General features: G+C 27.6%; 1 protein-coding gene across 2 annotated transcripts; it reads right to left on the bottom strand.

The window, feature by feature from the left end:
- Window positions 1–24,069: 24,069 nt before the first annotated feature.
- On the bottom strand, window positions 24,070–98,139 carry LOC122855432 (homeotic protein ultrabithorax-like). 2 transcript variants are annotated; one of them, XM_044156777.1, is made up of 4 exons: window positions 96,431–98,139; window positions 73,438–73,479; window positions 38,770–39,174; window positions 24,070–24,610 (listed from the first exon to the last, which is right to left on the bottom strand). In XM_044156777.1, the coding sequence occupies exons 1-3, from the start codon at window positions 97,119–97,121 to the stop codon at window positions 38,861–38,863; spliced, it is 1,047 nt and encodes a 348-aa protein (XP_044012712.1). In that variant the 5' UTR covers window positions 97,122–98,139; the 3' UTR covers window positions 24,070–24,610; window positions 38,770–38,860. The 2 variants fall into 2 exon arrangements, with proteins under 2 accessions (XP_044012712.1, XP_044012713.1); XM_044156778.1 differs by lacking the exon at window positions 73,438–73,479.
- Window positions 98,140–119,263: the final 21,124 nt, after the last annotated feature.

Raw genomic sequence — 119,263 nt, 5'->3', positions numbered from 1 at the left:
ATGGAAATACTCTAGCAAAGACACCCTCAACTAATGATTCTACCAAGTTTATAATCACAGACATATATAATTAAATTTTCCCCATTTCAGGATCTATCTTTTAGCTCTCTTTTCAGCCTTTGGTGGTCACTAATCGAACATTAATATAAAAAGCCAATTATAAATCAAACTAGCATAGTACATCAACATCATCAAGTATCACAGATAAAATTAATACCAAAATTATCATATAATTTTCAACAATAAAGATACCTAAACGGGATGATGTTTGTATTTTTTAATGATTAGTGTGGTGCTATCCACTAAACAACCCTGCAGGGGGTAAAAAGGGTATTCGTGTTATCTATTTTCTCTCTTTTTAAAAACAAATATATGTTCATTGCTCGAAGTCATGTGGTTATATATATACCTAACACAATTTTGAACAAGTTAGTTAAGAAGTGGTGATAAAGAAAATTAGCCAAAAATGATAGCGAGTGAATAAGAACTAATAATAAAAAAAAAAAACACCAAGAGGGTTGAAATTTTAAGTTAAAAAGTGGTTGGTAAAAAAAAAAAATTAAGCAAACGCAATGGTAAATCAAGAGAAGAAAAAAAAGGGGTTGAAATGGTTTCTTCTTTTTTTTTTTTCTTTTGAAATACATACTATACTTACTGGAGTTTTTTCAAGTAAAACAATATCTTGAACGCACCATATTTGTTGAAGACGACCATCGAAAAAGAAAATAAAAAAAAGGGAAGAATAAAAAAATGAAAATGAAAAAAAAAAAAAAGAGAAAAACATATGAAGCTTATGCTATATATATATATGCATAGATAGACAAAAAGAGTCAGAACAGCACAGTTAAGCAACGGTCAGGCGGTATAAAGGGGAGGGGGTGAAAGCAGGTATGGCGTGGTAGCGATGGCGGCGTGTTGGTAGTGATAAATTATGGGTTACCACATTGTAGCGTAAATCATCGTACGCGCGGGGAAGGCGAGAGCTTCGCAGCGTGAAATGAAACGAATTCATCTCTGTCATTCCCCCACCATTGAATTCTATATCTATCCTACAATCCACCTCTTTCTCTCATAAAATTTTTCTCTCTCCTCCCACCCTACTAATTCTCCATCTCATATAATTTCTATCTTCTTTTTTTATCTCTCATGATTTTGTATATTGCTAATATCATGCGTTTCATATATATACACACTCAATCGTTGCTCCCTTGTTGCATTTTCTGTATTCTCTGAACCACACACCGAATTTAGCTCAAGGGGAAAACTAAAAAGGCCAGTGAGAGGGATAAGGAGGAGACTCAAATATATATGTTAATATATAACTATATATATATGTGCATATATTCACATTATGTACCAGCAGCTTTCCGTAGAAATTTAATGTTAAAATATCACATTCCCTGATCATCCGCTGACTTACTTCACTGATCACGATTTTTTTATTTCGTATTTTTTTATTTATACAAACGAATGATCATATTTCATCCTTATTCATAAAATAATTGAAATTTTATCTTATGTGTAAAATTCAATACTAATGAGATATATGAATTAACTTTTATTTTCTTTCAGAATAATATCACATATATTTTAAAAAATAAATAAATGAATATTATTCTAATCATATGATTATATTTATTGTGGCATGTATATATTGTATGCAAATTCAGCGTATGTATATCAGAAAAACAGTTATTCAGATAAATATATATGTTTAAAATTTTATCTGATTTCCAATTAATATTCATTATTTCTCATTTATCTGATTTATGTCTATATATTCATGTTGTTTTGCATTTCAATTCTGAACCACACATGTATATCATAAAAACTAAAAGTCACTATTATATTTAATAACTATATATGTATATACATTATGTACCAGCAGCTTTCCGTAGAAATTTAATGTTAAAATATCACATTCCCTGATCATCCGCTGACTTACTTCACTGATCACGATTTTTTTATTTATTTATATTTTTTTCACACACGTATTCTCATTCATCTTCTTTTTTTTCTTCACACTATAAATTATACATACGTCAGATAATAATTTTTACATTGTTTTTTGAATATCTCACTGATGATATTTTTATAAAAATTATTTTATATTTAAATCCATTTTATATTGAAAAAAAGCTCGAATGCAATTATTGGCAGGGTAAGGGGTTGCAAATTAATATATATTTGTATGTCATGGTTTTCAATTGAATGTAATTTATATCAATTAAATTACTTATTATAATATCAGTCATAAAAAAAAAGAAAAATAAATAGTGACCAATGAAAAGAGGAAAAGAGTTTGATTGGTTGGAAAAAAAAAACATTTCAAGTATATAATCCAGTTGCGAACACATAATCCGATCTTATAAACCTGTCTATATTTATATGAAAATAAAATAAAATAAAACTTGTAGATAATAAATTTAAAAAAATAATTTAAAATTTGTTAAGTATTTATTTAATTTATAATTATTAGCATTTAATTTATGTTGCAATTCAATCAATGTCAGTGTTTTTTATTTCATGCGAAAAAAATTTAATGGATTTGAAATTTTACACAATAAAATTATAAAAATGTAAAATGTATATAAAATGTAAAAAACACTTTAATAGAAACTGAGAATAATATATATAAGAAAGACAATATGGTTCACGCAAAAAAGCACTAATCAACTGAGGGAAAAGTGTCCTTTTCACGTTGCGGTGGTAGACTATTACGCGAATCCCACATAAATTAATGGAGAATGTCGTATGGCTCCAGTTTTCCGTAACAATAAATCTTTCAGTTTGAAATAATGGCAAGTTATTTAGTAAATAGCGTTCAAGTTAAAGTGTCTTCAATGTTTTTCTAAGATAACACAAATAAAAATATACAAAAGCTTTTAAAATACTTTAGCTTTAAAAAACAGTGTTTTATTATGAAAAATAAAACTATTCTAATAAACTATTTAAAAAAATAAATAAATAAATAAAACAGGAAGACATTTTTTTTACATGAAGGGTTAGAAAATTAAATTCCATTTTATTCTTTGTATCCTTATTCTTTTTTTTCTATTTTAAATTCTACTATATAATAATAATAATAAAAATAAAAATCATAATAATAGTAAAGCTCTATTTCTAGTCAACTGACAGCCCTTATTTTATTTTTTTTTCTTTATCTATTTGACAAACTCTTCGTAGGAGATATACAATTGCAATAACTCACATTCCCTTCTATCAGTATGATGGGAAAATTTTCCACTCACCCTGGAGGCTTTCATTTTTATTTTTTGTATTTTTTTTTTTTTTTTCGGTTCTTTTCCTGTCGACAGATCTTCAATAAGGACCAATATTGAGCTTCGTTGCATTCACAATAAAGTTGAACGTGCTTTTTCCCTGTTATTCAAAATAGTATCCCCTTATACAAATCGAACCCTTTTTGAAAATTTACAGACAAACCCACGTTCTAAACTCCCGCCCCTTAGGTGTTTAGTAAATATAAAAAAAAACTGCTCCAGGCTTTCGTATTAACCCTCTTGAATTTGAGAGGGAGAATCAAAGGATACGTAAACCGACCACATTTATGGGGAATTACGGAATTATCTAATTAAAGTTCTTACTTATCTTGCGGTAGAAAAATTGTTAATATGAAACAAAGTGACAAATCACATATAGCTTTTTTTTTTTTGCTCTTATAAATTGTGCTTTTGATGAAATTAATTGAATTTAATACCCTCTTGTTTCTTACTGCCCTCTGACATATCTATGTGATGTGTGAAATTTCAGGTCGTTATAATCAAAAGGTTAACAAAATAAATAAATAAATAATGAGGTTGGTGGAGCTGCCCTCTGGAAATTTTATGTTTATATGCATCAGAGGGAATCCAGATCTTTGTTCATACCATAATAACGAAATACTGTCTTTCATCCAGCAAGACATTGAAAAATGTTAGATGGCTGAAAGATGGCAGGCGGGGTCAACACAGATGTATATGTGCGTATGAGAATACAGATATAAATCCAATGGAGAAGCGCGTGTGCGCGACAGATAGGAAATCCAATTTTCGTACATGAGGGGTTGCGTCCAGGTTTTCACTGTATTATTTATAACTAAACAAAATTGATGCCTGAGCATGCTTGGCACGCATATACACACGCCTTTTATTATAAGAAATTTTTTTTCTATTTTTTTTTTTTTTATTATCATTTTTCTTTGTTGATACTAAAACTTTTATTAAAAGGTATTGTTAATATATATTTTATTATTTTTATACAACATCATAAATAACTTGGCAAAATGTGAGTTTAAGATAATTTAAATATTATTATTACAACAATATTTCAATTTCATATTTAGTATCAACTTTTTTATTTTAATTGTAAACAGAGATAGGTAATTTATATTTTATAAAATATTATTTCAAATGTCAATAGTGTGTATGCAATCATTTTGACGTAACGAAAGAATTATTTTATAATTTTTTGGCTTTAAAAAAAAGGAAACTATATATAGGATCAGAAAAGATGGAGTATTTTTTATTTTTTCTTTGGCATTTTAGCTTCTCCCCTACTGTTTCATACCCTTATCCATTTCATGGTGCTACTTTTTTTTTACTTCCTCATTCTTTTGGTCTACTACTCGTTCCTCTTCTTTGTACACGACTTTTGCTAGTATCTTCTTCGTCGATGGGACGTGTTTCACCCAAATGCACTGTTAAAATTTTGGACACAATCTAGTCATTTGTCTTGACTCGCTTGCAAATAAATCTCCGACGGCTCAGCCGGACTAAGAAAAACGTGGTCCAACACCGCCAGTAACCTTCCATGCAACGTTATACTTTTTTTTTTTTTTTTTTCTTTCAAAGCACGTGACCTTATACTTTTAACTCAATATAGGCTTTTTTATTTCCAACTTTTACCTTATTTCACCATCTTTCATTAACACAAACAATATCACAAAAAAATTTGAGTCATTGTCATAATATGAATCATTTTTATAGCCCAGAAATTATTAATAGTTGTTGTGGTTTGTTTAACAACTATTACTCAGTATTAACCATTTGAAAAAATACAACTCATATTTACGTGATACATGTGGTTTATTTTATTTATAAAACAAATTCATTTATATATATTTATTTGGTGATTTAAAATTCAAATGTAAAAAACTTTTCAACCAAAAAATAAATAATAATTGATTGTTTCTTATTTTTGATAGCCTTGCAATGCTTGCTATTACATAGAAATAAATATCTTCAGCATCATCAATATCAAAAGTAGTCGAAACAACAATAGTATTTGCCATATCGGAAGCAACAGTATTATAGGGTTCGATATTTTAGTCGGGGCTAGACTGAACGGATACTTACTGTCCCATTTTTATCAGCAATATGTTGACTTTCCGGTAAAATATATATGTATCTATCAACAAAGTATATACACATCTAAATTTATATCTACATAATTTGCTAGTATTTTAAACATTTTTTTAAATTAACAAGTCATAATGTTTTTTTTTTTTTTTTAATTGAAAAACTATTTATTTTGCTGTTATTAAAAATTTACTCGTTCGATGACTCAGTGAACGTAAATCAAACTCACACTAGAAATTTGAATATGAATTTTGGAACGTTGGGTTATCAGATAATATAAATATAAAAACAATATCGATATATAAATAAAATTCAAATATTCATGGATGATATTTATACGCATGCATTGATGCAGAGGCTAACACTGAACAAAGAAAATATTTATTTTTAACTTTTTGTTTCTAAATAAAAAAATAAAATAAAAATAAAAAAACTATGTAGCCTAATCTATCAACATCTATACAAGGACTATTGTTAGCACTATTGCCACTAGTAAGACATGTACGTGTATATACCTAGCACAAAAATAATTCAAAATGTGAAATAGTATAAAAGATGCTGAAACATCCCTGAAGAGAAAAACGTAAAATATATGTCTGGTTTCTTATTCTTCATCCAGTACTATGTGTTCACTGAAAGAAACGCAAGCTATGCACAACCGTGTATCCCATTTCTTTTATTTTCTTTCACTTCCATTTTCTTTTAAACTGGCCCACAGTTGGTATATGCATTGTGTTTTTTTATTTTTATTTTATCTTGCCAGCGTGTACTCACACTTTAACAAAAAAAAAAAAAAAATCTCATTCTTTACGCCAACAAAATTTCCAACCCCTTTTACAGACAAAATAATAAATATCAATATTCAAACACGATGAAATTGATAGAACTTTGTAAGTTTACTTTTCTATTCAGTCTCAATGATTTTTAAATTTATTTATATTCTGATATATGTGTATTGATAACAGCTTGATTCATATTAAAATATATTTTTTTTTCTTCCATCAAGTAGTTGACTAAAAATTTTCTAATATATATTTTTAAAAATATCAATAAGCTAGTGAGTGTGTTGGTATATGTAAAACTAAATATAGTCAAATGCAATTTAAACGTTTGCAATACGTTTTCAAGGATTTGGAAGGTGATCTCGTAGAATATCTTGGGCTTTAGAATGGTCTCAGTTTGAGTTAACGGTTTGGATCACCAGCAGTCTAAAAACCCCTTCCTTGCACGTGAGGTTACCAATACATTAACTTGAAAATCTAATACTCAATATGCATGTGTGTGTGTTTGTGTTGGTGAATGAGCATGTGTGTTGCGTGTGCTTCTGTAATAGAGAAAGAGAGAGAGAAAGAGAGCAAGTACGTGTCGATAGGAAGGGCTGCACCACCCACTTTGTGATCGCCTACCCGAACCCCTGAAATGGAGTCATAGGATAGCAATTTCGAAGCGGGCTTGTAATAAAGCACGTCTGCGCGCCGAAATCCTGATGAATGGCTTCGCTTAGGCTTGAAATGGAAGAAGGATGAGGCATCAGAGTTTCCGTAATAGTAATTCTCGTATCTATACAGTTATATATATACCTTACTGAGCTTATTTTGCGTATAACCCTTCAATATCATTTATTTACAATAAAAAAAAATTTAACTTCAAAATAATTACATAAATTTATCATCCTTTTTGCTATACACGTATAAATCATCATCATAACAAATGAAAATAATACTTGTCATATTTATTTGAAGTCATTTTTAATATTATTTTCTTTTTAATATTTATATTTTTATGATGCAGCTTGGGGTTATCATTATTAAAAATTAAATACATAAAAAATACATAGTTAATTATAAATTTGTATTAATTTAATCACGATTAAATTAAATATGTGATAATTTGAGTAGAAAAAAAAATTCTCTTCACCAATGAGATAGAAAAATAAATAAACTGACTGATTTTAATCTTGCGATTAATATACAGATTTAACTTTTGCGTTGCCTTAGAAACGAGAAAAGTCATACAAACGTGGAGGGTTTTAATATGACAATAAGCTGGTGAATCAACAAGTAATAAGCAACACTAAAAAGATTAATTAGTAAATTACAACTGTGCGTGTCACGTTGATATCAAAGAAAATCCATATAAATTTACATTAGAAACTTTTAAACTTTTTCATCCATTTCAAAGTGTCGTCAAAATTCATGAAGGGCAAGTTCCATTGAGTCCTATATACTATTTTTTTTTTTTTTCAATTTATTTTTGCATTGCCACTGTGTACTTTGCACTCAACTCATTTTATCCAACACTTTAAAATCGTCTTTTCTCGTATGCCTGTACTTTTGGCTCAAAGTGACCTCTAGCACGACCCTTTTACCTCCCTAACATATACACATTATCTACCCGTGGCCTCAATAGGTTGTACATACCAAACCCGTTGCTCGCATTCATCATCCACACCGGTTTCTTTTTTTTTAACACAAATTTTTTTTTTTCTTTTCTTAGAGAACAAGTGTCAGGAAAAAAATTTATGGGATTATTTTACATTAAGTTTTGCTAGTATTTTTTTGTGACCTGACTGTAGAATAAGGCTATAGTTTATTTATTTTTATTTATTATTTTATTTTATTTTTTTAAATTTATTTCTGTTATCAAGATATTTGTGATCATCGTGTGAATGTTTTATGTATAAAATTCAATGTTAAATAAGTGATAATTTAATCTTGAAGATAAAATAGTAGATTTAAATTTTGTCAAAGTGTATAATATGATATAATAATAATAATATAAATATAAAATTTCAAGACCCAAAGAATCCTTCAGACCGTATGATATCTGTTTGAGGCCATTTTCAAGCTCATTGAATAGACAGTCATGATTTTATATGACCACAAAACGTGCCAACTTTATTGTAGTCAAACCCTTTTCATAAATTCATGTTCACCATCGCCACTTCAATCGCCATTACCACTTTATTTTCTTATTCTCTTGTGCTCGTAATGTTTAAGGTATTAAAAGTAATTATCTCTAATACTGTTCTGTATAAGCAATCACTTTCAGTATATGCCTGCACCAATTTTATAGGACTAAATTATTGAATTTCAATATTGATTCTTTGCATATATATTTATGAATATAATGACTCAAATTTTTCCGAGTTAATTATTTTGATTTGCAGTGCATCAATTTTAAATAAAAAAATTATAGTTTTTTTTTTTCTATAAAACGATTGTCAATGTGACAAGGTTTATTAACGACACATATTGTTAACGCATATATTTTAAAAAATACAACCACGAGCTTTACTCTCGACATGCCATTTTATTTGATATTTTTAAATAGCAGTATATAATATATATGGCATTTATATTGTGTATGTAAAATGGTGGGTGAACAACACTGTGCGCTAACAAAATATATCTGACACTCTAAATGCTTGGCATTGATCATCATTGGTAGGGAAAAAAAAATATAACGGAGAAAAATAACGATAAGAATTGATTCTCGCAAAAAGATTAGACAGACATAAATAAAAATAAAAAAGTTAAAATATAAAATATTATATGCTATTGCTTGAAATAAGAAAATGAAGGAGAAAAAATAAAAAAAAGGAAAAGAAACGTGACAAAGTTTGGGGGGATAAAGACACGGAAGCAAGGCGCTTTCAGATAAAGGTAGAAAATCATCAACATTGTACAGACATGAATGCTTCGTGCAAAAAAAAAAAAAAAGTTATTGGAGAGGGTAAGAATGTATATTTGGTGGGCTGAGGTGGCAGCTAAAAAAATATAAATTTCTTTAATGGTGCTAATAATTTCACATCGCATAATTTACTTACTGCGAAACGTAACGCCAGTAGCTACCACTAGGCATTAACGAGGAGCCTAATATTAATGTGGTGCTCGGTCGGCTGCCACCCAGATAACAACAACCCACCAAAACCTCTCGTTTCACACTAGCTCGTTATAGTCGAGACCCATGTTCTGCTATGTTCCAACCAATCACTCACAAAGATAAAAAAAAAAATAAGCAAACTCTATACCATCTTCGTTTAGATAAAACAAATATTTAAAAAGCTTGATAGAATAGGTGTACAAAATTTCATGAGAAAATATATATAAATTTTTTTTTCCTCGAGGGTTGTGTTAAGTATTATTTTTAAGATGAAAAAAAATTATGACAATATTAATGTGCATTATATAAATAATAAATTAACTCTATGATAAAATGAAAATTTAAAAAATATTTTACACCAAAACTGCTGATGTGTTAGACTGTTAAAATTATTTAAAAATAATTAAAGAAAATTCAATTAAAATATATATTACATGAAAATAGAAAAAAAAATTTTATGTACCATTATTTGTTGATAGTGGACAAGTGCAATTTTATGTGTTAGCTGAATGGCACGTGTTCATGCGTTTATATAACAAGTTGTGTGACGTGAAAGTTTGTTCAATGTAACAAATGTATTTATATAAATAATACAACCACAGCAATGGAACAATATACATTCAAGTTTTTTTGTTTGTTTTTAGAAAAGTCAAAATAGTAGTTTGAATATTACTGTCCAATACCCCCCTTGGCCCTGTTTGTGTGCCAGCTTATATTTGTGCCAAAGCGTAGACCTACCTTTACCTAAATCGCACACAGCTTCGCATATATTTTATTTAACTCCCGGACACGGAAGTACGTGGATATTGCATACCGTAATTAATGAAACAAAACTATTAATTTGAATTCCATTGTGTCTGTATATTATAAATAATTAGCTGATGGTATCTGTTGCAAATGCGTATATAGTATGATTGAACAAAATAAATTTTTAAATATTCATATTATTCGCTTTTTAAGTATTTGATGAATTTTTAAAATTTTTTTAATTATTTACTTTGATTTATTTGGGCATTTGTTAATGAGAAAATTTATTAGTAAATTAATATTGTAATAATTTAGTGGCTTTATCAAAAATTTAAAAGTCAACGGGTAGTTATTTTTGAGAATTGAAAATATTTATGACAGTCATTAATCGAAATACAAATTAAGACTTGATTTAGTTTCGATTTTTTATTTTCATTGGACATTTAATTGATATATGTTTACGATTCTGACATATATGTTGAAGTGAAAATATACAAATTGATGTACGACTTGCATTTTTAAGTAGCAAATTTATACAGATGCGAATGATCTTCAAACTTTGACGAATCGATTTGAAATAATTTATCAATAATTCAAACTGAATTTTCTTTTGGTTTAATATAAAAAAAAAAAGACAATAACATTTTTCAAAATACTCAATAAAATAAATGGAAAATATAAGTAGATAAAAAATTTTAAAATATCCCATAAATAATATAACTTTAAAAACTCGAGAAAAAAAAAAAGGATCATAAAAAAATTTTAGAAATATATTTTTTTGACTCAGCTGTATAAATATAAAATATATATAAACTAATTTCCAAACTTTTATTTATTCTGTCATTGAGAAAACAATTTTTTTGAGTCGTTATATTTTTTTTTCTCCGACAGAATTAATTACTCAGATCACTAGACTGCATTAATAATGAAATTGCAAAATCAATTGATTAGTTAAGTTCGAGTATTTGTTTGTTTTTGTTTTTTTTTTTGCGGATTTCAACGGATGGAAAAAAAGGAAAAATTGTGAGGAATGAAGTGGAGATGGAAAGAGTTGTGTGGGAGGAGGGTAAAAGATAAAAAAAAAAAAAAAAAAAAAAGCATAGGATGATACGACGCAGCGGAGCGCACTGGCGCCCGAACCGGCTCCGTCGAGGCGCCGGCGTCACTTCCGCTCGCCGACTATTCTCGAGTCTACTGATTCAACCCTGGGAATCGTCGAGATATGCCGAACTTATACAAATCTCTCCTCCTCCTTCATGTCTCTTTATTTCACTGGTCTTGGTTCAAAGCTTGATGCAGAGGACGAGAAACGATTGAATGAAGACCACGAAATCCGCGCCAGAATCATTGTACATTTCTAAACCCCTTTACGTATGTACACACATATACAAAAAAAAATATAATACATTTTCTTTTCTTCGTTTTATATATATACAAGTGAAGAAAATAAATAAAATAGAAAAAAAAAAATGATATGTTGAAGAGAAATACTCACTCAGAAATGTCTCGCAGGGTTGTTGATCCGTTGCAAAGAAAATTTATTTTGTCTTTGAACAATATATTTTAGATTTAACAAATGCAAACAAAAGTAATATTCTTTATTCATGCATATAATTTTTTTTTTTTATTTTATTTCTACGTTTATCTTTTATTTTTATGTTGTTGAAAGTTTTTTTTTTTCCATATGGTATGCTTTTGACAGCTATTAAATTAAATTGATATTTACTTGATAATTTTTTACTACTTGATGCATTAAATGAAAGGTATTTGTCACATTAAAAATCTACTGATTAATTAATTTTTATTATCAGAAAAATAATATATACGTGTCTGGGTAAATAGTAATTTTTTGAATTAACTTTTGTTTATAAAGTCAATTGTCTTTGCAAGCGTTTAAGTATATACACAATCGGACTTGCTTGTTTGTATTAATTTATTTTAAATATGTATAAATATTTGAAAAAAGCTCGAATTGCTATAGGGGTCGTTCATAAATTACATAAGGCTTTTTGAGCCTTTTCTTCCTCCCTAGATTTAGTAAGATTTGGCAGACCCTTTCTCTTTCTTTTCAAAAATATTATGTAATATATGACTCGGAAAATTCATAATAAAACATGACTAAGAAAAATTTATTTTATGATATACGTCAAGTGTCTACGCATACATGCATATATGTATATTTTTTTTTTCATATATTTTAATACCTGGTAAGATCGATCATTTTGAGAGGGAAAAATTTTATATAATATTTTTATGACCACCCTTATCACACACACATAAGACTGCAGCTCGACTGAGTGAAGAAAATAGACAAAAAAAAATAATTCAAAGAATATTCAATGTTTAAAACAGTAATAATTTTTATAAATATTTATATTTATTTTAGACAAAAATATACAATCAGCATTGTTCTTATCAGAGAGTATAAAAAAAAATATCAAAAATTTAAATTCATTTTCTACCTGCAAACAAACATTTGTCTCAAAATGAAGGGGGTTGTTTGCTTCGAATATGGTGCATGGAATTGCATGATACCACTATAATCCCGAAGGATTATCTATGAACAAACCAAACCTTTCCAACACCTAGACATGTCACCATGGATATTTATATCATCTCTATACAATTTATTGCAACCTTGTGATATTACTTCTACTTATTTTATAAAAACCATAAACAATGAAATTCTTGGAAAAAGTAAATTGATTTTACCATTTTTGCTGAATTTAATTAAATGAAATAAAAGAATGAATAACTCATTGAAGAAGCAATAAAATTCTTAGTATCAAAAAAAATAAGTAAAGAAATAATTTTTTTTAATTAACATAATAAGAAATAAATAATACCAACTATCTTCAGTATTTTTCTTTTTCCATTGTCAAATATTTTGATCACAAAAAACTTGATAAATCGATTTTGAATTTCCATGTTTTATGTCAATCAATCGTCAATAATTATATGGTTCAGAAAATCCTTCTAGTGCTTGTGAAATTCGTTCAGAGTAATATGATCACTCTTAAGAAATATACTATTTTTTATTATACACAAGAAATAAATAATACCAACTATCTTCAGTATTTTTCTTTTTCCATTGTCAGATATTTTGATCACAAAAAACTTGATAAATCGATTTTGAATTTCCATGTTTTATTGTTGATCAATCCAATTTAATGTATATACACTGAAAAAATTTATAATTTTATTATATATTATAGTAAATTGATGTTAAAAAAGTATGGTTGAATTGTACTTACACAGTATAAAATAAAAATTATAAATATAATTTTGTACATACCAGTATAGTAAGTATTAATATATACAGTATAGTATATCATGAAAAACGCTAAAGCAGGTTATCTATTAATACTGTATGTAAATATTAATATGTATGGTAAATATTATTGTACTGTATTGTAATCATTATTACTGGTACAGTTATTTTATTTATATAACAATTTATTTAATAAAAAGAAAAATTTTTACCAAATAAATATTTGAATAAGTTGCTTAAAGAAAACAAAAAATAACATTAAGGCAAGACATTCAAAAATATTTAATAAAATTTAAAATTTATTTATAATAAAAATAACTATAACGATAATACTGAATTTTAGTTTTTTTTTTTTTTTTCTTTAATTTTCTTAGTTTTATTCATAAATGACTGAATTTATTATTTATTGCTTAAAAAATTATAATGAATTTAGAATTCAATAAGCTGAAAAAATTCAACAATATTATTTCATATAAAAATTTTTAAATAGGAGAAATTGCATATGGACTTAATTAAATTGCAATAAAATATATTGGTATATCGTATTTTAAAAAGACATGAATGAGTATAATACACTGATTAAATATATTAAAATATAAATCGCCATATATAAAATCTGTTTAATAAAACTTCATGAATATATACGACAAAATTGTACTAGTTTAGATCTATTAAAGATGTGCTAAATAATTAAAAATTTTTTATTTATATTTACATAAACAACAAATTGGTGTTTCTAAATTATATAACTTATAAATTACCACGATCAAAATTAATGTTCTATTATTGAAGTGAAAAATTATTAAATGGAAGTTACTAATATTTGAAATCACATAATAAATATAAAAACTGATTTTATGCAAAAATTTAAAAATTAATATATATTTTTTGGAAATATATGTGAATTATGTCAATTAAAAAAAAAAATAAAATAAATATTTCTTTAAATAACTTCTTCAATTTATTAACAATATTCACAAAATTTTTATTCACCACTGACAAATTTGAAATTGAAAATGCTTTTGAATTTGTAAAAAAATAATATATATAAAAATTTTCTTCAAATGATTTCTTTTAAATTATTCCATCATAAAAACATGTTTTATTTGGTATAATTGCATCATATTAAAAATTGAAAATAAAATTTGTATTGTAGTAAAAAATAATTGATATTGAATAGATGAAATTAAATGAAATTTTTTCAAATGATTTATTACTACATAAAAACATAAACAATCGAAAAATTTTATACCTAAGCTGTAGTTATAATTTGTATAAAATGTATGCTTTTTAATGAATATTTTTTTATTTTAAAAGTAAATAAAAATATATATTTTTTAAACGATTTAAAATTTATCAAACTCATATATTATTACAAAATGTAATTAGTTAACATTGTTTTTTAAAAATATTAATATTTAAAAAATTTTATCTTCATTGTTATTTCAAAAAACAATATTGAATAAAATTTTTTTCTTTTCGATAAACTATAATGTTTTACTTGTTAAAAATATTTTTTGTTTTTTAATTAATTTTTAAAAAATATAAATTTAATATGTATTAAAAGATAATTTCGTACATTAAATTTACTTCATACCAGTATATAAATCTGACAAAATTTTCTTTTGTTTTGTACTATACGATATTTTAATTTACCAAACCAGATAGTAACCTTTAAATATTTCTAGTAAATCAATTATATTTTGCCGTTGTAATTTAAAATAAGTATAGTAAATTTAATCATAAAAATATAGTAATAAAAACTAAAATTTTTTCCTATTTCAAAGATATTGTGTCTAGCAATATGTGAATATTCTCATGTAAATTTTAAAAATTTATTCACCTCATTAGCATTTTTCACGTATAACTTCAACGTGGATATTTCATATGTTACTTTAGTCTATATGATGCTTTATTCAATTCATTTTAAAACACAAAAATAAATAAATAAAAAGATAATACAATTTGTTTATAAATCAATTAAATAATGTTTTACCTTACAGAGGCAAATATTGATTTGATATATATAATTGAAAATGAATTTAAACAATTTATAATGGTACTATAAATGACTGGACAATTTGATAAAATAAAAATTGCAAATATATATATCAGAATCAATAAAGTATTATATTGCAGAATAATTTACTGCAAATTAACGAAGATATATTATAATTTTCAATTCAAGAAATATAACCAGTAGTTAGAGAGAGAATGAGATACATATATATATTTGTGAAAATACTGTTTGTGGGCTGTTAATAATATATAAGGTATATTGTAACAAATAATACGTATGCAATATTTATTAAAGCAAGTAGGAAAAATTTAGACTTTTTATGGGGTGTGCTACTGATTTATTGACAAAAACATTATATGACAATTTATTCAATTGTAACAATCTATTTCTAGTTGCAATATATATTTGGAGTGTCTTTGAAGCTCATTCAATAATAAACCCTTTTTTTTTTTTTCTTTCTTTTTTCTTCTTGTTTTATCTCAGCTCAAAACCTCAATGACTAAATATAATCTGTATATCACTATCAATAATTTTTTAAACAATAATATATGGACATAGTAAAAAAAATGATTGAAATTAAATTTTGTCTCTTTTCAGCGGTGGGAAATTTTTTTATCATGAGCGTTCAAATGGACTGGTATATGGAAAATTTTAATAAATAAAAAAGTAGAGTTTTTATACACCAAATTGAATGTGTATAATAAAAATAACGACGAAATTTTTGTCTCACGTTTTAGATTAGTAATCGTACCTGCAAAAATGCTACCTTATTTTTTTTTTTTTCTCCTTTTTATACTATATACCTATACATTACTGACACTAGATAAAAAACAACGAGATTTAATTTTTTTTAGTCAAAGTGTTTATCATTATAAATCAAAAATATATTCTTTATTTTAATTTACAAGCACGCATGCAGTTGTACTTGAGATAAAGATAAGTGTTTATCTTTAAAAATGTCATCGTAAGACAAATTCTCACCATTCTACCGGGTGGTTGAATTTTAAAATCATACAATCTTTCTACGAAATAAAATTTGTTTTAAAAAATTTAAAATTAAATACTGGCATTACAGGTTGACCTGATCTGTCTGACAATTAACATGCTGGTGATGAAATTTTTGTCATTAAATTGACAAACGACATTTGTATTAATGTTGTGTAAAGAAATAATAAAATTATAAAAAAATAAAAAAAAATAAAAACAACACACAGTGGAGGTAGCCTATATGCAGAGATCTCGTTCAATGTTACCCTCTTATTTTCCCTTTCTAGTCTCTCTTTCTCTCTGCTATCGGCAGGTCTATCGGGCAGTAAACAGCAAGCGGCAGATAAGAGTGAAAGATATATTATGGACGTGCTTATTCACATCGTATAATATATATATTTATATATACGAAAGAGATGCCCATGGCAAAGAAAAAAAAAAGAAGTACTACTCTTTAGATTGTCGTTTTTGTGACTTGTATGGGCAGCTCTATATTTTGTCATCCCTCTCTTTGGCTTCTTCGAATCGTCTTCTTTTCTATTTTGCTTGTGCATGATAGTAGCGGTTCATAAGGAAAAGGGCTAAAAAAAAAAAAAAAGACAGGGAAAAGTCATAGTTTACGATGTAGAAAGTCTCGACAGACTGAATAGTTGCGGGAAGGGCGGAAGTGAGTTTGCAAGCCAAGCACAGGGTGGTGATATGCAATTGAGCAACCCCTTTATTTATTTTCTCTTTTTTTTTTCATTTTCTATTTCTTTTTTCATGTTTTTTTTTTTTTGAGTCTTTGCGTTGTTCAGTTCTACAAATATACAATTTCTTTTTTACTATACATTTTTGTTCTGTGAAAAGTTATATTTCAGTTTTTTTGTTTTTTCATCTCAAAATTTATGAAATACATCGGAACTACACAATATACACTAGTCAACTTTTCACATATAGGATTGTTTTTTATTTTTCAATTGTATATACTTTTTAATTTCAAATTTTTCTGTAGTTTTTAACCACAAAAATCCAAAGCACAAAAATTAATTATCAAATAGAAAATTCATTGGATTAAATTTGAAAATTTCTATGATACTTGATTCGTCAGGAAAAAAAATGAGCTTTTAACAGTTCATTTTGTCCCGCCTACTGGGTTGAATATTGTGAATACTAAAATTATAGCTTTGTATAAAATATTTGATATATATCACAGCTGACGGGAAGCGCACCACACTCATTGTGGCAATTTTGTTTTTTTTTTTTTTTTTACCATTGTAAAAAAGCAATTACAAATTAACTACTGACACTGGTATTTTCTCTTTCAAGATATCTCTGGGGAGTTGTGCTGTAGATTGTTACATCTATTATAACTTTTTTTTTGCAATCAAACCAGGCGGTATAGCTTCTATTTGTTTCGTTTTTAATACAACCCCTCAACAACAATCCCTTATTTAAAATTTTATGAAGTGTTATTCTTAAGTTTTTGTTTATAAATCAAATTTAAATTATAATAAAACATTTCAACATAATACTTGCACTGTAAATAATAATAATAATATAAATTTAAATTTTTTTTTCAATGCCTGGTAGTAAAATTTAAACACCAATGAGGGAAAAAATTGTCAGAGGAAACACACACGACGAATTGACATAAAAAAAAAAAAGAAAAAAAAAATACATATAGTAGTTTGCACTAAAAATTCAAGGGAGAACAGTGAATAACACACCCTCCCCCTCATATCACCCCCCGCAGAGTTGCTCTAGATTTACGACCTGGGTCCAAAATTGGTTCCGGTTGACTCGAAAAATCAGAGCAACTTTTAGCCCGTGAATCGCATACTAACCAAGATAATTCTTTTAGCCTTATTTAGAATACAAACAATACGTTTGACATTTTTTTATTTTTTTGTTCTATTATCCTATGGCTTTGATTTCATCCATGAAAACCAAAAGATATTGACAGCGTGACGGGGTCAAAACAGCCCCCGTTTCCGCAAACACTTGAATCCATGAGATCCCGTTAGACTAAGGATTGTTAGGATTCTCATGGGTCTCAAGGTTTTTACGGAATTACGTAAAAAATATATAAAAAAAAAAAAAAAATAAAAGATAAAATAAAAACCGACAATAAAAGAAGGTGACCTGTCTTTAGTGACTAGTCTTACGAGCAGTACTATGCCGAAAGCTTCGAGGTCAGTCCGATACTCTACAATCGCCCCGACACGTTACTTGAATTTTCATTGTCATTTCTTTTTTTATTTTTTTTCTTTCTTTTTTGAATAAATTGAAGCAGGTAGTTTTTTTGAAAAAAAAATACAAAATTTAATGTACCCTTGAATTATATTTTTTTAACGATTTTGTATATAAAAGAAAAATTCTAAATAAAAAAATATTGAAAGAAAGTTTTTGTAAATGAAAAGAAATAAATAAAAACTTGGTAAAAATTTGTCACATTTTGTTTGCGTATAATTTTTTGAATTTAATTTGTTTTTCTTTTTTTTTTTTCATTGAAATTGTTTTGTGATGAACCGACGGGATTATTTATTTTTTTGTTGAAATATTAAAAATTTAAAGTAAAAAATGTCAATGATTAAATTATTAGAGAAAGAAAAAACTTTTAAAATTATTTGTACGTTGTTGAAGATTGAAATCTTTAACGACGTACATTATCCAACTATACAGACAGCGAGTTTAATTCATAATTAAGTTCTTTGGTGGTATGGTGAGCACACTTTGTGGCTAATGCAATCTTTAATAGTTCCAATAACCAGAATGAAAATTAAACTGAGAGTTGGAAAAACGATTGTAGAAATAAGTTGAATTGCTTCGTCTGAAGTAGCATGACAGTGTGAATGAATACATCTACTATTTTCTGGAGCATTGCCCAATTTACCAGTGTTAAGCATATAACTTTGTAGATGGACTAGTATAAAACTATGAAAAATAAAGTGTAATCCATGTGCTGGAATTAAAGAAGCCATACTAAAAAATGTATAACAGAGATGAAAATAACGAAAACCAGAGAAGTTGAGAAAATAAAGGGAAGACCAATTGTGAAAATTTTCTCTCTCATGCAACTCACTTCATCAATTTATCATGAATTTTCGTGGTTATTCTTATTCGTCTGATTTTAGATTGATTCAACCTCAAAATGTTTTAACCAAATACAACACAAAATATATATTCATAAAATTTAACACACTTAATTACACTTGTGTATTTTACTCACACAAAAATTATTTTTTTTAAACAAAAACTAAAAGTAACTCTAATTTTTATATTAAAAAAAAATCTATAACATATTGTACTTGACATTTTTATTATGACTAAAATTAGACATTAAAATAAATGAAACAAAAAAAAAAAAAAAAAGGATAAATAAAACAAAATATATACAAGAAACTGAAGAAAGAAAAAATAAATAAAAAATATAAATTTATATGTATTCTCTGCTTTGAAAATACGAAAGTATATTGACTCTGACACGCCCTTTAGTCCTCAGTTGACACTTTATTACCAAAAATATAATCCATTCTGACATGATGATGGTGCTGAAAAGTGCTAGTGATTCAAGTAGCATGAAGTAGAGCCATTATTATTTTATTTATATTTTTTTTTTCAGCAATTAAAAAAAGATATAGAAATGAATGTAATTTATCTTTCATGATTTAATTTTATCTTTTATTTTTATATTTTATTTTTGTATGTATTTGTGGATTTGTAGACGAAGCCCCTGGAGCAAAAATGGTTAAGACCATGCTCATCTAGACTGCATTCACCCTTGCATGATTCTCATTTCCGTGTTGTTGTATAATACATGCAGCTTTCGTGTGGCTATACAAATGAGGGATGAGGTGCTTCGCTGCCTAATAACCTCCACCCTAATATACATTCTCTTTCTCCTCTTTCAACAAACTCTACATCAGTGTGTTTTCTCCTCTCAAACATTGTTTAATACATATATATAGCTATATATATTATATACACAATATAAATGACGAAGATAGAAACAAGAAAAGGTGTTTTACTATTTTTTTTTTTATGCACGTACAAACAGCCATCTTTCAAAATAAAATGGAGAAAAAATATATTAAACAAATGTTGAAATACACGCACTTATTTCCATTCTTGTAAAACATTTTTCTAATTATATTTTAGCACGTTTGTTGATGATGATGATGATGATTTTTTTTCTTTTGTAAATAGTAATCAATTTTATTTATTAACTTTTTTTCAATACAATAAAAAATTGGTGTATCAAATAAATAGTATTGGTAAGAAAATTCTCATATTGATAACCAAGTATACTGTATAAATTTTTCCAATATATTTTTATATTTTAATCTTTCTTCTTTGGTTGAAAAAAAAAAAAAAATCTATTGGCCAAAATCACAGTTCTCTCTCAGCGTCTTTTCAAGTTGTCTTATTTCCGACACTATGAATACAGAAATGTATTCTGATAAGAGTGTTTGTAATAGGTACAGAACCCTATTCTGTAGAAATCCACAAATACATACTTAGTGATTCATGTGCCGACATCGTTTCCGCTGTCAGCTTCGATAAGAAGCAAAAAAAAAAATATTTTTTCTTCTACTCCCCGTTGACTTTTATAACACAAGAAAAATATATATATTTCAAAAAAAAAAAAGAGTGGAAATTATTTTTTATTTTTATTCATTTTCAATGTGAACGAAGGTTAATTTAAAATAAAAAAAAAAAATATTAAAAACTACATAAATAAATAAATAAATAAATCAAATTATTAAATTAATACAAACTTAATAAAATAAAAATGTAAGTCAATTATTTAAATAATCAAATAATTATTAAATAATAAAACGAGGAAAAGAAAATAAAAGGAACGAAGGGTTTTTTAAAAAATATAATAACTGGAATATGAAAAAAGAAAAAAAACATAATTGACCTATTTTATTTTATTAATAATACCTATAAATAAATAAATGAATAAATAAATAAATCAGTAACATTATTATTATAATGTTTTAAATGTATAGAGTTGTAGACATTTTGGTTTCAGCTTGATCGCAGGTACATAATTCATCGAACGTGTACCATTGTCGGAGACTTCATTAATACAAATGGCATCTGCTGAATTTTACTCACGACCACCACGTATAGCACTGGTCTCATCCCCCCAACAAAAAGCTTTATATGAAATTCCATAGTTGTATATGTATATATGTAAATGTATATATATATATATAACACATTTGCAATAATCTATACGAGTATGAGATATATTTTTTCCCTCGAAAAACATCCTCCACGTAAACTCAGCCATTTTAACATACGCAAAACATATTTTCGACTCCTTCGTCGACTTTCATGAAGGCGTCTTTCAGCAATAACATATTAATATCACCAAAAAGACTTATTGATCTGTGTATTTATTTATACAGATATATATATCAACATGGTGGACACAGTTCTTGTTCAATGTTGGCCTCGAGACGATCATCGTTATTATATGACTTTAGTGGTTTTTTTTTTTTATTTTCTTTTTGCGTTTTTCTATTTGTATGGATCTAGACTTCTAGAAAATTTTTAAAAATATAACTTTGTATTGTTCATTTCCACATGACATCATTCTTAATGCTGAATATCATGAACAATTTTTTATTTTTTATTTTTTTGATGTTATTTAAAAAATTGACATTTTTATATTGTGGTTTTTCTCAACTTTAAACAGATAGAAAAATCAATAAAAAAACTTGTTATTTTTCTTTTTTATTTATAGTCTTTTTTTATATAAATTTATTTCATCATTTTAATGCGCTTCAGAATATTTAACGATTAGGAAATCGACAGCATATTAATTTTGCAATTTTTTTCTTTTATAAAAAAGTCATTTTATTTATTTTTCAAAGTTTTTTTTTTTTTACGATAATCGTAAATGCATATATGTATTTATCATCATTTTCATAATAGTAATTACTCACGCAAAGCAGCAATTATACTACCTGTGTTTACTATTTTTTTTTTTTTTATGTTGATACAAAATCTCTTTACGCAACGAGACAGATGTGAGGAACGTCTTGCCTTTCCCATACCAAAAATTGGTATTTATTTATTTATTTATTATTATTTATTTTATTCATTTATTTATTTATTTAAAATTGTTATTGTTATTTTGGTTGTTGGGTTCTTGTTGTTGTTGATGTTGTTATTTAATTTTAAATTTATAGTTAGTAGTAATGTATTTTAAATAATAAAAGAAAAACGATTTTGAGAATTTTCATTTAATGATCACAAGTATTATTTACTAAATTTATTTATCATCTAACTTTAAATTTACGCAAATGATCTATCTACTTTTATATATATCGTACAAGTTAGAGCAATCAAATAGCTTATAATTTAAAATTTTTTTTTTCCATCAATACCTCCCCAAAATAAATAACAATTACTAAAATTATAAATATTTATTCTAATAAATACTGTACGTATTATTTTTTATTTCCTATAATATAAGAAATAAAAAAAAATAAAAAAAAAACTATTTTTATTTTTTGTATTATCGTATTTTATTTGTGTCAAGTCTTTTTTTTTTATTTTTAATGCCTAGTGGTTTATACTTGGCATTTATTCGTATACAATTATATAGCTAAGATAATGTTACTATGATGAAGTTACCAAAAAATTATTTAATTTTAATTTTATTTTTCTTTGAACATATGTGTATATATATTTACACGCATTATTTGTTCCCATGATTCGTAAATCACAGATATCTTATCAAACTCGTATTTTTTTCTAATTTTCATTATTAACTTTTTAAATATTAAATATAAATAATTTAATCCTCATGTACACATTTTTTCAAATTCTTTACTTTTTATTATTTATGTATTAAATTTACATGTATACAGTTATTGGAATCAGACGAACATGACTTTCTCGTTTTATTTATTTATTTTAATTTCTAATTTATTTATTTATTTTTTGTTCAGTTGTTTGAGCGAATAATAAAAAGTTATCTAGTTCACAACATAATAATAACAAAGCTTTAAAACATCAATATTTATAAAATATTTTGCATCGTTTGAGGAATTTTTTTCTGTACTATTACCATTCATCATTTTGGAATTACCAATTGAGTCATTTTATTTTTTAATTGTAAAACTATAAAAACTCAAGTAAGCGAATAATAATAACATGATAAAATTTATATAAAATCATGGTGATTCATAAATGAATGATCAAAGCACAACCTCAATGAGTTTCACGCACCACGCACAATAAAAAGAAATTATAACAAAAATATAACAAAAACAGCGTCGCATTTTATTTAATAGCTAACGTGTCGGGACGTATTAACGTTTGTTTAAATACGTTTTTATTTATTTTTCAAAATTCAATATGATCAAATGATTACAGGTATAACATAAATTAAAAAAAAAACAAAATAAAAAAAATTGATCATGATGACTTTGTACACCGATCATACTATTTTATAAATATATATGAAACACTTATCCCATTTTATTAAAATAAAAACAAAATAAATGAAAGTAAAAAAAAAAACAAATTGATTTATTAATTAAACAAAATATTTCGTTTCTTATCTAGACACTAAACTTACTCATGGGAATACTTTATAGTTTCTTCTTAACTTTTGAAATTAAATTATTATTTCTTTTTAAATTTTTTTATTCGATCTTCCAATTTGGATTAAATATAATATAAAATATTACGTATATATATTCATTTTCTTACAACGCAAATGACAATCATTTTTTTAAGTCGAAAAAAAAAAAAAAAAAAAAAACCAATATACATGTTTTTTTTTCTTGGTAAAATTTTTTTTTTTATTTATTTTCTTTTTTTTTGCACGGTCCCGATTATCAGGCAAATAATAAAAATATTTGCGATCGAAAAATACAATTTCTCTCTTAATTTTCATTTTTTTTTTCTTGTATTCGCATTAATTAAATTTCTATTATTATTTCTATTATTATTTTTTATATACGGATGCCGACGATACACTATTTTAAATGAAAATAATATAAAAAACAGGTAACGAATAAAAAAATAATAATTATAATTATAATATTTAAGTAATAATTAGGGGCTAAAACTATCATGAACCTACTGGTAATGATGATTGTTGACAATATACAGATGTGTACTCTAGGTGAATTCTTGTCAACATTTATTTGTTTTACAATGTGAAATTATGTGTCAAGTTCACTACGGGAGACTCCGAAGAGGAAATTCGGTCACTCACCGGATGCAGCATCCGATTCGCCACAACCGATAAAATTGACTAACGACGGATCAGAGCAGCACATCGACACCTATTTGGCATAACAGAAAGGGTTGGAGCAGCCCACCACTCACCTGAAACAATAATTATTATCGACAAATGTATTAATTCAATTATCAAAGTGTTATTTATTTACAAATTAAATTAAATCAAATCAAACATCATGAGGTATATTTAAAAAAATTGCCAGACCATGTGACAGATTGGTATAATTAAATTGACATAAAAAAGTCACACAAGATAAAAGGGGATATGTGTACAGATATATATATAATATAGATGGAAGTTTGGGTCGAGTATGCGAGGGTATTTATTTCTCCTTCAATCCATCTCCCTTTTTCAAGATAAAATTTTTTATTTTTATTTTTTTCCCTCTTTCTACAAGATACTATTGGCAAACTCAGAAACGATTTTCCAGGCCGCGAACTCACGCCAGCCATTTTATCCTATATAATAACATCTTTCTCTATTTTGCAACAATTCTATACGAGTCTTATGGTGCTGCTCACTTCCATTAGCCCATTCCTTTATTTTATTTTGCCTTCTTTTGCCCAGAAAATGTCAAAAAATATATGCCAAGCGTGGGGATTCGAACAAATAATAGACAAATAAATGTCAGATAAAGAATTATCTACGAATGAATTATACACTATAATTTTTAAAAATTTTGTTTATATTTCTACTATTGGCACGTTGATTTAAAAAAGCCGAAAAAAAATAATAATAAATAAAAACAAGTGACATAAAGAGTTTGAATTGTCAAAAGTATTAGTGACTTTTTTTTTAAGTATTTAGTCAAACAATGAGGTAAACAATCAAATGATAAAATTCACAAGTTTTTGCATCATATGAATTTAGGAAAAATAAAAAAATCATATCGATATAACTTTTGGATTATCGCAACAAAGATTTTTGTTTGCCCAGGCATACAGATATTTTCTTGTTCAGATTTTCTCTTCTCTTAGATCTTTTCTGAGACCCTTAGTTAAAGAGCAATAAAAGGAATGAGTTTGCATTTCGGCCTAGCATATCCACGGTATCTTTCCACCAAACTAGTTTCCCTTCTCCCAATAGTCAACTTCTCGAATCCTCCATAAAACTTTTTTATATATATATTTTTTATTTTATTTTTTATCCCTCACTCTTATTGTCTCTTTCTATATCTTTTACTCCCTCCTCCACATGCATATATATATATTGTCCTTCGTGTCTGGTTTCTTCGCACATTTATCAGGATTTCAAGGAAGCTCGACTTTTTAAGCCGCAATAAATTCTTCTCAGTGTAGTAGAGCGCACGCGCGTGTGTACACCAAATATTTTTAACGAGGCGTTATATCCTAGCGAGATAGAGACAAATCAGCAATGAGTATAAAGAAAAAATATTTCAAAACCAAATGATCATGATAATAATAATAATTAAACTTAAAATTTTCTGTTTATAAGCATATTTAAATATGAAAAAAAGAAAAAGAAAAAAACAGGTTTATAAATTTGTTTAGAATTTATATTTTTTAATAATTTATTTTTTGTCATTTATGATTTATTCAAGTACAATGATTTATGATAATTTATATTTATAAATCTAATATTAAATATCTAACAAATTTTATATTTTTATTCGACAACAATAAAAAATTTAATTGAGAAAGAATAAAACAGTGATTATATGTGTCAATGTATTTTTTTTTATTTTTCATTTTAGTCTGCTCATAAACTAGCCACATCCACGGGGTAGTTTGGAGTATTCAGTGTTGAACTAAAGTCACCTACTGAGTCTCGATATAGTCAGTGAATTAATAAATTTAAAAATTTGAAGGATATTTATTTTGGTTGAAAAAACAAAATAAATTCAATATGAAAAAGAAAATAAAAATATATGTTTATAAAGATGAAATATACGGAAGAATTTCAATTGTGAGAATTGAGAAGTGTTGGACCATTCGAGTGAGAATTAGATTACGATCGAACTCATGTTTTTATCAGTGTCCACAGTGTATGAGCGTGAATTGTGCAATATTCCCCGTGGGGTAACAGCACGCCGTCACGACAGGGGGCACCACTACCACAAGCTATTTTCTGCTGGAAATATATATCGAAATTTTGCTTCGCAGCACGTTCAAATAATTCGACATTTGTATATATATATCTGCTGCAGCAGCAATATATATGTATTGTATATATGTATTACATATATCTGTATTTATATATACACCGTGTTTGATAATCATAGGATATGCGGCAGTGTACTTGCAGGAAAAAATACGCTGATTACGGGAAAAATGCGGAAAAAATTCAAAAGTCAATATTATGGGTGGTAGGGGGGTGGTTTTCACAGGTTTTTTTGTTTAAAATTTATTTATTCATAAAATTTAGTTTAAATTACCCTCCTATTAGAAAATATACAAATTTTGGGATAAACTCTTGAGGGTGGAGTGGGTGGTTTTATTAATTTTGAACATTTTGTACTAACAAATACAATTTCAACGAACTCCTGGACTATAAAAAAAATATAAAAAAATTTCAAGACCAGATTTAGGAATTGGAGTGGGTGGTTTAGATTATTTTTTTCTGTTTAAATTATTAACGAGCGATAAATGTCCTAGTTAAAGTACCGGTGAATGACCTTAACATAGTACCGTGAAATGTACTGGACAGTGTACCGACAAATGACCTAAAATAAGTACCGAAAAATGACCGTGTTAAAGTACCAGATATATATACAATTGTACAGTGGATACGGTTACAACATCACGGGCAATCACACCAATGCACAATACTGTGGCCATGTATAGTGCTATACGAGCAGCCGCTGCATCCAGAACCCATAAATCACCAGGGATATAGATGGCTCTAGTGTCGCTTGAGTTGCAAGCTACCCCATGCGGGGTACCATGGAACGCCTCCGCCCTCATTCGTGTTGCCGTTTGTACTAGAGAAAGAATTATACCCACCCACTCAGCTGTATATCCCCTTTTTATTTCGTTTTATTTCTTCTAACTCACTTGATTTTTCTCACGAGCTGTCGTTAACGAACCAAATCAAAAACTCTTTCTTTTTTATTTTAAAAATTCTTAAATCTTCCTTTTTTTGCCAACAAATTATATGAACATGAAAAAAAATCACTGGTTGTGGTGAAAAAAAAAAAAAAAAAAAATGATTAAGATCCATGATAATTTCACACGATATCTAAATCTGTTGTTGGTATTATAAAAAATTTTAAATTTACAATTGAATATAAAAAAAAAAAAAAAACAACCAATAGTTCGTTGCTATGACTTTATAGATTTTTGTTGGGTGTGTGTGTATGTATAGCCAATGTAAAAAGAAAAGTAGATACTTTTAGCAAGTACAAAAAATAAAAAAAAAAAAAACTAAATGAAGAGAATAAAAATAAAAATAAAAAAAATGAAGCTTGCATGAAAAAGAGCTGGCAAAGAAAGATAGTCAAAAAAGTCAATGAAGGCCCTAGGCCAGAGAGAAGAGAGACGCCGATGATAAATCACCGAGGCAAGAGTGCCAGAAAGAAAGGGGATGAGGCAAAGAAACAAGAGTAGGGGAGGTATATAAAGTACCGAAGGACAAAGAAAAAAATTGTAGGGGGAATAGAAAGAAGATGGAAAAAACAAATTGAGAAGAAACAAAAAAAAAAAAAAAAAAATGGAAAAAGCTGGAGTGAGTCTGTCATTGACTTATCCTCTTGATCGCGGGAGGATACAAGGCAGGTTTCACGTATTGCTGATTTTGAGTCAAGATTTTTCAAAGTACTTAATCATATTGTTTGTGTGATGCTATTCAGTCAAATGAAACTAATAAAAAGAAAATTACAAAATTGTCTCCTAAAAATACTACTAATTAAATAAACTGAACAAAATAAAAAAAAATTATTCCAACTCAAGTATAGCTATTATAATTGAAGCAAAAAAAAAAAAAAAAATTGAATATATATTATTTAAAAAAAAAAAAAAGCCCCTTGTCTTGTCCGATTATAAGTTTTGTAATTATAAGTTTTTTTTGTCTTCGTCTTGGTTGAAATTTATGACAACTATTTTCCAATAGATAAAAATTTTATTTGCATCAGCATTAAATTATGATTTTATGTTTTTTTTTTAAATTATTTTTCAGCAATCGATAATAAATATAATTGAATATAATATAACACGCTGTAATATTATAAAATTGAATCGACACAATATATATGCTCAGAACGTAATATAGTACTGTACGTTTTAAGAATTTAATTTAGTTATATCAACTCTGTCAGTTATGTGTGTGCATTCATTTATTCATTCACGATTGTACTGTACGACTGTAAAGTATGTTGAACAAATGACTTGGAATATTGCAAATGATTTTGACAAATTATTTTATCTCTGATGTATAAATATATATACTCATAAAATTCAATCTGGAATATATGCACTAACACGTTCAAAGCACCTGAGATATAGAAAAACAATCGAACTGTTGAAAAAGTTAACAAATACTTTTTAGCTTTTATTTTCTAGTTTTTTTATTGTTTTGTTAAAAAAAAAAAAAAGTTGAATTTCACATTGTTTTTATTTATTTATTTATTATTTGTTTTTTTTTATTTATTTTTCTAGAGAGTTTCGTGAGGCTCGTGTTTATATTGTGAGAGGAGGAAATGAAGAAGTTGGCAGTATCATCAAAGTACATAGAGAATATACAGTGGATATATCTGTATGTCGTTGAATCTATATGGAAGTTCACCCCGGTCATGGGTAATGGTTTTACGAGCATCAAGGGTGATATAAAGAAAATGAAAAACACTGCGCGTTACCAACATGCGCGGTATAAACGCATGTATGTATATATTGAACAACATTGTCTCAGCCACTTTTATAAACTATTCTTTCTTATCTTATATATGTTCATACTAATATACTACTACTATTGCCCGTTCATTCTTTTTTACTTATGCTATCTGAAGTATAACTTTGTCTTCTTGAGTTATATTGCCAAAGAATTATTTCAACTATAATATCAAAATACTATTATTATTATTTTATAAAAAAAAAATATACGTGCAAGTTGTATCACTGAATTTATCAGGTCAAAATTAATTATAATTTCATAATTAAATATTAATTCATTCGGACAAATCAGCATTGATATTTTTCGAAACGAATTTTTTTTTTTTTGCCTCGCACAATTTTCATAAACACTTTTGAAATGTTTGTGTTGTTTTATTTTTACTAATTATCAACAAAAAGCAAAATAAATAAAATCGATAAATAAAAAAATAAATAAATAAAAACTGTGAGTAGTGGAAAAAACAGAAAAAGACGAATAGTCATTGGACGACGCGCAGCAAATATATTGCACGTTCAATAAATATCTTTACCGTGCTTCGAAAGAGTAAGCTTTGTCGATTAATCAAGAAGGCTTCCGTTATATATATATACGTATGTATAGAGGTATACTAGTAGTACTTTCGAGAAAATAACTTTTAACTCTATACATATACAGGATTTAAAACTCTTAATACTTATTTGAATCTAAAACTATTCTTCTCAAATAACAACTATATAATTTTGTCTCTGATGCGGTCAAATACTTGAAGTTTTCATATAAAAAATATAAAAAAATAAACAAATCGTAAATAAAAAGTTTAAGAATAATGAATTTATAAAATAATTTAATTTATTTAAAGTTTGTAGAATAATTTTATTTCTTTTTTTTTCAATTATAAAATGAAATTCTTCAAATTTGAAATGATTTTAATTCAACTGCAAATTTTTTTTTTTTATAATTTTTCATTTATTTGTGAAGTATTAATTGAAGGAATAATTTTAATAATAAAAAAATTTATTTATTATAAAATTGAATGAAAAATTTAGATATTTATTTGTAGTTTTTACGGGTAGTTGTGAAGCAACGTCCGTCGGATACTAGAACCCAACATTTTGTAGAAGCTTTTATACAGGGTGTCCCATTCGAATTTTACACTTGAATCATATCAACGACTTAAAAAATAGACTTATTGAAAATTAAATAATTACATTTTTAAATTTTAAATGAATTATAATTATGATTTATTTATCGAGCCATTCAACATATTGCAATGCATAAATTATACTATTTGAATTGGAGAAAATCCACTTGAAAATATAAAAAAAAGTTCACTGTATGGTCGTCGGTGGTCATATAATAAATAAATAAATACATTAAAAAAAAAAAAAAAAAAACAGTGTGATAAACGCACGCAAAGTGTTTTGCAGGCACTTTTAAACATTTTTTTTTTTTGCTTTCTACTAATTATTATAAAATACTTGTATAAATTGACTTATAATCTCGTTCTTGTGTTTGTCCGTCCGCCACCATTTACTTTTGATAAATATTTTATTTAATATCAATTAATTATAAGAATTCAACTCTAAACGACAATCAAATATATTTGTAATTTTTTACTCGATTCATTATTTAAAAATTAATTGATTTATTTATGTTTAGATTGTTTTTTTTTTATTTGGATAAAAAGAGACGATTAATCGAAGGGTCGACCATGAAAATTGTACTTCTCAATCAAAATTTGATTCGATAATATTTAAATAGCGAGACGAATGAATACAGAAACAAGATTATAAGTGATCTTACGAAACTTTTGAAAGAAATTATCAACCGTTACGTATAAAAAAACTGTAAATTTTGGTCAAACATATGAACTCGTATATTTATGGTATGTTAAATTTTCGACTTTATCGGGCAGCAATTACTTGAGTCTCTGCTTTTGTGAGAGTATATCGAAGGAAAAGATACAGGTTTATGCACAAATAATTTATGCGAGTTTATAGTGTAACGCGCCGACACGTTCATCTGATATATGCAGTACAGAATGTTAGTACGAGAACGGGACATCATTTGGTCAATATATTTTACACTTTTACGAATGAAAATTAAATGAGTACCTGCGTCATGATGCGAAATGATTAAGTGCTTATACTTTTATTGCTTTTTTTTTTTGTTTTGTATAATTATTATTCCCCATATAATTTCTATGATTTCTACTTGATTAACGACAACGATAAAATGCTATTCTGATTAAATTATCTGCTCATCCGATTATGTATACAAACTTGGCAGTACATTATCACTCAATGCATCTTTTAATCTGAATTTTAATAAACAGCATTGTCTATATTATACTTTGTAATTTTAATTTTTGATATTATGCTTTTCGAAAAATGATAGAATTAAGATGAATATAATTTATTGACTCAACATCACAATAGCTAATCAATAGGTTAGTATTTTTTTTTTTTGAAAATTCAACCAAGACGCCATGATGGTGTTTCTACAAAAGCCAAATAAAACCAACGTTGTCGTTGGGATAGAAATCATTCCAGACAAAAAGGAGGCCCTGAGATGAATCAAAAAATAAAATAAAAAAAAAAACCGTATGCTAGGCATCAGACTAGCTTTTTCGTTGCTCACAATAGAAGTGGGTAAAACCTAAGAAAAAAAAGAGAAAAAGATACCGGATTTTGTATGTGCCACGCGTGATTCTCACTCTTATTTCTTTACGTTATTGCTTCTTTCTCTTTTTCCGCCATTTGTATATGATATTTTTTTTTTTTTTTTTATATATGAACATTTTTTTCCTTCACTCTTTCATATGTGTTCTTTCCCCTTTTTTTTCAAAGCTGTTTATTCTCTTGTTTCGGCCCAGCACCCAAAGCCCAGAGATTTTAGGAGTTTCTAGAGTGCGGCCTTTCATTGTTGTGTAAATTCAGACCAATGGCGCCGCTAGAAGGGGCACTACTCCACACTTATATATGTGAATAATAATAATAAAGCATATATCATAGTATATGCTTTAACTGTCCTAAATTTCTGAATATATATGTTCATATCTTTTACTGGCTTAGAGGATCTATATCGAAATTCCACACTATCTTTTTCAAAACACGTACTGAATATAGACATTGGAAAGAAAAAATCTCATTTAGAAAAGAATTTCGAGAGAGGAAAACCCCAAAAAATTTCTATTTTTACATAAAATGTGAATTCTATTGAAGCATTTAAAATTTTACAGCCTATGTATAGAAAAATTATATAAATGGTAACTGGAAAGTTCATTTCAGTTGATAGTTTTAGTAATTGGATGTCAATATTGCTTTGAGACTATATTTGAAATTACTTCCTTCGAAGGCCCATCTGGGAATAACATCAATTTTAGAAATTAAAACTGATTTGAAAAATTAAATAGCTTGACCATTTTTGGTTTCAAACCCCAACACGTTTGGAAGTTACCCATTCGACCACTTCACCAGTCTTTTATAATACAATTTTTCATGTAACATAAAAGCGCAGTCTAGCGGACAGCTGCTCAACCCACTAGTCTCCCTACTCTATATTTTATGACCGGCCCAAGTATTCATCATGGTTTTTTCCCCCATTTTTACTAGCCATCGGACAAACGAGGCAGATCAAAGAGGTGTAACCGATATGATCCTGACACAATGGTATCACTTTATAATGACTCTTCGCATGTAATGCCTGAATCAACAGTGATTATGTATGTTGGTTGTTCCGCACGATGAAAAATGGAATATGATAAATGAATTGAATTATTAATTACAGTGAAATAAATTTTATGAAGTAGCTAAATAAGAATGTGAAAGAATTAATTCAAAAAAATATTAACATTACTTGTAGTGGTACAGTTGATGACATGTCAATGCTTTTTTGATGGGTGTCAAAAAGAAAAAAAATAATTTATAATTGAATTATTTATTCTACATTCTGTAGAAAATATTTTAACAGATAGGTCAGGATCTGATTGCAGGGAGGAAGCAGTTAGGCTGAACTGGAGTCGTTAAACCAAGTTTACGAGGTGTTACCGGGTGAGCGAAACCTGTAAATCTCGAGTGTAGGGAGCAAATGGGCGCGTGCCAGTAGACGCCCTTGGCGAAAGAACGGTCATAAGAAAGAAGAGGCTACGATCAAAGAAGGGGTAATGGGTTATATAACCCAGCGTGGGAGCGATTGTTGTATGCAAGAATAGCAATGGAAGTGCGAGGCTCACCATGCCACTTATGCTTTTATGGATCGTAAATGTCTTCGTTTACAACCAATAAAGATTTTTTCCCTATTTGCTTTAACATTAAAGTATAATTCGGTAGAATTTCAATCCACATACATTTTATCGCTATTTAACTTCATCACCTCGTAAAAAAAACATCAAACAACCACCGATAAACATTTATTTTTTATTCATCAATTAATCAAATTTTATTTTAACTATTGAATTAAATTTATTTTGTTTGTTTTTATTGGTTCATAAAAATTTTAAATTGATAGTTATGTCCATTAAATTAGTTATAATGAATATATAATAAGAGTCAATGCTAACATAAACAAAAATAAATAAAAAAACCGTACCGACTATATGCCGATAAATAAAATGAAATATTATTTTAACGCTTCAATAAAACAAAAGTCTCCTGAAGAGATGGTCGTAATACTGTCGATAAAAATGAGCCATAAACTGCATTAAATAAAATCCTTAAACCTGGCGGAGGGACGATGAACCCAGTGATGGTTTGAGGCTGTAAATAAAATACAAAGCTTACCAGTCGTGCGTCGGTAAAGCAGGCCTTACTTATGCACAGAGTAAATATATAACTCAGGTATATATTTATTATCTACGAGTGTGTGTTTATGTATGTACTCTTCTTTTGTATCACAATTTCATTAAATTGTACTGCCATCTGTTGTATAAATAGGTCAACAACTCCAAGTATATATAAATGTGTATGAGTGTGTGCGTGTAAAGTTACATTCAACTTGACACAAATACCAACATTTTATACTTGGAATATAACCAAACTTTTTAAGATGGTGTTACTTATATTTGAACCACCAACAAGTTTAAAGATACTGCATGTGGATCAGTAGTAAATGATAACCTTAATAGTGATATTAGTTAATTTTTTTATGATTCATTATTTTAACTTCAAGTTCACTTGGTGGTTATACAATGGTGCTTTTACGAGCCCTTGATCCCCGCCTCCCGACCACGCCCACGCATACACCAATGAAATGGGCAGCCATAACTAGAAAAAATGTCGTTGAATCAGTGAGATGGCGTTACTAATACTTGAAACATTTAGATTCGATTTTATTATATGAAAATTTGATCTTTCAATCTTTGATTATTTTTTCGCTTCTTTCTTTTCTTCAAAGCTATATGATATCATAGTTTAGCTTATATACAAACACGTGCAGCTTCAATTGATATGTACCATTAAGAATGCAAGAGAGAAATTTTTTTCTTGTCTATATCTTGTCTCATGTCCCATTCTCATGTATTATTGTACCATTTCGCTATTTGATTACATTCATTTTAATACAATGGGGCTGTGCTATTCACGTTTTCACAGGTGAAACGTTAAAAAAACAGTGGAATGCTTGGCTTAACTCACATAAAAATATATATGGAAACCACAATTCCCTATATCGTTACATACTCAAAACAAACAATGAATAGATAAGTAAATAAATAATATGTTTATATTTTTTATTTCTATTGTTGTCATTTTTTATTTATTTTTTAATTTTTTTTTTTTTTCGGTTTAATAGAAAAAACTGTACCATGAATGTGAAATTTTAAAAAAGATATATGTGTAACAGGACTTGTGGTTTAAGGACCTTGTACCAAGAATATGGTCATCGATTACCGGTTAAAATATAATGAGCAACATATTTTTTATTTTCAACGTATTACTTTGGTGTGCCTCACACTAATTTTGTTTTTCTTCCGGCGGTTGTCTACACCGTTTTTCAACTTGGTGTAATGTACCAGTACTCTTTACTTTAATGATGGGTTATCTTTTATTTTTTTTTTATATAGCTATAACAAAAAGGCATGTGCTTGCAGCGGAATTTTAATATTTTGTCTGATTAAATCTTGACTTGTATCCCTTTTTTTTTTATTTTGTTAATTTCTGGAGCTTTATAATTTATTGGATTTCCTGTCAACGCACACTCTTGAGTCAGTGACCCATGGTATACTATCAAAAATTACATTTTTTAAATATCAATTAATTTAAATCTCGGTTTATATTTTCCCCTCAATGTCTTGAATCAAAAATTAAACCTCAATTATTGCGTAATTCTGATTTGTTGTTAATTGATTCAACTCGGCACTATAATCTCAGCAATTAATTTCTGATGTGTATACACGTAAATGTGTTATTCTAAACCTTAAAAGTAACAAGTCAATAAAGATTGCACAACATGCTCACCAGATCAACTTCTTCAATATAACTGGTTTGTTGAAAAAAATTAATTTGACATTTTTATGCCTTATCTGCATGTAAAATAATTATTTCATTGAAATAAAATTTTTATTACGGTTTTATGGATAATTTTTTTTATTTATTATTTTATATTTTTCAATCAACAGTTCGATATTTCAATAATATAATTTTTTTTATTGGTACTTAATATTTTATATATTAAGAAGCTTTTAGATCGATTTTGTAATAATATTTTTTTTCTGCCGTCGGCACTATGTTTCGTCTTCTAAGAAAACCCGCTGGTCAAAAATAAAAATAAAAAACTTGATTCAATCCTTCGTCCATTAAATGTTATCCTTCACATTTTACATTAATAATTAGGTGTCAGCATACGTTTTCATGGTCTCATCGATGGCTCAATCAATAAACATATTTTTAATTTTTAAAACTTTTATGAGAATTTTTCGAAATGTATTCGTATTAACTTTTAACAACAAGTCTCATTTAAGAATCTTAGCAATTTTATAGAGTTTGTGTTTTAGCAAATCCGACGCTTACTTAGCTTTCAAACTTTAAATTTCCAAAACTAAACCACACAAACAAATAAGGATTGTATAAACTGAATCTATTGATAGAACTTGTATTTATAATTCACTAATCAACCGACTTGGTCATTAATTAAAATAAAAAAAAAACAAAAGCTAAATTAGTATTTTGTTAGAATTGATTTTTCAAATTAAAAAATTATTAATTAATTTTTTTAACATTCATCAGATTTTAATAATAACTCTTCATTTATTTCAAAATATTATTCTCAATTGCTTTTTTTTTTTTTACCATCTTCCACGCGGTTTACAAAGCTCAAGTCAACTGAGAGATTTTTAAGAAAACATCTGGAGTCTGATTCAGATTTTTCGATGCAACATCCTGACTATTTTTTTTTTTCTAAATTGACAAGAAGAATATTCCAAGGTTTTTTTAGCCGAAGCATAAAAAAATAACAGATAAAAAAAAGGGAAAGTTTTAGCAAAGGGAAAGTGTGAAAATGGGAGTCACGGGTGCCTTTTTTTTTTACTTTAGACAGTATTTGAATGGCTGTTTTTTTGTTAATAAGAATATACCCTATAGGGTCCTAAATCCAGGAAAATCGGTATCGAAAAAAATTTTTTTTCTTTACCTGTACCGAATTTTAAAGACAAAAAAAAAAGTAACAAAATAAAAAACTTTCTCTTGACAAAGAAATATACCGTAAAACATTCAGCAAAGGTCCTATCTTTTCCTATCTTTCTGAGCGAACTCGAAGGGTAACTATGAGGCTCATAAAAAAGTCAGACGTTTCACTTTTTCTCTCCATCCCCTCTTTATATTCAAAATAAAAAAAAAAAACATAACAAAAAAATAAATAAAAGAAAAAAATACGTTGATACAAAGTGAAAAAGAATTCAAACATAAAGCACAAAAATAACTAACCAAAGAAATATATTTTAAACTCACTGGCATAAGGTTTTTTTTTTGTATTGCGTGATGTGGATAAATCTGATTATAGAATTACAATTAAAAATCATAAATTTGATAAACAAAACGTGAAATGTTAATTGATGTTTTTTTTTTATTTTCATGAAAAACCCAAACAAGTGACTTTTTTATTTTTTTGACTCATATTTAATTTTATCGACGAGACTGAGGCAATTATATTATAATTAAATTAAAAATACCAAGATAAATTTCAAGTATTAAAAATATTTCATTTCATTTGCACTTATAAGACATTTTTAAGTTACAAAAAAAAAGACCAAGTGTTAAATAAAAATTAAAGAAAAATAAGTAATTTATTTACGTTGTAAATTCTAGCCAAGATGAAAATTTTGATTTAAATAAACATTAAAATATGAACACTCAATGTTAATATGTTTATGTGTAGACAGTTGAATCAAAAATTGCAACATTTTAACTTTGAACATATAACAACTAGCCGACAGTATAAAAAATGTTATTATCTCTTTTTAGGTACGTGTTAAACGTGAGCGTGCTTGTATATATATACATACGAAAATGGAATAACTTAGCAAATTATGAAGGCACACGTTTGCACGCGGTTTAGCCTCATTACTTCATTAGATATACCGTCAAGAGATATCATTTAAAATGCACAGTAAATGAGTATAGTAAAAGAAAAAAAAATTAAAAATAAAAAGAAGCGATTGAAACATATTTATTTCTATATGATGATAGTATAGATTCATTCGTCTTATGAATGTGAAGATGTTTTTGATTTTTATTATTTCTTGTTTTCTTATGTTTTTTTGCCAGCGGCAACACATGTACATAAACCGTACAGTCAATGATAAATAATAAAAGATATGGCTATCATGTTATAAACAACGAATTATGGTACCATGTGAATATGGATTTTTCAATGGGGGGTAAATTGCGTATAGTTCTCAAACACGCAATGTCATATTGACATATGTGCTTCTATATGTAGAATACATGATTATTTTATAGGTATCATTTTTTTCTTTCTTTTCATTTTTTTAAGATAATAATAGTACGTTTAAAAAAGAAAATAGTAGCTAAGTCGGTTGATGAATCTAATTAATTTTCAAAGACATTTTTAAAGTTTATAAATCAAATTCATAGAGAGAAATTGAAAAAAAAAAGAAACAAAAACATAATTATTTAGATAAATGAAAATTTTCTATGTACATTTGTCTGGTTTGTTTTATAAAAAAATTTAACTTGATTAAGCGCTTTAACGGCAAGCCGTGAAACTAAATTGTTAAAATGGAGCAGGAAAAAGCAAGGCGACTTTTAATATGAAATAAACATGCATTTACTGTGATATTTTTATGACTATTATTTTTTAAGTAGTTCTTAGGCCCGTCGCAAAAAGATTAAGTATCTAATAAAGTAAAATATTTATCATTTAAGCCATATGAAGTCAAGTTAATGTGATAATAAGTTAATTTTACCTTAATATAGCTGTGTACATTGGGGTGCTAGCAGAGAATGATGTGGATTTGCGTTTCGATGATCAGGGGTGCTCCGGTGCAGGGCGTACCCCTAGTTACCCCCATCCGGACCCCCGCCACCTCCTTGTTGATGTACCACTGCTGCTGCTGCCGCAGCGGCTTTTTGTGCTTGTGCTTGTTTTTCTTGTTCATTTAGTTCTTTAATTGCTTGTATTTCTTTTTTCAATTTCATTCTACGATTTTGAAACCATATTTTTATTTGTCTTTCTGTAAGACAAAGTGCATGTGCCATTTCAATTCGCCTTCGCCTCGTGAGGTAGTGATTTGTGTGAAATTCTTTTTCCAACTCAAGTGTCTGATAGCGGGTATAAGTTTGACGGCCACGTCTGCGCAATCCATTTGCACCTGTAACAAAAATTAAATCAGAGTACATAAGTGAATATATGAATAAATAAATATCGATAAATCACCAGATAAATATAAACAAATAAATAATAAAAATTCAAATAAATATATAAATAAATTTTTCATTCAAAAAACAAATATATTTATGTATTTTATAAATTTTACCGTTTCAAAACTTTTATCAAAAATAACATTAATATTAATAATTCATAAATTAAAACCTCATTCCTCATTTGATGTTTATACTTAAATAATACACTTGAATTAAGTAACAATCATAAATAATTGACGTTCTTCCAAACCAATTAGACTTAAGTCTTGAATGTTTAATTTAAAAGTAGCCTTTAAAATAAAAAAAAAAAAAGGTCGCTACCAAATGGTTAATTACAGAGCATCAATAAGCGAACAATTTACGTGAAAAGATTACTAAAGTCTTTTTAATAAATAATGTATAAAGTTTAGGGAGAAAAAAATTTTATTTTCAAGTTATACAATCAAATATAAGTACATCAAAAATATAAGAGAAAAAATCAAAATGAAAAAATAAAATAACTATATACGTATATAATAAAATAAAAAAAAAAAATTAAATGTGAATTTTATAGAAAAGCATGCTGCAAGTACTGTGTATAGCTAGTTGAATAGTCACTTGAGAGGTGTATAGTGAAATAAGCTCCGTCGGAGTGCACAAGTTCACCTTATCGACCGTTACTGCCTCGTAAAATGCCCATTTGCTTCTTCTATATAGTGCACACTTTTCTAATAGTAGTTTCTTTTTTTTTTTTTTTCCCTCAAAGTTGCCATCAACAACAAAATTTATGATCTGTTTCTTTAGAAAAAAATAGCGCACCCATGACATTCAATGCTCTCGTATACCAACTCACACATACGAGTAAAAAAAAATATGCTTACGAAATCAAAAAGCTTTTTATTGATCACAAGGTTATACTGTCAGCGTTTGAAAATTGATACAACCGTTCAAAATATATCCACTATATTAAAAAATGTTACTTTCTAAAATGTAATATATTTTTTTTTCTCTCGTTGTAATTAAATCATAATATAAATTAATTGCATTCATTCAGTGAATGATATTGACTGTAAAAAAATTTCAACTTAAATGTTCTGTCATTTATGGACTCATGATTATCGATTGGTGAATTCAATCTCTTGTCTGTCATCAGTTCATTATTTGTAGAAAAAAAAAAACACATAAAAATATTGGAAAGATCAAGCCCATTAACTATCTGCGTGTATAAAACGATTCGATATAAAGTCGTAAACTACAGAGAAAAAAAAAACGCAGCAAAAAAATTTGAAAGCAAATTCAAGTGAGGGAAAATAAAAAAAAATAATAAATAAATAAAAAGAGAGCAGACAATACATAATTGGATGGACACAGTATAACGAGTTGCGATGATTCGTGATTGCAGTTTTTTGGTATGTCAAATTGCGTTGATATCGTTCGATTTTATTCACTGAATTACGATATTCATATACACGTATATTTTACAGTACAAATATATATACGTAAAGGTTTTTTTTATTTATAGGCTTGCAATATTCCAGCTGAAAAAAAACCTGCTTCATAGCCGCAATCAAATTGGTGACAACAATCTATTATTGACAACGAAAAAAAAAGAAGTTTTTTTTTTTTTAAAACCAAACCAACTCCTGGAGGGAAAAAAAAATTATATACTATATAAATATAAAAATGAGACGTGTGTGTATGAATAAACGAAAGGATAGAAATAGATGTATTCACATGAGAGTCATGTTTATTATTGCAACGTAATCAAGTGGTCTGCTGGCCAACACGTGGCCACACCCCTTCTATGTGACTCTTTGCTGTTTTTTTTTATTATTTTTTTTATCTTTTACCCCATGATTTTCATGGCAGGACTATCGTTATACTGTATATCCCACTAAAGTACGAGCTCCAAGTAATGGGTGGCATTTATTTGTTTCCCTCAGTTTCTTTTTCAATCTGTCTTCTCTTTTATTCTCTATTGCTATTGTTTTTATTTAGTTTTTTTTGCTTTTCTTTTCTTTTGTTTTTCTAGCACCATCCCTTAAGTACCATTCTCGTATAAGAAACTCAAGCGAGGAGACTTGATCGACTCGATAGAGCATATAAATATAAAATGAAGGCTTTTTTAATCAAGTCACCCTATTGAAAAAAAATATCGACAATATGACGATTCGATAGGAAAAAAAAAATATAGTGATTATTGATTAATTTATTATATATAGGTATATATTTATTATTTTGCCCAAAAAAATATTACGGTCATTAGACGAGACCACTTTTTTCTTTTTATTTTGCCTTTTTTTTTTTCCTATCAATAGTAAAAATAGAGATATAAAAAATAGTTATGTCTTTGCTACCTGATCGTCATCCTTCGAAAACTATTCAGCAGTATATTTTTTATTTTTTTATTTTTTGCATTATAGTAATATTTAAGATTATACATTCTATGAAAAATTCATAAATCTCATAGCAAAGTTTTAAATTATTCAAGTATAAAAGCAACGTGAAAAGAAAAAAATGAACATAAATATACATTAATGTATAATAAAAAACGAATATGTATATTAATCTGCTAGGAGGGTTTGAATTCTCACAAATTTTTTTTAGACAGTCGCATGGCTTAATATTTCTCAAATTCCGTCGTGCTTGAAACCATAAAAGGGTGACTCTGTGATAAGAATATATTTTTTTTTGTTGCATTTGGCAAGTCTAATAAGAAATACCAATACGCTGATTGCTACTGAGTATTTACTGATATAACTCAGCCCCCACAATTTGAAAAACACGATGGTAAGCCTTCCTTGAAGTACAATAAAAACGATTGTTGTATTCTCCACCTCAAAATTTATACTCCCTTCATAGTCATGTAGAAGACGACAGAACAAAATGAAAGTAAAATAATATATATATATGGATAGAGAAGAATGTGTATATATGAGACAAGCTGAAACCAAATCATACGCAGAGACAAACCAAATCAAATTAAGTGAATTGGCCTGGTGGGTACACACTGTGGTCCCGATGGGATATTCTCTACATATATATATCTTTTGAGCAAGTTACTTAACTTAACAAAAAATAAACCATACCACCAATTAATCTTCATCCATACCATAAAATATATACGTGTGTTTGTGTGTGCAATTAATCATTAGATTTGAACTTCAATAAGTTTACAATTTTCTTAATACAACTAAGTAACTAACTTGACTTGGTCAATCATGATTCGAAAATCACAAATCATTGCAATGTCTATTTTTTATTTTTTTTTATTATTAGTCAATATAAAACATTCATGTGTGACTCTATATAAAATTACAATATTCGATCAATATTTATGATTTATGTTGAAAAAAAAAAATTCAAAGTATTAAACAATCTAACATTGTAATTCAAAGTAGGGACAAACCGTAAAACGGATGTAGATTCTTACAAGAGCTTAACGAAATAGTCTTTTGAATATCGATCGAAAAAAAATAAGCTACAAAATAACACGAAGAAACGGAAAAATAAAGGAGATGCTTGAAAAAAAAAAAAAAAAAAAAGTACTCGTGTATACAGCTGGTCCTTGTTACCCTTATATTTTGTAGTAGGCAAGGGGGGTATTCACCCATTCCCGGGGCGTACATGTATTTATGGCGGACGAGTATCACGTCACGGAAATAAAGTATACTTTCTCTTAGGTTCGCCTTCTGGAAGCCTCTGCAAAGCCCAGTTCACCGACAATAGGTGTGGCTCTCAGACACATACCCATATATTTTTACATAGCAGATGAAGATGAAGAGGAACCACAAAAAAAAGAGGTTCAAGAAAAATATATATATATGAAATTTTTACCACTTTATCATTTTTTTTTTTTTGCGCAAAAGAAAAATTATATTCTGTGAAATCTTAATATAAAGAAATGATCATAAATATAATTAACGAAAAATGTTACATTTGGCAATTGTATTATTATAATAAAAGAATTTTATATATGACATTTTAAAATATTATTTAATTCAAGTTTATATATTATTTTTAAAGAAATTCCCTAAAAATTATGTTAGATAAGAATTTGTATATAATTTTATTTAGATGCTCATTTTGGGCGTTAGCACATACTGGGGGGTTTTTGCTTGTGTCATATAATTTTGTATTGTTGAGATGTGAATTCAGTAAAGATACTGGAGGCTACAGAAACTCACGATATTCACATAACTAAGGGTAGGTGTTTTGCTACCACGTTGACTTACTCTCTTTTCTGTCTCGATTTATCCACAACAAGGGCATATTCAAATCCTTGAGCTTTTTAGGGAAGTAAAATTATTGCAATTACAACACTTGGCATTTAAATTTAGTAAGGGCATATAAGGGTTATATAAGGGTTCTAAGACCCATGGGTTAAGGAATTAAAATTTGTTTTAAGATAAATTATACTCAGAAGAAGTTGGAATTTAAAGTTTAGTTGAGTGAATATATATTTCTGTAATTTTATAGGAATGGAAAAAAAATTCTTGTAAAAGTATAATGATATTTTAAGAGAAAAGAAAAATAATAATATAATATTATTTTATCAAAACGTCTTGTGATTCTAGTAAAAAAAAATACACTGAAAATTGAATGAATAAAATATTTTGGCTTCACGTAATTATGTTTTATTTTTATTTTTTTTTCTACTTATCGATTCAACGTTTTGTTATGGTCAAATGAAAACACATGATCTCCACAGTCGTTCTGTTGTCATGAGTTTATTTCATGCATATGACAATGCTCAGTTGAAACTTGACTCTCAGTGTAAAAAAGAATGTTTCAGATGATTCTAACGATTCTATTGTGGATATAAAAATAAGCCTGGAATAAAAAATAAAAGAAAAAGAAAAAATAAACCTACGAGATATGGAGTCTGAACGATGCTCTCGAGGTCGAGTTTATTTTACTGTTTTTTAAAAATAAGAAGAAAAAAAAAAAAAACAGCATGATATGAGGATAAAATTCTCCAGAGCGCTGAGAACGTAGATTGAGTCGTTCAACATATGTACCTGAACTGGTTGGACAAGCACAAAACATTTAAACACCAAGGGAGGCTTAGCAACTATAATATATATAGTTCAACAATGAAATCATGAAAACAATCATTAGACATACCATTGAGAAAATATAACTTGTACTTGATTTATTACTCATTAATTCTTTGTAATTTTTTATTTTCCGAATCATCAATTTCTTACTCATCAATTAAAAATGTTTTATATACATTCTTTTTTATCTTCAGCATTTTTTTTACATGCTATAAAAATTCAGAATTCACATCACGTCTGACAATCTTATACCCACAAAGTCGAATTTCTAGGGTGAAAGACGAATTAACTGAAGAAGGGTGAGACAGAGAAAAAGAGAGCAGAAGTTCGATGCGCAGGTGGGCCATCCCATAAAAAAGAGTCATCCAAGTATCCACCCTATGTACAAAATTGGTCGTTTGTCTTACTTACTTCAGTTACACGTCTCTGAGGACGAAACAGCATCTTAGTATAAAATATAACAAATACGTTAAAAGAAAATTCGAAAGGGAGGAAATTCGAAACAAAACACTTATGGCTACTGATTTGATAAAAATTCACATGACAAAAAAATCAAATGACAGAAAAAGTGCATTTTAATACTTAAGATTTGACAGTCGAGTGGAAGTTGTAATTACCATTTGATTGTCAGTTCCATTCGCAAAATTTATTTGTATGATTTTTTCATAATCCTAAAATCCATGCACACCATTAATATAAGTATTTTTTTTTGTTTCAAAAAATATTTAAAAATAAATTTACACATGGTGTATCGTTAATTTATATTTTCTTAAAATTTCTGTTGACTTTGGTTGATCTATGACACAGTTGTGTTACACAGATGTTCAATCACTAGAATTCTATATCAGATTCTTCATTGCATCTTTGAGTTTCCTTTATGCCATCTTGCATATATATAACACTGCTTTCAACGCCATTTTTAATATGTTGCTTTGACTAACAAAATGGTAGAAGTACGTGTTAAGAGTTTAATACCCCCAAAGTGACAAAAATATAATTTAAGAAAATAATATTATATACATATATATATAAATTATATCCGAATTTGGTTATATAAATTTTAAATATAATTTATATACTTGAAAGAAAAAAAAATGAGAAATTTTATTTTGTTTATCTTTTTATTGAGAAAAATTTTATAATTTTTTTGTTTGATATAAGATTGATATTATGTATGTAAAATACTGAGCTTTTTATTCATATATTATTTATGTCGTTTTTAATTTAAAATATACAGATAAAATCTTATAAATTCTTGAATAAAAAGTCAGTTAAAATTATATTTAAAAATTATAATTTATCATTTTTTTTTTTAGCGTTAATAATTTTATATAAATTATTTTGAAAATTTGGAGGAGCAAATATTGATCTGTTCCACTTTTTTTTTTTTTTTTTTTGCATTTAAAATACATAGATGTGGTTTTAAAATTCTACTAGCGATTCAATATTTTTTTAAGACGGTCAAAATTGATTTCTTTGATAGTTAAGAGAAACCACAAAAATGTCTATACGAGTGTTTCTTTTTATTGAAAAAAAATGTTTAATTTTGCTTCGCTGAAGTTTACAGTGGATAGAGTAAATAAGGGAAGGTCCCATCTTCGCGGCTTTGCAAACACTTTCAGGGACTTGATCTGGGGCCATGCTATTCTGTATCTTAAATATAGTATATGGAAGGGAGAGCCGGTTTTTGACCAGAGACGACGCCATCACGCACGAGCGCACGCTCACGGCAACGAATTAAATTATCATTATGAGAGGTCGGTTAAAAATCGAAGTTATTTTACGTTTCAACGAATTACCACAATTAAACTAAATAAGAATTTTATTTTTTCAACTAACCAAAGACTCAGAAAAACCATAGAAGACTTAAAAAAAAAAAAATTACTTTCTTTGTATCTTTTTTATGCTAAATTTATCTTTAATTTCAAGGCAGGTTCTCTAACTTTCTGATCTATGAAGTTTATATGTAAAATTAAAAAATAATAATAAAATTAAGTAAATAAATAATCTCACACTTGATTTGTTTATTGGTTTCTACAATATGACACCATAAAAAAAAATAAAAAGGAAAAAAAAAAAAAAACAAAACTCATAAAAATCTCTCGTGTTAATAAAATTTATTTGACTAAATTAAAACATTAATAATAAATATTTCACAAAAAATTAAATTCGAAAAGAAATTAAAAAACGATTTCTTAATTTTATTTGCATTTAAATTATTAAAAATAAAAATTATCTATTAATTGCGTGTGTGTAATATTAAGATAACAAATATTATACAAATGATAATTATATTTTGCATTATTATATTTTGGGTTAGCAGTGTGATTTTATGCACCGAAGACGAATGGGCTGTGGCATAGCATGGAGATCTTATCCAGCACAAACAGCGGCCATTGAATCATTCGTTTTTTGAATAGACTCTCTCTTGCCTCACTCTCTATATTATACTATATATATAACCACAAACAAGAAAAAACTAAAAAAAAATTACGGACAAGCAAATCTCATCGAAAAGACCCTCACCTATACAAGTCACGGATATATGGGCCCTCACAATGTTATACCCCCCTTCTTGTCACCATCAAACATCTTTTCTTACCAACACTTTTAAGCAATGCCAATTCTTAACGATACAAAAATACAGATATATGTGTATGATTGTGTTACAGCGCGGAACATTCACTATTCAATAAATTACTTTGACACAGAGAAATGTCACACGAGGCATTTTAACATGCCCCCGAAGACAAGGGCAAAAGTGAGTAAGAGAGAGAGAAATAAAGAGGGAGAGTCCGGAATAACATTTTGCTTTTACTTGTACCTGCTGGAAACTATACGAAGAATAAACCCACCTACACTTGACTTACTAGTTAACGATAGCACACAGCTACCACAGTCTTAATCAGCATCAATCATACCAACAATGCATATACACAAATTCCATTTTGTGTACACAGTGTATATGTTTATACATACACTTAATAATACAGGTAAAATTGTGAATCTCTCGGTGGAATTACCGTTTGTAACACGCAACGTAAACGCAGTATTTTATTTTAATTTCATTTTTTTTTTTTCTTTTTCGTCCTATTACTTTGCGAAAATTATTATCTTGCAAGAAATATATATCATCAATTATAAAATTAAAACCAATGCTTCAAATGAAAATATCGAGTGTTTTTTTTTTTAGTCAAAAGTTGATTACTTTTTAAATTTTATTATTATTAATATTTAATTAAGAAATTTGTTGATTTTATCTTGCAAAATATAATTAATGTGATTATTTGTAATATATATTAATTTTATATTTATTATATTTATTTAACAAAAAATATCAAATTTAGTTAAACATGAATTTAAAAATATAAATCAAGTAGAATCCATTTGCGAGGATTTTTTTAAACAAAATAAAAAACGTTATTAAAATTAGAATCAAACTAAAATTGGCAATGAAAATAAAAACATGTTCTATTATAGCAGTCAAAGTTAAATATATTAAAGCGATATTACATCAAAATGAACGGTTCAGCTTGAATTCCAGATTTCTGACTTATAAATTTAATCCAACTCAAGTGAAACGTGATGTTTAAGTGTATTTTTTTTTTCTTCAATTTTTTTTTTTGTTTAGTTTCTATACATCATCGTTAATTAGTGGAACAATCGTGATTGGCTATCAAAATATACTTACGGTTAATGAATTTTAATATGCGCATTTATTAACGATAATCATGTAAGGCTCTTGTCGCGTGTAGTTAAGTAATTATTGATATTTTTTTTTTTCATTTTGTTTATATAAATATATTGAATGTTTATAAAAGCTTCTGTTTTAATTTAACTTTCATCATACTTTTTTACTTTGCCCACACATGAATTGATTGACAATTTGTTGTTTTTTTTTTTATGACCCATTATCCATACAAAAGTTTAATTGAAATTTTTTGCAGTTAATTTTTGAATACTTAATAAATATAAATTTTAAAAAAATTATCAGTTGATTGATTTTTATATTTTAAAAATATATTTTATACTCGATGTTATTTATTTTTTGTCCACAGATATAGCTTAAAATTTTAAAAAAATCTAGAGAGTAAATAAAACGATCACGTAGTATAACCAGTTTACCGTCATTCACACTGGCTCACTTTTATTTTTACCTGTTTGTGTGAATTTTTCAGTCGGTTAAAATGCATGTAACAAGTACATAGTGAGTAAGTATGAGTGACAGAACACGTATAAAAATAAAAATGAATAAAGTAACATGTAAAATAGAGAGAAAACCTTTTTTTCTTCATGGCATAATATACTATGACGTAACGTACCCGGTAGGAAAATTTTTTACTACCTTTAATAGGCCATATGAAACTGAAATCCTCGACGACAAGATGCGAACCCGTAATTGTAAACATTGGATTAATGCAAATGCCCGCTTAAGAGCTTAATTGCGTTTGATAAAGTATAGTGTGGATGGGGAAAAAAGTAGGTTTTGGGTATATAATCGTAGAAGCGGTGAAGGGTATAGAGTGGTTGCTTGGCAAGTAAAGAAAAAAAATAAAACCAAAAAACGAAAAACAAAAAAAAAAAAAGTTAAAAGAGGGAGGATACTGAATGCAATGAGGCGAGGAGTAGGTATTAAATTCAAATGCATGTAAATTCATTTAAATTTATGAGAAATAGGTAGACGTAGAGCACTTAAAGGAAAAGAGGAAAATAAAAATTAGTCCCAGCAGACTTGTCCTCGCGAGACGACACAATCTATCTTTTTCTTCTCTCTTTCATCCTCCAACCATCTTCTTTATCGTCGCCATGATGAAAGTCAGATTGGGCAATACAAATTTTAAAAAAAAATATCCACACAAGTAGAATTAACAATCATTGAAATATTTTTTTTTATAAATATAAATAATTTTAATGAGGAAAAAACAATTAAAATTCGTGGTAATTGTCTTTTGAAATAAAAATTAAATTTTTATTTAAAAAGTAAAAATTATAACCTCTGGCTAGAGCTCAAATGGACGATAATTTAAAAAGCGTCTTTTTTTTTTAGAGTGATGATTTATTTAACGTTGCTATAAAAAGATTTATCATAAATAGAGATGTCAAGTAGGTGATTTCCGGGCGGATCGGATTGAGAATTATATTTCCGAATGGTTACAGCATTTATTTTTTTTTTTTTCTCGAATTTTTAATAATATGGTAAAGATTTAATAACGTAAATAGAACTACAAGAATTATTATGTAGCCATATGGGATGACTATAATCGGTCATTCAAATTGTTCAAGGTCATTGCAGAATTTTTTTTCTTATTTCTTCTACAAAATCAACACCAAATTTTTAGATGAAATTTATAGGCTAATGTTTTTTCAAGTTGTTGTACACTTGAATTAAAAAAACATTAATAAATAAATCAAAACAATCTCAGTAGAAATACTAAATCAGTGTGTAGAAATTTAATTTTAATGGTAAAATTATTATTGTATTAATGATAAAGTTTTTGTTTAGTATAGATATTGTTGTAATTATGAAAATATAAATTCATTTAGTTTATGAATTAGTCAACGAGTTGGTTAACATGACAGTATTTAATATATGACAAGAGTGAAATAATATAATAGAGGGTCTATTATGATAATTAATATAGTCATAAATTCAAATTGAAGAATGAAAAAATAAATTTTAAAACATTGCAAATGTTTTCAATCTTTATTAGATATTTAATATATATTTTTATTATTTTATTGTTTATTATGATTTAATGATAAATCGATAAATAAATAATTTAATAAATAAATAATAAATAAATATTAAATAAATAAATAATAAATTAATGGCATTTTTGTATTTAAAAATAAAAAAATTATACTTGCATATATATACAGAATAAAATAATCCAGTTTTTTGTTTGTGTATAATATTTCAGTAAAATTTTTCTCAATCGATGTAATATGACCATATTATTATTTTTGTAAACTTTAAAGAGTAAAAAAAAAAAATTGGAATTCATTTAACAATACGTGTAGACAATTTTAAAGTTAATATGAATTTCAAAACTCAAGTTTTTTTTATTTATTTATTTTTTTTTAATGTTATTTCATTTAATTTTTTTATGAAAATAAAAGCTGTATGATTATGAATAATATTCAAGGCAGGCATCTTCTTTTGACCAATTACCCTTTCATGAGCACATAGGCAGTCTTCCAACCCTGAAGCTAAAAAACGATTTGCCGATATTAATGTCTCGTTCCTCTTTTCTTGGTGAGTTTAACCAATCGTTTCAACCTGTTTGAGAGTTTAAGACCATCCTATCAGAGAGAATTTTCGTTGAGCACGTAGCCTGGCTAACTAAAAGTCCACCTTGAAAATTGCCCGTTATTACCGATTTTACGTTTAAGCTTAATAGTATGGATCACATTTTACACTGTGGTTTTTTCGTTTAAGCACGTTTACTTATTTTCTTTAGCATTCTCATGCGACTATACAATCTTGTACATTCAAGAAATAAATAATAATAAATAAAATAAAAAACAATCAAAATTACGATAATATTTTTTATTCATTTTCTATATAATCATGATAGACAAATGTTATTTAAATTTTTTTTTTTTTTTTATTCATCAAAACGACTTAACACCATATAGAAAATTAATATAATTATATTTTTTAAAAAACTACTTTTAATATTCAATTTAAAAATTTTATATTTTTTATTTGAATAATAAAAAATTATTTAATTTTATCATGCTTATAATTATTTAATGTAATTTTGTTTTTTATTTTTATTTTTTAAGGCTTCAGCAGAATGACAAAATAAACAAAATGGCTGATTGAAAAAAAAAAAAGAAAGAAATAAAAGAAAAACAATTTGAATGACAAGGGAGAATGAAAGAAAGAAAAAGGAAAAAATAAAAAACATGACTGACCAAACGAAGTCATGGAGGAATGAGAAAAGGAGTCAAACGATGAGTATGTGTAAAAAACGAAATGGGTAGACATAGGCAGTGGCCAGGGGCATAGAAGGGTTGGAAGCAAAGATTCAGAAGAGAATGAAAGGTTAAAGAATAAAGAGTATCGACAACAGACCTCCCAAGTCGCGCTGAGATGGCTGATCATCATCATCATCATCATCAGCATCATCATCATCATCGTGAGCCAAATATATATTTCTTTAAAGATTCAAACTAAATTCTCAATCGACCAACGAACCAATGGAAAAAAAAGAAATGATAAATATGTATTTAAAAAGAGAGAAAACAAAAAAAAAAAAAAACATGTCTGCTCCAATTGATTTGAAATTAAAAATATTTTTTATTAACGAAAGTAAATATAATTCAAATTAAAAATATTTTATCATTATATTTATTTATAAATTTAATGTTTATTAATTATTTGATTAATTTTTTATTTTATTATAGGCATCGAGGATCGAGTTTAAATTTAACAAAAAAAAATGCGAGTCAGAGTTGAAGTATTTAAATTGGATAGAACAAATATTTTAACAGGTTGGATCAAGTGTTAAATGAAGATGGAATTAGTTGTCCATGAAAAATATATTGCGCATATGGTTACGGACAAATATATATACACACATACACAAATAAAATAGTGGTTGCACCATAGTGGCAGTCAATGCTTTATGAGCTTTTCGAGTAAATTGGCAAATTGTAAGCTTGCAACAGCAGAAAAGCTAATCAGGTGAATTGTTGCGGATGTAGGCGGTCGTTATACTGAAAAGCAAAACCCTGCTCTAGGTAAGGCAATTCAATGTATAGCTCATACGATCCAATATACTATTTCGTATATATAGAAAGTATTTTCAGTATACAAACTTGATGGCTATCTATTTCTCCCTTTACAAATCCTCCCCTCAATGGTTTTCCCCAATGGATTGTATATGGAGGTGATCAGGATGGCGCCTGTTTGACATCTGGTGTTAGTTTCTGTGCCATGTCACAAGGATTAAATAACCAATAAAAGCCTAGACAGAAATAGCTGGACCCTATTTTTATTTATTTTATTTTTCATTTGAAATGGCTGATCAATGAGTAAATTCAGTAAATTTCAAATAATATATATACCTACGTGGTTAAAATAAATATACTAGATTATACGTATTGTATATAGATTTAGGGATACAAAATTTCATGATGATTCATATATATTTCAACTAAAAAAAAAAACATCCAAGTTTTTTATTTTATTATTCTTTTCAATGTTGTTTTATTTATTTGATACGAGAATTGGATGACTAAATCTACACACACTCTATTTTAATATATATTTTTTTCACAAGATAAAATATATCTTGAATATTTAATTTAAATTTGTTGTAATAAGCTAGATGTGATACAATGCTCAAACAACTATTTTATTTAAAATTCTTTGTAAATGCATGCTTATCTGAGCAGTTCTCACTTTACTATTCTCGCGTGCTGAAGATCTAAATTTAAAAATGTACATGCAACAGCAGCGTGTTTGAAAGTTTTTTTTTTCAGATGACTTCCATACATAAACAAGCACACACATTCTTTTTCCTTTTTTTTTATCCAAGTAGTTTTATCTATTTCAATGCCAGACCAAAACGAAACATTCTGATCACGTAATAACCGTCAAATCACGTTCAATCTGACTTTAAAAATTCACGAAAGAAGCGTTAAATAAATTAGTTTGTTGTTGAATTTGAACTTGTGATGTTTGGGTGGGCAATTAAAAAAAGCTATACTGATTCAGTTGGACCTTCGAGCTGCATACAATGAGTATACATTTGAAGAAGTTGACTTTGTTATTAGAGATTGTTCTTAATGACGAAGCCATTAAAGTACATACGAACAATAATTAGGGATGAACATAAAATCTATCAATTATGAAAGCATCTCTGTATATGCAATTCAGTATCATTAGAAGCAGGATCTTGCTGTGAACACATTGATGCATAAAATTACTTGGCTCTTTTAAAACTCTGTCATTTATTATTCAGTCTGCATGTTTTGTCGTATTAATCAATAATAAATAAATAAATTTAAAAATCACTCGACAATACTATGTATATTTATATTTTATAGACTTCAGACTTGAAAGAGATGCAACATAAACAACGTGTTAATAAATTCTTTTGACATAAATTCTACTGAGACACCTGTATCAGAATATAAATTTAAAGATTTATTTATTTATTATAGCATTTGTATATATTTGTTTGTCTTGTTTATTGTCTAAAAAAAAATAAAAAAAAAGTAATAATTATGATTAAAGTCAACGAAAAGGTGGATAATGCCACTTGGTTCGATGAACGAATGAAGATATATTCAGGATAACATTGCACGAAAAATCGTGTTCATCGTGTGATATCAAAAAGCTTGATCTCTTTTTTGCTATGATGCATTAAAACCTTATACAACTTAAACTATAGTTTCTCACGAAGTTTAGCATCACGTGGTACTGATTTAAATGTTTAACACGCTTTGTTGAAAATTAATTCAAACTAAACTATAACTATACCTGTATATTATTTATTTATTCTATGTACACAAATAAAATTAAAAAAAAATTAACTAAACGCACACAACAAGTTTGATCATATTGTGCTAATTAACATAATGAAAAGCTGGGTGCAGACAAGACATCCAATCTATGAAGAACAAAAGTTATATCACCGGATGCAACATAGAAAAGTCAATCGTCAAGCCTTTAATCCGTGGCCAGAAAGTTTTCAAGCTAATCCTTGGCATAGCGGCGGTACCCGGTTGCAGCATCCTCTTGTACATATACAATATGGAAGCTTAAGCCTTGGGATTCTACCGACATGACACACCATGCACCACGAAACAGCAGAGAGTCATATAAGTATATACAAGTATCAGGTAACTCTGTACTATCTGTATAGATACTGGTAAAACTTCTAGTTTTCTCTAACCAATACCAAGGTTTACCATAAAAACTAGATCTCTCCTAATACTCATGTTTCATTCTCACTCCGTATTTCTTTTTTCTCTATTGCTCTTTGTCTCTATTTATCAAATGACCTGTGTAACGCGTTGATTTACTATATTCTTATCACAATGACAATTTTATTTTTTATCTTAAATGTACTTTACAATGATGACTATAATAATTAAAATTTTTTAAATCCAAGAAAATAATAAGAAATCAAAGAAGTACGAAAAAGAATCTTTGAATATTTTTGTTGGAAAACTTCATAATGATAATAAATATATTCTTCGAAGGCAATTGGATTAAAAACTGTTTAATTTTTCTTTCATTATAAGAAAAGAAGAGTATTTAAACGAGAAAAATAAAAAATTGTGTGTTGAAAAAATAAAAATCAGCATGAGAATGAAAACTTTACCATAAAACGCGGTCTTGGTTTTTAGAAACTTCATGAAAGGCAAATCGAGCTACAAAATAAAAAAAATACATTACTTCAATATTGAAATTTTGAATGAAAAAGGAATATGAAGCAATTCTTTTGGCTTTTCACAACCACTGCACGATTTTCTTTGTCATTTTACTTTTATTTTGTTATTCAATAATATGATTTACGTATTTGCTAATGATCTGTGATGCTGTATAAAAAACGAACAGAAAAAGGAATGACTTTGAAATTTACATACATGTGAGCTAAACCACATCGAACTATCTTTTTTTCCAATCGTTTTACTGTATTCTGACTCAAGCTATAAATTGAATTCGGATATACACTTAAGTAAATTGCGCCCAATAAGTAAATCACAAAGTCTAGTACGTTTGTAAAAACTGATTTGAATACCGATCGCACATTACTACCGCGTACATCGATCCTACTTTTAAAATGAGATTTTCTAAAGAATCAGTAAAACACACTTTCCAAATTAGTTTTTGATAAAAAAGTTTTTTTTTTCAATGCTGAATTATCCAAAAGATAAATACTCATATATTAAATGTGGAGTTTGACTGTTACTTTAACTGGCAGTTGATCAATTGAGATAGTAATTTTTTTTATTAGAAAAAAATTCATAGGGTTGGTTAAAAATTTAGAATAATTTAAGGGTGACTCAAGTTGGATTAGTCAAGTTGACGAAATCTTTATTTTATATATAAATTTAAATTTTTAAATTGGTTAATTTTTTATTCCATGTTTTGTCAGACAATAAATTCGTTCTCTTTTTTTTTTTTTTAATTAAGATGAAAAGTTCATTCGATGAGATAAGTGGAAGGAAGTTCTTTTATAAAAGACCAAAATGTTGGTGGTATATAAATTGTGGGTCGTCGTTTTTCTAACATTTCGGACATAAAACGGTCGACATAAATCACATGTGTACACGCGCTCTTCCAATATCTTGTGGTTTCTGTTCTCTAAACGTCTTTCTCCATGTAATTAAAGTAGGAAAATAGTGACAGCGGAAATACACATAGAAAACAACACGATATATCATAAATATTCATAAAATTTTTATATTATTAAACACACATGACATTTTATTGTTTCAACTAATAAAAATAAAACCCTGATTTCTAAAAAATACAATAACTCTTGAAGAAGATATCTGATTACTTAATTTTGCATCGTTAAATAATTAAATTCTATACACACGGTTAATTCTACTTGTAATTATATTTTTTATAATCAGTTAATTGATGCTTTGGTACGTGTCGCGTATAAGAAAAAAAAAAAAAAATTATCATTCTCACTTGAGAAATCTGAGAGCAAGTTTTACAAAAGTATGACATTGAGATAAAAACAATTAAATTAAATGTATTTATCAGATCATATCAAAGTTGAAACAGTCTATTAGAAGATTGGAATGAATACAGAATCTGTCTGGTCTGCAGATATATACAAGCATCTGAACGGCAGCTATATGAGCAAGCAAATTAATAACCGGTGGGTGATAGGCTGGTAACCGCCCCTTACTCTTTATGGTTTATATATATACATATAAATTGTGTAAACTTCTGTAAGAGCTAAGAATAACGCTTTCATACTGATACCACATGTAAAAAATAGATTCACTCTTCTGCCATCACATGCATGCGCTGCTATCCTTGTTCTTTATTAATACCTATTTCCAATAAGCCGACTCAATACCCTTACGGTTTAATTTACGAGCAGATAACCATCAGAGGGATGTTCCGCTATATTTTTGCTATTGTTTAAAATATTTATATCTTATTTATATATTTATTTATTTATATTACAAGTTAAACGAATTGAGATTGAACATTAAGGTGGTGAAAAAGAGATGAGATAAATCAACAAAATAACACACATGCATTATCCTTCATATATTTTTTTTTTGCAGACAATTATTATACGATGAACAAGTAGCGTGATTTAAAAGAAGATTAAAATTATATTGAAGTGAACGAGAAATTTGTATTTAATTTTTGTTTTTTTATTTTATTTGAAATACCGAAAATTCATGGCTTAAATTTATCATTTTAAAGCCATTTTTATCGATCAAGTTTTTGAATTTATATTCTGGTTTATTGTAGCTTATCTCAAAAGAATGATCACATAAAATTTAAAAGAAAAAATGTTTAAATGACATTGACGAGAAGTTAAAAACACATTATCGAATGCAATAAGAATTTACATGAATTGAAATAGAAAACAGTCACGAATCTCGTGCTGTATATGAGCAAAAAACGAAGCACGATTCTTAGGCAGTTTTCATCGATAAAATCTATCTTTAAATCGATAAGAAACGTGCAAGTGTCATATGAACTTTTCTATGGTACTTATTTTAGACAGCTGCAGCCATGGTAATGAACTGTGGTCAGTGTTTTATTTTTTTTTCGAACAAATTCCGAGCGATTGTGTCTCTAGCAAAACCGGACCCAAAAAATAAATTGTGCAATTTTCTAGTCATTTATATTTTTTTTTCATTAAAAAAACAGGTTGTCATTGTCAAAATTTTTAATTTACCATCTACTCTCTAATATTTATTTTAAAAAATTTCTTGATTGAGTTTCTATAACTCAAAGCTATGAAAAATTGAAAATACTTTGCATGAGTATATCGAGTATATAATTTGTTGATTACTCGGGCGTGTTACGCAGATAAGTGACTACTTAAGAAGTAAATAAATGGATCATAACATCAAGCAAGTTTAATTATGAGGTGTTGAATATTGATGCTATAGATTTAATATAAGATAGGATATAATATGCGCGCATACTATCGATTTGAAGTCTATGAATAGAGAATTTATAACTTTCTTAACACCTTTCCCGTAGTAATTTTTTTTTTTTTTTTTTGAATTCTATTTCTACTCACACTCTCTGGATCAAGATATAATCTTCGTGTACATTGATTTAGTAGCTCTTACCTAAAACATAAAAAAACATAGCGAATTAGATTTTTTTTTTTAGTCGTATGCTACTAATTTTTGAAATAATTTTTACTGATATTTGATGATTCTTAAATATATATATAAATATTAATTTTTGTTTTGTCAATTTATGGTGGTTTATTTGATTATTATTTACTCCATCATCAACGCTGATTATTTTGAGTTGATATATTTTTTTTTTTTGTCAAAACAGGATGAATAAAACATCCATAATGGTTGCAGGTAAGAGCAGAAAGGTGCAAGTGCCTTCCTTTGTCTGAGAAATAAATAAGTGAGCATATCAATGTGTGTAAAATTTCTTGTTTTTTGCTATTTATACGGCGGCTTCTAGCATTGCAGGTGCATCTCAGAGAATAAATATAAGAGCTGTCATTCAAGTTTTCAAGGGAAACCAAAGTTTCAACAAAAAAACAAATGAAAAAAAAAAAAGAAAGAAAGAAAAAATGGAGGCATTGATACAAATAGCGCAAGAGTACTTATACGGGAGGATATTTTGGAACCGGAGACATTCTGGACCAGTCAGGAAAAAAAGGTTGCTGAAGAGTAAGCAAGCATCAAGTCAAGATGCAGTTTGACTGGTCTTTTCTTTCTACTTATAACCAATTCGATGTCGCGCGGTCTGATGGACAGTCAACTCAGTATGTAATCTGACAAACAAACAGTTGAGAAAAAGTTGAAGAACTTTGAGCTAAAGCCAAACTCTCATCGGCTTGCGATTGAAGTGGATAAAAAAACAAAAAAAAAAAAAAAGTTCTAAAATGGAGCCGCAGGTCGAAGGGAATGAATAAGAAGGGGAAATCAAAAGAGGGCAGCAAAGCTAATGGGAGGCAATTAAATGACTTGTATCAAAGAAATCCGCCACATGCGTACGCGGGAATGCCGCGAACTAAGGGTATCGTATTGGTTGTTTTTACTAAAAGCGGCAGTTGGGCTTTAGAAAAATCTTGGCCACGTCCAATTTCATCTCATTAGCAAAGGAAACGGCAGCTGATGCTTGTCTCCCAAGTCTGGAGAGCTTTGCACGAGAAGGAGCCTTCAGTAGCCATGTATGGAACCGGTCGTTCCTCCCTCTGCCCTTCTTTTGCAGTTTTTTTTGTTTTTTGTTTTTTTGTTTTCACTCTTTTAAAACCTTTCATGTCTATATATATATATATACTGAGCAATGAGATACGTATACATCCACTGTGTATATTATATTCACCCAGCTAAGAAATGAAAGTCTCAAGACATTCGTGGGACTCAAGACAAAGTCTCACTTTTGGCACATTGGAGATTAATTAAAAAATTCAACTCGGAGTTCTCAACATCTCTTGAATATTTTTTAAATGATTTTTTGTAATGCAAGCACTGCACATAATGTATTGCAGTGTAGATTCAATTGTTGGTACTGAACAAAGTTTTTAAATCAGCATTAATTGACCAAGCAATTGCAAGTTGTTGATGTAAAGTATCAAATTAAAGAGCTAATTTATTTCATACAACTGAACTTTGAACTTTCTGCTTGAAAACCTTACTGGGTTTTAAATTCAACAACCAATGGATTTACCAATGTTTCATCGTCTCAGTCTCTATATCAAATGGATATAGGTTTAATTTACTCTGGCTTTTTTTTTATCATAAAATAAATAAATAAATAAATGAATAAATAACCACAAAATTGTTATACGCGAAGCAGGATGTATCGACCCCCTTGAGCAAAGAGCTCCTAACGAGCTTGCTTTGTTTTTCAGATGTGAGCATAATCTTTGTATCCTTATCGTTTCAAGTCCATTCAAAGAGTAAATATATACGATTAAACTATTATTATTATTATAAAATATAATATATAATATATATTTAACATTTTTAAAAGTTGAAAATACCAATAATAAATATTTTTCTGCTTTCTCAACTGTGAAAATGAATTGAAAAAAATAAAAATAAATAAATGATTCTTCAGTATCATCAAAATACGTCAAGTAAAAATTTCTTTGTGGTCATAAGCAGCAATTCATGCAGCATATGGCTTAGTTTCTGCATCACGTTGTGGCACTTTGAGATCATACACGTCTTTCTATGGGGTGTTCGATATGAGATATGTCTCATATATGAAGTCAAGCACGTATAAGACTGGTTATTGGCTTTTTCTTTTATGGCATTAATACCACGCCAATTCCGATCACACGTTTTTTTATTTGTCTATTTTTTATTTATTTTTTTCCTTTCGTATATATATTGCTCATAACATGATATAACTGGACACTATTATAAAGAATTTTGTGCAGCAAAAAAAAACCAGCTGGTTCGTCAATCAAAATTTCTATAAATGAAAAATTGAGGATCAACCAAAGCCGCTATAATAACTTTGATTTTTTTTCATTTATTTATTTTCATAATGTAATTTAATTTAATATTGTTTTTTTTTTTTTTTATTTTTCTACAACTTTCACGATGCAATGAATATTTTATATTTCCGAGTCTGGAACATGCTTGAAAAGGAATGCACACGCAATCGATTGAGCTCTCGTTGGGTAGATATATGGTGGTAGCTCGTGTATTGGTTAAAGCCCACAATGAAGCTCCCGAAGACTGAATTAATGCCGATCGCTTCATTAATGTGCAGAAGAAGAAGAGTCTGAGAGAAAAGACAACGAGCTTTATACAACTATATATGTATATATAAACATACAAATAAATTTAAAATATATATCCATCTTGCTTGGTTAGTAAAACATATATGTATTTGTGAATGTTTTTATGGTTGCATTTCCATCGTACCCCCATAATGCTAACGTCCAAGTAAGGCAGTACAAAATTAAGAAAGTAAGGGAGTATGTTGCAAAGGAACCATTAGGAGTCAAGTCAAGACAACATCTAGAAGAAGACGAAACATGTAGAAGTTTATCAGCCTCTCTTTTTTTTTTTTTCTTTTTTACAAAACTTCATCGTGTGTGTGTGAATGTATGTGTAAAAAAAAAAGATTTATTTTAAAAGAATAAAATGAAATGGATTTATATATATGTATAGTTATGTATGAAGGAATTCAAAATTAAAAAAAAAAAAAAAAAACGAAATAAAAAGATGCCAGTGGAAAAAAGCAAAGAGACACAGTGGAGCCAAAGATGGCGAATATTTTTTCATGCACATGCTACTTGGTATAGACATCCGCATACATATAGCATATAGCTGGTCGAGACTCTTTGCCAGGACGAGTTTATGATTTTTACACTCGATCTGATTTTTTTTGGCGGCGCTCTTCGTTTTTCAGTCAGATATATGTCTTACAGTGTACAAGAAGAAACCAAAGAGTATGAAGACATCGAGTTGAAAGCCGACGCGAATTCCTCATCCTTATATCGACGATTTCTGTACTTTTATTATCCGCACCGCTTTAACATCACGTGTGGCTGTGTGTGCATGTTCTTCTCTTTGAATTTTTTATTTCTTGCCACTCTACATTAGTGCGCAGTCTCTGGTTTTTTTTATTTTTATTTTTTCTCTATCTCATTGCTTAACTCGTTTGTCTTTATTTTTCTGATCGTGTCATCATTCTCTATGGCGCAATTCTTTTTATATAGGTTTAGGTATCACCCTCTAAATGATTTCACAGGAAAAGAAATGGGTATAAGAATTGCAAGGTTTATACATATGCGTATATTATATATAGATATATATCGACCTTCGTCATTGCCCAAACGATCAACAAAAAAAAAAAAAAAGTAAAAATGAAACGAAAAGATGCTGAATAATACAAAAAGAAGTAAAAGGGCCTCGCCCATAACCGGTTCATTCTCTCCCCCATTTTTTGTTTATTCTCTCTCCCTACTATTGGTTAGTTCAACCAACGTGGCATGCAGGGACGAAACTCCTGGACACTCCACTACAAGCATCTACATGATACATGAGATTAAAAGAATTTTGGCTGTCTATGTATTTATATATACACCAAGAAACAACGATGATGAACTCTCCTGACCAGTTTATATACCTTTTACATACACGTAAGTGTCTAACCAACCAATTTACCAGCTACATTATCCATAACCACAAATATTAACAAACTTTCAATGCTCTGAATGATCAAACATGTCAGGTAATAATACTTTTATATTATTATTATCATGAAATATAAACAGACAACTATTTCAAGTTGAATTCCAGGTGCAGACAAAACACAGGACTGATCAGTTCATCATCAAGAATTTTTCATCTTCAAAATAGAGAATCGTTTTTAAAATAAGCACAAGTCATATACATATATACAATGTACATGATTTTTATTAAAACAAATTAAATGATTGAGAAAAATATTTATTATCAGTTTTTTTCATTTTCACGATTGAACGATGAAATGAAAAATTGACTCTCAATATGATCCCAAGTAAAATTGATATTTATTATATTATTTTATTTCGACTTCAAAGCTATATATGTATAGCTATGAAAAATGTAAATTATGCATATGCAAGCTCTATATTGTTTAACAGAGCATGTATTACCAAGATGCAAAGAGTTAAAAGAAAAATGCTACAACTTAAAACAGCATCCACTCATCACACGGCATGTAGTCGGCTTTTGCATAAGCAACTGTGCCGCCCAGCGGCGATATTGAATGATCTTACAACTCAATGCGAATAAAGACACACACAAAGATTACACACATACCATGAATTGCCTGGTTTCCATCTTCTTATATTCACTCTTGCTATTTCACTCATTCCAATATACTAAACTTGTCTTTGTTTTTATTTTATTTTATTTATTTTGTTGCATGAATACTCAACAATACCTTTCTATCCGTTATGTATTTAATTTTTTTTTCTTTTTTTCTTCATTATACTCTATTTTATTCAATACATTCTTTGTGCATTCATATATTCTCCGAGCATTCGATGCTTATTCATACGTCATTTTGCTGGGTGGATAAAATATTACAAGATTGCATATGTATTTGGAAAAAAAATAATTTACAAAATTCTGGTTTTGCAGTGTAGAGATTTTGATCATCTGGTATCTCATCAGGTGGTAGCTATAGCTATATGTTCACGAGTGAATAAAATTTGATTGACCGGAGAATTTTAATTGGATTATTTAAATTTATATAATTATAATTTGGTTATTAAGATGATAAAATCTTAATTCAATTTTTTAATAATAATTATGTGAAAATATATTCTAATGTTTGTTGACTAACTGTCAGAGTATTTTTACATTTTCAAAGCGATATATATTTTTTTTGAAATAATTTACGAGTTATTTAAACTGTAATAATTATTTGAGTTAAATAAAAGATAATAAATATATTGGAAAATAATTTTTTCCAACAGAGAAAAATGTTCTATTCGAGATCTGATAGTATCCGACGGGCGTGGTAATGATAATATTTGTATCTGATCGATTCAATAATAATAACGACTCGGAACTAGCCAAGTGCGACTGAACCAACAAAACAATTATTCAACAAACATTATAATTATAAAGATAAAATAATATTTAAACATTTTCTTTATCTGGAGCTTGACAATTAATTGTGTTTGATTGAATTTTGAAAATTTATATATTTTTATTTCAACGTCAGCAATTTTTATTTCATCAAATAAAAAATTATAGCCTATATATCAAATATATATAGGCCATTTTTATTTTATGTTTCATATATATATATATACTTTTCCACGTGGGCGTATGAGCAGCTCTATTTTAGTACTACTGTTTTTTCGAGCACAGCAAAAGTACGGATCGATAGTACCACGTTAGGCTTACTTTATTTATCATCACTTGACGCGTCAACTCGTATAGTAAAGGAAAAAAAAAAAATTTTAATTATCAGTTTATTACTTTTCATTCATCTACTATTTATAAATGTGGCTAGATTCATACTCTATGTATGTCGACTGTTTTTTTTTGAGCTGTCAAAATATTTCAAATAAATAAAAATGAATAACACATGCTTTTGATTGTTTATTGCTCAGTAACTTTAGCCAACTGATTTTTGTTATGAACATCCGGATACTGATTATTAACGACAACAATAATTATAACCAAATGTTATTAGAAAATTATATTGCTACTTTTATAGCTTTAAATTTATTTTGTAAATATTTCCCATCTTTTCTAAAAGTTACCATAGCTATTTAAATGTTTTTTTTTTTTTGTTTTTTCCACAAAAATTGGGCGGAAATTTTGAAAAAAATGTAAAATACATGAACAGATATTTTTTTTTTTGGTACAGGTTAGTCATTCTGTTGATTTGCATGTAATAATATGTTGAACGTAAAAAATTTTGCCTCAAGTAATTTCAATAAAATTATAAAATCCATAAATTACATATGAACGAAAAAATTTGACTGTCTCATGACACTGGGATTTTATTTTTACCATATTCATTTGATGAAATTATTTCCAATGTATCGATGAATTGAGAAAAAAGTAAAATATGAAAAAAAAAAAAAAATTAAATCAGGTTATTGTACACTTACCCAGGTTCTTTTAGTTGAGCCAGCCATATTGCTTATTTATCCCTACTACCACCGGTGACCAATGCAAGCATCGACCGGTTTCCCGCCGCGCAACATAGACAGACGACACCGGGTATAAATCCGAATAAAACCGAATTAAACCGACTAAAAATATACCCGCCATAATGCTTATACTGGTAGACGTAGGCGCAAGCTCGGTTCGACGCCTTCCGCGAGTATGTCGCTGCATCGCTTCTCGAACGCCTACCCAAAAAAATAAATGTTCATAACGTGATTTCATTTTGATTTTATAAATATATTTTCCCAATGATAATCATCAAATCAGCTAGTTAAATTAAAACAATATTTGATAAATAAATTGTGAATTTTTCTATGATTTTTTAGTTGTTCTATTTGTGTTAATAATGCGCCCAAAATGAAAAAATATATATAAAATAATAACAAGCACTGTTGAGATGATGCGGTTTACTGGCAGCCATACTCACTTCACATACGCTGGATGCTTGTATAGCGTCTCTCGGCATTTAAGAGATACCTCAATATGGAATGTTTTTAACCAACACAAATCACCTGGTATAATCTTGAATTTCTAAATTTTTTAGCAACACATAGTTTACTTCTAATTAGATATTATATTGTAAATAATTGGGATACTTTTTATTAATATTTTTAGAGAGAACTTGTAAACACGTACTAGGCTTTGGGTATAGTCTGGTATTGCTAACTTTGCTTGTGTAATATGAGCAAAGCGCAAGCGCATTTCACTACGACTATGACAGTATATTAATTTTTTATATACAAAAATAATAATTTAAATAAAGGTAGAATATTTATTGTAGCGTAAAAAATATTTTTCTGAGATTTGATGTAGAATTCGAGTATGAAATTTTACCAATTTGTTTATTAAAAATTCAATCTATTCAGTATGTATTTGTCAAGTACATGTATTTATATATATTTTTATTGTTTATGTGTGTATAAGTTTATGTATGTTTATTATTTTTATGTATGTATCACGTGTAGTTTTTAGAGAATGATATGCTGAGTAAGATAGATGACACGTGAAGCATTCATTATCTGGATAAAATATTCATGACACGAAGATATATATATGTACAAATATATATCTTCGTCGTTTATATATATACACATTGGTTAAAGGCATGGCTTAACAGTGAAAGAGGTCTCTTCTCTAGACATACGTATATAAGTTTTTTTTATTTCACCTTCTCTCTTGTATATGTCATGCGAGCTGTAAGTTAATGATACACATGACAAAGATAAAAACTAAAAGCCTTTTTAGTGGAACCCACTTGCCCCTGCGAATGGAGACGAATATCTTTTTTTTTTTTTTTTCCTTTTTTCTATGACATTTCATTCATTTTTTTGATTATTTATATTTATATTCATTTATTTTTCTTTGAGAATTATTTTCTAAGTGGCTTTGTGACTATATTTGAAGGACGATTGGCTTAACTTTCCAGTCAGGATCATGTTGTACCTTTCAGATTGAATTCCTAAATATATTTGGTTCTTTTTTTTATTTTTTTTTTTTTGACAATACGTTTGCGATTATAAATGAATTTTATGATTCCGTTGAACATAAATGGAATTAAATCTAAATAAACTGCATTATTTGAACAAAAAGAATTATCATCATTTTTAAGTTCAATATTTAAATTTATATATGTAGAATAAAATATACGCTCTAAGAAAAAAAGCTCAACGGTTGGTATATCCAGCTATAAATCAACAGCGATCAACTTTGTCTATAAAGAAAACGACGAAGAGTCTGGTGGATTTCTGGCCCCAACTGTATACATTTATATATAAAAGATCTGAACTCTGGGCGGAGTTCATCGCGACTGAAGCAATAAATACCTTCTATATATATATATATATAAACAAAACATGTCTTGTCTCTATGAAGAATATATGGTAGTTAGCTTTCTGGTCATCTCAAATGAAAAAATATTCAAATAAAATAAACATGGAAAAAAAAAATGAAAAACAACATAATAATATATGAATAAAATTAATTGGTAAATGTATATTTTTCTTTTTTTTTTTCTGCTCATTTAATTTTATAATTGCAAAAATATTTAAATTTTTCATGTGTAACACAATATAAAGATTATAATTTTTTTACCACTTGAGAGAGTTCTATATATGAAATTTAAATATATGTAAAATAAAAAAAAAAAAGCTCAAGAAAAAAATTAAAATAGAGTAATATATTTAATAATGATATTATTATAATTATTGTAAATGATAATATCAGTTAAAAATTAAGATCTCAATAAAAAATAAGGGTAAATCTAAATTAAGCAATCAGAAAGATCCAAATAAGGTGCTCACCTATATAATTTTCGTATCTTATGAGTGTTACATTATAAAAGGGAATGAGAGAATTTTGAACCTGTATTCACATTCTAGATACACCTTCTAGATGAGTTCCTTGAAACCATACGGCCAACAAAATAGTAACGATGTGTTTGGTGTGTTTTGTATATATATATAAATTTAATATAAATCATATACGTTTGCGTATTACAGTCGCAGTGTAATATAAGTTAGTGTATATAGTCTTCGTGGTGGTTTGCTAATTTACAACAAGTTAAGCAATAAACAATGGGTCTCTCCTCGCTAGAGAATACACATTTTGTGTTGGTTATTCTCTTGCTTCTGTTTTTGGGTGTTGACGAGAGTGGGAAGTAAAATATATAATGAAAACAAGAAAAGAAATAAATGATGGGGTTGAGATGAAAAGAGATAAGAATAAAGAAAACAAAAAAAAAAGTTGTATATACAGAGAAAACTATAACAAGTGCGTTTATATGAGGTAGTGGTTTATGTATGTATACAAAAATATTTATACATATATATAAAGATAGATATGTGGCTAAGGATAATAGGCACACGTAGGGAAACAACACTGTTGCAATAGTATAGCCATGTATATAGCGCCGGTTAATTAGGGTTTAAGTTTATGAGGTGCAGGCACGTCCGCTGGCCCCTCTAACTCGTATCGCACACCAACTCATAAAGCCAACACTATTCTCATATAGCACACAACTAAAGTTTTCTTCGTTTTTCCACTCACATCCTCTTTTTTCACACATTTATTTATTTATTTTTTTTTCTTCAAGTGGTTTTATACTTTTTCATACACATTCTTTTATATTGAACAAAATGCATTAGCACATATTTCCAACTATGATTGTTTTTCAATTTATTTTCTAGGTTTCTTTACACTCAATAAGAAATAGAATAAAAAAATTCGATTGTTTTCATTTATTGTGATAAAAATTTCGAGTCATTGTTTAATTATAATTTTTTTTTTTTTGTTTTTAATTATTGACAGAGTTTAAGGTCTTTATTATAATTTTTATTTGTCTAGATTAATTTATAAAATATTATATTGTAGTTTGTAAAATAATTTTAAACATTATTTATTGATTCAGTTAACGAAATTTTGCGATCCGTCGGAACAAAAAAATACATCAAGCTATTTTTTATTTATATCAAAGATAAAATTTAATAAATAAATATCCTTATTGGATTTTTTTAAATTTATATATGATTAAAAAAAAAAAGCTCAATTAATTTTCAAAGGTCAAATATCAAGGTTATACTGCCAAGAGAATTTTAAAAGTAATAATTAATTTTTTGTGTAACATATGTTTATTATGTACAAAGTGGCAACAGCTGAATAAACGCATGTTTATTAAAATTTTCAATGAAAAAAAAAATATCATAAACATGAAACAATAATATTGAAAAAAATTTAAAGCAATTTATTTATAAAGCTTTGATTAATTATAATATAACGAAATTTTTTTATTTCCATGAGATTACATGTTTGAATTTTTATTACCGTTAAAGACAGCTACCAATATTGAGGTATATATTTTTATGTCGTACGTATTTAGTTGTATATATTTTTAATAGCTCAGAGTTACAGATGAGCTCAGAAGGAGATGTTTGAATTCAATGAGATTGCCAATCCCGCTGTGAAAATTTTTCAATCCATAAATGCTTTTAAATAAAAAAATGAACACGACAGTATTTATTTTTTAATTGACTCACATGTGCTTTATTATTAACTCTTTTTTTTAAATTCTTCCATTTTTAGTAATTAAATCATTTTGATCTTTTGATTGAAATAGACTGTTTTCTACATAGAGTTTCTTTTTGTATGCAACTTTTCCCCAAGGGACGTAACATAAATACTCTACCTCCCCGTGGAGGTCTTGAATAATGCTGAAACTCTCCAGGAATGCTTATTTAAACTTATTATTTCTTTTGGGTATATATAAGAGATTAAACCCTTGTTGGATAATGTGCTGTTGAATTCAGTGTATTAAAAAAATGAGTATTTTTAAAATTACAATATCAAAAATTTTATATATTTTTACGCGTAATAAAAAAAAACTTTTTTGTTAAAACATATATCGTTGCAAGAAATATGAGTATATATTTGAGGTTAACTACAGAAAAATTGGTAAGCCACGTGAGATTTCCCCAAGTGGTAGTAAAGAAAAATTTCGTTCGTGGCATGTGCAGAGTGTAAATCATTTTGACTCGTGTGGATGAGCTAATTCAACCCAGTGAAGGTAAGGGTGATTCTGTAGCAAGGATCCGAGTCAAGGCGTAGCCAAGATGTATAGACATTGATTTTTATTTTTTCCGACTTGTTCAGAAAAACACCTACCTCGCGAATTTATTACAAAATATTTTTAGTACATATTTTTTTTTGATAAGAAAATAATAAAACAATATAAATTTTTGATGCATAGTATTTTTTTCTTCAATGCTATCAATTGTAAAAAAAAAAATAAAAATGTAATTGGTGATTTGAGGGTTTTTAGATTGTCAAGTATACTTGAGCACCCTTATGGATATATATATTCTTCTCATGCATAGTAAGAATATAGTGTGTATATTAATATGTACAATGCATGTATGCATGTTAACATATACATGTATATATTATCTGCCATTGTTTACCAGTTTAACACTGGACATATGTATATACGTATTTTTGAATGCAGCAGTACATTTTGACTTGTCACTATGTATGTATAAATATTTATGTATATTTCAACTTTTGTATCCCTCTATTTTCTATATATCGTGCTGTGTCTAGTCCTTTACGAAAAAAAATAAAGAAAAAAAATTCATACTATATAGGTAGGTAAAGTTTACGGATGCAGATTATGCTGATATAGCTTACAGCCACTCTAGCCAGTTGTGAATCCATTTTTCACTTGAATTTATTATACTAGTCATGGTGAGGAAAAAGACGTTTTGAAATTCATAATGAGATCCAGGACTTGTGTAAAATATTGATTTATGAAATGAATTTTTTTAAAATGATGAGAAAATTTTCAACTAAATTCATAAATCATAATTGTAAAAAGCTTTTTTTTTAAACAAGTTATTTACTAAATTATTTGTTTGACAGTTTGATAATTTTTTTAGAAAAGTTATATTTATTTATTTGTTTGTTGAAAATTAAAAGCTGTCAATGATGAATATATTTATTTAATTATTCATAGAACATTATTTTATTGATTTTATAATTTAACAATATTTTGAAACTAATGTTATATATATATTGGTATAATAATTTTCTTTTTCATTTTAACGCTTGTGTGTTATTTGAAAATTTTCTATTGCCACCCACTAAAAAATTTTAATCTCATGGTCATAGATTTTATTTGGTTTCACATGCAGTTTAAATAATTCAACTAGATGACCGTGTCGAAACATTTCTCACCGCAGTAGTCTAAACATAGAGCAGACAATATTTGTGGAAAATTTATGAGGAACATTTGAAAGTTCTTAACAAAATGAGCATTGGTCACAAGGTATTGTTTGGGACATGACTCGACAGGAGGTTGCACATCCAAAGATCTTTTGTGATACCTGAAAAATCTGGAGCAAACTATTTTCTTATATAAGACAGTTGTCTTTTTACAATTTTTTATCAATCCTAATATGTTTTTTTTTTTCTTTTGCGTGTTTTTGATCAACAAAATGTGGTTAATTAAATTTATCTGTTTTTTATTTTTTTATTTTTTCATTAGCAGATAAAAAAATAAATGATAAAAAAGTAAATATAAAAATAGCGAAAAAAAAATAAAAAAACATCTGCAGCTAGGGGGTAGCTAACGACTTTCTCTAAGTGAAAGTTTTTTAGGACCCAAAAAATATAATTCACCAGCCCCAAGAAAAGTTTTCAATTTCCAAAAAAAGAAAGTCTTTAAAAAACCTAAAAAAAAATATCAAGTAAAAAAGTAAAAGCCGTGTTCTTTTGTCTACTTTAGTTTTCTTTTAAAAAAAAAAAAAAAATAGCATAAAAGAAAATAAAAAAACGACTTGTTTTGTAATTAAGGTCACAAATAGATATACCTGCCACATAAAAAAACATGTCAAACAATATATTCACGACAAAAAATAAAAAATAGTTAGAATTGCATTGAAGTCAAACCAACATTTACATGAATTTAGTTTTTTTTTTTTTTCTCTTTGTTATTATTTTCTCGTAATTTTTTTGTTCATTTTATCATTTGACTATAACCACGGAGGTCTTTGTTTGCTTATATACGCGTAGCACGGGAGCAAAATAGAGGATGCGACAATATCCGGCGCCCCGGCGTCCGACAACTGATAATACAAGAAGGGATGTTTATACGTCCGTTCATGACGCAGTCTGTTTTGCTCAACTACTGCAGTACAAATACCCTTTCGATTCATTGGAATTAAAAAACAACAAAAAAAAAACATATTTACACTAAGATAAATGTGTATATTTTAGAATAAAAAAAATACTACAATGTTTATTTGATAAAAATAAAAATAGCAATATCAAAAATAATCGACAATCCATTGTGAAATCAAAAAACTTTAAAAATTCTATTCGAAATTCCACTGAAAAATATATACATCTATCTCATCTTCTTTTTTTTTGTTTTTGTTTTATATAAAAAAATATATCATCTCTGTTCGTTATAGTTTTTTCACCTTTTTTTTGCATCACTATGTAAATCGAAACCTCGAAAGTTTTCTCTTTTGGGTAGAGACACCATCTATCCTATAAATAACAAGACAAAGGTGATATGGAAGATGACCTGGGCTACGGTTTTTTTTATTTTTTTTAATCACAAGAAATAACAGAAAAATATTATTCTAAAGAAATACTAGCTCGTTGTTTACGAGATGCTGATGACTCAAATTTGAAGTGGTTAAGTGATTTTATTTATCAACTGATAACAGGTGATTTGATATGTAAATTTTTAATAATTCATGAACTGAAATTTATAGCAGGAAATGATTCTGATGATATTTTATAAATATATTTTGATTTAATTGAACAACTTTATTATAATATATTTTTATGAATAATAAATTTTTATCTGATATTAGTCATTTCTTTTTTAGACACATTATCAAAACACTTATGAAAAAATTATATATACTATTTCAATTCACATTCAAGATTGTAATTTTTAAAATAAAATATTTACAGTAGTCATGAGTCTGCAAGCTCACTTTAATTAAAAAAAAAAAAATATTTTAGCTAATTTATATTTGAATTATTAATTAAATATTCAAACATTATATTTGAATAAACAAAAAATAATTAAAATAAATATTTAAGTTTATCAAATTTTTATATAAAAAAAAGCTGCTATTTTCATCGTTATTCATTTTTTATTACGAATAAAGAAAACTGCATAGCTGTTCTGAGAAGATAGCGAGAAATGAAATAAATAAAATGGAAAAAAAAAGAGAAAGAATAGTAGACTTTACTTTGGGTGGAAAAGAAAGTATGAGACCGGGGAACATTGAACAGATGAAAGGGGGCGGTTAAAGTGACGAAGAGAAGAGAAATAAAATAAAGAAAAAACAAAAAAAAAAAAAAAAAGGGAAGAAAAAGAAATAAGGGTGGGTGCGTTTCTCATTCCTTTTCGTCCCCGCAGACGTCCAACCAACTTGATGTACGACTCCCTCGCGCATAGCCTAGCGGCATAACTTTTATCTTCTACCAGCCCAACGTGATCTTCGCGGGGCCAAAAACGCGCGCAGATACCATCAGGCAATATTACCACCTACGCGGATTTTGTAGTGTTGGAAAATATACGGGGATTTTCCTTTTTCCCTAGAGCTTATTCGGGGGGGATGAGAAGTATGAGGAGGATTTACGGGGGGGTTGTTAAGCATTGCGTGCAAATCCAAAGAGAAAAATGGAAAACAACCAAAAGAGCAAAAGAGAAATAAAGAGAGGGTAAAGGGGGGGCGTGGGTAAAACGGTTAACGCAACCATTTCACGCCTCAGGAAACATTCAGATACGCTTTTACTTCATCCAAATTCTAACCAAATCCATGATGCTCTATATTCAGAATACATTGGAAGAAGATAGTAGGCTTACGATTTACTTCCAACACAATGGATGATAATGGGAATACAAAAACACTGCTATGGAGAAATTTCAAATTATTACCTTTGCCCAGTGTATCAAGCTACTAAAAAAAAAGAAAAGAAAATGCTGAGTGTTTGTGCTAATTCTGTATTCATTCAATTGTTTATAAAAACAAAAAATAAAATATATATCTAAATATAAATAGGGTATTCAAATGAGTTGATGTCTGTTGGAATTTTTTATTATTCATTGCAAATAATTCAAGTGATATGAGAGTAATATTTTTTGAAAGATTGCCTGGTAAAGTTTATAATTTTTTTTTTTTTATTTTATTTTATTTTTTTTTCTCTCAATGTGTATAGCCATATCTGTCAAATGTCGCGCGCGCCTACTTTCTACCCTACATATGACAAAAAAAAAAAAAATAAAGGGGATTTATATCAGAATGGGGGTGGCAACCGCAGCACACAACTGTCCTCTTATATTGTCTCACTCTGACAGTGAGAGAAAGTAGAGGATGGTTTAGCAACCCCAATTTAGTTGGCTACAAAAATATATCTACACCCCTGCACACTCGACAGCCAATATTTATTGATCACCTACAAAACCATCATCTTACTGTGTGTAGGAATTTTACTACCCCCCAAAATAAAAAAGAATAAACTTTTGAAAAAAATATTGGAAATGAACAAAATAACTTGAATGGATTCTTCATGTTACAAGTAATATTGCAAAAATGGAAACATTAGGAAGAAATAAATTTTAAAAGTAAATCAGTTTGATTGTATGAGGGTAAATAATATGCGAAGAATTTTATTTTTTTTTTCAAAATAATATTGAACAACAAAAATAATATTTATATACCGTTTAAAGTGCAAAGCATAACTAACGTAAAAATATATAGATAAATAAATAAAAGAAAAACAAAAAATGATTTGCAAAAAAGCGCAACTCACCTTGCAACCATGTCCAATGCGGCTTAGCGATATCGTCCTTACCTGAAGCAAAATAATAAAAAAAAAAAAGAAAATAAGAAAATTGATTGATAAATAATAATAATTTTCATGCAACTACATATAAGTTAATAATAATTGTTAATTCTACTTTAAACCCTTTTATGTATTATGTTTATAAAAACGAGAATTTAATTTAAGCAACATAAGAGATTGAAAATAATATTTTATTTATTAGCCAGTCGTAAAATATAAATCCAATAAAGATTTAAATAATTTTCATTATTTTATTTATTAATTAAATAATTTCCCTATACAAAAGTAAATTAAAAATTTGTAATCAACAGCCAATATAATAAATATTGAAAAAAAAATAAAACCGTTAATCTTTTGAATATATTCTTAAAATTTCTATCGATCACAATGCTTTGTATAAATGTTGTATTTATTTATATAGATGCATTTTGTTATACACATATATATGTATTGAATAATGGCGTGCAAAGGTCGGATACCGCATTGTAAATCGTGATAGCATACACCTCAATTTGGGAATAGTATACAACTGTACATGCGCGCATCTCACAGCCGCGGGCCGCCAAATGATCCAGAACACCAGTGGGAATTGTTATATATAGATAGTACCACCCGATGGTCGGTGTATTGCTGCATTGCATACTCGATATTCCACAAGGGATGAAAGGATACAAGAAAGAGATAGAAATACAAAATTACAAGTGGAGGGTTGATGCTAGACTATAACTAACCAGTCTGATCTACGACCTGTTTAATAGTTCTATATCAGCGCCCCGATTGAACATCAGCATGAATGCAGCTCCATGTAATTTTCTCTGCGATAGTATGTGTTTATAATACATATATACAAATATATGTATATATATGGATATGTATTACATAGTGAAAATACGCTCATTGGAATTAACCCCTTATGGAAAAGTTTGTATCAATGATCACAATATTAGGTAGCCATCGTGTAATTAACCCCCTTGATCATTTTCAAAGGATAATTTTTCATATTTTATATACAGATTTTATATTGATAATACATATAGATTTATTTCAATATTTTCAATCAAACAACTTGTTTTTTTTTTTTTATTACAAAAAACATTTTTAATAAAATTTTTTTAAAGAATTGTATGGGTGATTGTTCAAAGAATAGAATTCACGTTATATTAAAAAATTTATTAACGTATATATTTCAATAATCTCTAGAGCTTGTGTTTGCAGTTGGAAAATCTGCGATTCAATAGTCGGTAGTGGTTGGGTTGATTGATTATTGGCAGTATTGACATGCCGTGTACTATAAATGATATATATTCATGCAAAAATAGTTTGATTTTGAGATGGGTGCGAATTGCACAAAGATATTGGTGCTTGCGATGATAAAATTTAATGCAATATATCAAGTATTTGTTTATTGGAAATATAACGATGCATGCATAGTGCTGGAAATAATTTAAATATTTAATAAAAAAAAAAATGACAATTTAAAATAGCATGGAATAATGATAACGCACGTTTACCTATCAGTTTGCAAAAACATCAAAGGGTAGATTTTCATGCAGATCAAAGTTCCAGGCATAATAAAATGCATGTATAAAATTAAAAATATGTTAATTTGGATAAAATTGTAAATAATGTATATATCACATGATTTCTAAATCAAGAATGACTGCGGAAACAATATGAACTACTAGTTTTCAACACGCAAATGAAATTTCAATAAATTTCATTTGTTTATATTTATTTAATGGAAAAATTTGGTGGTATAATAAAGTTTGCAAGAAGTCGCAGTAACATAAAATAAACGACAATAGGAAAATAAATAAAAAAAGTAAAATGGTAATTTATGTTTTTAGTTTGACAGCATTGACGAATCATACACTAACATTTGCTGATTGTAAATTTTAAGTAATCCAAACATCAAGAATATATATTGACCATAGGGTTGCATTGGTTAACTCACCCTCTGAAGGAGTTGTGCTTTATCACCGTCATTTTGACCTCTGAGAGGTCAAAAAACAAAAACAAAATATAACATATTAAATTTAGCAACGGACAACATTTCGTCTTGACAAAAAAAAAAAAGAAAAAACTCGTAGATAATTCTCGACATTTTAGTAGATCCTTTTACGATCTATGGTTGACGTAAAAGCAACAATAAATGCTCATACATGTTTATAATGTATAGGCTCAGATTTAAACTAGACAACCGTCTACTGTACTAACTATAAACGCACACGTTTATCATGTATGATTGGTTTATATATATAATGAACCAAGGGAGCAGAGTCCCCTAATGCGACCCAATAAATTCCTTCGTTAGTCTGTTCGTTGGTGTATTGTGCATGAACTGAATATACAGTAGAATGAATACTTTAAACCAGATTTTGAATTGGAATTCATGTATGTGTATTGATATGTGTGTCTTTTATAAGGTTTCCATGTTTTTTTTTTTTTTTTTCCTTTGACCAGTAACTGTATTGCAATGAAAATACAAAAAAAAAAAAAAATAATATAAAACGTTTTTGCTGATATAACAATTTTTTTAATTGTGAATGCGTATATTTTTTTTTTTATATTTTATACATGTCGGGGTAAATAATGTTGTCTGGTAAAGTTTTAGAAATCAGACATTGTTCGTATATAGAAAAAAAAAAAAAAAAAGATAAAAAAACTGACAGAAAAGACATCCTGGGGTGCAAAAAAGAAACAAAGTTTTTCATAAAGATTCGTTATCTCTGCCGTGGTGGAATGATACATTTCTTTGATAGTGCGTTGGTTTTTTATTTGTGTGACTGTAGACTTTTCTATAAATGTATATACAGTATAAATCTTAAACGCTGATATGATTATATACGCTTGGTGCAATTAAAAAAAATTAAAACGAGTCAAGTCTTTTTGTCAAATAAATTTAAAATTTTTTAAACGCTGATAAAAAATTGAAGATTACAAAGTATATCGCAAATTTTTAATCTTTATTTTAAGTAATTATTAAATTATTTTAGTCCTCATTTAAAACAATTGCTCATTACAACTCATGCGTAGTATTTTAACAACCTCATTGTGACATCCTCAAGTAGAAAAAAAAATATAAATTATACTTAAAATACAAATAAATTATAAGTAAATATTTGTTCATAAAAATTTTATACATAATTTATAAGTTTATATGATAAACAAACAAAAGTAAATTTTATATATAATTTATATCTTTTAAAGAAAATAAAAATTTTTTAAAAATAATAGTTTTTTGTTTACTTTTTATTTAAAAGAAAAAAAAAAAAAAAAATTTATCTTCTTTTCTTTTGATATAAATTATTATAAAAACTTTGTATGAAGGAATAATTTATTTATTTTTTTTTTTTCACTCGGGTAGGTTTACTTGAAAATTCAGTCTTTAGATTAAAATCATATTATAATTTTTTTTAATAAATAAAAGTTGCTTTATGTCAAGTTTTACTTTATGATAATTTAATATTTTTTCCTGAAGTTTGTGTGTTTTTAAATCATGACAGATCAAGCCAATGAACTTTTTTATATTTTATAAATTAAAAGTCGAAACCTTTTTCCAATTACGACTCAAAAAATTCACCCAAATAATTTACTAGAAATTTTCAGTATTATTCTTCTTTCCAAGAATGTGTTTAAACAGTTTTTCTGAACGACGGAAACTTATATAATAAAAAAGCGCAAAAAGAATATTATAATAATTTATTTTTTTGCTTATATAAAGTCGAAAAGGATTATTGGTTTAACTGTAAAACAGTGAAGATGTAACAATGTATGTATTCTTGCAAAGTTAAAAAAAAAAAATCAACAAACATCAGAAGTGTTTCAAATACCACACCCATCTAACAAAACTTATACTTTGCACATTTTATATCTTCTATGATACTATTCACTCTCTCATACATACTCTATTATACATAAAAAAAATATATGATCTCAACTATGAATTTTGTTTTGTTCACCATTCTGCGATTCTCAAACTTTTATAAAATAATATATATAACAAAAGAGGGTTTCACACAAAAAGTTGGATGACATCTTAAGAATATATTTACGTGTCATCGTAAAGTCACTCTCTTGAATGTTCCCCTGGATGTCTTCCACAATACTTTTTTTTTTATTTTTTGGTCATTTGCTATTTCTGAGGCTCATTCTGAAATTCCTTTTATTGCTCCCTCAAGGATTTCAATGTTTCAAGGGACTAAACGTAACCAATGCAATTATTCTTTACACAAATTAAACGAAATGCCAAGCTTTTCCCCTCTGTATATAAATACTGTATGTATTTCGCAGGTAAATTGTTATTTTTTTTTTTTTTTTCATTTCTTTAAATATATTAAGTATTTTAACATTTACAATATGTGTTTATATATTTAATTATCTGCGCAGTGTTGCATTAACAATAGATTTAATTAAATTTTTTTCAATTAAATAACGAGGATGAAATGTTTGAGGAGAAGTAGCAATGAGGAAAAAAAATTTATCCAAAATACAATGATCAATGCGATGATTGCAAAACTTATTAACTTTTTTGATGAATTTATATATGTTCATATACTTTGAATAAACTACTGCATCCCCGACTGAAAATTTCAACAAATTTATCGCTTTTCAAAGTTTTGTAAGAATACTTATAATCTCGTTTTTGTCTGTCTACCCGAATTGCTTTTAATCGAATAACTTTTAAACAAGAAATACGACTTTCATCGTCAACCACTCATTACTTTGAATATTTTTTTTACAATCTTTTTAATATAATAAAAATATATATATTAACAAAATATTCATTGCATTGATATCTTATTATTTTTTTTATATTAAATTTTTTGAAAACACAATTTAAATAATTTGAGTCTTCTCGAATTAAAATTGTATTTAGTTAAAGTGTAATTAATTCTAAATTTTATTTTTATTTATTTATAAAAATTATTCGGGAATATGATTTATTCAAATAAATTTAAAAAAAAAAAAAAAGATACCGACGGAAAACTTAAAGTGTGTTTATCGAGGTATATTTTTTATTTTTTTTTAGATGTTATCTTTATGGAATTGAACAGGTTTTTTTTATTATTCGGAAGCAAGCATAAAATGGCTAATAATTTTTTTTTAAATTGATATTACCGAATGAAATTGTGAATCCAAGATTATTATAAAATTCATGATGTAAGAAACCAAAACAACAACGATGAGGAAAAAAATAAAAAGCACCGAAGAAATGCATAACCTGAAAAATATGAGTAAATGAAAAAAGAAAAAAAAAAGCCAAAACAATATAACTCGGTAAGTATTTGCATAAAAAACTTGCCAATGTAATAGTTTCATTTCCTAGAAGTAAACTTGACGCTAAGTTCGATTACATTAATATATACCTGTGCGCAATTAGCAATGTAAATGTCGAGGTAGTTAGCGTGTTTCGTGCCATACGTGTATTGGCATGCATATAAAGAAGATGGGCTGCTGGTGGCCAAATAACAGACCTCCCAAGCGAGCGATGATCTCAACTGCAACGTCGATAAAACGTCGAAGAACATCAATGTCTACTTCTTATTATTTTCCAACTAACCATTCATATGTATCAGCTAAATTCTTCGAAACAAATTACATCACAAATTCAGCGACGGATAAGTATTATTTAAAAAAATTTTGCGTTCCAAGAAATTTATCTGAATTGTCAGGATTCTTTTTTATTTGTGCTATGAGATAATTTGAAGGGAATAATAAACATAATTGAGAGAAAATATTAATATCTTGATTAACCACTGAAGTATTATATAACAATGAAATTCAGAAGCTAAATGATGTTAAATTTTGAAAGAATTGAAAATGGGTGTTGATTCAAAGGTATACGAGTATATCAAACTGTCCTACCTTAGAGTCAAACACTTCCGTTATATGGTGTGTGTTGTACAGTTGCCTGAAGCTATCATATATCGAACGTCGAACTTTTTTCAAACGGGGCCCGGGACACGATAGATAATCACGGCACTTAAGGCGAGCAAAGATAAAACCTGACGAATCCAACACGAATTTGCCCGTTGGTTGAATGTAAAACGCTAACGAGGTGAACGCGGTGATGCAAACAGTGCTTGGATCTCTTCTTGCCAGCTTGGACAAAGTCTAACTATTATCTTACTTCTCATCCTTGGAATTTCAACAGTTCTCGTTTGTATGCCAATATCTACCTTCGTTTTTTTTTTTTTTTATTCGTAAGGGTCTCTTTTTTTTTTTCATTTTTTAGCCACACCATCTTTTAGAAATCGTGAATTTTGTTAAACAGCAAAGGGGGGCCATCATGTTTGTAATGCTGCCATAACAGGTATAGCCATAAGGGTGTTTCCTAGGAGCTTCATTAGACCGCCCCCTTTGCCTTTCTATGCGTTCCCTAACAATCATGGCAGAACTCCGTGTTGGCGGTAACCAGCGTCTGATGAGTCAGCCTGCCCACGCCTGAATGATCCAGTCTGCCTGAATCCATCCGATCAGCACGATCGATGCCACAGAAACTTTATCGACAGTGGTTTATTTCTAACAGGTAGCAAGGATGTTGAGAATCATATCCAATGATGGCGCTAAAAAACTGGGCTACTTTTAAGACCCAACAGAGGCCGCATGTCTCGCCGAGTGGGTAGCGTCCCCAACATCAGGCCCAGAATGTCTGCAGGGTCAAATATGATTGCAGCCCTGAATTCTATTTATAAATCATCAGAGCATTCATAAAGGTAAAAATTTTATTTATAAATCCATGAAGTTTTAGTAAGAATAATTAATTATTCAACTAACTTTCAGATGAAAATAAAACAACAACTTGATTTGGAGAAAGGATGGAATGGCTGAACGTAGAATGACGTTTTGAATCAAAAACACTTTTGAGATGATAAAAATAACCACTGATCAAAATTAGCGATTATTTTTAGTGCACCTTCATATGAATTTCGAACAAATGAATATAAAAAATATCAGGCAAAACATGTTTGAGAACAGTGCCTCTCTTATTTTTCAGCCTGTCTTTAAAATTCTCGAACGAGAAATAATGGGGGGCCTCCCACTTTATAGTCGTTTGCGGCGCATATAAGTTGCGCCTACTAGTGGTAGTCATGAGGGCACACTTCTCCACCTTATTTTTTTGAGAATCAAAGAATGAGAAATGAGAAAGCCACTACTGTACTTAGTCAAAAAAAATTTATTAATTCAGATTAAAAAAAAAATGTACTTAAGACAATAAGTGTTTTAATTATCCAACGATTCATTAAAAAATTATAAAAATTGAATGCATATAGATCTTTAAACAAGCTTTAATCTGTGATATCAAAAAGATTTAATTTTTTAAAATTATACTCAGAGACATTATTCATTTATTTTCGATTTTTTCTTTCAAGGAGAATTCAATATATAACGATGACGCCTGCAGCTATTGAGCTGACGATATTGAGAAAAAAATTAACGAAATTGTACATATTAAGGTAAAATTAAAAAAAATTTCTAAAGGATGTCCTTGAAAATTTTGTTATAAAGCAAAAACGATAATATGAAATACATAGTACTTTTCATGAATGCTCTGGAATATATCTGATGGTAATCAGCAAGACATGCACTTTATAATCGAGGGCTTGTGGAATACTTCAGACGTGAAGAAAATTGTAATAATTTATTTATGCAGGCAGGTATATTTATAATGATATGAGCACGGGGGTATTGTTGATTGCGTGCTGCTGACCACCTTACCTGTCGTTTTCTTTTTCCGGCTTGTTTGCCCTATGAAAATGTCTACACATAATATTTCATACATCAATGTCCTGCCCTCGAAGAAATACATCATCCAAATGTCGACAGATAATTTTTTTTACAACATTATTTTGTCTTTAAAATAAATATCATAACAAAAACATAAATAAATATTTTTCACTCATGTATAATTAATGTCAGCGAAAAAAAAAAATCATACCCATCTTTTTGGGGGAAAAAAAAATGTCGGAAATAATGTTGTAAGGTGGCGCTTCGTGTAATAAAATTGGTGTTAACTTGCTGTATTTTTTATTTTGATGAATAAAAAAAAAATTTGATTACACAGTATGAGCATGGTAAATAATATCTGGACCCCATTTTTGAATAACTATACTGAGTATCAATAAAACCAGACATGCCAATGTGTGGTATGAACTTTTACGTAAATTGAAATTCAGTTGCATATACCGTTGAAAAAAAAAAAGGCATAATTGTATTATGATAGAAGGGGGTATCTCAATAATTTGTGTTTCAATACATTATTTAAATTATGGGATCGTTCCATACATGTGTTGCTTTATTCTTTTATTTTCATTTGAAAAGAACTGCTATGAAAATAATTCATATACTTTGATGATATGAACTCAATTAAGTTTTACTAAATTTTACATTTTAATTGATTGATAATTGCTATAAATTTATTATTTATTTTCAAACAAAAATAATTTCAAAGACGTATAATTTTATGTCATTGATGAGCCCTAAAATAAACCGAGTATATGAGGGCTCAAGAAATTAATTAACAGGAGCAGTTGCTTAATTTTTTAACATAATAAAAATAAATAAAAAAATTTTTATCTTGTATCAATTTATTTTAAAATGGTTATGAAAAAAAAATTATTATATATATTTTTTTTTTTTTTATATGAAGGGTATATTGATAATAATACCAGCAAAGTTTTATAAAATAATTAGATATCTTTTGAACTACCTTAAAGTGTATCAACAGGTGGAAGAATTAATGATAAATATATGGTAGTAAAGTTACAATCAATGAACACTTTAGTTAGATATTAGAGGGCTGGTGTTGACCAGTCGGTACCACCTGATGTTCGAATGAAAAATAAATTCACGACAAAAAATTTATGAAGTTTTAACATTTCTAAAGCTAAAAAATAATGAAATTTTTATTTCAAAATATTATTTATATTATTAGTTTATTTAATTAGTTTTTTCTGGATTTATTTGGGTGTGAAATCAACTGTATATACGTATGAAGAAAAAAATTAATTATGAAAAATTGGATTGACGCCAAACAAGCTGGAAGACATCCAAAAATATCATGGATTAACATAGAAATTCTCGGCTGGAAATTATTGAAAGCTATTGTAAAATGATAATTTAAATATACAAATAATTTGGTGGAGAAAAAAAATTATTATAACGATTAGTATTATTTCTGGGCAAGTCACAAGACCACAAAATTTGAAGCCATAATTGTAGGGCCGCTGAGACCTTGTAAGTTTAACTTTAAGTTTTTGAATGAAAAAAAAAAAAAGATATTCTGAGAGAAGGTCAAAGCATCCAGTTCAAAAGCATCTCGATTCTCAAAATATAAAGACAATTTTTTATTTTATTATCTGTTTGCAATAAATGACTGTCAAGTTGTAGAGTCAAGCAGTAAGTTCGGTTCAGTGCAAGTTCAACACTATGTTCGGTCATTTTATTAGTTGGCTTTTTTGGTTTTTAATTCTCGAAAAAAGTCAACTGGTAATGAATTTAAACGAATGCAATTAATTAAAATTCTTCTTATACCTACATAAATGAAGTTATCCATTTTTGAAATTCAATAGAAAGTTCTGTATACAGTGATGTACAAAAAAACCATATATGCTACTATAAACCTTTATAAGTAGCCATTTACAGTTATTTGAAATTATTTCTTCATTGGTATTAACGTGGGTATTAAGGTTATATTTAAATTGGTCCAAAAAAATAAATAAAAAAATTGGTTTTTTTAAATTATTAAGTGAAAACTACACGAGCGAAGAGAAATATCCAAACTGTAAAAAACCGGTCTAGCAATTTTACCGCAGAAATCGTTGCCATTTATGGAATTATCTATACAAAATTTCACCTGTTTTATTTTTTATTATATTAGTCTTTTCATTAACTCTGGTTTGATAATATTTTAAATCGACTCAAGTTCAAAAAAATAAAAAAAATAATCTCTTCAAAATATTTAGTATTAGTATTTTTAAACAAATTCAAAAATTAAATAAAAATTTATAAAAAGGACAATCCAAAGAAATCGTATTTCCCGACTGAAATTTCTACTAAGGTAATTTTGATTTTGTACCAGCAAAGTCAAGATATTGCAGTCATTAATTAGATAATAAAAAATAAAAAAAAATTTATGATATAACTATAGTATAACAATATACTTCAACACATTAAATGCATAATACAATGTAGGCCGAGTGTTGGTTATAGTATTTTGTCAGATTTAGTAGGTACACAAGGTTGGGCGCGTGCTGATAATGCCACGTTGACTCAAACCTACCCATCCGCTATCCCTACTTTGAACTAAAATTCTAGGGGTTGAACTCAATCCCCTTTCCTCATTTCATCTGAACCCCTTATCCTATTACTAACTCATTATTTTAGCCAGCATTAACATTATATATATTTTTTAATTTTTCTCGCAAATTGCAACTGGTATTATACACCACCCATTAATAATACTTGTTCTTATATATATATAGTATACTTAAAATTTATTTAAGTATACAATTATTTTGTTTTCATTCTCATTTCTGTAACCAAAATAATTACCAATGATTTTCTCGACAATCAACTATCAAGACATGCTGACAGAAAGAATAAAAAAATGTCGTAATTCCAGACGACTTAATAAGAATGTTTTAACTAGCTTTGAAAGGAAAAAGATCATCAATCAAAAGTAATGAAATATTTAATTATCAAAAATAAAAAAAAAAAAAAAAACAAAAGAAAAATAATCGATTGCTCAAGATTTTCTTTCCTTGAATAAAATAAAAAATAAAAATCAACTTGAGTGTTAAAAAATTATTGAATAGAAGGTAGATGATGGCAGATTGAGCGACAGAAAAATTAAATTATAAGAATTTTTTATGGAACATAATGAAAGAGTAAAGGAGGAAGTACCAAAAATAATTGACTAAAAAATTTAGAAACTATATAAAAATATTCCTTGGGGAAGTGGTCGCAGATTTTCTAGTCGATCGAGAAAGGGTCAAAAGTGATCACTCTGCCCGGGGGATTGTGAATATTATGAAAAAAAATGCGCACGCGCGCATTTATTTGTGTGTGAGTTTATGTGTGGATTAAATTCCTATCAGACTTCTTGGATTAAGCACCGGTTTCAAGAAGAAGTTTCAAGAAACTTCAACAAAAATTTTTATCAAAAAATATATGTATCAAAATTGCAAATTTAATATCAACAGCAATAACAATTTTTCAAACATCAATTTATTCATTTAAATATTTGTTTATATATTTATTTATTAATTTATTTATTTATATATTAATTTAATTATTTATTGATTTATCTATTTATTTATTTCATTATTCATTTATTTATTTATTTGTTTCCACGTGAATACGAAGGTATGTAAACACACCCTGGCACATTTTTTTTTTATTATTTTTTTATTTTTTGGGAAGTGTGCTTGTGAAGCTTATAAATCGATCCCAGTATTGCCGCGCGCTATTGACGCGCATTCTAAAATATAGTACGGTCTGTGGCAACGCTGTAGTCTATCGATCACATATTTGAATTTTATTGTTTTTGGCCTTTCGTTATCTTTAATATATAATGATAAAAAAAATAAAATCTAAAAACAATTTATGAGCTTTATCCGATGATAAAATTTGCATCTTAGATTTCCGGATATTTGTTGACTCAAAAATCGTGAATCTATTTTTGATTTTTATCAATTTTACTATTCTATATTTGTCATCAGAATTAAATAAATTTTACTAATAAAAAAAATTAGAGCTTAATAAAATTTAGCTGTATCAAAGGTACAAATCATTAATTTATTTTTTTTTGTTCTTTTTTTTTTTTTCTTTATCAACACAACAATGTACGGAAAAAAGAAAAAAGATACACGTAGTCTATCATTCGCACATCCTATATTTCTTCTCCACGGTTCGTTCGTTAATGTTCTCTTTTTATTTCGTTTCACTTTTTATTTTATTTTTTTCTGACATCCAAGAAATCTTTCCTAGAATCTACGACTCTGATACAATAAATTTACAAAAATACCTTTGGGCTTGTTAATAAAAAAATTGAATAATAAATCATGTGCAAAGTAATTTTGATTCCCACTTCCTCAAGAATTTTTCAGGTTGTTTGAGGCTATACTCTGATAAGGTCGTTTTTAAATTAAATATTATTTTAAGTATGCCGTAAAAACACTTGAATCTTTTTTTTTATTTATAATTTTCTAAATATAAAATTCAACTTAATTCACTGTTAATTATTTTAAATATTTTTTTAAAGCATAATTTAAATAAATAATATTACATTAAAATCAATCTATAGCCATTAAATTAAAACATAAAATCTTATGTAAACTACCTTGAAAAAGTTAAGTTGTAATAAAAATATTTATTATTGAAAATAATTATCAATAAATTGAGGAAAATGATCTGTTATTTCACCACAAAATTAAAAACATATACATTTATTAATTTAATGTCATTTAAATTTGTTTTTATGAGATTTTTTATAGGTTTTAAAATCGATAAGAAAAAGGTGATCTGATATTAGCATACTAAACTGTTGCTATCTATCTTAATAACCCAAACACACATTTGCCTGCCTGTTTTTTTTTTTTTTCTTTTTTATTGTCTCATAAATGTGTTTACAATTTTTTTTTTTTTTTTATTAAATAACAAATGTTCATGTCGTTTTCATAAAATACACTCGATGAAACTGCGCACGCTTTTAAACAATCACTAAATCAATTCTCAACATTGTACTTACACACTTGCGTGTACATCACCATTTTAATGTGTATTAATACAATGCCCGTATTTAAAAGTACACGTGTGGCACAAAATTATATTAAAATATTATCCTGTTTTCATGATGCAAAGAATAATAATTTAAAACGAAAAAAAAAAATAAAAAAAAACAAAGTTAAATTATATAAAAATTGTAGTAATAAATGAATATATTCGTAAATAAAGTCAGACAAAGATCAAAGAAGCTTTTATATAAGACAATTATGGATTGTCGACAGTTAGTCTTGGCATTACTCTGATTTTTAATCGATAAAAAATGATTTATCGTGAGTTTTTAGTAACAAGAAATGTCTCAGAGCATCACAAGATCGTCTATCAATGATTTTTATTTTATCATTTTTTTTTTCTTCTTCTATTCAACATTGCATGTAGCTTGTAAAAGTCAATGAATACCCTTGGAGTTTTGAACACAGTACCATTATTACTCTCTACCTCATAATCGAGAATAAATGCTTTTATTTTTATTTTATCTTTTTTTTTTTAATGCTATCGTATTATGGGTAGTCACGAACTCGTTAAGGCATCACTAAGTAACAATAAAAACTTATGTTTGTGATAGTGATGGCTTCTGCATCTAAAATACACTATCTTTTCTTGACTTTTTAAACAAAAATTTTTACCTTATACAACCCACTGATTCTGTCATATATAATTACAAAATTATTTTTATATTTAAAACAGAAAAAAAAAAAACAAAATTGTATCAAATTGAATTTATTTTTCTTATGAATATTTAATTAAAAAAATAATAAGTATTTTTAATTAGTGAAAAAAAAAATAATACTTGATATTTATAGATCATTTTAACACTCACATTATACAAACTACTTTTCACGAGCTTTCGATAAACTTGAAGATACGAAATGAAATAAAAAAAATTGTTTTAATTCAATGCGGTAAACAGAAAAAAAAAATTGATATAAAACGTGTTAATAAAAAAATGCAAATTTTTAAATTTATTGTTTATTGATAATTAAAGCTTGCAACTTTATATTATTTATTTATTTTTTTATATACATACAATGTTAAGAAAGTCGATTGAATAAAATGACGGTCAATTTAAAATGAATATTTTGTTTTTTATTTTTGACTAGAAATAAAATTTGATTGTTATTTATTTTATTATTTCAATTGCATTGCCAAGTATTACATAAAAATAAATATTTCGAGTAGCTTCAAGTGTTGTATATTTATGTGTGTGTATATCAAAACTGTGACTATGAAATTTTAACTTGGCATCCGACGGGCTTCGTAAAGCAATGCGGCTCTCTTTCTACACATTCATAAGTTTACTAATTTTTACCGTGTAAATAATAAACAAGAGCACAAAGTGAATCAAGTTAATTTACTCTTTTAATTTATTAATATTTATCTATGAAAAATTATCAATTATTTATTTATTAATTTTGTAAACAAGATTATAATTACTTTAAAAAGCTCATACAAAGTAAATTCACTCAAATCGCCCCATGACCAAACTGCGTCACACTGATAACCTCATATTTAATCATTAATAATAATTAATCAATAAATTTTTCATAAAATTAAATAAATATAATTTTCATTTTTAAGCTTGAGCTTTTTTAAAAATTATTTTTGGCAATAGTAAACTTGTAAAATATTTTTTATTTCGCTAAGTAAACTATCTAGCAAAATTCAAACAAAAACCATAAAATTTATAATTTTTTTTTCATTTTTATTTACGTTAAAAATTTGCATTGAAAAATATAAATATTTTGCAGTTTAATTTTTTCAGTGTAAATTTAACTCAGTAAGTAATTTAACCAACACAATATTCTCGTATATTATAAGTCGTATTTTATTTTTTTTACTTTCTGTTTACTTTGTATTAACTTTATTGTAAGAAACAGTTCACTGACAAAGGAAAAATAAAAAAAAAAAAAAAAGCTCTTTAATCATAAACAATACAAAAACTTTGGTCAAAGTTTATGCAATGTACACATTATTTAACTTGATCATTCAATTCGTAAAAATAATAAATAAAATCATAACAATACACCGATGTATTTTTTTTTTTTTTTATTATCTGTATTATACTTTTTCACGAACCGAATTATTTCAAAACATTCATCAAGCATATTGAGATCATCACAAAAATAAAATATCATTCTATCAAAATTTTTATATTTCTTAATTTTCATTTTAGAATGCCATTGATCTTCATACGTTGTTATAGAATGATTGAATTATTTGAATCATGTTATCTTATATAAAAATCAAAAAGATTTATTGACCATTTTGCTTGATCCCTCAGAGTCAAATATCCGCAAATGCGACAATAAAAACTAAATAAAAATTGACGTGCGAATAGCAACCAACAATTTCAACATATATGTATATTTTTCCTGCTATCGAAATGAAGAGATACAATAAGGACGACGGTTTTGAACTGACTGGTCTTGTCTTGGGTTCCTGTCGATATATGTTTTGAATTTTGGGTATAGACGCCGACACATAAACCAGACGTTGAAAGTAACAGTTATGTTGCCCGCTATTGTCTGCTTGGTTTTTATGACTTTTTTTTCTTTTTTTTTTTTTTTACTCTCTGGGCGAAACAAAATAGACCATCATCAGAATAAAAGAAATAAAAAAAAAAGAAAAAACTAGAAAAATAAAAAGAAATAGAAAAAAATAAAATAAGAGATAATTTTATTTTTTTTTTTTTGAAGGTAACGCGGGGGTTGTAAAGCGTTTATGGACTAAGCTGATTCTATTTTTCCTTGTGTAAAAGACATGGACTTTGGCTTCGTGCTGGTGACGCGAGACAAGACGAACGTGCTTGTAAACGGAACTGAATTTTATTGCCTGTAGCGAGCCGAATTACAAAGTCGTACCCAGGGTAGTCTATCCTTCTTATATACATATAGACCACCTTGCTTGACAACCTCGAAATACTCACGTACCTAAACGATTTATTGCACTAAATTTTGCTTGCAAGTGTTTCCGGACACTATCTGAATATACTCGGCACTTTAAAAAAAAAAACAATATTATCATTATTTTATTTTTATATTATTAAATTAAAAATAAATTTACAAGTTACTGAATACTGTTATTAATTGAATAATTTTCAATATACTATATGTAAAATGAAAAAAAAAAATTTAATAAATTCATAAATTATTAAATTAATAAATATGCAGTAAAGGTTTTTTTATTTTTGACTGAAATGTTAATGATGTGATACCCGGTGGCTATATCAACACATTGTGTATGATGATCAATATAATTGTTGGACTATAACAATAAAATGTTAAAGATAAAAATTGTAAATTAGTAAAATGATGCTTTTGCAACATTTATTGTGCAACTTTCATATATAGGAAAACCTGTTTGATGCTGGAAAGAAACGTGGGGCTCTATACTATTCGATTTTATTTTTTTATTTTATTGTTTTTATTTTTTTTATCTTTTTTCGCAACAAGAAACATATACATATGTAATACCATATTCTTGTGCATGTATTCTCACCGCGTTAAAGGTATCATTACCCTTTTTTTTTAATCTTATATATACCATCCGTAAGTTTGACAGTTCGTAGTCTTTCAGTCAAATCACCACTGTATATACGTGCAGGTACATTAAAAATATTGCAATAATTTACGTTTCGTCGTACAACGGTGCATTGAAAAGGACCGCAATTGCTCACCAGTATTTTCATATTTTTACACGACCCACTTGTATTACAAAACCACAATAAAAAATAAATAACAAAAATTAATTTATAAAATTCAAAAAAAAAAAAAGAAACTAAATAGAATATATTATTTTTAAGTTAATTGTTATTCAAAAAAAATTATAATACCCCATAAATTTTGAATAATTAATGATGAAAAAATCATATTAAATAATCATTATCTAAAAATTTTTATTTAATATTATAAAAATAAAAAAATAAAAATTCTAATTGACTGCATCTTAGAGTAGAAAATTTAGTGTTTTTAAGGATACCTTGTTGAAAAAAAAAAAATATAAAATTATAAGCATAGCAGGTGGGTTAACCACTGACGCGGCATCGTAAATTGCATCGGGCCATAATGGCGTAACGGCAGCATGTAACCAATATAATATTATATTCAAAATAAAATAAAAGATAAAAAACAAAATCATCCAAAAATAAAATAATGTTTATTTTGTTATTTAACATTTTTTTATATTCACAACGTATACATATCACTATGATGGAAAATTACACTAGTTGTATGTGGAGAAAAAGGTCACAGTATATATTGTGAGAAAAGAACCTTTTGTCTCGAGTGAAAAATTGCTATCCCGAGTGAAACGAGACCAACAATTTTACGGCAAAAAAGCTATCTCTCAGGTTATCAATTTTTTCTCTTTTTTTGTTTCTTGAAAATACTTTTTCTGTCAGCTTGAGTAAGTTGCTCTATAAGATGATTTTTATTCTTCCATCATTGCGATGATATCGAGAATCTTTTCTTGCATGCTTCGATATTCTGCTAGTGTTTCATGATTAGACCTGTAAATTTACTGAACTACTTATACGTGAGTGAGTTTGTTCTGCTGGCTTACGTTTTACAGGTTACATAGCTATTGTATATGCTTGTACTATTTTCTGTGCTACATGAAGCTGAAATATTGATGATATGCTTTATCATTGCGATGTGTAATACATGCAATATCGATATATTCACTATATTAGCTGCTGATACTGATAGATGATTAAATTTATTACAAACCTGTTTAAACTTATACATGTAATACGGCATAGTTTATTTGCTCCCTAGGCTTACAAATGGCGACTTTATTTCGCTTCATATTGCGGTAATATAGCACTTTTAGTACATGAAAGAAAAAAATTTTAACATGTTAAACTTCATTACTACTGGTAAACCAAAATTATACCACTAGTCATGTTTCTCAAGAAAAACAAAACTTTATAGTACTATTTTATTTATGCATAGTACTATTTTAATTGTGCATGTTTAAATTGAAAAAATAAAAAAAATAAAATTGTAGTTACTAAAGCAGTGACGTGCTTTGTACGCTTTAGTAACTATACTAGTTGTATTTTTTGGTGTGAGAGTGATAAAGAACGACTAACACTGAGCTAAAAAGACTCCAGAGAAAAAAAAGAGACAATGAAACATGACAAAGATGAAAAATACAATTTTACTTTTAATAAACAGATGAAAAATTATTTAATAAACAAGAGTAGTTTTTTGTAATTTAAAAAATAACAATTTATAAATATGAATAAGTAAATGGCAAGTAACCACATCTCTTTGCAAAGAGATAATGATAAATGAAAAAAAAAATAATAATATTATCTTGATTTAATGTAAATTTCAACGCAGAATAATGAGTTCATGTAATACGAACATGTTACTATGATGATCATACATGAAATTTCATAACATCTCAATTCTTAATAGAAAAAAATTTTCACTTATACTTGTATATAAGATAGCCATTTATATTGATCAAGGTCAAGCAAAAGATAAGTATAAATTGAGTCATGTATTATAGATATACGTTTACAGGTATATGTATTTATATATAAATTTATTTACCTTGAAGTTGTATAGAAAATATAGTGAAGGATACCGACGGACATTAATTAATGTATAAACCGACTTGCTTGAGTACCTGACATGAAAATTATTTGAAGAGTTGTTATTCAACTCTGCTGCTGCATTATAGCATGAACGTGACCTTTCATCAATGAGACATAGCATAATCATTGCGCAAAATAAATATTATCAAAACATTTAAGTATGTTTATATGTGTATGCAAAGGCTAAATTTGTAGGTTATAATACTGTGGTGGTGAGTCCTTTGTCCAGGTTAAACAGTGCTTTTCATAATATTTGATCTAGTCGTATATTAAATCGATAAAACATTTTGTGAATATTATATGTTTGAGCTTCATACAAATGTAAAAGCATAAAGCAGAATTAAATAGAAAAATAACTGTAAGGTTTGAGAAAAAATATTAAAAAGTTATGTCATCAGCATGAGAATTCTTTCGCAGTTTTCATTCTAGTGATTATCATCAAGTCATAAAGTTAAATTCAGTTAATAAGTTGGGTTAATTGAATAAAATCACGAGCAATAAAAAACAAATGGGAAATTAAATAATTTTCTTTATTCTACATTTTACCCACTTAAAATTGGATCGAAAATAAAGATAATAACTAAAAGATTCTTAACTTGATGATTATATAATTTTATCTAGGATCTTTTCATTTTTTTTTTTCTTCGAGATAATGTACTAATAATGACACTTTTAATGTTAACTTGTAGTTTAAATATTTACATGCATCTACAGTATCTTGTTAAATGATTTTTTATTTAAAAAAAAAAAATGAATAATTTTAATAAATTTTTTATTAATGCATTCATCAGGACTATGATGATATGTCTAGACCTTCAGGGTGTTTTGTATTGCAAAGTTGTTACTTAGAGTACAAAGCGAATAGATGAAAAAGATGATATACCGATATGACTCACTTCAAGTGTTTTTATCAGCATATTTTATCATACATTATATCAGCAAACATTGTTAAATTAAAAAAATGAAAATATAAACAAAGTTAATATTTTTTAAATGTACAATTTATATATATGAATGTTTTTTGAACGAGCAGTAGATGAACGAGGCAGGCTTGAAGACGGGAAAAGGGTGTAGTAAGTCATACTAAGATGCTCGTTCGTCATCTACCATGAGGCCCCACAGTGAAGAACACAAGTAAAAAAATTTTTCAGTTAGATAGAAATACCCCACAGAAAGATGCCCACAGATACACGTTTATACACATTGAACTTCGAATTCTCTCCCACTTATAACAACTGACTCTATAGGTCGGGGCCATTAGTGTGCAACTAAATTGCGTTTGCCTTTTTCGCCTCTCACCTATGGGGCCAGAGACTCACCTACTCGATCAACTGTATTCAACACACACGCCTATAATCTATATATACTCATCATAACACTTTCATACTCAAAACCACGCTATAAAAATAAAGCAAAAAAAGAAAATTTTTAAAAGACAAAACAACAATAAATTTTAAATTAAATTTTAAATTTTAAAAGCTAACTGTCGTCAGGTAATAAAATAGCATAAAGTTAAAATAAATTGGTGGATAGTTGAAAAAGTACATTTATACATAATTCCATTCTAGATAAGTTAAATAAAAATACAAACATTATTTAAATATTTATCGATTTTGTTTTTACAGTTTAATTTTTTTTCAAAATTGTTTTTACTATCTGAGTTTGTTTGTATTGTCTAATTATTAGACGATTAGATTATACAAAACTGGTTATGAAAAAAAGTAATTATTTATAGTAAAAATTTGTTATATTTTTTAATTTTAATATTTACAATTGAATAAACTAAGAAAAATTAAAATTTAAATAGAAACTCTTCGATGATTTAATGAAACTTGTTTGATGAAAAAAAAAAAATTGTTTATAAAGTTTATGAAAGAATTTAAAGGTTAAAAAAATTAATCAATAAATTGTAGAGTGTGTGAAAATAAAAATATCAATTGACAGGCATTGACAGAAATTTATTAACATTCTCTTTGATACTTTTATTTTTGTCATTCACCCCAACTCCGCTATACTCTGAGTAAGCCATCTATTTTACTGTAGATTCTGTGAAGTTGGTTTTTCCAATTTCAATTTTTTATGTAGCCAAGGTAAAGTACAGCTTGCATATAAAAAGTCGATGAAATTTTTACTATTATTTTAGAAGCTCGCCCTCTATCGAGCAGATAAAATTTTAGAGACGATTATCTGCCTTACCTACAGCCCATTTCACAAGTATTTGGAACGGCCATTTGGAGAGAAAACGAGGGTAGTAAACGATCCATACTGCGATTTCGTTGTCGTAAGCGTCAGCGTTACGGTTCTAGGGCTATTCGTAACTAGTTTATATAGAAAGGGGTTACTCCCTGAAGTGCGAAACACCTATTGCAACATCATGAACAAAACGTGTCTTGTTTTTTATATTTAAAAAAATAAAAGCACGTGGATTTTTACGCGGGAAGATTTATTTTTTATAAAGCATATAAAGACTAAATAATTTTATATATATATTGAAAAATTATATTGTAATTTGAATGTGTTAAATTAATTATATTTTAAATTTTATTTAAAACTATACAAGTATTATTTTTTTTTTCTTTTACTTTGAAACTTTTTTAATAAAATACTGGGGAAGATAAAAATCAAGATTTGACAATTGAGTCATTGATGTCATTACTGCTATAAAAATAAAATAAATTGATACTAAAAATATCGAAAGAATTTTTAAAATTCATTTATACAAATTAAATAATACGTAGTCTATTTTTAGGTAATTATAAATTGACTATATTTTATAAATAAAGCTATAAAATATGTGCAATAAAAAATAAAAAAATTATTATTTCTTAATTTATATTTTTTTAGGAGAAATTTAAAAATAATGGTTAAATAAAATCAGCGAGTGTTGAAGATAACAAGCCAGTCTACCCAAACTAATGGCAATTGCTTTATAAATGTTACCAACCCCTAGATGAGAGATCATAAATACTCGATACTGTGAGACGCATCTGCAAAGCTCGTCGTGAAAATGATCGGAAATGTTTTTAAATGTGTCTTTGTATCACTATATCAGCGCAAGGGGTGTACTTGAATATTTGTAGACAATAAGATAGACTGTCTATAGAGTTCATTTATTTTACTTTTCAAATAAAATTATTTTTAAATTTTAAATACGTATTTATTTTTATATATCTATATATATACATACAAAACAAGAGAGTGTTCTACACTGAAACTTGAATTCATTGACAAACAAAATAACACTTTTATCAAGGGTAGAAAATTATTTATTTCTCACAGACAATTGTTTATGTTATAGTACACTATTCAAACCCTTCATTGAGGAAATATATTTTCATTAGTTTTTGGGGTTGAAAGTGGACAAAAAGTAACCGGTGGCTGACCTCACCTTTGGCTAATGCTCTTGATCTCATATCCTCATATACACACAATGTATATACCTGTTTTATTTCTCTCATGATAAATAAACTATATACGGATTTTTTTTATCTTTAAAAATATTTGAAATTGTGATTCATTTTGTATCTTCAACATTCGTTAACTAAAGTCGTGCGAGGTAACATTTTAACTGGATGCCAGATTTATATGTAGGGTTTAGTTTGACTTATAAATATCAAATATATATTTATTTTTAAACTCCATAGAAAAAAATTGAATAGCAAAATATCTTAGATATAAATACAAGAAAAATAGCAAAATAAAAATGGTGAATGCATTGAAATATATGGTTGAAAAATGTCTACCAAAATAGAAAATAAAGATGAAAGAAAAAAAAGATAGAAAATAGAGAGAATGTTAACAGCTGACTACCAGATTCATGGATCCGGAGGGGAGAGTGTGTTCACTCAAGCCCTCGAAAACCAACGGGGATCTTTCTATTATATCAAGGTGCAGCTCAGGACCGATTTTACACGCACTTGACTCCATTCTGTTTTGCCCTTACGTTTATTACGTACTTGAGGGGTCTAGTCACACCTTTGTAATTTTTTTATTTTTATTATTTTCATTTTTTATATTATATACAAGTTGTATAAAAACCTCTTTCTCAACGACAGGTATATAAATTGATAGATGTTGGATTATTAGTTAAAGGTTTTCGAAAGGCGTGAATGTTTTTATAATTTATTGCAGTCTCATTATCTGTCGTCTCTACTACGGAAGCTATGAAACTTTATGGCAAGGTCAAGGACGATGGAGCTATTTCATTTAACGACCTATATATGATTAGGGTAACTAACAATTTTGTTTCGCATTACTTCTTATTCTTGTATTTCGATAAGAAGTAATACACACAATAATAATTTTTTTCTTTCATAAAATCTAGTCTCTAAGTAAAAATAATTTTAATAAAATTACTTGTTGATAATTTAAATATATACTGATACAAAAATATACGAGTTTTATTCAAAACAGTACGTGATTTGTTATGCTAACATGCCGTAGGCAAATCAATTTCTCAAACGTCTAATAATTTATCCAGACTGGTGTATGATAGAGGAGTTTAATGTCATGAACACACGCGCTCACACAAGTTATTCTGTGTTCTTTTGTAAATGAAAAACTCACCTGCTATGGCCATCCAGGGGTAGAAGGTATGGTTGCCACTAGGTTGTTGGTGTAGTTGAGTGGCGACCGGTTGGCTAGTGGTAGAGTTGAGATTGCAGGTGTTCCACGAAGATGTAAGAGACCTTGAGGAGCCATTATTACCAGGACTTGATGCTGGATCACCACCTACAAGACCACCATAACTTCCAACTCTTGTACCTTCTGGCGTACATGCTGATGGACGTACAACTGTATTACTTTGACCATTTGTACCTGATGTTGCTGATTGCCAAACGTCTTTGACTGCAGCTGCTGCCATAACAGCAGCATATCCATTTTGATGTGCAACAGCAGCCGCTGTTGCTTGTTCTTGTTGTTTGCAATCTTTACTTGCTGTACTTGAATATGATGAAGTTGTATGGCCAGTTGCTTCAGGAGTTGATGAATATAATTTACAGGCAGTTGCAACACTTGCATCGTATGGTGAATCTTGTGGTGGTCTTGTATTTGTACCACTTCCAGGATGTATGCCTAAGCCACTGGATGTATGATGATGGTGTTGGCTCGAGGCATATGGTGACATACCAAGGCCAAGAGGAAAGCTTCTGTATGCCACTGCGCTTGTTGGATCATGATGTTGACCTGGTGCTCCAGCTTGATGGTGATGGCTTCCATAAAAGCCACCCGCGCTCTGTTCGAAATACGAGTTCATTATCACTGTGTTGAGAGTACACTTGCACTTTAAAATCCACTTATAAATTAGCCAGTGTACTAGCTTAGATTTTTATTTTTATATATATTTTTTTTAAATCTAAATTTTCATCAGTATGATTTTTTTTTTTATTATTTGCAACACATTTTACTTGGATCACAATTTAAAATGACATGATAAAAGTCATAAATACTGGCGGGTATAATAAATTGCCGGCCGCAATGTCGTGAAAGTTATTAGCGGCCGGTGAATGGAGAAGCTATTTTGAATTTTATTTAAGTCAATTTTTTTAAATATCTTGAATAAGAAAATTTTTATTTTATTCTTTTAAAATCGACAATAACTAGAACTATCTCCTAACTATATGGAAGTTTTGCTGGTTTTCTCAGAAATTATAATTCAATGATAGTTTTTCGATTTTTTTTTTTTATATAAAATAATGAACCATAAAATGTAATTGGATGATAATATCACCACTATAAGTATCCTGAACAATCCAACACGTGACTTTGGAAGACTAAACTTGGACTGACAGCTGCAGTAGTGTGAATGATATTGTGAATAAAATTTAAAATTAAAACAATAATGAAAAATATTTAAATTAAACAAAAAATGAAAAAAAAAAAAAAAAACAGAATAAAAAATCAAAGTATCACGAAATTGATTGATAAATAAATAATTTAATAAAACCGATTATCATTAGTCGTTAATAGCTATATATAATATTTTGTATGATGTATTTGAATATTGCTTCACTTAGCACTTGCACTAGCAATTGACTGTAAACGATTGTAATTCCGTTTGTGCCAGAAAATGTTTGATCGAGAAAAATGATGGTACAAAGAGTATCGTAATGAACCACGGTATGCCAGTGCGGTGGTCCACGGCGCACTACTGGCTTTTCTTTTGCCCCGTGTACCGCCACTTTGTACCCAGTCGTACTCTGCTTGGCTGCACGGTTCTCTTTCAACGTTCTGAACGTTCTCACTTACACATACGAATTGTGTTCCTGCTTCCACCCGCGGCTTAATACTGGTGCTCTTCAATCGTTCGGATTCACTCTATAGAAACGACGAAGGGGGAAACCTGGGATTCTCGTGTGCAAACGAGGCGCGCACGAGTACTATCTATCTTTGTTTTTCACGTGCAGTGCCCCACTACAAAACACAACCCGATAACCAAAGTTCTTCACTGATCTCTTTGTCTCTCTTTACCATGATCAACTACTCGATTCAACCTCCTGCTGGCTCACTCTAACGCGCTAACATTACGATCTTTCTCCTACTCGTGGTATAATCAAATTCCCCATCTTGCTTACTCCCACCCTTGTCCATAAAGGATGCCCCCTGTTGAGCGTTATAGAAACTCACAAAAAAAAAAATATAAAGCTCGGTTATATCTGTATGGTCACACTTTAGATATCTCAAGAAGAATACAAAAATTAAACCATGAAACCTCAAATAAAAAAAAGCTACATTAGATCTATATACAGGTATATATACATATAGGCCTGCCAAGTTAACATTGAGATGAATGAATTAAAATAAAATTGTAAAATAGAAAGAATGAGTAATTGTAGCCTCAAGGAATAGTAGTGAATCTTGATAGTTCAAGATAATGAAAGAATAAAGATAATAGCAGCAACAGTAACAGTAGCATCAGCACCACCACCAGCAGCAGCAGCAACAACAGTAGCAGTAGCTTAAGTTATCGTCGACTGAAAAGAAGATTCAATGAAACGGGGTGCAAAAGGGAGGTTATGGTTGAGAACCAATCAGAATTAAATTCGTTACGAACATCACACGTATCAACTACGCATTGAGAAAGTAGTTCCATATTATAACGACGCCCATATCCAGTTAAGGACCGCCCCAATTTACCCCCATACTGTATTGGCGGCATGTCACGCGGCGCTATATGAACCACGCGTTGCCGCTTACTGCCGTGTGTTAAACTTCCAGCACCACCTTTGATGAAAATTCATAACTAAAACTAGTATACCCATTTTGATATCCGAACTGCTAACATCGGCATAACCCAGTGACGTTTTAAACGATTATTTGCCTATACTTGTCATTTCAAGTGGCCCACAAGCCTTTTATGGACTCATTCAGTTTATCTCACACTTAAAAAACCATCGAGTTGCCTTGTAGACAACTTGCTCTAAACAAATACCTTTATAATTATATGCTTAGGCTTGTTTGTTATTATTATGACATAATCATCAGAAGCTACTTAAATATTTATATATACTTAAACATTTTCATGACCAGTTAAGTGTCATTTTATCATAAATGGCTTTTACGATGAACTTTATCCTTTATGTTTTAATTTTATAGACATACAATTAAATCGTCGTAAAATCAAGATAGTAAAAGAATTCATTGAGAAAAAAAAAAAAAAAAAAGGAGAATGGCTGGATCCAAGGTCTCCTTATTTTTTCAATCAACAGACATTGACTTGATCTAATCTCATTATCTCGTTTTATCGAATCCACTTATTGAAATATTATCAGTTACTGGATATCCTCTTTATTTATTTATTTTTTTTACACATCGTAATTTATTCTATTTTATATGAATGCTACTTGTATAATCATATTCATTATTCAATTTTTTATTGTAAAATTAGTTTTATTATACAATTTAAAAGTAATATTTAGTCATATTTTTTTTTTACATATGTTTATGGTTTTATATGAAAAAAAAAAAAAAATAAATAAAAAGTCAAAAGAGCTGCCGTTTGAAAAAGTGTCATAAAAAATATAGCTAGTAATAATGAAGTCATTTGAATGGTGCTATAAGAATTATTTGATGAGAATTTTATGACTGTTTTGATGGATATGTGATTGAGTGTTACGACGATCAAATTGAAATATCTATAAAACTACCGTGTAAAAAATGTATGGGTGATTCTTTAACCATTCGTGGGGCTCCGACAGGTGGCAGGCTGTTTGCTTGATAATCATGACGGCAGTAAACTTGGATTTTACGACCACTCGAACAGAATCGTAAAAGTCAGGGCCTTTAAGCTCCAAAGAGCGTGGCACGGTGGGGCGCGTGACGGATATAACGGGGGCGTGAGGTTTAACAGAAGTAAATGAATATCATCTCAACCACTCGCACATAGTCACTTATTTTTTTATTTTTTATTATATGTATATCTAATTTTCTTGCTAAAAAAAATGATTATAGTCAAATCGGACTATTATTTGATCCAGAATGTAATTAAAAATACCGATGCCTGAAGGGGATGTGATAAACTCCGAATTCAAGACGATATCGTCAATGAGGCAGAGAAAAACGATAGGAAAAGATAATTAAGAATCGACCGACTCACTGAATACAGTTATTTATTTATTTTTGTAGGGGTGAAGTTGAGCAGTAAAGATCAAGGCTCAAGTTGACCAGCCTGTAAGTCAGTATTGAAAACAAAAAAAAAAAAAACGAAAAAATAAACTCTCTCGGTGGAGACGATATCTCTTAAAAAATTTTGAAATTTATACTCAAACAATAATAATTGTTACATGACTGTTCAGTATGAAAAAAAAAAATAAATAGCTTCGTGACTTCGACAATTGAATTAACTTATAAAAATATTATGAATGTCATTTCGAAAACAAGAACAAACCTAACAACAATGACAATTATTTATATATTTTTTATATCCCATAGTATTCTCGGCGGCGTATCTATATATCTTTTCAAGCAAACATAAAATATATCTTTTATTTTTTCAACAGACAACCATCGAAAATATACAATGTATTTGTATGAGAATTAAAAATAATTGGCAAATATTATATTGCACAACCGACAAAAAAATAAAAAATTTTAAAAATATATTTGTAAAAAGTCGATCGTTATATGGATGCAAGCGAGAGCAAAACTTTCAATGGTCGTCGATGACTTACCGACAGTCATGGTTTTCATCATAATAATGTAGGCCTTTCTCTATTTTATTATTTTACAATAGCCTATTTATAGTACTACTTGGATTAATTTTTCAAAAGACATGAAATTCATGTTTTTACTATTTTTTTGGATTTTTTGTTTATGCTTGATGACAAGTAAGAAGTAAGTTGATGCAATAGTAGTTTGCTTTTGATTTATTTGCATTATGAAAGGCGATTTTTAATTGTTTATAATATCATTGTTTTTTTTTTTTTTTTGTTATTTTTATTGTAAACATTATGATTTGTTAATTTATAAAAAGCATTGTAAAATTTTGTCGATGAATCATCTTTAAAATATACTGACTATTTATTGAAAAGAAAAATAGATTCTCATATGTTTTGAATGATTTGAAACTGAGCATCAATTGTTTATCGAAAAACAAAATAAAATAAATGATATCAGTGCACAATCAAAGGGAGATATTTTCTCTGCCATCTGGTGGTTCATCGGGGCATTGCTAACACATTGGATACCCACTCTATGGTCACCGTCAGGTAAAATCGCATTTTCGCAGTCGATATACTCTATATTGGCAAATGTTCTTGGAACCGTCCTTATCTTCAGAACGAAAATATATCATAAGACATACAAAAAGTGAAGTATTGTTCAATTCATCACAATAATTATAGCTATACCATACGAAATCACTATGAATTAAAAATCCTACCTCACTTCTCATGACAACTTAAGACCTTGAAGTAAAAATCATTGCTCAATCGTCTAAATATAAGTTCGTGAACACTCGTAATGATTTTACATAGAATATATCTAATCTCTCGAACATTCATCTATTCAATAGCAAAAAAAATTAATCCACTAGAAATTTCAAAACACGTTAATCTCATAGAATTATGTCATTTATAGACTTATTCAAATTTTAATTTCTTCACTGTGGCCTACTTTACCGGTTGACTTGTAAATCGTTTACATTTTAGCTAAAAGGCATTCGCATTCATTAAAAAATACTCCTTTAAAACGCTCTTTAATTTTTTCAAAATAATAGCCTGTAAAAGAATAATAAAAAAATGAATAAACTATGTGGCATCGATAAAATGTGCTTTCACCGTCATTAAGTGCATTATGCTTTGTAATAAAAGTGGCAATATTACGTGTTTGGAATATACTATTGCGCGAAAATTGCCTAAATAATTATGATTCAATAAAATAAACCGGTTTTGTCTTTCGATTTTTTAAAAACTATTATATTAAAATCAGTAACTGGAAAAAAAACAAAGCAAAAAAAAAAAAATACTCAGATGACGTTGAAGTAATTTGCTGAATAAAACAGTCATGGGATAAGTAAATTTACGATACTGTATATACTGTACAAAGGAATGTACTATAGATTCTTTAAGTGTACATTAAAGGGTCACAATAATGGACACTTATGAGCAAGACTGAATGACTGAGCAAATGAGTGGCAGTTCATATGTTAACAAACAAGTATCAATGCATTTGAATTGAAACATAAAATAAAACTAACGAGCTCATAAATATGCGTGAAGCTAATGGCAGGGTCTCAGGTAAGCTATATGAGCAACAAACAACCATTAAGTTTCAAGAATCAATAGTGGCCTTGAATAGAATTTGAATTTTAAAATATTATGAGAGAGTCAAACAATACTATTGATACAAAAAAAATGATGTACTAAATGTCACATAAAGAGCTTTTCTGATTGAATAAAAAAAAGGTATTTATAAATATTTGTAAAACATAAAAAACATGTTTGTTTATCAGCTAGATCATCGATTTTATTTCTATGAGTATTTTATTTTATTTTATCGTCTATAATAATATTTAGTAATTGTTTGTTGTTGAGTTTTGCTACTTGCAAGCTGTTTTATACCAGTACAGTTCATGAAAAAGCTCATTCGCTATAAAATAAAGGAAAATTGCTATATTAAAATCATTAGAGCCATGATTGTCGGTATATTATCAACCATTTCCAAAAGTTTTTTTTCTTGTTTATATGTGCGAGAATGGCTAGCAACTGTGTGTAATAGAAAAACTTTTAACCCAAGCCCAATTAATCTCTAAACCTTTTTCGTAGCATCAAGATGCTACCAGGTAGCAAGCAGACAATATACAGTTTATGATATTGTTTTTTTTTAAGACTCTTTTTGTCTCTAAATCTCTGATACGTCTTTTATCTTTTCAACATTTCCCAAGAGCACTATATGAAAGCTCTATGATTTTCTCCTAATTACTGATTATTAAACTAAATTATCATTATTTCAAAAATTGGGTATTTGGCAAGTAATAACAAATGTAAATTTCTTAATTTTATATACAATAATTTTATAGAGTAATAGGAGAAAATAGTATATTATTTTTTGAAAAATACATGTGCAGGGAATATCGTAAAAAGCCACGATAAATATAATTTGATTGTATCTTTTTGATAAATAAAATGAGACGAAATAAATATTGCAAAAATATGTAAGTGTAAAAAAAAAAATTGAATAATGTTTGTTTCACGATAAAGTTCATCGCGATTATTCATTTAAGTGAACAATTATTAATTTATCATGGCTTTATCAGGTATTTATGCACAAAATGGGGCGTGAGTATTTTTTTTTTCATATTTTAAAATATAAGTACTGATAACACAAGGGTGTAACTGGTGAAGATAGACGATTTTGTTTATAAAAAACACATTACTTAAATCTGATATTGTCTTAGCTTAAATGCAAGTACCGGAATTACGCCTTTTTTATGTTTTTTATTTCTCATTGTGTGTTATAGTGTTAATTTTTGCACTAAAACTCATGCAATCGGTAAAAATATTAAGTCAAATAATGACACGATCTGTACATTTTTTTTTTTTCAGTTCGATTTCCAAAATTATTAACTGTGAAAAAAAAGAATACGATCATAAAATCATCCTTGACTTGCAAAAATGACTGAAACTTTTTTATTCATTTTAATTTTTTGAAAGTCTTTTTATGAAAAAAAAAAAAATATACATCTGTTTATAACATGAGTACGTCGTTATAAATAAAAACGATGTTTACCGCACCCCCAGAAAATAAAATTCATTATACCAGTAATGGAAAGTCTATTTCCTTTTTGAAAAATGAAGAAAAATAAAAATAAACGTCTTTAGCAACAGCTTTTTTGTAATTTATTCTTCATTTTTTAATATATTTTTCAATTTTTAAATTATTACGTTAATAATAATTTTTTTCAAGAGGTTCATTAGAGCACTGGTGAAAGAAAAAAGTAGAGACATCTGCAAAGCGACAGGTTTTTTTTTCTTCCCTCTTATTATTTTTTTTTCTGCTATTTATTTTTTTTATTACAATACATGTTGGGTAAAAGTACATATACACGATCGTCGGGGTTTATGAAGCAAAAAAAAAAAAAAAAACGACTTTAACTACAAAAGAAATGACAGATATCTTTATTAAACACTTTCTTTAATAGTTTGAATGTAGAGCTTTGTTATAAAGGCACAATCCAGCTGTCGTTTACGTATCATAGTTCTTCTATGGTGGTCAAAGCTGGCTGCCTATACTAGGACAGCAATCAAAAGAATGCCAGGGGCAGGTAAAAAAATGAGGTTCCTATTTTAAAAGAGGAGTGTCTTTCTATTTCTATTCTCCATTCTTTTTTTTTTTTTCGTTTTTAACCCCGCCCGCTATGCGTATATAGGGAACATCTTCTATTAGTGCAATTATTTTACTTAAAATATATTGTTAAAAAAATTTGGTAAATTTATTATGGGAATGTATGCTTTTAAAATATCATACTATTGAGAAAATTCGGTGTTATTATATATCGTGTTACAAATTGGAAATAATAGGAAATAATAATATCAAATATTAGTCGTTAAATATTTAATAAAAATATATTGTATATGAAATTTGATTATAAATTAATTAATAAATATAAATAAAACTTTTTTAATATATTAATAAATATCAGTCAATTTTTTTAAACATTCTGATGAATAATTTTCCTTGGTTTTCAAAAAAATTCGACTCTAAATTCTGTAGATTGTTTTTTCATAAAAAAAAAATTTTTATTTAAATTTATTTTATTCAAATTTTGTTACGATATAATTAAAAATTATTAAATGACTTGGAAAATGAAATTGCAGAAAAGAGCATACGTAATTTTCAAGTCCGACGGCTCGATGTTCAATATTCTAAATCGTACTTTCTATGGACCGTCGCGGTGAAAATGCATAGACGAAAATTGTTGAGAAATAAGAAAACTAAAAATTAATTTTTTCACTTTAAAAAATCTATTGACTTCTTTGATAGTAAAAAATAATATATTTATTGTTTTAAATTATTGTAAAAAGTATAATAATAACACTAGATATTATTGATAAAAGCATAAAAAAATTCGAAAACAAAAAACATACATTAAAATGAATTTTCTATATAGACATGACAATAAAAAAAAAATTATTTCATGTATTTCAAATAAAAAAAAAGTATCTTGAATGTACCAAAAAAAAAATTGAGAATGTTTAGATAAAATTGTGTATAAATGCGTAGTAAAAATCTCGAGAATATGCCAAAATGTTCCATACCGAGACCAAGATGAAGCAAAAGTGGTGGAAAGTATCGCGCAAACGATTGCAGCTACGGTTATGGTTACTATACGCACTTATTTTTTTTCTCTCCAACATAAAAATAAACACTTTTTTAAACAATAGATATATATTTATATATTTCAATGATCGTTTTTAGAATCAATTTTATTTATTCAATCATCTACTCACTATCCAGTTGCTCAATACAAAATTTACATCAGCTGCATAATGCAGCCAACCTCACTATACAATCTGTCAACTTTAAAAATTATTTTTCTATTTTTCTATCCATTAAACTGTCAAAGTATTTCGAATGACAGTTTCCAAAATTCAGTCGAAATTTATTATATTTTTCTTGCGAAGATATAATAAAAATTTCATAAAGCTTTTTACCAAAAAATATCACCACTTAATAATAAAAAAAAAAAGCAATTTTAACACATCATTTGAATGATGCTGCAAGTATCAATCAGTTAGCCAGTATTATTGGATACATAAGATGAAGAAAAAAATATAAATGCTAGGCGCCATCATCGAGCAGTCGTATAAGCCTGGGGTAATAGTCTTCCATGACATAATCATCAGGTTAAGAAAACGTGTATAATAAACGTAGTGATTTCAAGTATAATAACAATAAAGTATAATAATAAATGCAGTGATTTTATTGTCCCTGATGATGTCCTCTTCAAATATTCACCGGCAATATACAAACAGTAAAAATAAAATAAAAAATATATATGAGGCTTTATTTTTTTATTTAGTGAAATCAAGATGATAATCATTGTGTAAAATATTATTTATTATTCATCACCTACTTTAGTAATGATTTTTTATTCGTTAAGCGTGAATTTAAACTAACATCCGTATTTGATGAATGAAATTCATCAATTTTAAACGTCACGTCTATTCGATTCGAAGAAATCCTTGTAAAAATAATAAAACTTTTTTTTTCTAAATTTAAAATTAAACTTTTGTTTTATTCACACGTTGATATTAAAATAACAATAAAAGAAATAATAATTTTCTTTTGATCTTTAGTAAATTATCTTTCAGAATATTTATAAAATTTATTTTTCAAAAAATAATCAACAGGCATGAGAGTATGATGAATAATATTTTGCAATATATTTTTATTTTTTTTTTTTAATGTAATAATAATATGAATAATTATTAAATTATTATTAATAATTTATGAATGATATGGAAGTTTTCTTTAGATTGTATTTTTATTTATTTAAAAGATGACTAATAAGATGAAATGAGAAAAAAAAAAAAAGAAAATTAATCTGAGTCAAGATAGTGCGTGCTTGGTACACGCGACTACCGCCGCGGGAAGTCAATGAATTACGGCCATAAAATAAAAAAATAAATTACGCTCAATTTATAAGCAAGCTTAATTTGTATTTCAACAATATATACAATGTCGTATGTATATTTTTTTTTTGTATTATACATTGTACAATATGAATAAAAATTAATTTTTTTCAAGTGTCATTCGAGTTTTTAAGATTTATAAATACATGTATTTGCATTGTTGTTTATATTTTATTAATAATTATAGATGGAAATTGATGATAGTGATGACAAGCATGCATGGATATTATAATTTTACCAATAATATTGGCGTAATTAATTTTCATAATGAAAAATACCGATAACAAGTAGTACAGCCCTATATTTGTGGAGACATTTTTTTATTTTTATGATTTATATAAATTGGATATATAAAAATGAGAAATAGACTGAATATAAATATAAATGAAAAGCTTTGATTTAGATATACATGAATTTAACATGAAAAAAATTATATTAATAAATTTCAGTTTATTTTTTTAACTTGACAAAATAATTCAATTATTCAACGCAGAAAAAAACATAATGTCAAGGCGATGAAATTAATGAATTGTTTTGATGTGAGTCATTAAATAAAATATACAAATGATTTGAAAAATTGTCTGAAAGTTATATTGCATCTGATTTGCTACTAAAGTTTTACTCAGAATTTTGAATTGACTATTTTTTGTAGAGGAAAAAATACAATGAAAATAATATTTTTTTTCTCATTCTTATGAGTATTTTTGGAAGAATTAAAATTTTAACAACGAGATATATAATAGCTGAATAATTTGACAAGTTCAAAAGTCATTTAACAAAAAGCAATTATTAATTACAGATGGACAAGCATCATAACTATTTTATTTAAACTAGGAAAAAAAAAAAAATTTGTTTTACGATCAATTCAAGATACACGAAAAATAAAATTTATGAAAATAAATTTTAACATCATTATTGAAATGAATAAAATATTAATAAATGATGCAAAAAAATAAAAAAAAAAATAATAATAAATTATGATATTTGTCTTTTTCCTTGGAAGAATCCCTAAAGCCTTGGAACAGTCTCTCACAACCCACGTACAAGTAAACCTCTGTCGTGAGAGACTGTGGCTAACACAAAATATCTCATCAGAAAAACCGGCTTGAATTGCTTCATCCCAACAAAAAACTATCTCTTCGTAAGAATCTGGATATTAATCAGTGAGGTACAAAGCATAGCTTTGTTGGACTCTGGACTTTCTGCCTTGGAAGTTGAGTTAGAGTTCAAGCGTCAACGAAGGCTAAGAATAAAAAACGACAAAAAAAAAAAAAAGCATACCCACAGAGAAAAAAGAGTATAATAATAATACGAAATTCAAACGACAAAAATAGCAAAACCACTGGAGAAAAAAAATATAAGCTTCTACACTTTTTTTGTGTGTGTAACTGAGGCAAGAAAAAAAAAAAGAAAATAAAAACATTCTAGGTCAGAGCTTTTTGATCAAGGCGTGGTATAACTGTTATAATTATTTTTAAAATTAACAAAAAATAAATTAAAGCATTTATGATTAATGCAAAGAGAAGATTTAGAGAAATAGGAATAGAACTATATGATCAGCCAATGAGGCAGAAGCACTTGCGCAGTTTAGAAGAATTATTGATTATCCAACAAATGTTTAAAATGAATATAAATATAAATTGATAATTAAATGAATCTATTAATAATAAAATACTCATTAATATCTAGTTCAATTTTGACCTCATATTTTATAAGCCTTCTATATACTCGAGAGAAAATAATTCCTATAAAAAACTGCAATACCTTTAAAAGTATAATATGATCATTTTTTTTTTTTTTTTTGTTCGTTTCATTATACTGGCTTGGAATTATTCTCATTATTCATGACAAACGCTGACGAATTTATGTGTTGTTTTATTTTTTGAGCTGCATTTTTCAACGGTAATTGCACAACTTGTTTGCGTGGTTAAAAAAAAAACTGCATTATTTATTTTATTGAATTATTTTGTGATAATAAAAGTTTTTTTTGTTTAACTATATAATAATTTTAGTTGCAAAAAAAAAAAAAAATTATATACTGTGAATGGAGAGGTGGTAAGGCCACATACTAATGCCCAAAAAATCATAGTGGCTCGTTTAAAAAAAATTTTATTTATCGACATGCAATGAATTTCAAATGAAATATTAAATTAAAACTTGTTGATGCATATATATATTGGTTTGGGATTAATTTTTACACTGAGATACATGATATTGCTCTTTGGTATTGGTATTACACATGTGTGCTTTTTTGTATAAGTGTGTGTGTTCTACCTCGCATGTAAAATATGATCTAATACGTGTGTTTATACTTTCAGCAAATGAAAGAAATTTAAAAAAAATATAAATATCAAATTTTGATGAAAATTTAAAATATCAATTGAATGAAATACCGAAAAAATAATTTTAATTTACAAGTACAAATATAATATTGAATATATAAATATAATTTTGACTCACGTGGTATAAACAAGCATCCCAAGATGGCCGAACGATCCTTTGGGCGTGGCTTCAAATCGACACATTATTTTATTTTTTTTAACAACAAACCGAACTTTGTATGATTATTGTGATCTTAATATAGATCATAAACAATTAATTACACTTGAAATTCATAATTATTCACTGTAAATATTAAAATTATCACATCATGTCACAATCGAAGGCTTGTTTGACGTTTCATCTACTCAGGCGCAAGCGGCCATTCCCAATCCCCTTCTACTTTTTTCATACAGCTGTCTAGAGTATTGGAACATTGTCGCGCCATCAACACAACAAAACCTGCAACACAAAAATCACCAATATTTTTATTACATATATTTTTTAATCTTCAAATTGATAACGTATTATTGTTATTTAAAAAGAAAGAAACAATGCATACTTTCATTAGCATGAATGTATCTAAATAAATTTCAAATATCTATATCATTTATGAAAGAGATCCTTTTTTTTGTTTTTCAATAATCTCAAGTATTTATTTTTAAAGTAACTAGGCTTCTTTTTCAAACGAATAACTAGTCTTTATATTTTAATTTAATTTTTTTGGCATTAATTCAGCTCAAGCATTATTTGCGCCTGTAAAACTTTCGCTGGCGTGATTTTATCATGGGAAGGGGGCAAGAGAGGGAAGGGAGGTTAAAGAGGTTATCTTTGAAGCATCCAACTGTGGATATTTGTTGAACATCAATCTTCAAATAAAAGAAAGAAACGAAAAAAAAACAAAAAATAATAAAAAGTGAAAAATTTGTGTTGAGAGGGCATAAGCATCTTTGGATGAAAGCTGAAAAGTTTCTCAAGTGAAGGGAAGGTTAAAAATAATTTTTTCTTTTATAATGTATATGTATATATAAGATCGTGTTGAGTTATTTGCGGGATTCATGGGATGCTGTAGAAAAAAAAATTACAAAAAAAGATAGGTGTTTTATCCTTTTTTGGCGCATTAACAGCGACTGATGCGACTTGGTAGTGAAAGGCGGGGGTATAACTGCGCTGCAAAACGACGCAGTAAATAAAAAAGAGAGAAATACGAGATGACGGCCATCTTGCCACAATATTTTCTATCCTTTTCAACTACTTTTGCGCAAGCACAGTAACTATTAGCATCGATATCGAGTATCTCTTTTATTATTGTTTTTTACGAAATAATTTCATGTTTTTTTTTAGCTATTTTTGTTTCTTTTTTTGAAATTTCTTTTGTGTTATTTTTAAAGGTATGTCTTTGACATGCGTGACTGCTTTGTCTTTGAAAGAAAAAATTTAAATTTCTATTTTTTGCTTAAATTTTTTAATTCGGTAAAGTGCCTGAGGCATGCTACACTGCTTTCTCTATTTTTTTTCATATTCCCATTTTCTTATAGCACTAAAAATATTCATAAAAATAATTATTTGACCTTAATTAGTTTCTACTAATTATATTGTAAAATAATTTCATCATAAATCTCTTTTTTTACTGAATTATTAAACTAAAAATAATTTTCTCAGTGAATTATCTCATTCGTTTTTCTAATTTTCAGGTACCTTAAAGCTCAAACTTTTTTTCCGTCGCTCATACGACTCGAATCACGAAAATAAGAAAACTTTAACTATCAAGTTAGCTAACAATAATATTATGCATTTATTTTGAATACAAAAAAATTAAATTATTCACAAGCTCGTTAAATAGATAATTCACATAATCATAATAAACATTAAACTTGTCTGAAGAAAAAAAATTATTTGGTTATATTCTCTTATCAGTTATAAAAATATTAATTTTTGAAAATTGATTATTATTGGGTAGTCATAAAATTATCGTTTGTGTATATAAGAGGGGACTTTAATCAAGACTTCAATGAACTCAAAGACATCTCATAATTAAAAACGAATAAATGTGATTTTATTATTTTATTACCAATCAAATATATGCTCAATCGCATCGTTATTATAATTTTTTAATATATAAGTTTCTTTTTTATTTTCTATTTTTAAATTTTACGATAGTTGATTTAACATTGAAAAAACGAGGGGTAACCTTTTATGTTTTAGGGTCGAAGGACGTTTTAAGTACACTCACAAAAGACACATAATTTTTTATTTTTTTATCTCGAAAAACGTTATCACAAAATTCGTGATAAAATTAATTCAATCTTTTCTATGATGATTGCGTATTTTACAATAAAAAAAAAAAAAATTGAAGCTACAAATATAATCAATTAATTAACTCTGAAATTAATAATCAATCTTGTAAATTATCTGAATAACATAATTAAAAAAAAGTTTTATATCAAAAAATAAATAAAATTTGATTATTTATTTAAAAAAAAATTAAGCTCGTCATAATTAATCGTATATCGTCATTTCTATCGTATAAATATTCTCAATATTTTATTTTTTACAAAATATATTTTCAAATAATAAATCCATGTTTAAAGTATAATTTTTTTAATGCATATAATAAAAAACTATTAATATTTACGTTGACACTTTAAATGTATAAAATTAGAATAAAATTTTTTTAAAAATAATTTCTCATCGACATGTATAAAGAAAGGAAAAAAAAAGGGAAAAAACATTTTGAATTAATTCATGCCATTTGGATGGTTGACTTCTTAATTCAGTATCACATGTGAACTAATGGTACCTGAACAATATCGTAAATAAAATGAATGTATTATCCCATTTTCAATGAAAAAAAAAAAAAAAAATCATAAAAACAACATACTAATATATTAAACTAAAAATAAAAAAATAATAAAAATATCACGATGAGAACAGAGGCGTTAACATGAGTTTATTCTAACTTAAAAGTTTGTCCATTCACGATACTCCTCAGACTTACTGCATATTGATCTCATCGATCTCATCCCACCCCACTACATATACATATATATTTTTTATTTCTTTGCAATTTTATACTCTGGCTCAATTTATTTTCAAGCGTCGCGTGTTGTCGCAAATCGGACCCGGCATCTAACCAATGTCGTCGACGACATCGTCATTATTCTTTCACGAAAAGAAAGAAAAATATTTTATTTTCCTCAATGTATATGAGTATCACAAGCATATATACATAAGAGAATGATAGTTATGTATATATAACTCTGAAAAAGCTCTAAATGTATCTTTGGTGGCGCATAAAAATAATAAAACGCATAAAACGTCAATTTTGTGTCTTTGAGTATCCTCGCAAATGCGTCAAGTGTATAAAACCAGCATTTGAATTATCTCAGAGTTTATCTTTATTTATTTATTTTCTCTCTTTTTTTCCTTTTTTAAATCTACAAGAAAAAATAAATATATATACTGATCTGTACTTGTTTTTTTTTTTATTTATTTATTATTTTTATTTTTGATTTTTATACTTGTTTTATTTTTATACCATCTACACATTTATGTGCTCACTTGCCTCACGTGCCTCGGGAGTCCAATAAAAAGTCGCCTTTGTTTGATCGCTGGCTAAATCGACCTGCCAACGCCCCTAATGTGTCATTACTGTCGGTCTTTACGACTAACTCATCTCATTTCACTTTTGGTATATATATATTGATATAGCAACGAGTTCCCGACCTCGTCCAAACGGGAAATGTTATGCTTTGACATTCGAATATGATGTGCCCACCCATACACACACACAATATTTGACGAGGAAAGAAAAAAAAAATTTACAAATACTTTCATAACACCCAATTTAAGTTCCATTAGATTTTTTTTTTTTTCTTCTTATTTTATTCATTTTATATCCCCCTTTTTTCTTTTCAAGTCTTGATACTGACATACTTATCTCAACTTCAATTGCCATGTGAATTTTTTCCTCTTTTTTTTTTCGTTCTTTACTATTATTAGGATTTTTTTTTTTTTGAATATTTTAATTTTAAATAGTTTTCTGTAAATTTGATTATATCGCACACTTAAATATACAGCTGACTTTCTGCCAGAAAGGCCAGAGAAGAACTAAAAACTCATAGCTATTTAACCCCACTATTTTCTATGGACAACTTGAGGTCTACGGCCTTCAAGCAAAGAAGAAGAAGGTTAAAAAAATAAAAAAATTCATTGGCAGGGTGCAAAAAAAAAAAGGAAAAAAAAAAAAAAATAGAAAACATAGAAAAGTTTCGAAAGAATAACATATTTGAAAAGTGGTTGTTTGTGGCGATTGCGAGGACACACGGCCAGAGGCAAAGTCGATACTCGAACCCTAAAATGTGTTTAGAAGAGAATCGTGTGATGCCCCCGAGGCAGGTTGTTGTCGGCTAGTTTTACGACCCTTTTTAGAATCTTCGTATATATTGCTACAAACGTAATATGAAATAAAAAAAGGAAGAAAAAAAAAATACAAAGGTTAAAAAATAAAAATCTCACCTACAACATACTGGATGTACCCCGTTAAAAGGACCATTTTTTACTGTGTCGTTGTCTTGAAACCCCCCTTCAATCTACCTTACGTCCCCCGCAGGTCTTTTAGTTTTTTACAACCCTTGAGACCTTGTCCCCTTTAAAAAACTCAAGCGTAAAACCTACATTGTTGCAGGAAATGCAAGGTTCTCTTTTTTTTATTTTTTTTCAAGGCTTGTTTTTTATGTTTTTTTTTTATTTCATGTTTTTTATGTTTGAAAACCTTGGAATTATCTATGCCGCAAGATATCCGTGACGACTGAGTTTTTTAGACTCAGCTACCCTGCTGCGACGCACCTCCAGGAAGGGTGGAAAAAAAAAAACACGCCAGGGTGTCCGTTCCAAGTGAACGGAAATTGACCAGCTCTGTTTTTTATAGTAGTTTTTTAGCAAAAGATTTTTTATCTGAGTTTTGTTGCGTAAGTTAGTAAAAGATTGGTATTTCAAATTGACAACACAGTCGTAAGCGACGGAAGGAACATCTACTGCTTCTATTATAAACAGTTGTATTTTTGTATTTTTATAATATGAACATTTTTTTTCTTTCGTGGGTGTATACGTGCTCAGTTAAAAATTCAATGGATATTTGTAATTTCAATGAAGACATTATAAAGAACAATGAAAATAATCAAGTTTAAAAATATACGATGGTAATCTGTAATTAAATCATAATCAACATATACGGATATTTAATTACATCGGTATTCATTCTCGTTAATTTCACGATTTTTTTATTGTAATAAATTGATTTTTATTTTTTTTTTATATCGTTTTTAATAATTTATTCAACAAGTTTTAACTCTATATTATATGAATTTGATAATATTAAAATTACCCTATTTATTATTTAAAATTTTTACATAATCATATTTTTATTAACCATACACAGAAGTGTTTACGATTACATAAAAGTGAGTATCATCGACAATAAAAAAATATGGAAAACCAAAAAACAAAAAAAAAATAACGAACGAACGAACGACAAAGTCGTAATGTTACAGGTTTAATGTCGAGTTGTGACATCAATAATAGTTATAGCCAAAAAAAAAAAAAAAATGTATATAAATATAAACTTGTGTATATGTTATATATAAATCTATATGTGTACATCGATATGCTAGAGGGGTGCTGAAAAAGAGAGAGAGAGAAAAATACTAATATCGCTACTAGGTGGTTCGGGATTTTTCACGTATATGAGTCAGTACATTTGGTAATAACTAACTGGAGTCTATGTAGCTGTATCTCTCATCCCTCTGTATACTTTTTTTTTTTTAACCAAACTCACCCAAAAAGATCCCTACATTCCGGTGTTGAATAAGGGATATCTATAGCCTCATATCTCACAGCCAAGCTCCAGACTAGCCTAATGGACGAGGCGATAGCACCCTGTTAACGCTAATTCGCGAAATTCTGATTGACGATGGCGACTAAGAAGAATATACTAAATACATTCTTGCACCCTCCAACAATCTATATTATATACATTTATCCCTTTGTGTAGGTATCATCAGCCTTCATAACCGATCCCAAAGTTAAGAAGAAAATATTCGCAGATTGCAAAAAAGAGTCGGTTAAAAAATAAATGTGAAATTTAAAATTTTTCAAGTTTAAAAATAGTCCAAGTTTTTTTTTCAATTTAACATTTACCTCAAGTTTTTAATTAACACTGGAAAAATGTTCAGAAATAATTTTTTCATTTTAGATTTTTCAATTGGTATTTACGAATAATAGAAATGTCTTGGAAAAATTTAATTCAATATTTAAGATACTGTTGTGGTTACATTGATAAGTGAATGATGCTTCTGTTTAAATTTTATAATTAAAGTTGTTCATTTAAATTGAAAATCATATATATATAAACTTTAATATCATGAATCGTTTAAAATGATATTTATTTTTTAAAATGACTTTCATAGTAATTATGTTTGCGTGCAAAGACCCCATTCAATTGAATATCACATATATAAGTGCAGTTTGAGAGTTTATTTATAAACATGCAATCATCAAAATCATGCAAGTTTTAAGAGACTGTGTTGTAATAATAATAATTCATCAATGAATAGTCAGTTGGTGAAAAAAAAAATAAATAAAAACACGAAACAAAAGTTACCTGATTCAGTGTGTATATATAATTTATAAAAATTTAAATTTATTTGTAAATTATTATTTTAAATGAATAATTCGAGGTATTGTTTTATCACCTTTTTAAAAAAATGATTCAATCGAGAATATTATTGTATATTCCTAATATAAAAAGGACAAACATCATCGGTCTTCCGGACATTTGATTGGTCATTGTTTTTTTCTCACTTACTCATACGAATTTTTTTCTGTTTGCTTTTTTCTATTATTTTCTTATTTATTTCGTTAGCAACGAAAAAACAAAAAAAAAGAGCGAGTAAACAAAATTTTTTTTGATATTTTTTTTTTTTAAATTGACTTAAGCTAGCACAACTTTTTTAAAAATTATTAGATCTCGATGCAATTGGGCTCAAAATTTTGTGCGAATTATGTGTTTTTTATGTGTGAAGAAATAAATTTGAAAGAAAATTTTTTTTTTATTTTTTACATTTTTTTAAAAAAATTGTTATATTAAGCTAGCACAACTTTTTTAATAATCATTGGATCTCAATGCACTTGAGCTCATAATTTTGTGCGAATTATGTGTTTTTTATGTGTGAAGAAATAAATTTGAAAGAAAATTTTTTTAAATATTTTTTACATTTTTTTAAAAAATTGCCATATTAAGCTAGCACAACTTTTTTAATAATCATCGGATCTCGATGCAATTGAGCTCATAATTTTGTGTGAATTATGTGTTTTTATGTGTGAAGAAATAAATTTGAAAGAAAATTTTTTATTTTTAATTTTTAAAATTCACATATTGAGCTAGCACAACTTTTTAATAATCATGGATCTTGATGCAATTGCTTAAAATTTTGTGCGAATTATGTGTTTTTTATGTGTGAAGAAATAAATTTGAAAGAAAATTTTTTTAAATATTTTTTACATTTTTTTAAAAAATTGACATATTAAGCTAGCACAACTTTTTTAATAATCATCGGATCTCGATGCAATTGGGCTTAAAATTTTGTGCGAATTATGTGTTTTTTATGTGTGGAGAAATAAATTTGAAAGAAAATTTTTTTTTTATTTTTTAAATTTTTTTTTTAAACTGACATATTAAGCTAGCACAACTTTTTTAATAATTAATAGATCTTGATGCAATTGGGCTTAAAATTTTGTGCGAATTATGTGTTTTTTATGTGTGAAGAAATAAATTTGAAAGAAAATTTTTTTAAATATTTTTTACATTTTTTTAAAAAATTGACATATTAAGCTAGCACAACTTTTTTAATAATCATCGGATCTCGATGCAATTGGGCTTAAAATTTTGTGCGAATTATGTGTTTTTTATGTGTGGAGAAATAAATTTGAAAGAAAATTTTTTTAAATATTTTTTACATTTTTTTTTAAAATTGACATATTAAGCTAGCACAACTTTTTTAATAATTATTAGATCTCGAGGCGATTGAGCTCAAAATTTTGTTCGAATTATGTGTTTTTTATGTGTGAAGAAATTATTCAGAAACAAAATTTTTTTTAATATTTTTAATATTTTTTTTTCAAATTGACATATTAAGGTAGCACAACTTTTTCAGTAAACATTCAATCTTGATGTTATTAGACTAAAAATTACGTGTGAATTATGTGTGATTTATGTGTAAATCAATAAATCAAAAAAATTTTTCGTTAATTTATTCATTCTTTTTTTTTTTTATGATAATATTTGTGTTTATAAATTCAATGAACAACGAACCTTTTAGAACGTATAGATACATACGTAGCGCGCCAATGTGCTCGTATATGATTAAAAAAAAAAAACAAAATAAAAAACAAATTGTTAAGAAAATAATAATGCAGTGAATTCAAAAATTATTTTAAGGTTAGAATTTTGGTGAGAAATGTTAGACACAAAAAAAAGCAGGGTCTGAATAAAAAAATAAGACTTGCTGGACCAGTCAGCCATTTCAAGGCCTGATGAAACACCCGCAAGGTTTGATTATTTATATAAATAAAAAAAAGGTATATAAAAAACTAAAAATATTTGAAATTTAACATTTAAAAATAAATATTTTTTTTTTGATTTAATCAACTACAAAATGAATATTTGATTTTAATAATATTTTTAAAATAACCACAAAAACAATAGTGTAATATTTTTAAGTAGCATTTTGTGGTTTAGTATATTATACTTGAGTAAAACTGATAAACGAAAAATAAAAATAAATAAATAAATAATTGATTCACCACTTGGTTAGAAGCTAACCCACAATTTTGGGATATTGCCGTCAGCTGCAAATTAGGACCAATACCATAGCTTTTTGTGCTTCCATCTCATTCCTATTACCGAATATTGCTGGATAAAAGACTGAAGTCAATTAAATGCCTTACTCGTTAAACCACAAAAATAACAATTTATCTTGACCAGACCTTAATGTTTTTTTTTTCCTATTTCTTTTTTTACTTATTATTAAATTCATTTGTATTCTACGAGTTTGTAATGTCATTGATCTACTAAATTTTTGTTAATTCTTTTTTGATAGCTGTTATTTTCCCATGGCTAGAACACAAAAATGTCATACGTGACAATCACCGACTCTTATAACCTCAGAATTAAAATAAAAAAATAATAATAATAACAGATATTTGCTTGTTTATAAAAACATCTAGTGTTTTTTAATTTACAATAAAAATGTTTATAAAACATAAGCGAAAGTTTAAATGCAAAAAAACCATTGCTTTTAGGTGTTTTATATCGAATAGTGATAATGGACCTTATTTTGTTGTGTTCATGTTTTAGATTTTTAATTGAATGGTGACTAGAATTCGTAGATGTGCAGAAATAGTATCGTGGGATTTTCTTGGTTCACACGAATCTACAAAAACTACCAATTGGCAAACGTGTTTAAATTCAGAAAAAAAAAAAATGACTAGTGATTTTGATGGGTCATATCACCAATAGACTATTGACGCAACAACAGTGTCAGCTAAACATGTAAATTAGTAACAAGAAATTTACATGTTTAAAATTTTTTAACGTAAGCTCATCGACTACAAGCTTATAAATTATTAAACTATAATTTCTATGTGTACAACTTGAATTAAAAAATATCAAATATTTTCTTGATTAAATACAATGCATAAAAAAATAGTTAAATATTGATGAAAAAAAACTGCATCTTGTAAGAGCTTGAAAAATTAAATTCATGACTCACACGACATGAGTCATATTCATTGGTTTTTCAAAGTGCAACAGAGGGAGAAATTTAACACTGAAAATAGAGGGTGGAAAATGTTTGGTGTAAGTATATGCAACGTGAGACTGCAAAAT

This window comes from Aphidius gifuensis, linkage group LG4 (genome assembly GCF_014905175.1).
Source record: "Aphidius gifuensis isolate YNYX2018 linkage group LG4, ASM1490517v1, whole genome shotgun sequence".
In the NCBI taxonomy this organism is placed as follows: domain Eukaryota; kingdom Metazoa; phylum Arthropoda; class Insecta; order Hymenoptera; family Braconidae; genus Aphidius; species Aphidius gifuensis.
The sequence above is the reverse complement of the archived record's forward strand: the minus strand, read 5'-3'. Positions and strand labels throughout refer to the sequence as shown.

Bases quoted from the DNA above. Each gene is read 5' to 3' on its own strand.
- LOC122855432 (XM_044156777.1), bottom strand. From the start codon at position 97,121: ATGAACTCGTATTTCGAACAGAGCGCGGGTGGCTTTTATGGAAGCCAT. The intron at 73,480-96,430 runs GTGAGTTTTTCA...ATTTTGCTTCAG, and splicing joins CCCCTGGATGGCCATAGCAG to GTAAGGACGATATCGCTAAG. The intron at 39,175-73,437 runs GTGAGTTGCGCT...TTTTTGTTACAG, and splicing joins GCATTGGACATGGTTGCAAG to GTGCAAATGGATTGCGCAGA.